The sequence below is a fragment of the Folsomia candida genome, unplaced genomic scaffold (genome assembly GCF_002217175.1).
Source record: "Folsomia candida strain VU population unplaced genomic scaffold, ASM221717v1 Fcan01_Sc005, whole genome shotgun sequence".
NCBI classification, from domain to species: domain Eukaryota; kingdom Metazoa; phylum Arthropoda; class Collembola; order Entomobryomorpha; family Isotomidae; genus Folsomia; species Folsomia candida.
This window is the reverse complement of record NW_019091197.1, coordinates 1,649,044-1,785,836: the sequence shown is the minus strand read 5'-3', so window position 1 is coordinate 1,785,836 and position 136,793 is coordinate 1,649,044. Positions and strand designations below refer to the sequence as shown.

The 136,793-nt window shown below is 36.3% G+C and overlaps 22 protein-coding genes and 2 long non-coding RNA genes across 31 annotated transcripts; 12 read left to right on the top strand and 12 right to left on the bottom strand.

Annotated features, from left to right (window-relative positions):
- The first annotated feature begins 613 nt into the window (after positions 1–613).
- Positions 614–1,500, top strand: LOC110850175. Its single transcript, XM_022097651.2, has 3 exons — positions 614–760; positions 882–934; positions 1,033–1,500. The coding sequence occupies exons 2-3, from the start codon at positions 896–898 to the stop codon at positions 1,408–1,410; spliced, it is 417 nt and encodes a 138-aa protein (XP_021953343.1). The 5' UTR covers positions 614–760; positions 882–895; the 3' UTR covers positions 1,411–1,500.
- Positions 1,501–3,321: 1,821 nt separating this feature from the next.
- Positions 3,322–4,871, top strand: LOC110849902. The gene is made up of 3 exons (XM_022097375.2): positions 3,322–3,690; positions 3,795–3,902; positions 4,329–4,871. Exons 2-3 carry the CDS (start codon positions 3,813–3,815, stop codon positions 4,680–4,682), a joined length of 444 nt encoding a protein of 147 aa, XP_021953067.1. The 5' UTR covers positions 3,322–3,690; positions 3,795–3,812; the 3' UTR covers positions 4,683–4,871.
- Positions 4,872–4,889: 18 nt separating this feature from the next.
- LOC118435596 lies at positions 4,890–5,692 on the bottom strand. Its single transcript, XM_035851890.1, has 3 exons — positions 5,626–5,692; positions 5,467–5,543; positions 4,890–5,282 (listed from the first exon to the last, which is right to left on the bottom strand). Exons 1-3 carry the CDS (start codon positions 5,690–5,692, stop codon positions 5,091–5,093), a joined length of 336 nt encoding a protein of 111 aa, XP_035707783.1. The 3' UTR covers positions 4,890–5,090.
- Positions 5,693–6,652: 960 nt separating this feature from the next.
- LOC110849877 lies at positions 6,653–8,100 on the top strand. Of its 2 annotated transcripts, none has more exons than XM_022097343.2 (3): positions 6,653–6,973; positions 7,314–7,556; positions 7,664–8,100. In XM_022097343.2, the coding sequence occupies exons 1-3, from the start codon at positions 6,923–6,925 to the stop codon at positions 7,958–7,960; spliced, it is 591 nt and encodes a 196-aa protein (XP_021953035.1). In that variant the 5' UTR covers positions 6,653–6,922; the 3' UTR covers positions 7,961–8,100. The 2 variants fall into 2 exon arrangements, with proteins under 2 accessions (XP_021953035.1, XP_021953036.1); XM_022097344.2 differs by having other exon boundaries at positions 6,655–6,973; positions 7,687–8,090.
- Positions 8,088–10,499, bottom strand: LOC118435881. The gene is made up of 5 exons (XM_035852375.1): positions 9,805–10,499; positions 8,882–9,387; positions 8,761–8,815; positions 8,562–8,599; positions 8,088–8,181 (listed from the first exon to the last, which is right to left on the bottom strand). Exons 1-5 carry the CDS (start codon positions 10,451–10,453, stop codon positions 8,122–8,124), a joined length of 1,308 nt encoding a protein of 435 aa, XP_035708268.1. The 5' UTR covers positions 10,454–10,499; the 3' UTR covers positions 8,088–8,121.
- Positions 10,500–11,049: 550 nt separating this feature from the next.
- LOC110849955 lies at positions 11,050–12,377 on the bottom strand. Its single transcript, XM_022097438.2, has 4 exons — positions 12,134–12,377; positions 11,818–11,919; positions 11,574–11,731; positions 11,050–11,254 (listed from the first exon to the last, which is right to left on the bottom strand). The coding sequence occupies exons 1-4, from the start codon at positions 12,345–12,347 to the stop codon at positions 11,165–11,167; spliced, it is 564 nt and encodes a 187-aa protein (XP_021953130.2). The 5' UTR covers positions 12,348–12,377; the 3' UTR covers positions 11,050–11,164.
- Positions 12,378–20,706: 8,329 nt separating this feature from the next.
- LOC118435739 lies at positions 20,707–21,632 on the top strand. The gene is made up of 2 exons (XM_035852143.1): positions 20,707–21,014; positions 21,350–21,632. The coding sequence occupies exons 1-2, from the start codon at positions 20,789–20,791 to the stop codon at positions 21,574–21,576; spliced, it is 453 nt and encodes a 150-aa protein (XP_035708036.1). The 5' UTR covers positions 20,707–20,788; the 3' UTR covers positions 21,577–21,632.
- Positions 21,633–28,075: 6,443 nt separating this feature from the next.
- Positions 28,076–30,954, bottom strand: LOC110850104. The gene is made up of 2 exons (XM_022097587.2): positions 29,141–30,954; positions 28,076–28,638 (listed from the first exon to the last, which is right to left on the bottom strand). Exons 1-2 carry the CDS (start codon positions 29,211–29,213, stop codon positions 28,292–28,294), a joined length of 420 nt encoding a protein of 139 aa, XP_021953279.1. The 5' UTR covers positions 29,214–30,954; the 3' UTR covers positions 28,076–28,291.
- Positions 30,569–32,683, top strand: LOC118435571. Its single transcript, XR_004834895.1, has 3 exons — positions 30,569–30,661; positions 30,756–30,800; positions 32,569–32,683. It is a non-coding gene; the product is annotated as an uncharacterized LOC118435571 (long non-coding RNA).
- Positions 32,684–33,984: 1,301 nt separating this feature from the next.
- On the bottom strand, positions 33,985–38,624 carry LOC110849752 (cytochrome P450 9e2). 2 transcript variants are annotated; one of them, XM_022097194.2, is made up of 6 exons: positions 38,516–38,620; positions 38,337–38,434; positions 37,283–37,886; positions 35,284–35,862; positions 34,779–35,030; positions 33,985–34,479 (listed from the first exon to the last, which is right to left on the bottom strand). In XM_022097194.2, exons 3-6 carry the CDS (start codon positions 37,878–37,880, stop codon positions 34,301–34,303), a joined length of 1,608 nt encoding a protein of 535 aa, XP_021952886.1. In that variant the 5' UTR covers positions 37,881–37,886; positions 38,337–38,434; positions 38,516–38,620; the 3' UTR covers positions 33,985–34,300. The 2 variants fall into 2 exon arrangements, with proteins under 2 accessions (XP_021952886.1, XP_021952885.1); XM_022097193.2 differs by having other exon boundaries at positions 38,337–38,624.
- A 13,547-nt stretch (positions 38,625–52,171) lies between these two features.
- LOC110849648 (zinc finger protein 585B) lies at positions 52,172–57,411 on the bottom strand. The gene is made up of 15 exons (XM_022097079.2): positions 57,137–57,411; positions 56,524–56,979; positions 56,330–56,454; positions 56,053–56,250; positions 55,657–55,807; positions 55,484–55,593; positions 55,326–55,412; positions 54,743–54,869; positions 54,548–54,666; positions 54,366–54,474; positions 54,185–54,297; positions 53,296–53,712; positions 53,107–53,235; positions 52,920–53,032; positions 52,172–52,567 (listed from the first exon to the last, which is right to left on the bottom strand). Exons 1-15 carry the CDS (start codon positions 57,274–57,276, stop codon positions 52,328–52,330), a joined length of 2,634 nt encoding a protein of 877 aa, XP_021952771.1. The 5' UTR covers positions 57,277–57,411; the 3' UTR covers positions 52,172–52,327.
- Positions 57,412–58,850: 1,439 nt separating this feature from the next.
- Positions 58,851–60,919, bottom strand: LOC110849953 (zinc metalloproteinase nas-4). Its single transcript, XM_022097436.2, has 8 exons — positions 60,799–60,919; positions 60,462–60,737; positions 59,932–60,225; positions 59,609–59,862; positions 59,453–59,549; positions 59,257–59,366; positions 59,068–59,177; positions 58,851–58,999 (listed from the first exon to the last, which is right to left on the bottom strand). The coding sequence occupies exons 1-8, from the start codon at positions 60,863–60,865 to the stop codon at positions 58,918–58,920; spliced, it is 1,290 nt and encodes a 429-aa protein (XP_021953128.1). The 5' UTR covers positions 60,866–60,919; the 3' UTR covers positions 58,851–58,917.
- Positions 60,920–64,796: 3,877 nt separating this feature from the next.
- LOC110849758 (astacin) lies at positions 64,797–66,721 on the bottom strand. Its single transcript, XM_022097200.2, has 8 exons — positions 66,572–66,721; positions 66,353–66,499; positions 65,988–66,281; positions 65,673–65,926; positions 65,392–65,488; positions 65,213–65,322; positions 65,030–65,133; positions 64,797–64,957 (listed from the first exon to the last, which is right to left on the bottom strand). Exons 1-8 carry the CDS (start codon positions 66,636–66,638, stop codon positions 64,879–64,881), a joined length of 1,152 nt encoding a protein of 383 aa, XP_021952892.1. The 5' UTR covers positions 66,639–66,721; the 3' UTR covers positions 64,797–64,878.
- A 2,217-nt stretch (positions 66,722–68,938) lies between these two features.
- Positions 68,939–69,833, bottom strand: LOC110850072. Its single transcript, XR_002547921.2, has 2 exons — positions 69,556–69,833; positions 68,939–69,454 (listed from the first exon to the last, which is right to left on the bottom strand). It is a non-coding gene; the product is annotated as an uncharacterized LOC110850072 (long non-coding RNA).
- Positions 69,834–70,455: 622 nt separating this feature from the next.
- Positions 70,456–73,336, top strand: LOC118435768. The gene is made up of 6 exons (XM_035852183.1): positions 70,456–70,756; positions 71,104–71,536; positions 71,600–71,920; positions 72,132–72,206; positions 72,546–72,635; positions 72,704–73,336. The coding sequence occupies exons 2-6, from the start codon at positions 71,135–71,137 to the stop codon at positions 72,755–72,757; spliced, it is 942 nt and encodes a 313-aa protein (XP_035708076.1). The 5' UTR covers positions 70,456–70,756; positions 71,104–71,134; the 3' UTR covers positions 72,758–73,336.
- LOC110849834 (5-hydroxytryptamine receptor 2B) lies at positions 73,129–77,308 on the bottom strand. Its single transcript, XM_022097293.2, has 8 exons — positions 76,731–77,308; positions 76,486–76,619; positions 75,865–75,937; positions 75,638–75,674; positions 75,139–75,209; positions 74,967–75,079; positions 74,150–74,540; positions 73,129–73,579 (listed from the first exon to the last, which is right to left on the bottom strand). Exons 1-8 carry the CDS (start codon positions 76,903–76,905, stop codon positions 73,419–73,421), a joined length of 1,155 nt encoding a protein of 384 aa, XP_021952985.1. The 5' UTR covers positions 76,906–77,308; the 3' UTR covers positions 73,129–73,418.
- Positions 77,309–81,638: 4,330 nt separating this feature from the next.
- Positions 81,639–84,643, top strand: LOC110850016. Of its 2 annotated transcripts, XM_035852245.1 has the most exons (6): positions 81,639–81,909; positions 81,973–82,290; positions 82,350–82,430; positions 82,792–82,881; positions 82,961–83,904; positions 84,148–84,643. In XM_035852245.1, the coding sequence occupies exons 1-5, from the start codon at positions 81,661–81,663 to the stop codon at positions 83,009–83,011; spliced, it is 789 nt and encodes a 262-aa protein (XP_035708138.1). In that variant the 5' UTR covers positions 81,639–81,660; the 3' UTR covers positions 83,012–83,904; positions 84,148–84,643. The 2 variants fall into 2 exon arrangements, with proteins under 2 accessions (XP_035708138.1, XP_035708137.1); XM_035852244.1 differs by having other exon boundaries at positions 82,792–83,904.
- Positions 84,644–87,334: 2,691 nt separating this feature from the next.
- Positions 87,335–95,307, top strand: LOC110849747. Of its 4 annotated transcripts, XM_035851818.1 has the most exons (11): positions 89,887–90,163; positions 90,227–90,310; positions 90,424–90,880; positions 90,958–91,191; positions 91,843–92,192; positions 92,255–92,338; positions 92,441–92,621; positions 93,129–93,392; positions 93,461–93,799; positions 94,296–94,553; positions 94,957–95,307. In XM_035851818.1, the coding sequence occupies exons 5-11, from the start codon at positions 91,856–91,858 to the stop codon at positions 95,168–95,170; spliced, it is 1,677 nt and encodes a 558-aa protein (XP_035707711.1). In that variant the 5' UTR covers positions 89,887–90,163; positions 90,227–90,310; positions 90,424–90,880; positions 90,958–91,191; positions 91,843–91,855; the 3' UTR covers positions 95,171–95,307. The 4 variants fall into 4 exon arrangements, with proteins under 4 accessions (XP_035707709.1, XP_035707710.1, XP_035707711.1 ...); XM_035851816.1 differs by lacking the exons at positions 89,887–90,163; positions 90,227–90,310; positions 90,424–90,880; positions 90,958–91,191; positions 91,843–92,192 and adding exons at positions 87,335–87,494; positions 87,624–87,687; positions 87,783–88,133; XM_035851817.1 differs by lacking the exons at positions 89,887–90,163; positions 90,227–90,310; positions 90,424–90,880; positions 90,958–91,191; positions 91,843–92,192 and adding exons at positions 87,359–87,513; positions 87,624–87,687; positions 87,783–88,133.
- A 33-nt stretch (positions 95,308–95,340) lies between these two features.
- On the top strand, positions 95,341–97,942 carry LOC118435570. The gene is made up of 6 exons (XM_035851819.1): positions 95,341–95,906; positions 96,199–96,652; positions 96,770–97,078; positions 97,152–97,229; positions 97,550–97,639; positions 97,718–97,942. The coding sequence occupies exons 1-6, from the start codon at positions 95,368–95,370 to the stop codon at positions 97,772–97,774; spliced, it is 1,527 nt and encodes a 508-aa protein (XP_035707712.1). The 5' UTR covers positions 95,341–95,367; the 3' UTR covers positions 97,775–97,942.
- A 697-nt stretch (positions 97,943–98,639) lies between these two features.
- LOC110849951 (zinc finger protein 600) lies at positions 98,640–102,028 on the top strand. Its single transcript, XM_022097434.2, has 7 exons — positions 98,640–99,121; positions 99,187–99,510; positions 99,584–100,030; positions 100,175–100,483; positions 100,547–100,804; positions 101,138–101,587; positions 101,677–102,028. Exons 1-7 carry the CDS (start codon positions 98,722–98,724, stop codon positions 101,835–101,837), a joined length of 2,349 nt encoding a protein of 782 aa, XP_021953126.1. The 5' UTR covers positions 98,640–98,721; the 3' UTR covers positions 101,838–102,028.
- A 162-nt stretch (positions 102,029–102,190) lies between these two features.
- On the top strand, positions 102,191–105,587 carry LOC110849757. The gene is made up of 3 exons (XM_022097199.2): positions 102,191–102,339; positions 102,546–102,651; positions 104,276–105,587. The coding sequence occupies exon 3, from the start codon at positions 104,276–104,278 to the stop codon at positions 105,272–105,274; it is 999 nt and encodes a 332-aa protein (XP_021952891.1). The 5' UTR covers positions 102,191–102,339; positions 102,546–102,651; the 3' UTR covers positions 105,275–105,587.
- A 181-nt stretch (positions 105,588–105,768) lies between these two features.
- Positions 105,769–108,720, top strand: LOC110849663 (zinc finger protein 300). Its single transcript, XM_022097097.2, has 9 exons — positions 105,769–106,066; positions 106,147–106,490; positions 106,562–106,778; positions 106,852–107,016; positions 107,151–107,339; positions 107,417–107,458; positions 107,644–107,713; positions 107,791–107,969; positions 108,135–108,720. The coding sequence occupies exons 2-9, from the start codon at positions 106,163–106,165 to the stop codon at positions 108,289–108,291; spliced, it is 1,347 nt and encodes a 448-aa protein (XP_021952789.1). The 5' UTR covers positions 105,769–106,066; positions 106,147–106,162; the 3' UTR covers positions 108,292–108,720.
- Positions 108,721–109,213: 493 nt separating this feature from the next.
- Positions 109,214–111,779, bottom strand: LOC110849664 (bacillopeptidase F). The gene is made up of 3 exons (XM_022097098.2): positions 111,274–111,779; positions 109,808–111,205; positions 109,214–109,737 (listed from the first exon to the last, which is right to left on the bottom strand). Exons 1-2 carry the CDS (start codon positions 111,712–111,714, stop codon positions 110,330–110,332), a joined length of 1,317 nt encoding a protein of 438 aa, XP_021952790.1. The 5' UTR covers positions 111,715–111,779; the 3' UTR covers positions 109,214–109,737; positions 109,808–110,329.
- Positions 111,780–118,422: 6,643 nt separating this feature from the next.
- LOC110849950 lies at positions 118,423–126,435 on the bottom strand. 2 transcript variants are annotated; one of them, XM_035852353.1, is made up of 15 exons: positions 125,549–126,435; positions 125,372–125,460; positions 122,930–122,993; positions 122,710–122,856; positions 122,511–122,635; positions 121,579–122,269; positions 121,404–121,498; positions 121,257–121,320; positions 121,029–121,169; positions 120,526–120,962; positions 120,034–120,451; positions 119,732–119,955; positions 119,535–119,660; positions 119,250–119,467; positions 118,423–119,184 (listed from the first exon to the last, which is right to left on the bottom strand). In XM_035852353.1, exons 1-15 carry the CDS (start codon positions 125,706–125,708, stop codon positions 119,070–119,072), a joined length of 3,114 nt encoding a protein of 1,037 aa, XP_035708246.1. In that variant the 5' UTR covers positions 125,709–126,435; the 3' UTR covers positions 118,423–119,069. The 2 variants fall into 2 exon arrangements, with proteins under 2 accessions (XP_035708246.1, XP_035708247.1); XM_035852354.1 differs by lacking the exon at positions 118,423–119,184 and having other exon boundaries at positions 119,330–119,467; positions 119,535–119,577.
- Between the last annotated feature and the right edge of the window lie 10,358 nt (positions 126,436–136,793).

Below are 136,793 nucleotides of genomic sequence, written 5' to 3'. Positions count from 1 at the left end.
GCTTAAAATCGAACATGAATTCAGATTCGTACTTATCTTGAGTACTTATCTTAATTTTTATTTGAAGAAGTGAATTATTTTTACACATGATGTGTACGAATTTAAGCAAACATGTAGTGGATTTAATGTATATTTATACAATATCTGCAAATATTGGCTGAAAAAACATTTATTTCATGAATTTGTTTACAGATTTTGTACTAATTTAAGCTTGTAAATATTTTTGTTCTAGTTTAGAGTGAGAGACTTAAAGATTATAAATTTTTCAATAAGATGCAAATTATTCGAAAATGTGGTTGTATCGTAAATATTTTATAAAGTAATAATTTTGGTACACGAATTGAGACTGATGACCATGCCAAGGAAATTTAAATGGCATGTCCTAAACTCCCTGCCAAAAATGTAATGCATTTAAGTACTTGCATGCCATGGACACTGTAGCTACAACTTAATCTTAATTAGCAATACTGAATCTTTTGTTTTTAAACGTTTCATTTTACGAAAACCCATACGTGTGTGTTATCAAAGTAGATAAACTACCGATAAAGGTTTCGCAGGATGCAGATGACATGTAAAGATTAGATACGCATTTATTCGTAAATTAACTCCGTCGTAAACATACCGATAATTCATCCTTTTGTGTGTATTGCCGTCATTCAAAACTCCGTAAAATATTTGAAAGGTTACATATGCTTTGCTGAAAAACATACTTTGGAACCATACTGATTTCTATATAATATACATAACTTCTGACTGGAGGGTAATTTACATATCTTTATCAATTAACCATTAGATAGTTATATAGAAGTAAAATAAAATTCTTAATTACATAAATAAATCAACTTACTGTGTTTAATACTTAATTATTTTGGTTATCAAAGTGACGTTGGACGTGATGTCGTTTGACAATTACTACATGAACCGCTTAGGATTAGTACGTTCCAACTACATAAATACATTATTTACGGATTGAAATATAAATATTTAAGGATTTTATACAAATGAGTAATAGTGCAAGGTTGATTTGTTAAGCTTTCTCCTTTGAAAATCGCATCTCCACCCACAAAGAAAGAAGACCAGACAAAAACTGATATCGCAAAAATTGCTACAATTTCCACCGGGACTATATTGGCAGGGAATGTGGCGGCGAAAGCGACATTGGCTACCGTAGGATTTAAAAGCACTGGGATCGCGGCAGGGTCATTTGCGGCAGTGTGGCAGTCTTCGTTAGGGAATGTGGGTGTGGGATCCTTATTTTCATCACTCCAGTCGATGGGGGCCCTCGGGGGGTGTATCTTGGGGCCATATGGGCTTGCCGTAGGAGCCTTGGCAGGTACTGGGGTCGGCTATTGGTGGTGGAATAGAAATCAAGGAAACAGTGACAAGGAAACAGTAAATAAAGAGGATTAATTGAATTTGTAACGCTTAAAAATTACCTAGCGTAATTTATGCATGTTCTGGCTCTGGAAATCTTTTGTAAATAAATTGTTTAACACAAAATCTTTGACGGTGCATTTTTCATGGCATGGGAGCTAGAAAAAATTGATGCACTTATCTTTTCCAATACTTGGTCCACCTTAACAAGTCAGGTTCTTTCATCAGAATATGTAAGTATTCAATGAAATGTCCAATTAATTTCCATATTGTATTTGTATATCGAAATTGAAAATTTTCGAATTTTTAAAACACATAATTCACAATTGTTAAGCAATTATATTTTATCTCAGATATTCAGTTACATAACTTGCTACTCGCTCACTAGTAAAATTGCCTTCTTTAATTGTTAATTTTTTCTATACAACTAACAATGCAAGTTTTTTACGTGTACAACTCAGATCTGGCTGGGACCAATTTTATTTTGTTCACCACAAAAAATAAGCATACCCGTATTTGTTCATTTTTCATAATGCGCTAATTTGAGCGCGAGGCGCGAATTTTAAAACGTTTTTCAGCCAAAACCTCGCTTTTTAAAAATTCCATAAATTTTCGAATTTTAGCGCGAATAAAAAAATTCGAAAACATATCTCTGCAGAATGACTTATTTGACTTATAAAAAATCCACATGCATTATTTTTTGAAAAATTAAAAATTTCAAAGAGTTTATAATTTTTCTTAGTGAGGCAAATACCTAACGACGGAAAAAATTTACTAAGTATGCATTTACCCCACCCAAAAAAAGTGACATAAGTCGATTTCTCGGCCATTTCTCAACCGATTTTGATGAAATTTTGCACAGATCATTGTTACAGGATTTAGAAACGATGTACTAGTTGACTTGGCGAATTTTTGATTTTTACCCGAGTTATGGGCGAAATAAAGCAAAAATTTGCACTCGGAGTCACCTTTCCATCCATTGTTCCATTTCAGAGCATCACATTGTCCTAACTTACTGGAAAAAGTTACGCTGATGGGGGACAAATAAAAATATATAAAATGCACCCAACCCTACCCTACAATGCTATTGTCCCCGCATGTGCCTACAATTTCCCCCACCAACGCCCATAACAAAAGGCTCTCACGCAAGATATTCATTTCATAACTGTGCCTGGTAGCAATCAGTTAAATTTCTATGATTTCATATAGAAGATAAAATATTTTTCAATCAGTTTCTAATTTCTATGTTTTTTGACAAAAGAATACGAAAAACACTACACATGCAATTGACCCCCCCCCTCCCCCCTCGTCACATTTTGTAGCTCAAATCTAAGACCCCTCCCCCCCTCCTCTCGCGTTATATAATTTATTAACGGTCGCTTAGCATGTTTGTATATTATTATAAAACTCTAAACTCTGAACTTCGTATATAAACATTGAACATATGGTTTTGTATATTTCAATTGTTTGAATTTCGCCACGGTCACGATTTTAGCCCTCAAAACCGTTTTTGGCGAAAAATTCCCGTGGGCGTCACAAACAATCGTACACGGTTGTATGATAGCTCATTTTCTTCGTGAGGCATTGCCACAGCCAGTAAAAAATATTACTAAGTCCAGAAAAATTCATCCATGAAGTTTTCGTTTTGGCCTCTCATTTTCAAGTGGTAAAAAAATTACGACCTTTGACCTGTCGATGACCTTAAACATCGGCGACGTGGAAATAATCGGCTATGAATTTATAAAACTGCGTGCGAAGTTTCTAAGCTCTAAGTTGACAAGATCATATCGCAATTGAAAATACGTCAAGGTGCCTTCAATTTCCGTGCTTACTGTAGGTAGAGATAGATTGGGTTTGAAGGAAAATGTATGTCTATGTATGTAAGTAACGTAATGCAAGTTAATTGGAGGCCAGGTGAAACTATGGATACATAGTATATAAGTTCAATACGCTGAGGCAAAACTTTCCCATCTGACTTTTATTTGGATTTAATTCATTCTACAACAACATCGTATTTTATGGTGGAACAAGAATTTCTCAATATTTAAAAGAAATTCAATTTTAAATACTTACTTTAAATACTTTAAAACAGCATAACTCTCCACACTTAATAAACTTTACATACATACTTTTCATCGACAACAAACGAGTAAATATATAGAAAGGGAACATTTTATTTTAAATTGATGAGAGAGTATACATAGATAAACCGAACAAAGAAGAATTTCTGTACCCCTCCTCTGCAAACAACATTAACTCTAAAGGAAAATTGAAGTCCCCGATTTCGCCACAAAGTACTTAATTTCTGACGAGAAGGTAATTAATTAATAATTTTAGAAGTGATTGTGTAGCGGTACAATTACGTATTAGCCAACTTGCCCACTCCGGTATTGAATATTTCCTAATATATTCTGATTCAGAGACTGACATTGGACGTGATGCCCGACGATTCGCTTAATCTTTTCGAAATAGGCAACATGTTCCATGGGGACGAATTGGACGCCTTACGCCCCTACTTGGACCGCTTGGTATGTAACCATTTCGGAATGGAGGTCTCGCAACGTATGCTATCCTGGTTTTACCGAACTAGTGTCAATGGATCACAAATTTAATGAGTATGAAATTTGCAAAAGGCACGATCTGCAGAGCTCATTTTGGCAGAGGAGCTCATTTTGGCGGATATACATTTTTGTGTCAAAAGAAGAGAAAGCCCCAACGGGTTGTAAAATCTGCAAATTTCGCACTTACCAAATACCGTTTTCTCCTCTTATTAGGGTGCAAATATATCCGCCAAATCCGCAAATGTTTTCATATTCATTAAATTAAGAGCTCGATTGAAACTACATAGTTTGGTAAAAATTAGACAGCATTTGTTGAGAGACCTCTATTATCAGCTAGGTATACATACATATTTAACGATCTTACAAATAAGCCCATCCTTTTGGTTTGTTCAGCTCTCTCCGATCGAAAACGCTTCACCATCCACAAGCCAAGACGACCAGGCAAAAAATTATAACGGACAAATTGCCACAATTTCCAGCGGGGCAATATTGAATGCGGCCGCAAAAGCGACACTGACCACTGTAGGATTTAAAAGCACTGGAATCGCGGCAACGTCGATTGCTTCAGGGTGGCAGTCCTGGGTTGGAGTGGGATCGGTATTTTCATACCTCCAGTCAGCAGGGACTCTCGGATGGTTCAGTTTGGGGCCAGGTAGCCTTGTAGGAGGAGTTCTGGGAGTTGTTGGGGTCGGGAATTGGTGGTGGAACAGAAATAATGACAAGGAACCAGCACCTAAAGATAATTAAAATCATAATTGTAAATTTTAAAAGTTACTTGGAGTAATTCAAGAATGATCCTCTGGAGACGTTTTGTAAATACTTAATATGTATCAGCTTGAAAGAAAATGTTTGAAAGACGCAGTTTTCATGGTCTAAAGTTAAAAAAATCACTGTTGAGCTGATGTAATAAAGGAGAAGCTACGTATTTAATATCAAGACGAAAGTAGTGCAGACTTTTTGTATTAAAAGACACCACAAAATCCATTTTATTCGGAGTTCACATTGTTAAATAGCATCGTGAGCAAACAAATTTGCAGGTTTGCAAAAAAATTTGGCTGGACAACTCATTTACTGATTACTAGTTATGCAGACTTATTAAATTTGAAACAAGCAAAGGAATACGTGAATTTTAGCAAATTCATCAAATTGTGTCAACTATTCGGCAAGGTCCCAGTAAAGGGTGGCGACTGTGGCGAAGAATGAGAGATCCAGACAAATCCCGATGCAACTCCCTTTAAAGAAAGACTCGTACGAGAACGGTCCCCTGTAGCGGATCATGCCAAGAACACGCGTATAAAGTCCCAACAAGGAAAATAGCATCCACGCCAGACATGAGTTTGACCGAATCTGAAAGATTCAAATTTTACAATTTTATAAAACAATAAGAGGCACTAGCCCTTAGCCAATTTTCCTTAGAAATATTTGTAAAATTTTGAAAAAGTCTGCAAGTTTATAGAAGTTATTCTGACACCAGGCCTGCGTGAATACATTTAATATTTATTCATTTGAAAATTGTAACTTTAAATCATACCCTTTTGCTTATCGCTTGGTCGAAAAGATGCAAGTTTATGAGAATTCCAAGAACCGTGATAATTTGAAATGTCGAGACTGCATGATTATTTATATTTTAGGTGCATAGTAAATTTACATGGATACGTATGAATCATCTCATAATTGAAGCATTGCTTACCAATCCCAAAAATGTCACGCCTGTCGTCCCCATATATTCCGTACGTGGTCAATACCACATAGCGCATCTGTGAAACAATTGGGGGTATTCGTTAGGAGTTCGCATCTCTCCTCAGTAAAAAAACAAAGTTCAGAAGTTCGCAAAAAAATTGGCTCGAAAATTCATTTGCGACCTTGCGCGTCTCCAAGGGTAGTACATTAGTGCGCAATTTGTTTCCAAGATTATGTTGCGATACGATTTTGCAAACTCGTAATGAAAACCCCCAATATAAATTAAAATATTTAGATTAGCCAAAAAGCCAATATCGTTTTCATTGTAAATAACTGCATTATGTACTAAATATATGAATTTTTGTCCATTATGAAAAATCAGAAATCAAGTACTGCAAATAGTATGCAGCCAAAATGACGCTATGCGTAATTATTCGGTTTCATAGCGCTTAAGGAATACGTCCATTTTAATTTTTACATAAAAAAAATGATTATGCGCATATTCATTTCCCATTTCGCTGACTAAATAATCGTTTATCACTATTAAATAGCTGCGAATTGTTAACTTATAATTAGTTGGTCTTACCGTTTCATATCCTGTAATGTAGAAAATATAGTTCGTAAGCTGCTTTCGAGTCAACATTTCAAATCTATTTTGTCACAAAGACGAATATTATGAATGCTTCGACTATTTTTTGGACAATCGTTATCAAACTTCTCCTACGATTGGCTGACGCGACATAAATTCACACCGGATGGATGAGTAATCAAATGAAATGAATGCATCATCTTTGTTATGCTGCACCTTACTAATTAGTCTTCATGGCAACTATGCATTTACAAATATGCACATAAAGACACATGCACATTTACATTAACAAGAAGAAGCAGATTTCCTTACGAAGTTGTGAATTCGTTCTGGGTGGTAAACATTTTGCGTGCCAAAGTTATCCGACGTGGAGGAAAAACATGCCACTAATCCTCAGTTAAGCGAGATATATGCATATGTATGTATGTGCATGTAAATATGTATGTACATACGTAATAGGACACAACATGTGTTCTGTGCTCTAACATCAACAACTCTTGTGTGTACATACATATGTAATTATTTAGAAATTCGTATAAAAATCTATTTTTTGAACGTTTCAAAATTCCGTCATGTGATAGAATTAATCGTTAAATTCGTTTAACGCGTATTTGCAATACATGCATAACGTTCAGCAGAGTGTAATTTTCCTGCAACTTATGTGTGTGTATGTGTTTCCCTAAGAATATTCGAATGTTCGAATTAATCACGATATTAAATGGAAAGATCAAAATTACTTCTTGTCATTGCAACTCTGGCAGGTGGAATTGTAAGTATGCAATTTTTAACAATTAATTAGCATTTACGTAATACTGATGCATTGAGACAATATTCATACAATCTGAGGAAAGTTTTACATACGATTCCAAACGTATAAAAGTTTTCTAAAAAATTTGCGATAAAACTTTGCAGTTATCAATTTTATTTTTTGTATCTCAAGGACTTGTATTTATTGCGTATAAAACTTTAAGGATACGTGTAAAAAAATTTTGAAAACGAATTTTTGAGCCATGTGCACATTAAAAAATTTGAAAGTGCATTGTACACTGCGTATGTACATACATATTTCATAAAGTTGAAGATCTTAACTTGCCTTTGTCTGTTTTCAGGCAGCAAGCATAACCTCTGCAATCTTCAATTCTGTCTCTAAGGATAAAATTTCTACATGGATATTCTACTGCAAATCAGGTGCCTGGCCGTCGACATCGACCTCAGCAGAATTTTCGCCACAATTTTGTACCGAGTATGAAACGCTTCTGAACAATGTTTGGGGATCGATTGGAATTCCGGTGGGACAAACTGGTCTCATCATTATTTACATTTTTACTTTGATTTCGCTTAGCCGGAAAAACGTAAGTATGAAGGATGAAAAATCACATACATAAATACTTCATTGTATTGCATTTTTCACAATTTTCAAAATTTCTACTTACGCACATATGCTTAACTTAAAAAATAGATATTTATACTTCCAATTTTCAGATGGCGGACAAGTTGCGATTGTTTTCCACAGGATTTTGCATCCTTCAGATTTGTCTTGTCATATCGACCTTCGCCGTCGCTGTTGATCCGGACACGATATGGAAATCGGAGTCGGATTCCGAGCTGTTTGGTCCCCTTAAATGTGGCTGGACGTCTTCTCTCGTTTCGGCAGTGGTACATTTCTGTGGCGTTATTCTTATCGCTTGGTCATCACTGGATAACCCGAGAGAAAATGCGAAGTAAAAAATTGTCCAAATTTAATTATGTGGAATGAGACAAATTTACCAAACTCAACGCTATATAATGTAGTCCAGAGAATTTGTGATCATTGCAATTAATTAATATATTTATTTCTCTCTTCGATATGTGTAACATTCATTTCATGAAATAAATTGTAAACGATTCATGTGTCTTCATCACTGCAAACGTTGAGGTTTATTCTGCACCACGAAACTGTAGGAGTACAATGACGAATGTCGAGCTGGCTGATATAATCTGCAAATTGAAAAGAGTAATAAGCTAAAGTAAATCACTGGAAATTATTAATAGCGATTAATATACCTATGCATGCATATTCATGCGTATGTATTTGCATATACATACAAATATGTACATAGGTATGTATGTACGATCGCTATGCATTCAATATTTATTGGTGAATTTGGTCAGATTTTGTATGTTTTTTTTTGTCTGGTCAAATTGCTATGGTAAATTTGGTATTATGAAAATAATGCAATTTATTGAATTAAGTAATGAAGTCATTTAAATATTGACCAAATTTACCGGACACCAACTGTCATATGAAAATGTAGAGTAAAACTGGCCCCCATCGGACAAATAAATATTTATACCAGGATATTGTTTGCAGTTCATACCGAGGTTATCAAAGTCCTGCTTAAGGTGAAAAATCCACCTGTGCAATAAACAAAGATTTATTTTGTTTATTCTTTAAACACTCGAACGCCCGTGACACCCCTGAAAAATTCATAGACGCTGCCACTAAATTGGTCCGCGTGACCTCTGATACGCACAGCTTATGTCCTAAATATTCAAACGTATGACGTATTTACTTACCAGGCGTAATCTTAAGTGGTTCCATGACCATCTGTTTCAGTAAAGCCGACACCTCCTAAATATATTCAAGCAGAAGTTATCAATTCGAGCATAATTTTCAAAATTTTATCTTCACATTTACCTGCCTCTTATACCCATAATCCCCACCGGGTAGCCAAGTCTCAATTCGGCACAGTTCATGGTATAACAAAGTTTGAATTCCTTCCAATTTTCCAGCATTATTTGCCAGCTCAAATAGCGCGTTAAGACTTAGGGCTAATTTTGCCATTCTGGTTACAGACGGAAAGAAGCTTCTCAATCCAACCAACCAAATTACGGAGTAGGTTTCGCACGTGATTTGAATCGCCGTATAGGCCACCGCGAGAATCAAACCGGGACCGAAATGGTTTTCATATGTTTTCAAAATTGGGACGGCTTTTCTATAATTTTCCACCCAATCTTGTATCCTTTGTTCACAATTTTGAATCCCCATATTTTCGAGGGAATCTTTTAACTCGAGAAAAATTCCGTTAATCACTTTCGTCGGTGATACGATCCAACTAATGTACATCAGATTTCCACAAAATGCCAAGCTGAAGACGACCGTGACGGTGAAATGGATCGCATAATTGAACCAGGTGCGTTTGCCTGTTAATCAAGACATACATACATACAACTTTAGACTAATTGTAAATCAGACAATTTTTATCTCATCGATTAATCAGGCAATTCACGCAGGCCTTGGTAATATTGTAAAATCAGTAAATTCTGTAAGCTTACAAACTCTGACAAGTTGTAAGTTACAACATTTTACAAATATTTGCAAGGAAAATTATTTATCTAGCTTATAAATTTGTGCAAACTTACTCAGATCAGATACACATTTGTATCTGTATTTTGTGGAAGTTTATAAAAATTATGTTATAAAACCGATTTTAAATAAGTAGCATTTCCTTAATGTACATAAGACATAAACTAAGAAAACTAAAAAAAACTAAAGCTAAAAACTAAAAAAAAAACTGAAAAATAATTTCAGCCTTGTCTTAATTTTTCAAATTCACTTACCTGACAAAATATCCTCTTTTGATGGAAAATATGCCGTCGTAAAGCCGGTAGTTAACAATATCACAAATCCTAGCGTTGCACCATACAGGAGATAAACATGTCGTCTCACATTTTTCTCGACGGCTAGGATTCGCAGAGAACTTAAAATTTGACCGACATCCTTAAGTTGATCCACCTTCAAGCAAAAGTCACCCCAACATTTCAGCGTCTCCTTGCAGCGGACAAGACCGTAAATTCTGGTGCCGATGGAGTACAAAATTGTCAACGCGTATGTCACATTGGTCGAAATTCGTTCCGTTGCACGCTGAATCTGGAGAGATTGTTGCGTCTCGTGGAAAGCCGTTGTTCCGTACCCGATGATAATTAAGAGTTCCATAATAAGGAGGAAGCCACACAAAAAATATTGGCAAGATAAGAATTTATGAGATAATTTCTGGGGGCTCATATTAATTGAGAAATTTCCAAAGTATTGATTCCCACGGATCGAGTTATGCAGGGTGGAAATTAGTTCGGCTTCTGTTCTTGTCGTGGATTGAATGTTTCTTGAATTTTGGACAATAAATTCGTTTGTGGGTCCCGATTCGGTGAAAACCTCGAGGTGCCTTGTTATTAAAGCTAAGTTTTCATTAGCTACACAAATTTTTGACATTTTGAGAGAGAATTTTATTTTTTTTTTGAGTTGGAAACGTTTTCCCACACTGAATAGTTTCGATTGAATGTGAATAAAATGATGGATGGATTTGCCTTGGGTGTGTTAGCTATTGATGACGCTAATGAGAAACGTCCAAGATAATTAACCTTCATGTCAATTAGTTTGTGATCGATTTTCTCAACTCTTTTGGGAAACATAAAATTGCTTATGCATTACGTAGAAAGATATCCTATCGATTTTCCGTTAATATGAATGAGGGGGCAGCTTCACTTCACTAATTGCCTTTCTCTAATTTTGATGCAATATGCACTCTTCAAAATCAGTATTAAAATAATACAAAGGGGTATTCATGTATTTATAACTCTGCCAAAGTAGTTTTGATAACTAATACTGTGTAGTAATAGCTCGGTATTAAAATTTTACCTTACCGATGGCAAGTTTTTACAGACCGGTATAACCTTATTACTAAACGGTAGCATCTTTAATATCGAGAAATCAATTCCTGCGTAACTAGATTAATAACTATGTGTACGGTCTCATGGTGATTTGACTAGATAATTATAAACACGAGACAACATCAAATACTCAATAGATAGAGAAATTTATTAATAAGGGATTCGTAGTTCTCATGATTTTTGAAATTTGTATACGAAGGATTCAATATACATATGTATGTATCTACATATGTATGTATTTATACATGTCTCACTAGCTTGACACAATCACGTCAAAACATCGATGTATAAAGGTTGTATTGTCGCTCGAGTCGCGAAGGAGAACTGAAATTTGACCAGGTTTCTGAAAATAGTGATAACACATGTATGAAATTCTTTATGTATTAAAAATTGTAGATAATTTAGAGTGGTTCAATGCATGCAATCCTTAGAAATTCTGCACATAAGATCAACAATTTTCTAGTAAAATTCATTTTTCTAAAAAATCATAGTACTTTTTAGAACTGCGTAAACAGTACTAGTATTTCCGGGCTAATTTTCCCTCAAAATTTTGCCCACATTGGTAAATATTACATACAATATTCTGCACATATGTACATATTTTAAAGTGTTTAGGATGTTATAAATCCCTTGTGAATTCAAGTTTTCTTTATCATTCCTACCCCTCGCATAAACTCCAGGATCTGAAATTGGTAAAAAATTCGATAGTTCCCACCAGCCGTGTAACTTCCTCGGATGGATGAGTTAGAAATCCTCTGAAGTGAGGTGCCATCATACGGATTGAAATTCGCGATGTACTCCAACTTGGCCGTGCTCTTGACTATAATTTTTTTAATGCAAAATTATTACAAATACCACATATAAAATTTCCAAACCCAATCGTATCATGAAATATTTAGTAGTTACCTGGAGAAAATTGAGGGGATACTTCATGCCACGATCCTGCCGAAAGTTGACAAGGTTGCGTCGTACAACTTGACACTTCGAGAGAGATAAATTGTCCCATTTCTGCGCATACAAAATTTAAAATAATACATGATTTTCAATAGTAGAAATGATTCGCTGATTTGTTAGAAATACTCGGGTTTAATGCTATTTCGTGTCATATGTAATACGGTGCTCTAACTTATGACAATTGTTAATTTCTCCTAGTGATTCAAGTAACAAATACAGAGGGTGGGTTTAGTTTTTATTTTATTTTACAAGGGTATCAAGTTCTTACCTTCGCCACAAAGCCATGGCGTTGGAATAACTATGCCGGCTTGATCGGCTGCATGGTCAATAAATTTCGCATTTGTTAATGCCGACACAAGTAGCGAAATAAAAACGATTATCCAGGTTTTCGACATTTTATATATTAAACTTTTATTTCTACGTATATATGTAGTATATATCAGTAAAATGTATAAAATATTTACTACACGCCACACTTGCATATGTTCATGGATGAGTGCCTACACACATTCGTACCCACAAAAACCAATTAATTGAGCAATCGAGCATTATCTCATAAATATTCCTATATGTGCACGTCAATTAAATATTTACCATTGAACACCTCCAATGTTGGAATTCCCTTTTATCTTTGGCAGTAGATGCAGAGGATGATAAGATACAAGGTTCGGGCATTAAGGACTAAATTGTTTTAATTTAGGGTTTACTAGGTACGTAAATGTTGACGTATTTTTCTTAGGTGAGGCAAAAGTAACAATGGGTGCCCGCAAAAAAGCGTCACCATGGTTACGGCGAAGCCTAGGTATGCTTTCGTATACACCCTTTGAAACTGTCAGCGAGGCTAGAGCCTAAACGGTTAATCCTACGCAAATGGCGTAAAGAGCAATCGTGCAGAGGAGAATTAGGAGATGTGGTTTTTCAATATGCCCGATAGAAAAGTTTTATTCTTCGCTCTCAAATTTGGATTTGAAACTTTACAATCAAAATTTGAGACACTTCTGTCAAAGGACTATATGCATAAAACCTGATTTGATCATGCAGAAATCGGTTGTGCGTCATTTAAAACAAATCCGACTGAGATCGGTCCAAAACTGAAAAAGTTTTGATGGAAGCATCTGAAACCATTCATGTTGCTAACCAAAAATTACAATATTCCTAGTTGGTTGCTACTAGCTATCAATATAACAATTTTCCAAATACAAGTAGTTGTGTTAGGCAATTTGCCAAATTAATTGGTCAATTGTAATTTCCATTTTTGGCCAATCGCACAAAAAATTACAAATTCTTTTGCAAATTCAAATTTCAATAATTTTATATTTAAGTACTGTATTTAAGTGTATTTAAGTATTTGTCAAATTTACAAATTTTAAATTTGAACATCCTATATGCATATATTTTGGATTTAAATGTTTATAAGTTCATTTTGTAATTTATAATCTAATCCAGATTAAATAATCTTCCTCCCTAATCCAGATTGTTCTCGTGAAATAACTAATCCCCGTAAAACCTAATATCTGAAAAATTATTTTCTGCTAAATTAATTTAAAAATTTGGATTATTGATCCTTAATCCGTTTTTAAATTAATCTTGCGACCCTCTGTACATATTTTCAACTAATTTTGTAATGAAAAAGATTCAAGACATTCGGTCTTCAAAAAGTTTAACAATTTTGAGGTGCAATTAATTGTTTGAAAATGTGCATCACCTAAAATTCATGAAATAAAATAATTTTAAAAAAGCTTGCTTAGGCGAGGCGCCGCTAAAAGTGAAAAACAAGGCCTCTGGCATATCTTTTAAATATCTCGTACCTTTATCATTGTAACAGGAGTTGGTGACTTTGCATCACCGCGAGGCCAAACATTTTACGCCAAGCCTCTAGTAATGAAGAATATATTCGCAAGAACCTAACTAATCTGGGTTTACGTCAAAATTATCATTTATCACTTTTTAGTTCGTACTGAAAACTAGTTGTTTTAATATGTAAATAAAATTAGGAAATACCCTCGCGTTGTTATTCGTGCGTCGGCATCTTAATTTTTTGCATAACACCTATTGAAAATTGTGCACATCCATCAAATTTTATTAGCTACCTGAATTACTGGTTAACTATCGAATTTAATTATGAGCTAAATAAATATTATTGATCATATTGGTCCTCTGCATAATAATTTTACAAAATCCACTCAATTTTATAACCCTTTCGAAGCAATAAGTTTGTTTAAGCGTTTATACATATAGATACAATTTTAATTAGCAATAATTGAATATCTTAGCAGAAAGTGTAAGTAATAAACGTCGTGGTATGGTAAACGGTAAAAGTGTTTGGCCTCGCGGTGAGACAAAGCCACCAACTCCTGTTACAATGATAAAGGTACGAGATATTTAAAAGATATGCCAGAGGCCTTGTTTTTCACTTTTAGCGGCGCCTCGCCTAAGCAAGCTTTTTTAAAATTATTTTATTATGTCGTCCTTATATGATTCGAAGGGGTCGTTCATAAATTAGGTAACAAGAGAGGGGGAGGGCGGTGTAAGGCTCCAAGGGTCGTGCCTATGACACATGTTAAAGGAGGAGGACGGGGGAGGGGTCTAGAAATTCGAGAATTTTGCGTTGCATAATTTATGAACGCCCCCAAATTAAGTTGCCTTGTTTATTTTCAATTAAATCGTTGTCGCAGTGATGAAAATAATTAGATTTGGTTCGGTTTCATATCTCTCTTATGCATTTTCCATTGATACGTGCATATACATTACATAATGATTAACATTCTTCTCTATGGAAATCGATCGCACTCGCTGATTAATTTGTAATAAATCAATTTGGAATAGTTTTCGTTATATTTGCATTTCAATTTTTATTGCGGAAATATTTATAAATTTCAATAAAATTTTGTAGAAAAATCAGTCTATCATATATAATTACTATTCGTTTTTTGACTCCGTATTAATGTAAATATCAGAATTTCTTAGTCCATGAAAATGTTACACGCAACAAAGCTCTGGTTGTCGACATCCGCTGGTGTATCCGACGCGATGTTTTCTTTCGCTTTCACAACTTCCGGTGTTTAAACGTTTGCAATTCCCTCCTTGATCTTGGCAGTTAATGGCGTCTAAGAAATTTTTTGGGATTAGAAAAATTGAATATTTTTCAATGTCTTTGAAATCGGGCGTTAATTTTCTCACCAACATGTACCACACCTACGGCGGCCACAATGCATAGAACGAGTAGAAAAAAGCGAATGTTTTTCATTTTTGATCTCTTCTTACTTGCACAACTGGAACTTTGTGAATAGTTTGCAGGTTTTGAATTGAAGTCAAAATTCTGAATGATACTTTCAAGCTGATTTACTCTGCTTTATATGTATGTGACAAAAGTATGAGGAGACATTACGTTCTTCCAAGATGCATGCATACATACATATTTCTAGTTTCTTAGAACTCGCATGAAATCAAACTTATTACCGTATCCGTGTTTCTAAAGATATATGTACATACGCGCTGAAATTTGAGGGTTCCAAGAAGTGCTTGACGTATGTAATAGATTTACTAGCCCGTAATCCACAACAAGACAATATCTCACTAATTGCGTGCATGTTAATCCTACCTAGTGCATGCGCTTTGAATGACAGTAACATACATACAGAATAGCATTCGTATGTATGTATTTAAATATTTAGCGACAATCGAAACAACAGTAAAATTATTGTGCATTAAACTACCTAGATATACATACTGGGCCCACTGTAACTGTAAGTGGCTGTTTTCTTCGAAACCGACAGAGATAATGAAAATCTGATGATTGCATTGGATTCCCCGTGCGATTTTGCATAAGTACCATAAATCAGGTTTTTACTATTTGCAATGCAAATTCGCATGGAAAATGTTGAATGGAAGCGGGCGGCGAAAATTTTTCATTACAAAAATGGGGAAAGAAATGGCGAATTTTAAAAGTGTGGCAGGAATCGAACGAGCCGTATAATTTAGCCCAACAGACTATAAAGACGTTCATGGGGACGGGGTGGACTAACAACAGTCGAAGAAAAAAATTTTGAAATCCTACAAGGACCACACCCATCATGAAGGCGCTGAAGGATGGAATCCGAAGAAATTCACGAAATTCCAACGGAAACCAACCTCACAGCTGACAGTGTAGAAGCAGATTATTCAATGAGTGCTTAAATTGAACCTTAGACTTAGGACTTTGAAATGTGGTACTTGCCACATGCCGACCATCCCCAAAAGGGAAACCAGATTAAAGAAACCCAGGAGTGACTTCAAGCGGTACGCTCAGAAAAAGTGACGAGGATTCTATTTACAGATGAGGAGATTTTCACATAGGAAAAATATTTTAACAAGCGAGTTGGCCTTATCTACGCCAAATCTGTCAGAGACATCCCCCAATATAGACAAAAGGTCAGAAAGCCACATTATCCAAGCTTTGTGATGATTTTGGCAGGTGGGAGCTAATTGGGGCAATTTCTCTACATTTTGTTGAAAATGGGGGGGAAGGTGGGGGGATCAAATTTCTTAAAATACGTTTTCGAGTCCACGGTACATCCCCTAAGTGAGATCCAATTCATTGAAGTCGACTGGACCTTGCAGTAGGACTAGGAATCAGCTTATAGTGCAAAAAATGACCCAAGCGTGGGTAAAAAACAAAATTCCGAACTTTTCCTCCTCTCGGAAATGGTAATTCTACTTTCTGGATTTGAATCTCCGGATTATGAAAAATGGTCAAAGTTAGGGGCAAATGTGTGTTCTAAGCCTCGTAGAAGTGTAGACATCGGAAAAAATTTTTTGACCACGGAATGGAACACTTTGCCCAGGAATTAGTGCGTGCTTCAGCGGAGAACTGCAGGCGGTTTCCTCAGCGCTGCATTAATGGCAGGGGAGGAAATTTCGAAAACTAAAAATTGTTTTCTACTCAGAAATTAACTGGCTTTCGGTTAAAATTAACTCGAAATTCGTAACATAAAAACTGTTGAAGCCACAGGGTTTCATTTCACTTACAGTTTCAGTGGGCCACCTAGTATGTACATATATGTCTGCACTATGCACATTTATGTAAAGCAGGCGAGATTGATTAATTCTTACATACGTGGTTTATCCGTCATTAATGGCATACATATGTATGTATATACCTTAGGATTAGTTTGTATGCGCATAAATCCATAGTTGTCATGACGACTAATTAAGAATGTCCAACAAAGCAAAGATGTTGCATTTATTTCACATCCGGTATATCCCATCCTGTATGCACATCACGTCAGTCAGCTAACCATCTTTCGAGAAGTATGTAAACTTGTTGCAAGTATTGATTATCCAAAAACAATGCAAGCCTTTATAATATTCACATGTATGATAAAATTATGAAGGTATTCATTATGCCTTTATATCTTTAGGATTTGTAAAACAATTTATGACGATTGTGAGACTTTGTTAGCGTCATAAGATTTTCTTGTCGAAAATCACGTTACTACATATAAAGTTACGATTTTTACGAAGCTTGGGCTCTTGTTTTTTATTCGTAAACTATTTAGCGATATTAAGGACTAGCGTATAAGTCCGTCGCTTGCCGGGCGAGCGAGAATTATAAGATGGAAATGTCTGTCCGAAACGGAAACGAAACTAAAGAAAGTTAAGTTTGTAGTTATTAATGGCGCGAAAATTCAAATAAATTAAACGTCTGATGACTCATTATTAAATGTCTCAAGCTAACCACGCCAGGATAACAACCATTAGACCCTTAAGTCATTTTTCTGAATTTTTTTCAATTTTCTTTCAATTTTCAATTTTCTATTAGAAACTTCACTTTCTTTACTTTTACTTCCGTTGCGGAATATTTGCCATTTGCTCTCACTTCCGTTACCGGCAGACATTTCCAGCTTATTATATAAAATACAAAGAAATAACGAATACCCTCAATGTAGATACTTCAGAAATATGTTAAACGATTTTCTTCACCTTAAGGCCCAAGATATACCCGAAATTTAAATGACACAATGTATATAGTAAATAAGTTAAATATGTACAACTACTTATTATTTCATACTAAAGTTCAAAATAGCAGACAAACTTGACTTTCTACCGACAATTAGGATGTGTACTAACTTGGAATAATGGGGCAATAAAACCAGGCGATAATGCAATTAGGCACAATTTTACATCCACGTGTAAATATGCTGCATGCAATATGGTATATCTTTCTCTCTGTTTTCACATCAAACTTTTTGGGTTTAATTAATTGTCTAAAAAATATTTAAATACCATCTCAGATAAAACAATTTACTATATATACTATATAAATAGTTTCCATACATATGTTTGTTTGGTGGAATCCAACATAATGACAACCCAAAATAAAAATATACGAAAGCGAAACATCTACATAGTGAAGAAGTACAGTGTAGTTACATATGACATCGAAGAATTTTTTCTTTCGCTCTTACATACTTAAGAAATTGCAATCAAATAATTGATACGCTTTTGACAAGCAATTTCTAGCGAAATTGGGTCGTAAATTGGGTATGAAAATTTGCCATTAACAGTGCTACTAACGCCATTCTAGCCTATATTTATGTATTCTCGGACTCAACAGCAACCATTAAACGCGGTCTTAAGTAATTGTTTGTCACTTCGAGCTAGTTTAAAATTTATATGGTTTGGGTCGTACGTCTGGTCGTAGTTGGAAGGGTTAGAGCGAGAGTTATCTAAATTTGATGAATTTATACTTCTACATGATTAAAAAGGGGAGTCGAACCATAATACCGGCGGAAGTTGGGGGGACATTTGCTTTACAGGACGGGATGAGGAGGAACTAAATAATATGGGCTAGATACGGTTTTCCGGAATTTCTTGGAGGACAATGTCCCCTTGTCCCCCTACTTCCGCCGCCAATGTCGACCTGTACGATTCTTTATTCTCATAAGAGTGCTAACTGAAGAGGGACTTTTCTACCTATCTACAATGCAGATTCTACATATATACGTATGTATATGTCATCAGTGGTAGTTGTAGGTCTTTGGATGTTAGTATATATATATAGCAAGTGCATGGCTACATTTAGGGCTGTCAAATCCGAAATCCGTTTTGCATGCTTTAACGTGCAAATCCGGACAGTACGGATTTCGGATTTACATGTTAAAGTGTACAAAAGGATTTCGGATTTGACAGCTCTAACATTTCCTTGAATGACGAATGAGAGCTTGGACGCTCGACGCATAGGACTCATTGCCAAACTTAACGCATTTTTCATCGTTTCTCGAGAATTTTTTCAAAAATCCTGGACGGAGAGTTTGCAGAACAGGTCGTTACCAATGTTTGAAAAATATACAGTCCAGATTTTGGCGGTTTTTGAAGGAGGAGATCTCAAGTTTAAGATAGCCTCCAGAAAAATTGGAACTTATCAAAACAGGCTGACCCTAATTTAGCAAACTCACCGCCAAACTATTTATCAACTTATCGAGAACAACTTCGTCGTCCAGAATTTTAAAAAGAATTTCCGAAGCCGAGAAATGATTAAAAAAATGCGTTGATTTCGACAATTTTAGTTATGAGTCATCGAGTTTTACCTAAATTTGTGAGCTACGGGTATCTCACCCTCATTAACTTGTCTACAAACGTCTGTAGCTGGTCTTCCCAACAAACCCCGGCTTCGACCTTGTTTAGACTTAATTATGCCATAGTATAATTTAACGACGAAATTCTCGTTGCGTAAGCTTTCGGCCGTACAACTTCATTAATATTTTCCTGATTCCAGAATAACCAAACGCCAAGTTTAGTGCTGCCATACATACATAAATACATATAATGCATACATATTTAGTTTGACCACACGTGGCGTTTCTCACAGTCGTGCTTCGCACTATCAAATAGCAACATTCGAACTTTGCAATCGTGGTAACTTGAGCCTGAAACTATTTCTGGTTTGGTTACATATTTATAAAATTTGTGACGCGAAAACATAACAAAGCATGCAGGCTGCCGGTGGTTTAAAGAAGAAGAAGAAACGAAATCTTGCAAAGGTGAGAATGCTATTTTTATGTTGCTTAATAAATAAGTAAATTATAAAATTCTCAATAATAATATTGAGGGTATTCATGATTCTTTCGTATCCTTAGTATTCTCCGTAATACGCTACGATGGTTGCGACATTTTGCAAGCCTTGCAAGATTTTATATATGTAGGCATATATCGTAATTTCGAAATACACATGTGTATTTCGAAATTACGATAAATAATTGCCATATAATTTGCTCGATTTATTGTAACTGAGATTGTTCACTATGATTAAAAAATATACATGTCCTAGGTAACTGCATCGGGAGTGGTACTATATGACCCAGCCAGTGACAACTTTGACCCATACTCGGTGAATGGTCGTAACCACAGTGCGTCCTCAATTTCGGCGTGGAGAGAAGAATTGGAAGGATACCGACAAGGACGGAATCCAAGGGCTACTCGGGATCCAAACTTTTCTTCGACACGGGTCACAAGGATTGCTGCCACATTTATAGATTTCGAGGAAGAGTGGTCTCCCGATCAACGACCAACTTCAGACAGGGGGACGCTTAATCAAAATCATGATCGCCCCGTTCTCCTGAGCGATAATCACATAGCAAGGTACTTACAGAGACAGTTATACAACTGAGTTAAACAACCCCAATTATAAATATTATTATTAATACAACCTTAATTCCTTTAATGTTAAACAAATTGCAAATTCCACTCTGCACAAAATTGCAAATGCTATATTTTGGACTAATTTATGTATGAGCATTCTTTCAAAACTCTCAATTTCAGACTTCGTAACATAATTTGGCTCGGAATTGCCAGTTTCTCGTTTCCTTGGCGATATAATACCAAGACCCATAGGGTGGATCTGTTCACCCCATTTTTAACAAAATTATGGCGTCTAATTTGGTACATGTCGGTCGTTCAGAGCGCGGGAATAGCGGTGTTTCAGGTGCACTCGTTCTACTCGAGGATGGGCGGGACGGATGAGACGGGTAGTTGGCGGCCTGTTTTCATGTCGTCCTTCTCTGTCCTCTGGTACTGCTACTCCCTTTCGCTTAGCGCCACAATGTTCTGGTACGGAGAAGCCATGCGGAACTATGTTAACGCCATGCTTGAAATAAACGGAAAATTGGTTGGTAAGAAAAATTATTACATTTGGAATTTTGACAAAATCGAAAATCAGGAAAAAATCTGTCCAGGTCTGTATAAATATGCAAAGATCAGTTTCATACTAACTCGTTTAGGATATGTTCCAACGAAGCAATTTACAATTTAATTTTCTGCGTAAATTTGTACAATAAATTAAATCTCAATCGCCCATCAGAAAGTAATGTCAAACTGGGCAGGGACTTACTTGCGAAACTTCTCACTTCGCTAAATACATAGCATTTATTATTCGAAACGAAAAACCTTATTGATTTTAAGCTATTTACAGAAATGTATATTTATTGCCCGTTGTATTGCCATTTAGATGCATACTTGATCACAGCCGAGGGACATAAAGAAGGCGGACAGATCCTCCTTAATCTTTCAATACCGACCAACATCACGCAAACTTTCATTTCCATCAGTTTGTTTCTCACTTTTCCAAATTCGCCATGGTACCTGTATAACTACGTTTATTCGCCAGACCACGGCTGGTGGTGGCTGATTCCGGGGGCACTGCACGTACGCTTAAAAGAAGACAGCGATTCGTAAATACATTATAGGTTGGATAATTAATTGGCTACTTTTCTTACTGTTAGGAATTTGTGTTTGCGGGCCAAGTGCTATGTTTGTATTTACTGATCGCTTGGATCGTGGTGGCGCATGCGAACAGTGTTACATTCTGGTTGCAGGAGGCGCAGTAAGGATAGACTTTTTATGTATAATTTCTCGTCATACGTGCAATAAATATTTTTCTAGCAAACTCAATGACTCAGAAATGACCCGCACCAACCTTCGCCAGCCAAATAACGCTATTCGGGTCTACCGCTCCCTCCAAGTTCTAACGAATCTGTTCAACGACGCCATGGCCCCGATGGCAATCCCCGTGGTAAAAGTGATCAGCTGGACGGCCCTGATTCCATGTGGATTTGTCCTAACTCGCTCCATGAGTGGGGGAAAGTTTGTCCGCGAACTTCCCGGGATCCTGACCTACCCTTTGGCCGTAATAGACTGTGCGAGCTGTCCCTTCGGGTTACTTCAAATGGGGGCGAGAATGTACGATATTACAGCGTCCTTTTTGACATCATGGTCTCAAACGAGGCACTTTGCTTTGAGAAAGATCCTTATTTCGTGCCCATTGTTAAAAGCTAAGATTGGAGGATTGTACTACATCACGACCTCAACGACAATCCAATTCTTTAAGTCCGCCCTGGACTATATTATTAATGCGATTGTGTCCTTCCCTTAGTAGCCATAGAAATTAATGTTTAAAAATTCGTATTTCGTAAAGAATATTAACGTTATTAATAACCGAATTTGAAATATTTAAATAATTGACTTTGGTCGTCAAAATTTACTAGTTTGATGCTAATTGTATTGTTTAGTAATGTGTTAATACATATGTAGCTACTCCTAAGTACAAATACATATGCCTTGTCACAAGTCCCTTGTGTTAACCTAAACTACCTATGTATCATTAATGTTGTTGTTGGTGTTGTTAAGCCTTTATTCACGTGTCAACAGAGATCAATTCATTACAAATATGAATAATCTGAAATAATAACTATATGCAATATCGAATTTAGTATTAAAGGAAAATATCATCGCTGAAGTTTAACAGAAGAGGTACATATATTGACTTACTTATAATTAAACGTGTTCCACAAATTATTAATTACATGAATTACTTTCAGATGATGATTTAAAATAATTTGTCATTGTATAATATCCATTACAAAATATATGTATGCATATTAAATATTGCTGACTTGATGTACTGACATGCCTCTACGTTGCAATTACCGGTGAAAATCACTCCAAAATTAGCATAGTGCTCAACGTTATTCCGCAAATTCATGCAATATCTCTAAAATCGGATAATGTTTTGAATATATGTATTTATTACGTAGTGAGCACGCAAAACGTCAAAATGCTTAATGCATTTGTACGAAATTATTCAAAGTGATCCTCAATCAGATATGTTTTCCGATGCAGTTGTTCTACTTTTCCGGAAATTTTCTCAGTCTCCTTATCGACAGAATAATGTCTTGATAAATTGACTAGTGCGAAATTGGTTCTGGCCTGTTTTTTTTACTTACCTAATTCCACATACATACAGTAAAATTCAATTCAGTACAATAGTTTCAACAAGGAATTACAATATGCACTTTACATATTTACATGCGGGGAGTATAAATTATGCAAGTAATTTGTGACGCACAACGTTGAAATTCATCCATGTATGTGAACGCGTTGACATACTAAAAGTAAAACAAACATCATATTGCCCATATTTTGAACATTAATTAACCCACGGAGAAATTATCTATGTTTACATAAATAATAGATACTTAATTGGCCATTTTCCTGCTGAATTTGGAAATGTCAACAGCTTCGAGGAGAATGGGACGAGTAAAATTAAAACCTTAAAACAATAATATCCATTATTTCAATATTGTTCTAGAAATTAGAATTATTGCTCAAAATTTTAAGCATAAGTTGCGTCTTAATTTCACTAGTGTCTCGGTGACAGACCTAGACACACAGATACATCTTTGTAAAAATTAAGCTTAAAAAGTATAAATTATACAAAAAATGTTGTTCCAATTTGGCCAATCTTTATTTAATTTGAACCTTCGTTATCAATCGCGTTTGGGGATAAACCTCCTTAAGCTCAACTGCAAACAAGGTCAGTTTGTCAAATCTGGCGGATTGTCTTACCTTAAACCTAGCATCGTAATCGGTGCTTCGCTAGCAATACTTGTAAACGGATTTTACATACTTGCAACCGCTCCAATTGCTAAAGTTGAAGGGATGATAATACTCTTGTTCACATTCTCCCTGGCAACGTCATTGGTCTCTTTGGCACCCTTGATTAAGGATACGGACAATTTTATCTTGTTGCTGAACATGCTGATCGGAGTGGACAAAAGATTCGGAGATTCATTTTCTGGTATATCTACATTGGAGGAAAGACCCTCTACATGTCCTTCTCAGATCTTGAGGGCCCTTTGCATATTCGGGTCCGCTAGGTGAATGTACTAAAACCCTAAAGTGGCTTTACTCCATGGCCACATTTGAGCTCGCCAGGCCCAATCAGGGAAATAAAAGCACAAAGATTACCAACTTCAAAAATCCACTTTTGCTCGTATTTTGATTACATTTTTGTTTTTTGTGATCCTCGATACTTGCATGATCATACATATCCAGTAGATATTTCAACTTTTTTGAAATTTTCGAAATTTTAGGGTATGCTGATGAACTATTCGAAAAAATTCAAAATTTCAAAAAAGCTGAGATATCTACGGGATATAATCACACAAGTATCTGGGATCACAAAAATGTAAATTTTTCCAAAATCCGAGCAAAATTGGATTTTTGGCGACAGTTGAAACACATGAAACTGGCCTTTTCGTGTTTTTGGTGCCTTTTTGTGGGTGTGGCGGGCGCAAATTGGGCCATGGAATTAAATCACTAAAGAGTTTTAGTAGACTCATAGGGTACTCCTCATAAGGTTTTCCTTTGCATACAAAAGGCGATTAGAGATGGTTTGCACAAATTCATAATTTAATTATGCGATGGTTTTTGGCTGGAGAGATTTCTAACTTTTTTTATGTGAAAGCCCATGTCTCGAACTATAGGTAAACATATTTGGCTTCCGGTGTTGTGCACTCTGGGGCATGAGGCAAGGTCAAATTTGCAGAGGTGTCATTTTTTAGTTTTCCAAACCAGTGTTCTTATAAAATGGCGTTGAACAAAAGATTTTTTCTGAGGCCCTAGTGCAGAAATCGTCTTTGCGACTATTATCAAGGGACTCAGCATGCTTTTCACTATATAAAACCACTTTTGTCTCATGCTTATCTTTTAAGTCCCCTTTGTAGTCTAGCTTCATACTTGTCCTAATGGAATGCTCTCATGAACTCAACTCCTCGAGTTTTAAGGCCCCCACATTTTAGGACTTTGATACTAAAAATCCCTAACGTTGTTTATATCCAAGGTACATATAGTATATTGCACTGTAAGTACTTTTGATAAAATTTTGATAAGTGGTTACACCCCAGGAAATGAGTTTCCATCAAACCCTATAAAATATTTACAAAAGTTCTCCTCGAAATTGAAGCGGAACTTTAAAACTTTTTTAACTAATCAAAACGCAGTAATTTTATTATTTTGTCACTTGTACCTTGTAGGTAAAATAGTTCTGCAGCAGGGGACACAAAAAAGTTATTAAAATTTGTTTTCAACAAAACGTGACTATTAATTTTCTAAATAAGTTCAAGAGTTTTTTAGGATTCCACGTCAGCTGATTAGCTCGGGTCCTTCTCCAAAACTGTTTACCCAAAATCTTCACTGTTTAATTTAATATTACTTAGGGCACTTAGAGCTTTGCCCTCAATCTTAATTTCACCCAGTCGGTCCATTTTCAAGGTCAGGAGGTCAATTTCCCGGTGCACGGCCCGATTTACCACTTTTCATGGAAAAGTATCAGCCATGCTGGAGGGCCCACATTATTTTATTCATTACGGATTCTTTCATTATTAGATACAATCATTATCTAGGGTTATAATAATAATAATTTTTCACCTCTGACCTCTTTGGTTATCATGCCACATGAATAATTAAGTTTGGAAAGTGTATTTTTGGCACCTTCCAACTCTGGGGGCTCTGGAGGGGACATTTGTGAAACTATCGACTTAAAAATTTAGAAAGATCTTTTTGAGAGTATTATCCTCCTTGTCTATCAAAATCAGTTCGAAATTCGAATTTGCACGTGAGATATTCAAGCGCGAAGTCGTGAAAACCATGTCTGATCGCCTTTTGTATATCGTTATGCATATTATGCAAAAGACATCAAGATCTGAGCATACATGGGCAAATTACATTGTTCAATTACAGTAATTTGATCTTCCTTAAGAATCCTGAAAATCCAAACCACTGGAAGAAGGAAGACCAAATTACTGTAATTGGACAACGTAATTTGCCCATGTATGGATCTGAGACGGGAATGTCGAGGGTTTCTCCTCTTTACTCCAGAGGTTTATACTTAATTAAATTTATGAATTTGTAGCGGCGAGTACAACTTGAAAAAAATTTATGGAACAATCATGCGAAAATTATGCGCCTAAATAAATATATGCGAATGTGGAATAAATATTGCGAGGTTAAACCACCCAATGGCACCAATAAATTTTATAATAACCATCGCATAGGTTGCCAGTAGTGGAAAGTTTTACCAAGTTTTTAAAGTTTAGCACAACGTAATAAGAGTTCTGAGGAGGAGAGCTTCACCACCTGCCCTTCACAGATCTCGATGCCCTTTGGATATGTGGTAGGGTCCCATGAGTGTACTAAAACCCTGAAGTGGTTTGACTCCATGGCCACATTTGCGCCCGCCACACCCACTCAAAGGGATGAAAACCACAAAAGTTACCAACTTCAAAAATCCACCAAAAATCCAATTTTAGTCGGATTTTGATAAAATTTACATTTTTGTTATCCCAGATACTTGTTTGATCATATCCAGTAGCAACCTCAACTTTTTTGAAATTTTTGAAATTTTCGGGCATTATGAATTATTCTAAAAAATTCAAAATTTCAAAAAAGTTGAGATTGCTACTGGATATGATCAAGCAAGTATCTGGGATTACAAAAATGTAAATTTTACCAAAATCCGAGCAAAATTGGATTTTTGGCGAGGGTTTGAACAAGTGAAAACAGGGCTTTTTTCGTGTTTTCGGCGCCTATGAGTGGGTGTGGCGGGCGTAACTGTGGCCATGGAGTCAAACCACTTCAGGGGTTTAGTACACTCATGGGACCCTACCACATATCCAAAGGGCATCGAGATGTGAGAGGGGCAGGTGGTGAAGCTCCCCTCCTGAGAGTTGCTAACATGCGGAACTTGCCGTCAGTGTTTCGGATGCAAGTGACCGCAAGGAAGTACATAGATTCTGGCACCTAGTTTGACCTATAAGAAATGTAACACGCAGTATGCAAACTACTTCCGCCGCCGTAATTCGTAGCTACTTGATGAGTATTTCTTGTAAGATAATTGTTTGCTTTGCTGTGCAAGAAATGCAGCAAACTCACAAGAGTCGAAACATTGATAGTGCTTTCCTTTATTTTTATATTTTTATTTTCAGGCTATTCCATGCAAAAATCAATCCTCGGATTGCGTTTTTGTTTCCTTTCGACCATCATTTTCGCAGTTGTGGCCCCTTATGTTGGTACCCTTTTAACCGTATACATTCCAGGCATGCCCCTCTTCCTCGGATCCATCATCGATCGACATGTTACGCCACAATGTGCTTGCTATAATATTCCGCAGATCATTGTTCTGCTGATCCAACCTTGGTTAATTTTTGTACTATCCTCGTTAATGGCGTTTTTAATTGGAAGCGTATTTTTGGGAACAGTTTTCTGCGTGATATCATACCTGTCCTGTCTGGCGAGGTAATTACACACAAATCAAATTAGGAAAAAAAATTGCCCGGTAAATTTAAACTGAATTTAATTTCTTTAGTGCGTGTCTATCACTGGAAAATACTCCCTTGATATTCCAATCATATCAGCAATTGCAAGTTTTGGTTTCTCAAATTAATTTATGTTTCCGACCCGTCGTGTTACCTGCTGTATTATGTTTTATCACGGCCATCAACGTTTTCGGAACGAGTTTGACGTTTTCGCCTAATAATGAAGAAGCCACCTTTATAACACAGTTCTTCTTTGCATTTGTTGCGATCGAATCTAAAATTGCAATCATTGGGTTAGGAACGATTGCTGGATTCGTCAATAAAACGTCTATAAAAAATATTAACAAATTGACCACGATTTCATTCCACGATACAAAGGCGAGGATCCGTTTAAGAAAAATTGCGAAATCACTGGTTCCCATGAAGATCAGATTTGTTAATGATTTTATTCAAATTTCGACACCATTGGTGATAACGAGTTTTTGTGCAAAGACGACTATGCGACTGCTTTGTATTAATTGATTTATGGACATATGCAAGTATGTATTAAAACGTATGCACATAACAAAAGTTGTACATAATTTAAACATTCGAGTTCTTATATATATTTTGCTAAAAAAATACAATAAAATGTAGCTTACTAGTAAGTATCTAGTTAGTTTAATCTCAATTAATGCAAAAATGTAATCAACAAATAAAAAATCGGTTGAGATATGACATGATCCTATTGTTAAATTAAACGAACAGATTAAATTTCACTAAAATGAACTAAGCGAATACCCACGCAACATAACATATTAGTATTTCCCCGTGTCATCAAAATTTTGCCACGTCATCTGACACGTCTCCTCTAGTTTGTAACGTTCATTGGACATCCACCTCAAAATTAGTAGCATGTCCAACTTTGTTATTTTTGCCAGTTCTTGCAATTTTTCGAAAGTCGGATAATGTTTAGAACTGGAATACATTTCGTAGTCGGTACGCAAAATTTCCAGCTGCTCAAGACTCAAGTTATGCCTTCGTGCAAAATAACCATTTTCGAAGGAATCTTCAATTAATTTTATCCTGTGCGGTTGGACAGAGTTTTCCACTTTTTCAGAAAATTTCTCAGATTCCGCTTCCTCTTCGTCGTCATCATAGTACCCTAGTAAATTATGTATTTAGAGATTATTTTTAACGTGTACATATATACAGGAAGTCAAATTTACCATGAACTTAACGCAAAATCGACAACCTGTTTAGTTAACTTTTAGGTAAAAATTTATCGAAACTGATTGCGAGATGGAAACGTCAACGTTTGTAACTATGTAAGATTTGTATGTAAGTTACAACTTTTTACGAATTATTACACCCATTTCTACGGACATTTGCCAACTTTTACGAAAATTACAAACTGTATTTGTTTCTTACATAAAAAGTTCGTAAATAATTCGAGTGTTTGATATTGCTGTTCTTAGGATTAGTTGAGATCAGTTGAACAAATGCAATTCATAGCATTTTTTAGCAAAAAAGTTTCTGAAACAGTCAACTTACATCAAGAGTGTGTACACTTACCAACCTAACGCAGTTACATAGTTACAAACGTGATGTGAAATCATTCTGAAGTTTACGATGCGTGCTAGAGACAGAGTGTAAAAAATGCTCACCAGGAATATCGTTCAAAGATATTACGACCTCGTCCTTATCGTTCCGTTCCAAACTAGCCTTCTCCTTGTCCATTTTAAGCAGTGTAGAAACTTAAGAAATTTTGCTTTTTGAGGCAGCTAATATGTTTTGTACTCTGGTGGCGTGTGTTTCGATCAAATGCAGGAAAGCAAATAGTCAGAGTGGTGAATATTCCTTTGCGTACTTAACTCGTCAACGAGTCCTTTTTTAGACTTAAGGCACATCGGGTTCCTAGAAATGACTCTAACAATAGTTCATAACCAGAAGGGACAAACATGATCATCATTAGCATTTTTCTGGGATTCAGGCAAATTTTTTCTTTCAAATGGGCATGCACTGTTAGAAATTTGCTACCTATAGGGACGTAGATATTGATTTCTTGCGGTATTAAAGTTGCAACAGCTTGGTACTAAAATTATACCAATCTGAAGGAATTTACTGCCGATATGGTAAAACTTTAATTCTAAGCTACCGTACATATTAAATTTCAATATCACTTTGGTAGAGTCATATCTGCACATAATCTACACACATGTTTACTTATGTCGCAGCACAAATGCTTACAAGGGAATGTCCATTTGTCACGCAAAAATAGCGATTTTTCGGACCAACGCCCTCCCCTTGTTACGCATTATGTTCATCCTCTCTTAAGATGTGTGTAGCGCAGATCTGCCTGTTACGTAAAACGTTTACCCTCCCAACCCCTTCAGCCGTATCATAATTTATGAACATCCTCTCAGGTAACTTTTCAGGAATAGGCGTCAAAAAGGCCCCGACCATGTACACCTTCATGACATTCTTCTGTATAAATCTACAGGTATAAATACTCTTCTTTGTTCTCGTCCTCAGCAATGGGAAAATTTTAACTAAAATTAGAAAGGGATTGCTTTTCTGGAGAATTACTTACAAAGGAAGGTACAAGACTGCTCCTTGTGTTTTTCGTACCCACTATGCTTTTTGGGAATCTTCAAGGGACCTCGGGGCTCGGTGATGGATTGTTTCATATGTGTAAAACTGTGTATCTGTGTAAAATGGCGACGCAAATTTGAATGTCTTCATTTAAAGAACCACCATAACTTTTGAAATCCAAGAAGAATTATTTTAAATTTTTGAGCTAAAATCATCACAAATAGTTCAACTCTCGCATTTCATGAAATTTTAAAACAAGAAGTTTTTACTTTTTTGCAAACTTCGCAATTTTCTTAGACATCGTCAAAAAATCTCAAAATAGCTCAAAAATTACAAAAGCATGGTTTTTAATTTCCCCCTAAAATTACGACTTTTTGTCGCCATTTTAAGTTTTCAAAATCCAGAAAATGCAGATTTTTTAAGTTTGCGCTCGCCACGGCGCTGAATATAAGTTTTACATGGAAATATGAATGAATCCTTCATCTAGGGTCCTACTGGATTCTAAAAACAAAGTAAGCACCCTGGACACGAGGAGCAGTCGAGAACCATCCCTTATTATTAGTTCATTCCGTTCACAAAATACGTATTCAAAGGTTTGTAACCTCACATTTTCACAGTCTGTGCAATTTACCTTAAATATGTCCTAGTCCCACGTACTTAATCTCAATGCATAAATATTTTTTGTAGTTAAGCACTCAAATTAGCCATTTTCAACAAGGGAGAAATAAGTAGGTATGTACATAAGTGATACAAATAATAAATATGTACGGGCATTTCTTAAATTTTTCTTGTAATGAATGAATAGAGTCTTAAAAAAATTGGAGACACAAATTATGGGGGTGTTCAGTATTCCATATGACGGTGTCCATACCAAACCTTGAAGCCTTGGCAGCTGGATTTTTGATTTTTGAATTACCATCCAAAATAGGTCACAAACCATGAAATTAGTGTAATCGAAGAAAAGTTTTGAAAAAAACTTGCTTCAGTCCTTCGTAATAGCCATTTTTGCGATCTGGAATAGGGTTCATAGTACGGCGATTTTTTCGTCAGTTTTTGGACTAGAAAGCTGAAATTTCGTATCCTACACCGTCTTGAGTGTCCCCAGGCGGGACTTTTCCGTTTGAAGGTCCAATGTCGAAAATGACCTTAAAACCGGTCATTTTTCGACATGCTCATTTTCCCATGGTTTTATACATATGATGTAAAGTCTCACATAGCCCCATAAATGGGGTATCGTGAGAAAGGTCTCGGCAAGTGGATTCAGAATATATATACTTTGTGGGGTCTGGGACCACCCCTGATTAGTTAGAAATCAAAAAAGGTTGAGAGTTTTGGCATACAAAATTTAACACACGAGCAGATTGAGAGCCAACATAGCAAAAGCCCGACGAAAACTCAACATTACTCATAGGTCGCTTAAACGAAAAATTCCCGCCGGGGGACACTCAAGACGGTGTAGGATACGAAATTTCAGCTTTCTAGTCCAAAAACTGACGAAAAAATCGCCGTACTACGAACCCTATTCCAGATTGCAAAAATGGCCATTACGAAGGACTGAAGCAAGTTTTTTTCAAAACTTTTATTCAATTACACTAATTTCATGGTTTGTGACCTATTTTGGATGGCAATTCAAAAATCAAAAATCCAGCTGCCAAGGCTTCAAGGTTTGGTATGGACACCGTCCATAGTATTCTTTATATCGTGAAATAAGTTACGGCGGTCACAATTCACTTACTGAGATTTTATAAGCTCTGCAAGATTTTGAAATCAAAAAGCTTACGACTTTTACGGGGCTTGACTCCTGGCTCTTGTTCTTCGTAAAGAATGCTACGATACTAAGGATACGAAAGAATAATGAACACAATCAGCAATAAATACATATGTATGCACATATGTGACTGTCTCCATGAAAAGGGACCTTATTCACCAAATATCTACTTTAGCGACTTTAATTTATTATGAAAGTTCTTGCCTCAGGCTTTAATTTGCCATTTATTTTAGCTCAATCTGTTAACTACAAGTAAAGTTATTTAAATTCAAAGTGCTGCATCGACAATACGGCAAAACGACCTTTTGGCGAAAATTTTTGTATTGATTAAATTTAGAACACTGTTTTAAAATTTAGTATTGTAGCTCATATGGCGCTAATAATAGATTTGCATAGGCCAATACAAGCCTGAATGACCTTACGTTTTAAATTTGAGTTTTATCGCCCCAGGTTAAGTGTACAGGTCACGTTAAGGTCCTCAAGAAGGTCAAGGCGCAAATTTCATTATTTTATTAGGTAAAGCAAACCTGTACAACCTTAAGTTTTAAATTTGAAGTGGAATGCTTAACAGTAATATTTATTTCGCCAATTCAGCTTTTTGACGAAATGGGTTTCGCTGAAAGTTTTCTGTTTTGGTATTTTGCCGCTTGTGGAAAATGAGCAAAGTATGAATAAGGTCCCTTTTCATGGAGACAGCCACATATAAACATTTGACTTAGATATTTTTAACAGAGGTTTTTAATCCACCGGGAGCTACAAAACCCACATAAATGCCACTCCCACCAGTTACTAAATCTCCCACCGGCATTCCGTCCCATCCGGATGGGACGACTCCGTCGACGTCGATGCATCCCCACCGACCGATCTCTTCCCCTCTACACGACGCCATTTGTCCCATTTGTTCTCTTCATTTCCCATTCCAGAGCAAACTCGACCGTCACATGGCCACGCACCAAACCACGAGACCCCATTTGTGCCCAATTTGTCCAAAATTTTTCAAACTTAAAGAACACGTGGCCCAACACGTGGCCCTCGTCCACACCAAGAAAACCCCTTATACGTGCTATTTCTGCCCTAAAATCGTCCACACCAAACCATCGCTCACCTCCCACATGAGGAAACACACCTTTGAAGTACCATTTCGATGTCCACAGTGCGGCAAACTTTTTGCCCATGAGTCAAACCTCCTCCGTCATGCTGCCTCGGTTCATTCCAAGGTCAGATTTGCATGTCCAACTTGCACAAAACTATTCGCCAGTAAGTCAAGTTTGAGGCGGCATGTTCTAATAACACATGAAAATTTGGTAGTTCCAAGAATTCATAAATGTTTCTTTTGTACCAAAACATACTTATCAATTGGGGCGAGAAACGCGCACCAGTTGAGAGTTCACACGATGGAGAAGACGAACAAGTGCGTCATTTGTGAGGTCAGATTTGTGAGCACGACGGAGCTAAGGGTTCATCTGCAAACGCATCTGGACCTCAAGGATAGACGCGACTTTGAATGTGAGATGTGCAAAGGGGTCAAATTTGTGACGAAATATTCCCTTTTGAGGCACAAGTTGGCCACGCATAGGGAAACATGGACTGGGACCTTGTTCACTTGTGAGGAATGTGGGAAACCGTTTGTCTGCAGAGGTGATCTCAATTTACATGTGGAAAGGAAGCACGAGAAGAAATATTTTCAATGCTACTTCTGCCAGCAATATTTCACCCGGAGGGACCATCTCTTTAGGCATATGAAAAAATTTCATATTTTAGAACTCCCATCATTCAGCAAGAGGAGAAGAAAGGTGGTGAAGGTGGGAATTTGAAGAAGTATTTTAAATCCTCGAAAATACATAGGTACAGCAATTGTATTAATTGATTTATGGTATTTGTGCGTTTCATTATTATCAATTTATGGATTGAGCTTATCAATCAAGCAGAATTTATGCTTGATTTCGTGTAAGCATTTAATTTCTTTGCGACAATGTAATTATGTATTTTGAGAGAACGCACCACTACATTGCTAAATATACCGTAGTATACATACCCTACACGTACTAGATATTTTCATTTCACTTTAAAACTACAATACTTTCATTTAAAAAAATCTAGCATAATAAATGATACAAATGTTCAATTTTTTAATACTGACGCCACGTATGTTTGGTGCACGAGTTTTTTTAATTTATTTTCACTAGGTTTTATCACTGGTAAAACGTCTCCGTAATCATAATCATAATCTCCCTTTACTCCCTTATAACTATATGGGCCAACGGCGAAGGTACATACCTATCTAAAGGAGAGAGCCATAAGTATCAGCCAATGTTAGATACCTACTTATAATGTGTATACAGATAAATGCAATTTTTAAAGAATAAACACGCGGATGACATGGGCAATAATTAAGAGAATAGTAATCATTTTAAACTTTCATAAATTTACCGTTATAATCAGATCTGTATTTATGAATATAAAATTAGTCCGAAGTTGTCCCTGGTCTTCGCTTTAGAGACAGCCACATGCCATTCTTAGGTTTGAGAGATCCTGCATCATGATACTCCATCGGAATCGTGGTTTTTCTGGAGGGCTCGATATCAAAATTATGGACAAGTTGGGCAATTGCAAGTTTAACTTCGGTCAAGGCGAATCGCATTCCTGTAGAAATAAATATTCGGTGAACAATGATTTAGTGGATATGTACTTATGTACATACATTTTATAAATCCGGTAGAGTCACGCAGATATTGATTTCTCTGTATTAAAGTTGCTACCACTTGGTATTAAAATTATACCGGTCCGTAAAAATTTATTACCGATATGATAAAACTTTAATACCGAGCTATTACTGCATGGTATTACTCATCAAGCTCACTTTTGTAGGGCGATGTATTAATACAGCTTGGTATTACTTTAATACAGGATTTCTAAGAGTGTACGTAATTTTGTCTCATTACCGATGCAATTCCTCGGTCCCTGGCCAAACGGAAGGAAAGCATATGTATTAATTTTGCCCCTGTTTTCTGGCGAGAATCGTTCCGGATCGAATTTTTCAGGTTCGGGATAATATTCTTCGTCGTGATGAATTCCATAAATGTGGATTGTCACTGCCTCCCCTTTCTTAACGGTGATATCAGTTCCAGGAAATACGTAGTCACGAGTACAATTTCGATCCGTAATTGGTGCAGGTGGATAAAATCGCAGCGTTTCTAAATACAAATTTTCATAATTTTAATTTCCGTACACTCTAAATAAAATTGTGTAAAATTTACTCAAGGCTGAGTGAAATAGAGCATGACAACAATTTGGTTGTGTAAAATTTGTCCAACGGTCTTGATAAATTTTACATTGTTGTTGTGTTATCCTTTATTTTAGTCAGGCTTGAATAAATTTTGCACAATTTTATTTAGAGGCTAAAAATGAAATTTGATACAGATACTAAATTTTCATCTATATTCTCACCATTGATAACCATGTCCAAATATGCCATTCTATGTATCGAGTCGTACGTGAAATCGCCATCATTCTCCTCCAAAACGGTATCCACTTCCTGCCTCAACTTATCCTGAATTTCTGGATGAATTGCGAGCGCATACGCACAAAAAAGTAGGAGTGACTGCGTCGTATCGAATCCGGCGAGGATGAATAGCACACAATTTGACACGATCCCATTGTCATCCAACATTTCGGAAATTTGACCTTTGACCTCGCCCGTGATGATGGCGTCCTTCTCAAAATTGGACAATTCTTCCTCCTCCGTCTTCAACTTGTTCTCTCTCGCTTCCAACATCAATTGGATGAAATCGTTCCCCTTCTGACCCGTTGTGGTCCTCTCTTTAATCGAAGATTTTACTGCACCGTCGAAAAATTGGTGCAAAACGGATCCAAATATTGTAATTCCTAACTTTCCAGCCAACCTTGGAAATCCGAAGAGGATTAAAAACCTGACCAAGGTCTTCATGTTGAACGTAATCTGTATCGATTTTCCCACTTGTTCAAATATTGAGGGTTCCTTTTGATCAAAGGCTTGTGAGTTCATACCTGTTATTTCAAAAAATATTAAAACGTTCCTAAAATACCAATAAAAATGATGGGCGTATTCACGCCAACCTTCGTATATCTCACAATTAAGCATAGCAGCATACAAAATCTGCAAAAATTAAGAGATTTCGCTTATGCTAGATAAGCATGAATTTTTTTCACAAATTGACCTTGCAATGGGGCATGTTTTAATTTCGCAAAATTATTTCGCAAACTTATCCTCAGTATTATCATTACGAGAAATTGCAGAAATCCATGAAAACTATCAAAGCGGGATAGCATCTTTAGCAAAAAAAATAGATTGAAAATTCATTTGATAACTGACAAATCTTCAAGCAGGGCAAAGCAAGTACATACATACTTAACTCGGAGTTCCTCTTTGGCATCCAACCGTGCACCACGTATCTCTCTCTCGCTCTGCAACTGGATCCTCTTCCATCTGGGTCGCGGGTGTGCCAGGGCAAGTAAAGTGTGTCCCAAGGCCTTATCGCCATGTGAGCCTCGTCCACTCACACCCCCACCTGCGTGCCTGGTGACACCCCCTGCCACACCCGTCCCAGCAACGACAAGCTGAGCCATCAGGCGAAGATGGATTCGCCGGACCCAGTGCACGGGAGGATCTACGCCATGGAGGACTCCCCCAGGTAGGTCATTGTTTGGTATATCCGGGTAGTGACCGTGGGGGTGGTTGGTGGAAGAGTGAGGACGGGGTCGTGCATGGCGGTGGGCAGCGTAGTCGGGCCTACGGGGGTCCCATGACCCGGTTGTGTTGTGAGGAGTGGGTGAAGGGGCAAGTGGGTAGTGTCGTTCGGCCCTGGTCACACTGTGTGACCGTGAAGGGGACACGTAGCCCGGACCCGAAAGGGTGCTAGGGTATTTCGTGGTCCGTGGACACCCCGCCCAACAACCTTCGCTCGTCTTGCTTCCGCCTTCCCGACGCCGTCCTCATTTGGATATCACCATTATCTCTCGGGATCTGCCTATGATCCCTATCACTCATTTGTCCTGCCTGGGTGTCTGTAGTCGGAGCCGAATGGACCTCTGGGCCACATTCCCAGAGGTGATAGTGGTTTTCCTAGCTCTCCACCATAGCTAGGTTTTCCCACTATCCTCCGACTACTCTGTTATACATTTACATATCTAACTCTGTAATAATTCCATGTATTTGATGAGGGCCACCGGCCATATATCAATAAATTTCTATATATAACTACATACTTAACTCCCAAAATTTGTTTTCAAAATTATGTTGCGATTTGAACTCGTAATAAATACCCCCGAAGTAGATTTGCGAGATCTGCGAGGTCATTTTTCGCGTACCCCTCCCCACATAAGTTTTGTGAACTTCGCAAACTTGTTAAATAAGCTGCTTACATATTGTCGTGAGTACCCCCAAAATAAAACTTTCATTAAATTTTACCACAAACAGCGGACGCGATCGTATCCATGGTAAATTTTGAGTATCCATCGCCAAGGTCAATTTCGCCATGGGACGATTCCATCATCATTTGATCCACGTACTTCACGAGCTTCTTTGCACTCTCATTGAACAGGGGAAAGAGACGCTTAATCTTTCCCGTGGTGAAGGTCGGACTCAACTTTGACCTCAACCCCTTCCACTCTTCGTCTTTGAGAAATACAAGCATTTTCTTGATGAGGATGTCGTTATCTGGCATTTTGAAAGCTCGTCGGTTAACAAAGTGGTCGAAATCTTTGACAAAGATGTGCTTCAATATTTCCAGGTCGGTCACCGTGTAATTTATGGATCCCATATCGGTATCGGCTGCCACTGGTACTTTGGCCGCTTTCATTTGATCATAATTCATCTGACCAAGTTCGAACCTCGCCTTTTTCTTGATGTACAAATAATAAACGGTGAAGAAAGGAGCTTTGGCCAGGTAGAGGACATTTTTAGAACGGAAAGTAAGTTTTAGACGGATCGTAGAGTAGATGATGAGCGCGATGAAACCGAAGATGAGAGAAATGAAGACCCAGAAAATAGTTGTGAAGGCAATCATGATTTACTATTGAAACGAAAATATGCAGCAATGTTAAATCTTATGAAATATAAATTTCTTCAAAAAGTTTATTAATTTGTATGAAAATACTTTTGTGCATTTTTATGCTATTTGTGTACATATGTCAATGTCATACATACATATACATAATACATACATACACATGTAAGTACATGTAACTCAAGAATATAGAAATTTAAATACTCTTAGAAATCCAGTATTAAATTACAACTCGTACTTGTATGACTCAACCAAATTGGTATTGATCCATAATACCGTGTAGTAATATTTAGTGCAGTATATTAAGCATGGTAAAGTTTTACCATTTTGGTAGGAAATTTCTATGGAACGGTATGATTTTAATACCAAGCGGTTGCAACTTTAATAAATACCAGATTTCTAACAGTGTCGTAAATTTTAAAATATTACAAGCCTAGTTGAACAAGGGTTACTTACCTTTAAGTGAGTATTGTAGAATTTGCATATATTAAGAATCACTCGATAAAATGCGATGATTTACATATGTCAAGACTAGACACTTTCGTTCACAGCTTCTAGTTAATAGTGTACATAATTATGTTTATTAATGTTGTAAACCTGGTGGATATGCAGAATATTTGAGATATTATAATTACTTAATGTCCATCAAATTCGCGAAAATATGTATTTTGCTGTAATGTAAACTGCATAACTGCACTAGCTCATACATATGAGCGAGATTCTCAACGTACTGCGAAATTCGCAGTGCGAATATGTATTTGACTAGTACCATATACAATATATAAAGACATGTGCAGATATCTACTATAGGAGTCGACGCAAATAAAAGCAAGTTGCGAAAATATGGGTTTAAGCAAGTAGTCTCACTTGCTCCGTTTTTTGCCACGTGTGGCATAGCACTGCAAGGACAATGTAACCAGGGTATTCCGACCCAGGGTTTTATTGGGTTGGGTTTTTTGGGTTTTAATGGGTTTTAATGGGTTGTTAACGAATAAAACCCATTGGGTTTTACCATGTTAAATGGGTTTTATTTGGGTTTTAATGGGTTTTATTCGGGTTTTAATGGGTTTTAACTGTGTTTCAGCTTAAAACTATATTCTAAAATCTGAAAACAGCTGTCGTACATTAGACGAAGTTGTTTCATGGCAGCTAAGCAGTTTATTCGATTAATATTGTAAATTTTAAAAACCAGGAATAAATCAGCGAGTGCCATTACAAGTTTCAAGTGACAAAAATATTTAAAAATAATAATTTCGGAACGAGGTATGTTTAACTGAGCATAGTATGCTCAGCATACATAATTTAATTACATTTAATTTACATTTTGCTGTCATAATTAATACTTTTTTCCCGAATACTTCCTCTCATCTCAGCGAATAAATTAAACAAAATACTGTAGTATTTTTTTAATTTATAAAGTTTTTTAAAATGTTTCAAGGTGATCTTAATTATCACCTCTGGAAAATTCGAGTACTTATGGACAGCGAAGTACTTTATTATGAGCAAAAGAAGTGTGTCTGTAAAAAGCACTTATTATATTCTCGATCATAATACATACGTACTTTCATTGTTGTTAAGTACTCGATTTTTTCCAGAATTGATAATACACGTTAAGATCGCATTGAAATATTAAATTTTAAAAACTTTTAAACAACTTGGATTTCATTATGATGAGAGGAAGTATTCGAGAAAAAGGTAATATATATTCTCATAAAGTATTAAACTATGATCAGTTAAACAGGACTATTTCGAAACGGATACAAATTCTAACATGGACAAGTAGGATTTGCATATTAATTGAAATTGGATTGCAATAGTAGTGAAAATTGTTGTTCAATGTATTACTTATGTAAAACCTAATAAAACCCAATAAAACCCATAAAACCCAAAAAACCCATTAAAACCCATTAAAACCCCTGGGTCGTTACTTTTTGATTAAAACCCTGGGTTTTTCCGAACCCTGAATGTAACATGCAGTCACGATCGTACATATACCATATTATTAGATCGAGTCAACTAAAAAAGTAACTTGTGCATTACAAAAAATAGCTGTAAAAAATATGATGGCAAAAAAACAGAATTTCTAACTCGTATTGTTATATTATTATTTCAATGTTCTGTGTTATATGCATAATTAGAGGAATTAACTATTGATAGATTGTCAACTAAATGTATAGATTTAATTGAACTTATGTTTGCATATTAAATTTAAAATTTGCTTATTAAATATTAAATAATAGGCATTGCTTAATTACGTGACTCAAGTAGTTATGATTTTAACCAGTGGTCGAAAAAGTAATGCATCTCAGAAAGATGCAATTTAAATGTAATGAATGAATTCATTGAATTGAATTTCTATACTTCGGACAAAATTTGCTAAATTAGTAGGTTTTACGTAGGTGCTAATTTAAAATTAAAGAATAATAATTTAAACAAAAAAATAGATATTAAACTTAAGAATTTTTTTGCAGATTATTTGGTGCTTATTTATATATTTATACATAGATCTGTATGTATTTACATGTTAAGCATTGGGATTGTTTATGCTGTCAATGTCAAGGTCATAAATTAAACACAGCGATGAATACGATGATGCCATGAGGCATACATACACTCGTACATACATATTTGCATTTACCGATACATGCGTTATATGAATTGTATTTATGATACATGTATAGTACATGTATCATAAATACAATGTGCCCATACAATGTACACTCATTTTTATCATAAATACAAATAAATACAATGTGAATGTTTTTATTCATTCAAGTATATGTAGAATTGTATTCGCAGAGAATTGAAGGTGCAAATATCATGCAGAAATTCTGCAGCCGAATATTATTATAATTGTATTCATTGATTCGAAAAGGCTAAACAATACAATGTATGTATATATCTATGTACATATGTATGTATGTACATGATATACATACAAAACACACTATAGGCTAAACTAATACATACATGAATGTAAAAGAAGCATGTCTATGGATAAATAGTAATGTGCTTAACTTGCTTTGAGCATATTTATTTATTTAATTGTATAAAAAATACCGATGATAATCCTTGAACGAACGGATCGATACAATATTATTCAAGAATAACCATGTAAACCTGGGTTTACTTTCCCCAAAGGAGAAAGTGAATGCGGCTGTAGGGACTCTAGCGCTAATATGTATATATATACATATACATACATATATATTTGTCAATTAAAATTTGTCAATTTCGCCAAATAAAATAGGCAGTTATTTATGCAAATTAGGCAGTGGAAATGAGCTACAATTGAGGAAAACAAATGTATACTGTCCAGTTCATGCTTCTAGAAGATACACATGCATATTTTACGCCGTTCAACTCTAAAAACTCCGTAATAAGAAATTTACCATATTTTACAGAACCAATTTAATATTTACGAAGCAATGGCATCTAATATCCTCCTCCTGCTAAATCTCCTTCTCTCCCCTAAATTCAATTGTATCCTGAAAGTTAAACGTTTCACGACAAATCATGAAACCCTGGATTTAACCAACTTTCTACTTCTGGGTCACACCCCCCACGAGAATAGGTTCTCACGGCTAGTCACCATCCATGACGAATTGCATGATTCTCTCAGTTTTACAGTTACCTATTCTGACCCAAATGTCCAATCCTTACCTGCCTTTAAATTCTCCGCCAAACAACGCTGCGCCGTTAATTTGATGATTGCCGCAAAAAATACGGACAATTATAAACGATACAGTTACCAATACTCACGATCAGACGCGTTTCTAAACCCAGCTTACTTTTCATCTATATACGTTGCGTTAAACAGTCCCATAATTATGCAACAGATGCCCGCCGATTTTAAAATGCCCGGAAACTTTTACCTCATTACCGCTAAAACGGTTCCCTCTAAGGGTTACGTTTTTACTTTGTGGTACTTTTGTGCCTATTGTCACCACAGATTTTTAGAAGTCTCAACTGATCCGAAATCATTTACGCTTTGGAACCTAAAACAATTTTGGAGTTCGAAAATCTCGTTCTTGCTCCGAACCCAAAATCAGGGACAAGATTACATCACGGCAAACTTGACCTGTTCCAGCAGCCTGTTTAAGGGAGGATTGTTTGCGTGTCTTGCGGTTGAGAGGTACACAGAGTCGCTTCTGAGATCCTTAAACAATTCATTAGTTGACTCGCGGGACACGTGGCGAAGTAAAAAATATGGCCTGATCGCGATTCAAATTAACCGGGGGTTGATCCCGCTATGGGAGGTCAACAAATTTAGCAACACTCGCACAATCAGCTGTGACCTGACGTACTGCAATCTCGAAAGTAGGGAAGAAATCGCCTCGTTTTCCGTCTGGGTGTCGCCATTTTATTTAAATGCGTGGTGCGGAATTTTAATATGCATCGCATTTTCGGCCATATTTGTCACCAGTTTGTTTAAAGGGGTCACTCTGGCGGGAATTTCAGAGGGTTGTTGGGGCATCTTGATTCTTTAGTTGGGACAACCCTCGCTAACCGTTATGAAGAAATCTAAGCTTTTTTATGTGACTAGCATGTTTGCCGTGACAATTATTTTGAACGATTACGAATATTTTTTAACGGCAGATTTGACCGTTCCATTGAAATACGAGAAGCTTACTAATTTTAGAGACTTTGTCAAGAATGGGTTTAAAATTATACTAATTCTTGATTCTACTGGCCGAGTGGATCGAACTGTGAAGATTTTATGGGACGATTTCCGTCGGGAAAATATTTCTGAGGAATTTAACAATACGTTTATTTCTCCAAAGCTGATCTCCACGGTGGACATTGTTTCGTACATAACGCGAAATAAGTCAGCGTTATTATCAGTGGATGAGAACGTGGAAAGGTTTCAAGGTATTGCGGAATTTATGTTGCTTAAGGTAGGACTTGATGACTCAACGCCAAAATCGTCCAAATTTATCCACACATTTTAAATTTTTGCTCGGCTCTCGGAAGTTATCTTAAAATTCTGGACTACAAATTTGTAGTCTGTAAGTTGAATAATAGAATTGTGTTAATATTTTTAAATAAGGTGAGCAAGTTTTGATGAATTTCAATTTTTAGGAAGGTTTCTTAAATTTGAGATCTCCTCCTTCAAAAACTGTTGAAACGTGGAATGTATATTCTTAAAAAAATCTCAACAACCTGCGCTGCAAATTTGTAGTCCAAAATGTTAAAATAAATTCCAAAAGCCTAGAAATGATTAAAATTAGCTGATTTTGACGAGTTCGGCGATGAGTCATTAAACATATTTATGTCCTAGGGAAAATACCACTGCTACTCCAGCCTCAATTTGGGTTTGAGGATGACATACTTTGACGTACTGGATGTCAAAATTAATCAAGAAATTCGATCAGTTCGGGCTGCATTGGAACAAGGTGGATTCCTCGTGGTGTGGGATTTATGGGAGAAATTTCATGCTCATTTGGAAATTTGGAAGGATGCCAAGAATTTGGGGAAGGAAAGTAGCCCATTTATCTCGTTGTGTAATTTGTTGCCCTTATTTATTGCTATGACGAGTTTAATGGGTTTTTCGGTTGTTTTACTTTTTGAGAAAGGAAATTTTGGGAGAGGAAATTTATGATGGGAAACATGTGTTACTACTTGCGAAAATTGTTAGCTTTTCTTCATAACGTTTTTCTTCGAGTGTTATATTACTTTGTTTTAGTATGTAGGTAAATATTGAGTCCTTACATAAATACCTACACAAGTAAGTACCAGAAAAGCAGCAACAATTGTTGTGCTCCAAACATGAAAGGTTTAGGAATACTTTTACATGGAAAATACTGGGGACGAATATACACATTCCCCCAATATTGGTGCGGATGACTCTTTACACAAAATTACGCAAATTTTAACCTTACATGCATGAAAATCCTTACAGTGCGAATAAAACCTTACTTTATTGTACATATTTACCTCTCCTATCTACTAATAAATTCTTGTAAAATCCAGAATTAGAATTCCAGTTATAATAGAATCGTGGTCAAACTTTGAAATGGTTATGGCGATAGTTTTACCTAACTAATAAAAAACTCGGATCGGGAGCATGCCATAATGCTTTTGCTAAATTAGAGGAGTCGCCCCGGGATGTGGCGATCAGTTTGTAATTAGTAGCAGGGTAGTAAACAATGGTTTCAGAGATCTTATTTTTTCGTATAATATGGCGAATACATTCAACCACGTACCCTCAAAATTTCATAAGCTTTCCTTGAAAAACAAATTTCGTACGCAACTTCAAAGCGAGGAAGTCGAGAAACGAATTTTTTGTAAGTACCAAAATTCGAGTTACAAGACCCCGAAGAAGTCTTTGCCACATTTCAGCAGAAAAGGGAGTGGCCGTGCAAAAATTAAGATATACATAAAAAAGTATGGAGAATCCAAAAATGTAAACTTCAAATAATCAGCTTGCGAAAAACCTATCATATCGACCCTTTGAAGGTAAAAAATGATTGAATCTTTTTTTGAAAAGTATCCATCTACCTTCGTGCCTGATGCGGCCATTAAGTCAATAATTAATACAAACTATGTATATCATATTAAGGCCCATAAATTGTGGGTCAAAGTGTATGCAAAAAGATCTGCAACAAACATACGAAAGGTCAAGAACAAATGGTGAACGCAAGGCTTCCCAACCTTACAAAATTTCACCAAAACAGTTGGTCAAAAACGTGACAGAAACTTCGGGAAGGGAATTTTTTCATGGGAAATATATCTCTAAACTGAGAATCGAAGAGAAATAATTTTTTTTTGTAAATTTCTAAAGATATCCCAGATTTGGTCGGCGTTGGTCCAATTTGGACATTTTTGGGACCCTTAAGTTCAAAGGGGCTGTGTGGGCGTACAGGATTATTTTCAGAAATGCGAGACGGACCGTCTGATTCCTTTCATCAAGGAGTATCAAAAGCACAAAATGCAGTATTTTGGCCCGAACTTTGCGATCATTCATCACGTTATATCTGCGAAGGAAGAAATTGACAAAAATGTCAGTTTGGGGTTGTAAGATGAAGGTTTCTCAAACGCCCATCATCTTCACCCCAAAATTAGAATTTGGACTTTATCCTAGAGGAAATACTCCAAGGTTTGTAAAACAGGCGATACTTTAAAAAAATTTAAGTTCCGGTCTGAGAAAACTAACAATGAAGTTGCAAAGTCTTTCGGAAAAACATTAATGGCGGGCGTGATAAAAATAGTTAAATACAAAATGGACAATGGTCTTAAGTCGTCGCTGTTTGCGGATATCTCACGATAGATATATTTCCAATATTCTTCATCATTTTGGCATTTTTGGAATCATGTTTTGACCATTTTCAGGGACAAATTTCACATCACCACTTCCCGGGGCGACCCCTCTAAATGAATATTTTAAATTTTGGTAACATGAGGCTAAATTTTGTATATATTTAAACTTAGGCTTAAACTTTAGACAATAACGTTAATAACTTATGGGGCGATATGCAACTTGTTTCTGTATTCCATCCTCAAAGTAATTCACAGGGCAATAATTAGTCTAGTTTTGCCATGCCCTGGTCAAATTCACTGTTAAAAATCTGAGTCAGGCGAGTATTGGTTTTTCGGTACTGAAGTTGCTACCGTTTAGTATTGAAATTATACCGGTCTTTCAAAAATTTGCTAAATTTGGTAGAGCTTTAGTAACGAGCTATAACTACACGGAATTGTTTGTCAATACCACTTTAGTAGAGCCATAAATACATGAATACTTTTCGATATGATTTGAATAATAGATTTTTAAGGGTACTGATACCTACAAAAGTATTTCTATAATTTTAATTGATGTAGATATATATGTAGATATGTATGTGCAATAATGTATGAGGTTAGAAAATACTTAAAGTTATATCGTCGCACTAATTCTACAGCCACCTAAGTGCAGTCAATAGTTAATTCGAAATGCACCTAAGTGCAGTCTGTAGTTAATTCTAAAACCACCTAAGTGCACAATAAAAACTGGGAAACAGACCTAACTGCAATTCAAAAATTATACGGAGTTAATTATTTATACAAAATCATAATATAAATTGAAGTATGAAATTTTCGCCGATGAGGCTGCTTCGATTAGGAGAACGTATTAGGACATTCGAAATTTTACAACGAAATCTTTTGGGGATATGTGCCCGCAAGTATGCTATTTAATTTTATGGATGTTTCCAATTCTACTGGTACTTTTGTCAGTAGAATTAAATATTGCTTTTCATTAATTTATCTAACTTAATTTAGGCTCCCAGAACCACACCCACTGAGGGTATGGTTTTAAATTTCGAATATGTCGTTGGGACCACCTCATTTAGTTGAGAAAAATGGCATATTGTATGTCGGGATTGTGTAACTTAATATAGGCCCCGAGATTCACACCCCCTGAGGGTGTGGCTGGGTTTAATTTCTAACCTTGGAATTTCCTCATTGGGCTGAGAAAAGTGATAGCTCATCTGCCAAGGTTTTATCTAGTTTAAATAAATATGCACCGAGAACCACACCCCCTAAGGGTGTGGGTTTTAAATTTTGAACTTTCGGTCAATAGTAGCCTCATCTGTTCAAAATTTCATATTTCAATTTATATTATGATTTTGTATAAATAATTAACTCCGTGTAATTTTGGAATTGCAGTTAGATCTTTTTCCCCGTTTTTATTGTGCAGTTAGGTGGATTTCGAATTAACTATTGACTGCACTTAGGTGGATTTATAATTAAGAAGAAACTGCACTTAGGTGGTTGTAGAATTAGTGCGATGATATATTTATGAAACATTTATTTTTACATGTGCATACGTTACAGCAGCTCAGGTTCATGCTTATGTATGTATATTCACCTGGTCAAGGTGAACTACAATTGTAATTAGGTTGACCAATTAAGCACTTTGAAGTATATAATTAATTATACTGTCTAGCTTTTCATATTATTCCGATAGACGGGATAACTTTTCACAAAAACCCAATACATTCAAAGGACTATTTTATCAAGCTTGTAATTGTCAAAAAATAAATTGTGTTTAATAAACGCAACAACAAGACAGTCTTTTCACCAGTAATATTATAAACTTCCTTTCAAAATGTACTCATCCCGTCTTTTCCTATTTTACGATGTCGCGCTAGCCGTTTCTTCCAGCTTGGGCGCTACCCCGATTAGGTTTCATGCGCAATCGACGCGCTTCTACACAACGCGGAAATCCAGATGGGTCTGCCTCTGCACGACGACCGTGAGTCTGTGCCAGTTGGTACTCTCGATCCTAGGAAATTTGCAAGTAGTCAATAATATCTCGAGGAAGGAAGACATCTTCAAGTTTAACGTGACCTGTTTGGTAATTCTGGGGCATGTTATCCCATTAATGGCGGCATTGCTCGTGGTCACCCAATCGGATGACTTTGTCTTCCTCTGCAACCAATTCGTAGCTTATGCCATGTCTGTGAAGAGGCGGTATGTTTCTGAGGAGAAGAATTTCTGTGAGTAAACATGTCCAAAGCTTTTTTTAGTATGAACACTGTAAGAAATCTGGTGTGGTCAGGTGGGTCGAGATTTCTCGGTATTAAAATTGCTACCGCTTGGTGTTAATTTTATACCAATTAATTTAATAGTGAACTATAATTTACTATCACTTGGTATTACAATTATATGCACAGGTCCATAAAAATTTGCTAATGATAAAACCTTAATACCGTGATATTATCTAGTACAAGGTATTGCTTATCAATACAACTTTAGATTTAGAAGAGTCATACATATGTGCATACCGTTTGGTATTTTAACACTAGATTTCTAAAAGTGTACTGGGTGGTTTCAATGTTTCGTTACACTGGAAAATTTGCAGATGGAAAAATTCGCAAATCTCAATTAGTTACCGAAATTTTATCTCTGAAATTCAGCATAAGAATTTTGGCACAGTTTTGATAATAATTAATAAAAATCTCAATCCCAAATCCTCGTAACTAATGGAGATTTAGGGGCTCTTCACTTTGCAAAATTTTTCATTGTAGCGAGATATTTATATGAACCACTCTGTACATACCTTCGTGGATCGAAAGTTTGTCCAAGTCTTCTTAATTGTTGGAGAATTTAATTTTCACACACTCTTTTGCGTTGTATAAAATTCAGCATCACACATTGAACTTTTTGTGAAGGTTTTCATGCAAATTCTTATTAATTTTTTGAGGGCTCACATATCCTACTGGACTCTTGCTGGAAGTATTTGTCGTTCTGGTTTCATCTGGTGTCGTCTTCTTTTCGTTCTGTCAATCGGTGGTGCTCTACCTGATCGGCCCCATCCCTGGGCAATGGATCACCCTCACGCCGAAGAGATACTGGACCACGCCCTTCGTGTGTTGGTCTAACCTTATGTTCTACACTTATCTCTTGATTGCATCGTCATTTGCGGTGGGATGCATAGTATCCTTGATGGCAGCATACTTGGGTACGTTTAACAATAGAGAGGTTTATTAATAGCAGGAATGATTGACATTTTGATAGTAAATTGATCAGCTATAATATTTTTTTCAATCAGAAACAAAAATACTCTCGCTCTAGCGCAATCTCTCTAATTTCTTCTATACATATCAAGTTTGTCCATAGATTTTGGAGTAAAAGGATAAAGTTATGTAGCTAAACACATTGAAATATATACAATTTCAAAATTATTTACATTAAGCAAGTTATCAGTGCGGCAAATTTTGGAAATTTTGGAAATTAGTAATTCGATTTCCTATTTCTTTCCAGCTTTCGTTATACCCTTCCACTCGACCGAGTTTAACCTCATGATACCCAAATCGAAATATGTGATGGATTCCTACCTCCGCTCAGCCTACCAACTTCCCCGCGAATATGATTCTCTACAATTGCTCCACCGCTTCGCTAATTCTACCGTTGCCCCAGGCATCATCCCATTTCAAGCGCTCGCACTCAAATTCTCGCTCTATTGCAATTGGATGCTTCTTGCGCACTGGGACTCGTTAGGTTTCCTCAGTCTCATCCTCCCCTGCGCAGAGTTGTGCATAGTCATCTTGTGGTCTGGATTTCTCGAACTGGCGGGAAATTTTCATTCGACTTCGGTCAAAAATAGGATATCTTGGCGTAAATTGGCTGCGGGAGATAAATTCCTGACAAAATGGAGGAAGGCTGTGAGGCCGCTGTTCTTTGGACAGGAAGGTTTTCACAAGATTAAGAGGTTAAGCGTGCTCAAATTTTGGAAAGCTATAATTAGGGGCACATTCAGAACTTTACTGACGTACAGGTCTATCTAGCTTGATGGGGTAAGATGAGAGGTAAACGTAAAATTTTGTAAGGGACAATGAAAGTTCAAGAATATCTGCTATCAAGAGAACGAACGTAAGCATTTAATTCGTAAAAGCTTTTTTGATTCACGCCAGTTTTTCTTCGTTTCACACGTAGTGCTATTTAACAAAGGAACTTTCATACAACTACCAAATGTTAGTGTTTATCTATACATACAAAAGTATATATGCCTTGATCTAAGTATTTTTTTAGATTACAAGCTAATTTTCCGTAAGTAGGAAAATTTGCATACATATGGATTTGTAAAAGAACGTATACGATCTTCCCCTTCTTTGTGGGCCCAAAAAATGCATAACTTTGATAATTTATTCCATGCAAAGTTCATCGAGCACTTTTTCAAAATTTTAACTATATATATATCAACTCTCTATCTTCACAATAAAAAAATTGAAAAAGTGCTCGTGGAACTTTTGGAGCTATAGCCAAAATCCCGAAGAGGTTTTTATGAGATTTATCACCAGAAAATTACAAAAAGTGGTCACCTGGTTGCCAACCAAAAATCACCTTAAAAAATATCTCCAAATACAGCTTCGCGTAGCCCGAACGAGGATTTACTATTAAATAAATTTGGAATTTTTCTCATCAAATTGTCTGAGTCTGGCGATTTTTAATATCTCAGGCAGGTCGATGGTCAGAATTATTTTTCTGAAAAACTTTTGTGGATACTTTTTTTGAACTTTACAATATCGTAAAAGAAATTACGACGGTTACGAGATTTTGGAAGCGTCGTAAGATTTTGTCATCAAAAATCACGTTACTAACAATGGAACCTTTTTACAAGCTACACCGGGATTGTGCATGTAGCGAGTTACATAAATAAAATCAAGCCAAAAATTACGAATGGTCCCTTTGAAGAAAAATATTTGCGACAAAGTTCAATCTTTTGGTAAATTATCTTTCCCTTTCCCACGACGAGGGAAAAATCAAAGCGATCGTGGGTATTTTTGCTCCAAATATTTTTCTTCAAAGTGGCCATTCAATGGAATGATAAACGCCATGTGATTCCTAATTTTTGACTTGATTTTTTTATATAACTCGTTAGACAATTCCGGTGTAGCTTAAAAAAAGGTTCCCTTGTAAACTTATAAATTTTCCGAAGCTTGACCAGACAAGTTGATGGCCTAATATCGCTACCACAGCGAAAAATCGAAAACTTGAATATAGATTTGCATACATAATCAGGATATGGTCTAATGGTCTTTTGGCCATGCTCACTTTTAACTTCATATTCGTGCATGAGCATCCATTAAGGAGGGGAGCTCGCGAGGTTGATAATAACAGATCCTGATGCCTTTTGGATATGTGGTAGGGTCCCATGAGTGAACTAAAACCCTGAAGTGGTTTGACTCCATGGCCACATTTGCGCCCGCCACACCCACTCAAAAATGCTCAAAAACCGCTTTCACTCCGGTTTTCACTCACTCAAATCCACGCCAAAAATCCAATTTTGCTCGGATTTTGAAATTTCTTTCACCATTACACTCCCAGATAGTTGCTTTCTTCAATTCGATATCAAACTCAATATTTTCGAAATTATTAGTATTTTTAAAATTTAAAATTCTGAATGAGCATTGTTGTAGTAATCCACAACGCAAATTATGCCTGCGAAATAATCATCATCAAAATTGAGTTTCACATTGGATTGAAGAAAGCAACTATCTGGGATTGTAATGGTGAAAGAAATTTCAAAATCCGAGTAAAATTGGATTTTTGGCGTGGATTTGAATGAGTGAAACCTGGAGTGAAAGCGTTTTTTGGGCATTTTTGAGTGGGTGTGGCGGGCGCAAATGTGGCCATGGAGTCAAACCACTTCAGGGTTTTAGTACACTCATTGGACCCTACCACATATCCAAAGGGCATCAGGATCTGTTATTATCAACCTCGCAAGCTCCCCTCCTAAGTATACCGTGCCGAATTACAACTTTTTAAGATAATTTCTGCACAGAATATAGATTCTACCAGAAGAATCGATCTTATGTATTCGAGTGACGCTTATGGAAGAACGGGGAGAGCCAACCAAATAACGCGGTGTACATTTGGCCCACCTGGGGGATGGCACCTCCGCATCATCATCATCACCACATCTCCTGGCATCAAAAAATGATGATGAAAGCACATAGGTGGCGGTGGCACCCCCATTTGTGCACCAGAACACACCCTCGTAGAGCATCAAATTTGTGGAGACGCAGCTCAGAATGGTGTGTTCCGGTGCACAAATGGGGGTGCCACCGCCACCTATGTGCTTTCATCATCATTTTTTGATGCCAGGAGATGTGGTGATGATGATGATGCGGAGGTGCCATCCCCCAGGTGGGCCAAATGTACACCGAGTTATTTGGTTGGCTCTCCCCGTTCTTCCATAAGCGTCACTCGAATACATAAGGTCGATTCTTCTGGTAGAATCTATATTCTGTGTAATTTCTGAAAATCGGAATGGGTATATCATAGGATCCCCCGATCAAAAAACTCATGATACCCTTTGTATTGCGAAATTATATCCACATTAGGACAAGTGTCCCGAATTTTCGAATGTGCCTTCTACGACTAGTTGGAACTTGGAATACAACTAATATTGAATTAACGAACCCACCTGACGTGTATGTTACCCCCACTGGTCCAACTACTTTTTGATCGACTCTAGCTTCGAAGTTGGTCGTTGTATTATGCAGACATATGTTGTTACCAAAATTGGTTAACGTGTTCTAAAGTTATCGAAAGACAGACAGACAAACAGACATGACGACACATAAAGCCATGGTTCGGGATAATGTCTAGACATTTGATTATTTGGCTGTAAATCACCAAGTTATGATATTTAAATATTCGAAAAATTGCGAAAATAAAGGGACCGGGGATTTTGCCTCGAAATCGTCGCTAGGGGGCCACGAAAAAGGGGAAGTTCGTATGTGTCCTTTTGTAAACTTTCGTTAGTTTATAGAATTTGAGGATTTTTCAATTAAGGTTACAATTCATTTAGGTTTTTACAATGTTAGAATGTTTATTTTATTTCATTGTGATTTTACATTGTTACAAGCCCTACATTACGTGAATTACGTCCCCTCAAAATTAGGATTCCATAAATAAACTATGTACATGATCTTAAATAAACAACGAATAAATATGTTTGATCAATCTGAATACTCGGAATCACTGTCCATCTCTGTCTGCACGAAATGGCGTCTCGCCTTTTGATGCTGGTTGAGAAGACTTTTGAACGGATAAGCTTTCTCACACATGTGACATGCAAACTTGGCCATATTCGTGGCAGGGTTGTGCCTCATCTGGTTGTGGCGTCGGAGGGAAGCATAATGTCGAAATGAGAGACCACATTGGTCACATTGGTGGTCTTTTGCGCCCGGCTCCATTTCCTAGGTACAATTATGCATAAACATGATTAAGTTGAATGCTTTTTATTTACTTAATTGGCACATTAATTACTACATTGTGCAAAGAGTAACGAATTGATTACAATGAAAATGTATGTAAACTCTTAAAAGTAAGGTTACCCTTTTGAAAATTAAATGCACTGTCAATTCGGAATTAGGTAAACTTAAATCCAGAGTGGCGTTAACTTGACAAATAGTAAAGTTTACTCTGGATTTAGTAGTTTACTTAATATAGAATTCTGAGTATGTTTATGTACATGTCAAAAGTGTAACATTATTTTTATGAGTGTACAATCTAATTGGTTACCAGTTAAAAATTCGTGTTTTGGCTTACATGAATTTTGGTATGGTTCTGCAAACTTTTCCGGCAGCTGAGCCTCATGCCACAAACGTCGCACATGACGGTGTCATTTCTGTCATGCACGGTATTCACGTGTCTCAACATTCCTGGAATTAAATTTGCATATTAATAAAAACTGAACTATAGCAAATCTCAAAATTGTCTTAATAACACTACTCACGTGGTCTGCTAGAAAACACTTTTTGGCACGTTCCACACGTCCGCGCCGTTATGGATTCTATCTTTTTACGCCTTTTTCTAGGCACTGTAATGACCTCTTGTTTCTCGTCGACTAGTGTAATTGTTTCACCTGAAATTTCGTAATTTAATAAATCCACAAAAATTTACGAATCACTGACTGAGAACGGACCTTGCACCCATTTCAACCTCTGTTCCTCATCTAAATGTGTAGTTAAGTGGACCACATAAGAATCCTTTCGAACAAACCCTTTCCCACAAATGCCGCAAAAGTGTTGTGGAATTTTTTCATGTGCCGTACGAAAGTGGGCCATCATTTTCGAACGGGAGACAAACACTTGTTTGCAAGAGGGACACGTTTTTTCATGAAGGGGAACATTGCTCCGTAAGTTTTTGATGAATTCTAGTCTTTCCTCGAGGGTCATATGCATGTAACTGTGGTCGCGGAGGTATGTCTTTTTTCGAAAAGATTTCCCACAGTATTCGCATATGAAGGGGGTTTCTTCCTCGGGGGGTAACGTGTTCGAACTGGGGGACGAGGATGAGGAAGGTTTGAAATCTTCGGAACTCTCATCGTGGTCCTCGGGTACTGAAGTTGTACATAAAAAATCAAAAAATAAATGAGACATGTATGCACATGGTTTAAATCAGTTGGATTCATATAACCCAGTAAACTCCGTAAAATGTAGACACCTTCATAAAATGTTTACAAACCAAGACTATGAACGACAAATCTATAGCAGATTTATCAAGGAACGTACTTTGTGAAAGTTCATAAAATATTTAATTTTATCAAACTTGGACAGTTTAGGTATTGGGTTACAAATATTGAGGCAAGCGCTTGGTAACATTGTAAAATCCGTAAGTTCTGTAAATTTACTTTCAAACTCTTACAAAATTTTACAAATATTTCGAACGAAAATTAGCTCACAAATTTTTGTAAACTAACTCCGATCAAGACCGTTTTTTATTTTGTAAAAGTTTGTAAAATTATTATTTTACAAAAGTTATGGAATTTACAAGTTTCGAAGGATTATTTCATACATATGATTAATACGTACCTCTTTTTGGACAGGAACGTTTGTGTTTTTTCAGAGAACCTTTATGAACAAATTTTTTCCCACAGGCATCACATGCAATGGCATATGTTCTGCCGTGTGCGGACAATACATGCCTGAAAAGAGTATGAAAATGAAATTATTTGCATAATCTTGATTTAAAGTTAATCATGTTAAAACTTGCCGTAAGAGGAGAGAGGGTTTATCGAACAGTTTATTACACACGGGACAAGTTCGATCTTCGAGAGGAGTTTTACTTCGTTTACTTGGCATAGCGTTATTAACTTGATTACCTAAAAAAATAATAACCCAATTAACTTTCAATGTCTTGATTAGTTTTAGAGCCGAAATGTACTCAAAACTTGCCACGATTTGCCGGACAACTCGTCAACTGATGTCCCTGCAAGGAATCCTTACGAATAAATCCTTTTCCGCAGTCGGGGCAGGTAATTACGATGTCTCGAGCATGTCTGGATTGGTAGTGGCTGTCACACGAATTATAGTAAAGTTATCCGGTACAAAATAAAATATAGAACAAATATTTATAAAATTGCAAATTACATCTTCATTTTGGACGGTTTCTCAAACACTTGGCCACACACGGGACACGTTCTAAGTTCCAATGGAGTCTTTTTACTGCTATGAGATAAGCTAGTGTCGACTGGTTTATCGGAAGCGGATTTGTTGGCTAAAGCATACAATTAACAACTTATTTGTACATACACACTTACGCCTTACAAAACTTTACGAAATTAATAATGAGTTATGCGACAGGTACAAGGCATTAAATGAGGGACAATTTGTCCTTAAAAATTCGATTCAATATTTTTTACAAAATGTAGGCCTCCCCGCGTATGCTCTTCGATTTTAACCAAATTCGTGCCAATTAATTATCATGAAATCTGCATCCAACAGAAGAAGATTGCGCCCAAAAGTAGAGAAATTATACACTTGGCAAATTAATTGCGCTATTTCTTCTCTCCTTATGCAAATATTTATGCCAAACCTGAACATTTGCAGATAGTGTCTTTTGCAAATTTCATATTAATTAAATCTATCATCCATAGAAGGTCAAAATGGAAGAGGATAAGCTGGGAGACCTCCATTGGCAGTTAAGTAAGATTCATGAGTAAAGTTAACTCACATTCTTCGTCAAATGGTTCCTGGGTGGAAATGCGATCAGCTTTTATGTCGACGTTTACACTGTCTTCAACATTTATCTTAGCCCTTCCTAAAAATCATATTAAATTATTCACTAAATTTTTCCCTTGCAAAATATAATATTTGTATATTAAAGTTTACCACGACACGCAGTCAACTTATGTCCCTTCAATGAATCCTTACGCCTAAATCCGGCCCCACAGTCGGAACAAGTAATTACAATTTCGCGAGCGTGTCGTGACTGGTAATGCCTGCCAGAGCAAGTAATTATATAAAGTCAATTACTTAAAAGATCGACAATTCATTTAACGTACATTTTCATTCTGGACGGTTTATCAAAAACTTGGCCACATTCAGGACAAGTTTTCCCTTCGACGGAGGACGTTCTCCATTCGGCAGACAAGCTTTCGTCATTTGTAGGTGTTTTACCCCTCTTGGTAGATTTTCGGGGTACAGCTTTGTTGGCTGAAATATTTACATACAACTAGGCTTTAATTTTCAATGAGGAAATTTACACAGGCGTTGGTAACCTTGCAAAATCGTAAATTCGGTAAACTTCCAAACTTTTACAAAATTTGACAAATATTTATAAAGAAAATTAGTTTACAAATTTTTGAAACTTGTAAAGATCAAGTCAAGGGCGTCTTTTTATTTTGTAAAACTTTGTAAACTCGTTGTTTTGCAAAACTTTGAGGCATTATGTAACTCACGCAAATATTCTTCATCACTACTTTCTTCCAGTGGGGAAACATGGTGGTCAAAATCCGAGTCGCCCATGTCGTCCCCAATCTCCACTGAGCATTCTATTTCCTCCGTCTCGATGGGTTCTGAAACGGTGTCGCATTGTTGTCTTGTCCTGACCGTTATTGGATGAGTATCAATTTCCGTTTCGGCAATATCTTCCTTATCTACATATTAATAATAAATTTATTTCACCCACAAACAATTATGTATTATATACATATCATATGTATCAAACTGACTGACCAGGAATTAACTTGCCAGGACATGACGCTAGCCTATGCCCCTTCAATGAGTCCTTACGAATAAATCCTTTCCCGCAGTCAGGACAGGTAATTACGATCTCTCGAGCATGGCGGGATTGGTAGTGGCTGTCAGAACAAGTAATTATATAATCAAATACTTTAGCTATCAATGGATTAACATTTCACTTAACGTACATCTTCATTCTAGACGGTTTTTCAAAAACTTGCGAACACGCTGGACAAGTTCTGTCCGATTCGGGGGTCTTTTTCCAACGTGTTCCGTTCTTCTTGTTCTTATCCGTGCCCAGGTCCACCTCCACGTTTTCGCTTTCATCCGGATAAATAACGTCCACCCAAGTTTCACTTTCATCAAATTCGACTTCTTCTTTAACCTCCTGGAAGTTGTTCCTCCGGTCAAGGACAAAAACTTCTCGTATGAGCCTCGTCACGGCGACGTTTTCTCCGCGACTGTTTTCTCCACTAAAAGTTCCTTCTTCTGAACAACTCATCGTCATTTTGTCGACCAATTGATTTTTTATCTGGTGTAACTCCATCTCCATTTTTTCCACAAGTCGACCCAGTTTTCTCCCCTGTTCGACCAGTGTGTGACAAGTGGGACAAAATGTCATCCAGCTGGAGGGGTTGCCATGTCTGCAAAATGAAAACAATTGGTTCGCACAATTAAATTTGGAACTTTAATTTATTTGTACGTTAATTTGATCTATTTATTTATTTATTTTAAGGTTTTGTAACAACAATTTTTTTGAGCAAATTGGATTTCCTAGTTTCAAATTTGATAAAATCTTACTTGACCAGCCATTCTTCAAAGTCAAGAAAATGATTCGACAATGATATCAATCTGGTAAGAAAGTAGATAACGTTCAACTCTTCGTCCAGTGAGGCTTCCTGCATCGAATTTGACCTCTTCGTACAAATGACACACCTCATTTTTGCAAATTAATGTAGGCCAAGTTTTTCAATGATTTTAATTACATAATTAATATTTAATGTGATGAAATCACTTTTAAATTGCAACAAAAAACAAAATACAAAATCAGTAAACTTTCCCCAGATGAAGTTTCCCACTTCACGATTTCTTTGTTCGTGCCATACTCACGCACAGATGAGAAATGTAGCTTTGTTAGAAATATATACCTTATATACCATATATACCTTATCGTGTGATACTCACGGTGCGATTGATTTTTCATGAAACGAGTTTCATGAAAAAAAAACTTTTTTTAAAAATTAAATTCATTTTAGAAAATTTCCATGAATCTCATACACATTATGTTTTTACCTTATGAATTGGGCAAGAAGACAAACGCATAGTACATTATATGTATGCACAGGTAAATAAGTGCATATATATTTACAAGTATACATATGTATATCCTATGAAAGTTTCAAGAGAATATTAATTCTCTTGAAACTTATAGAGATTTATATATATATATATTTATAGAGATTTATATATATATATATTTATAGAGATTTGCTTGTGCGTCAGGTGGATTAAGTATGTCGATTTTGGTATGACAAGTTGTATTACGATGGATTTATTTAATATCATGTTGTATGTATGTATGCATGTAATACCAATTTGTTTAATTAGTTCTTTAATTATTTCGGAGAAGTAATTAGAGAATTATATGGGGTTTAACTTACTTATCATTAAGCATGGGTTACTGTAACTCGGTTACAAACTTATTTACTAATGGATTTACATACGTAAATATTTGAATTCAGTAAATTAAAATTCGAATGACTTGCCAAACGCAAACACATTATTTGGAAGGGCGTAAGTCATTTAGCGTCGCAGAATTCTTGTCGGGTTGAGAGAATTATGTACATATGGATTTACATAGGTATTTACATATTTAGGTAAAGTTTAACGATAGTATGATATATTATTACTCACTTATATATATGTGTATTTTTATTAATTTCGAGAAATTTCAGGTATACATTTATATATTCATACTCCTTTGCCTTTAAGCCCTTAAATCCATTTACTTTGTATGCATATATAATTCGATGAGAAAAACGGATTGAAACGTACATACATAAATCCCGTTCGTGTTTTCATCAAGTTCAAAGCCGATTTAAAGTTTAATAGACTCATGACTGGAAAAAGGTGACCCAGATGAAAACTTATTTATATTGTTGGCAATGGCTACTACTGAGGATGAGTTTGATATTAGAAATAATTAAGCAACTGTATAAGAAAAATGAAATGCTAAAATTAAATATGATAATCCGGTCTAAATCAGCTTTTTTGGAGAAAGTTTTAATCAGCCAAAAAGATCTGTTCATGTTTTTCGCCCCTTTGAGTGGGTGTGGTGGGTGCAAATTGGGGCATGGGCTAAACCCCTTCTTCACTTTTGTTACACTCATAAAATATTACAAGTCCCGAGGGCATCAAAATCTGTTATTGTCCCCCGAAGTGTACAGGAAACCCAAAAAAATAACTATGAACTTGACAGGAGTGTGTCTTGTCTCGTATAAAATAAAACAACACATTGAAAATATGTAATTTTTATTTTTTGTTAATTTCATAACATGGGGTCATATACACGACAAGGAAGTTTAATTTGGATAAGCTTTATAAATTTCCCAACGCTGCCTCAAATTGGAAGAATTGCATGGGGCACAGGTCGCCTTACTCGCTCTAAAATAATTAGAAACAAAAATTAATCACACTTTTCCCACAAAAAAATCATTATCGCAATTTCCCACCCATTATTGGACATGCATCGCCCCGACATCTTATTCTTTATCGTGTAAGTCGAACCCGTTGTACCAATTCGAATACCAATCCAATTCTGGCTCAATCCCCCGATATCACCCTGAAAAAAGAAGACATCATCAAACTTTAGTCATCACGACAACCCTCTCGATCCTACAATCACTATACATTTTTAATACCCAAAGCGTTAAAACAGTATTCGCCTGTCTTTCATGGATCGTCTTTACAGTGCCGCCATCTTGCGCCCAAGTCCAAATTTTTGCACCCCGAGCCGGGTCGAAGAAGGCGTCTAGATAAATATGAAACAAATTAAATTTCTAAAAATGCGAAATTTCGACAAAATTTTTATTCTGAAACATATTATTCCGAACTTACACCAATCGATGGTCCACCTTTGTGTGTTGTTGTTCCCCCACGCCGAAGTAACGAGGTCTTGGCCCTCATAAACAATTCCCGTGCTCACGTCGAGGTACTATGAAACAAATACTTTAAAATTATTGCTAAAATATTGATATTACTTAAAATCTCCACCTGTGCATTATAGTGGCTCTTGATCGAAACTCCTTGCGTTCCTGGGCAGTACATATTGTTAATTTTCCAAATATCCGAATTACTCATTGTATCTCTATTCCCAATGATGGCTCCAGCTTGTTTCGGGACGATTGTGTCGAGACCATTTTTACTGAAGTATTTGCTACCGTAATGCATAATACTCGAATAGTCGTACGCTACCCCGAAGGGAGATATGTAGGAAGTGTCATAACTTCGGAACGCTCCTTCCCTCCCTAAATATGTAGGTCGGAAATTAAAATTTGTAATTGGGCGCAAATTAAATATGTATCTATTTGCCCCACCTGGCTCAATGTTGCCCCAATTTATGGTCACATATTTGTCTCTGTCCGTCCTACTCTGTTCGTGAAAGAAGCCGATGGTGTGCATCATCTCGTGCACGATTGTCCCCAAATAGTTACACCCATTCGCCAAGGATATATATTGACGTCCACCTATTCGCCCGACATGCGCACTGCACCCGTTAACTTGATTTACCTCGACGTAGGAATATTCCGTATATCTGGGTTTGAAACGGATGCATGTTCGTCCAGCGATATAGTTGATCGCGGATTGGAAAACGGTTCGGTAACTGGATGCTGAATAAAAGTTTTGGTTAGTACATACTCAAGCGCAGAGGGGCTGTCCATAAATTATGTGATGAGTGGGAAGGGAGGGAGGGAGGGAGGGAGTGGGGATAGCCCCACTTGTGGATATGCTATAACAGGGTATTCCGCGTAACCAGGGTGGCCAGGGTTCTGAAAAAGCGGCATTTTTGCGTGACATGATTTATGTACATATGTTCCCAGAGAAAAAAAAAAGTAATTTAAATTACGAAAGGTTGACACAAACTGGTATGGAATTGTAGCAGATGGCCATCGTCTTGCCGGACTGAGGAGACCGGCTCGAGTAAGGGCTGGGATTGGGCCTAGAATGTCCCCTTCAAACAGGTCACCCTCCTCGGGATTTCGAACGGTTTTCCCTTCGAAAAAGTCACCCTCCTCGGGATTTCGAACAGTTTTCCCTTCGAAAAGGTCACCCTCCTCGGGATTTCGAACGGTTTTCCCTTCGAAAAGGTCACCATACTCTGACAAGGGTTTGGAATCCTCCTCTACGCGGAAAAAAGGAAGTTAAATTTGTGAATTATTTGCTTTTGGTATAATAATGCTGACCTATCGATGTTGATTCCACACATGTCGCAATGGCAATAAGGAAACATAATTTCAGAAGTGTTTGCATATTTATTTCTTAGAGTTTGGCTAACTTGACAAAGGAGTGGATAATTCAATATGGTGACTGAATTTGAGTTCAGGATTTACTGTAGTTTTATAGAGATTTGCTCGTGCGTCAGTTGGATCATGTATTAATTAGTTCTGTAGAATTATGATGTGACAATTTGTATTATGACATGACGGATTTATTTAATATCATGTATGGACTGGTCACTGATTGAAAGTGTCAAGGTTCCCCCTATTATTTTAACCACTTAAAAATTAATTTTGGACATGTAAAAAAGCATAAAAATTGGAAATTTGATAAGATTTCTAAAACTGAAAACCGAATTTGATTATCTCTTTTCGTTAAAAAATGACAGCACAAAATTTCGAGGAAGTGGAAAAATTAGTTTGCCACTAGGTAAAAAAAGTGTTTTTCTCGAATCGGAAAAGGGTTCGTGACCACTTCATTCTTCAAGGGATGCCCCCGACAAAATTAGTCATGAATTAGACATATCTAAGTATCGTAAAAATTCGAAATCTAAAATTTCCTCGGGTCAACCTGTCCGCCTGAAGACCAATACATTAACGAGAAACGTGAAAAATCTTTTGGGGACAACCGCAACATATCCGCGAGGGCTGCACCCGGAAAACTAAAAATTTCAAAAATCTATCTTCGCAGGATCAAAGCCAATAAGATGGGCTTCAGAACTTGCAGCACTAAAACCGCGACAAAATACAATGAAGATAACAAAGCCGGAGCTAAATCAATTTGTGGAAAACTTGTTGAGAAAATGTTAAAATTGACTCCCATAAGTTTCTCGTCGTGGATGATGAAAACTGCTGCTCCGTTGACCTCGAAGCGTCAATGGTGTAATCTTCTACTCATGTTGAAGTAAAAATGACGTTCGTTCGATTTATAAATTCACAGCCAAGCAAAATTTCCAATGAATTACATAAAATGGCCGGTGTTGTCGCCGTGAATAATTTTACTTATTTGAATAATGATATAATTTTAGCTGATAAATTTTAAGGTTTAACTGTATGTAAATTAATGATTTGAGATATTGGGCATGGGCAATGACACATTATGAAACAGTTTTATGAATATGAAATTCTAGTATGTATGTATGATGGAAAATGCTTGTGTAACAAAAAGTCAAGACAAAGTCGTATGTAAACTCGGGCCACTATTTAGCCAATGAATGTAAATGTAAAGGTGATGTGGCATCAAGAAAAGAGGAGTTTTTAGTCAGGGAAAAGAAGAAAGAAATTCAGACCCAATCGAGCCGAGGAGGAGGAAACTTACCTTCAAACTAACAGCCAGCTTTTAAAATATTTCTCGATATTTTTAAACAACTAAGGTCTCATGTCGATATAAGTCAATCTACGAGTAATCGCCCTATGTAAAATAAAGCTCCGTTTTGAGTTTGTAAGCCCAATTCAAGTAGTTTTCGCGTATCATTTCGCACGAGTGCATTTACGCCTACTTTCGAACTCGGCATAATAAGACGGAGCCACCCCCATCACCATCAATAAGTTCCTGAGGTCAAGCTGAGATATCCCCCCAATGAGCAGACAGCTCACGCCCCAAAAACAGCCGGAGATCGACAAAAATGGGAAGGTCTCAAATCCATTCGCTACTACAAAGAATGTGAACTTTGAACTTTATTTTAAAGAGTGTATCATCGAAAGATTGACCCCCTCTATCACAAACAAACGCGTTCTATTTTGGTCTGAAATGGGTACGTGCTAGAATGCCAAAATAATGGCAGGGTACCATGAAGTCAAAAAAACTGATTTCGTCGAGAAAAATGATATCGCTCCAAAAGTACCTCAATGTCGCTCCATTGACTGATTCTGGGCATTAACTTAGAAACAATATACTTTGAAAAAAAGGACACCAACAAATTTCAAAAAATTTTGACGGGTTATGAAGAAAGTGGTTATAGAAGTTGGTAAAATGAGTGGCAAACCGCTCATGAGAGGCATGCGACAAAGCCGTCTCTCCACCGGCAGGGAAGGGGTATTTTGACCATTGAAGGATAAGAAAGCTTCGATCTGGTCATCGTTAGTATTGCACCAAAGTTTTAAAACATTTGATTCATGCATTCGTTTTTTGTAGGTCAAAATAAGTTGACACTTTCAATCAGTGACCAGTCCATAAATATGTAAGGACGGTTTACTGTTACGGATACATTTAATTGTTTCGGAAAAATTGATAATTAGGGGGATTTTACTTATTTACATATGTATGAAATACGTATGGCTTAGTGGAAAAATCGAAGAGAAGGTTTGCTTTATTTTGTCAATATTTCGAATGCTATCTGCAATTCATTAACAAGACATTTATAAACAAATTATTTGGAAAGGTTTACATAAGTCATTTACGGTCCCCAGAATTCTTGTTGGACCTAATAATTATTAAAATCTGAATAAAAGGATTTTAGAGGCAGTTATGTAAAGCTTTACGACGGTATAAATATTATTTACAGTTGTCAATTCCAAGAATTTTCAGTTGTGCTTTTATGCATTCATACTCCTTTAATTCCTTAAAGCCCTTTAGTTTATACACATATGTGCATATAGTTGGGTGATAGAAAATTGGTTTGCCAATTGCGCATCTCAGCTAAATACATATTATATTTATATATGTAAATACATACACTCAAAACAAAATCGTAACCAAATCAATTCCGGGCGGTGTCCCCATGTGACTTAACCGAATCGGAAATAATTCAACTACACCTCATAAGTAAAGCCATCTTGAAACTAATTTGTGTAAGATTTACACACCTGCGGCTAAGCAACCTGTATGAACATACCAGACTGACGCCCTTCATGTATATTAGCCAGACCTAAATTCACCCCCACGCGGTCACGCATTCCGTCACATATCTGTCAGAAATGCGATTTGAAAATGGCCTGCTCGAATTACTTATACGGTGCCACATTTTAAAATTAAATGCATTATGTTGATAGAAAAATGTCTACGATTTGCCTTCCATTTTTATTTTTAGTTAAAGCATTCATGATAATCCCAGTGTCGTAAATTTGCCAACGCTGTCTCAAATTGGAAGAATTGCATACGGCACAGGTCGCCTTATCGGCACAAAAAAAGAATAAAAATGAACATTCCAAATATTGACAAATAAAGGAAACTTCTATCTTTTTTCGCTGAAACTCCGTGTAATCAAAATTATTATTTATTTGTGATCAGGCAGGATAGCGGATTTCGCCCACCCTGGGACATACATATGTATGTATGGCGTATTGCTGGCGTATGCATAATGTTTGAAGTATTAAATACGTTGTAAATTCAAGTATTCATTTCTTCCTCATCCGTCCATAAAATTTAGCTGATAAGGGTAACAAGTATGTATGTATGCATTCACAAAAGTTATTTCGTTGTCGACAAGGGTATATTACTTACTTTTGTTGCTGCTAATAATTCCGAGCAATTTTCCAGTACGGATTTATACATATATAAATTTAAATAATCATCAATCATTTAGAACGTGTGGCATCAACATTTCGCCTAAATGTGAAATATGTCAATTATTTAACGACCTCATAATTATATCTAGTTTTCTTGAAACTAACTTCAAAATATTTGTACATCAGCTAAAATGAAACCTTTACATCTTCATAGTAAAGTCGACGTGACTCTCATGACCTGCTTACAGGTACACCGTTCATTTCTTTAGCGTAAGCCGGATCTAAATTCAATCTTTCATTATGGAAAATAGAAAATACGGTTTGATTGTGGCCCCATCTATTGTGAAACTGACTCTTTTTTGCTGAGGATCAGTAACACCCTAAAATTCCACAAGGTTGTGAAGTAAATGTATTTATGACTGCAAGACCAAAGCTAATTTTAAATAAACCTTACTGTATTTGGGGGGATTTATTTATTTATGCACTACCACATTTTGCACTAGAATATATAGTACACATTTGGACAAAAATATTTAATATTTATTTTCCACTTTTAGTCTTAACAAAAGCACGCATGATATATTACAATGCTGTAAATTATTAAGGGACAGCTGCATAAATTTGCCAACGTTGTCTCAAATTGGAAGAATTGCATGCAGCACAGCTCGCCTTATCGTTACTAATACAAGCAAAAATAAAAACAATTAGGCTCAGTTTCCATACAAAATCATAATTATAACGAGTTCCTAACCCATTGTTGGACAAGCATCGGCCAGACATCTTGTTCTTTATGGTGTAAGTCGATCCAGTGATGTGAGTTGCGATCCAGTACTGGTTACTTCCTCCGTTTTCACCCTGAGATGCCAACATTTATATAGTAAGCAAGTCAGTGAGTTATCATTTGTAAGTTATAAATACATAAGTAACGCTATACCCAAATAGTTACACCAGCGTTTTGCTGGTTTTCATCCATCAGCTTGACACTTCCACTAGTCTGAGCCCAAGTCCAAAGTTTGGAGCCACGCGATTGGTCGTTGAATGCAGCTAAACATGGAAAAATTCAAATTTGTTTGAAATTCCAGAACTTATATGCTGATGGTTATTATAACATACACCAATCCAGAGTCCACTTCTGGTTGTCATTGTTCAACCACGACCAAGTAAGAATGTCTTGCCCCTCGTTAGCAACTCCAGTCCTGACGTCGAGATACTAACATACGTGCATGCGTAAAATTATGTATATTAATTATTATCCGACCATTTAGACACATGATATACGATGGATCCGACCCGACCAGACCCGATTTCCGGATCGGGTTGGATCGGGTCGGGTCGGATCGGGTCGGGTCGGATCGGATCTATTAACATAATACATAGAAATTTTACAGCCTCACTTGTTCATTAAATTCACTCTTCATTCGAACTCCCTGTGTTCCTGGGCAGTACATATTATTAATTTTCCAAATATCCGAATTGCTCATGGAATCCCTTTGCCCCAATTTGGCGCCACTTTGTTTCGGAACGATTGTTGCGAGGCCATTCTTGCTGAAGGCGGTGCTACTGTAGTGCATCAGACTCGAGTAGTCGTAAGCCACTCCGAACGGAGAAATGTAGGATGCGTCATAGCTATCGAAATTTCCTTGCTTCCCTAAATTCGTCAGAAATTGCAATTTTTTAGCGCAATTTAAATTAACTTCTGGTTTCCCCACCTGACTCAATATTGCCCCAATTAATGGTGACATAATTATCTCTGTCCGTCCTGCTCTGTTCGTGCCAGAAGCCGATGGCGTGGATCATCTCGTGCACAAATGTCCCCAAACTGCCACACCCATTCGCCAAAGATAAACCTTGTCTTCCTCTGATTCGCCCGACAGCCGAACTGCACCCATTGCCCTGGTTTAACTCGACGTAGTCAGATTCGGCTTGTCTGGTTTTGAAACGGATGCAGGTTCGTCCAACGACATGGTTTATGGCGGATTGAAATAGGGTTCGGTAATTGGATGCTAAATAAAAGTTTTGGTTAGTACATGCTCAAATTTTTGAAAATGCTGAGCAAAGAAATTGAAAGTTATACGAAATGTGGAGGTAAACTGGTACGGAATTGTGGCAGATGGCCATCGTGCTGCAGGATTGATGATACCAGCTCGAGTAACGGCTGGCAGGGGGCCCAGAATGTCCCCTTCAAAAAGGTCACCCTCCTCGGGATAGTCAACGGTCTCCCCTTAACAGATAATGGAATAGTTGAAATTTTGAACGATCTGCTTTAAGTATGTAAGGAAATGTATTTACTTACATACTGGCGTTGCTCCTACAAGTGCCGTGATGGCAATGAGGAAACATAAGTTCAGAAATATGCTCATATTTCGCCTTCTGAGTTTTCAAATTCGGAAATGAATAGATAATATGCTGCTAGGCTTAACACTGATTTGAATTTAAGATAACGGGGTTAATTTTATACTGGTTTTATTATGCTTTAGCGAGAAGTGTCCATGCGTCAGTTTTATTCCCAAACTAATTGATTTTTATTGGGGTGGATTTATGTAATTTAATAAAAGTGACATCATATTCAGGATACCGCAAGCCGTCGAAGTATTTCTGAGAAACGTTTACTTATTTTCTTGCTTGGATCACTTTTATAAAGCGACTTATGTATTTATTTCATTCAATAAACTAAAATTATGATGAAGTGCCGAATATTGTGTAACAGAATTATTGGACTTAAGTAATTTATGGTGGCAATATTCCTGTCGGGTTTGGATTACTTTGGATAACTGAGGAAAAGAGTTTAGGGATATTCATGGCTGGGCAAGATAATGGGAATGCCCCCTTACTTATAAGACACACATTTGTAAGTAAATCTGTACATATTTGCTTACTTCCTTGATAATATTCAAAATTAAAGTTCAAGAAATGTCTGATGCAAGCTTAATATGGTTACTTGATTTCAGTAATTTTTTCACCGACTAGTAATACGAAAATGCATACCTTACCAAATTTTATAACAATTTGAGGCCAATTAATGTGTTGCGATTTTGAAGTAGGTATGTATATGTATAATGGCATTAATAATCCTTGCTCTCTTCTCAAAATCTTTAACGTGCACACTTATTAGATATCTAAAGATCCAATGCTATAATGCGGTATTCAAATATGATTCTACCAAAGTGGTATTGATAAGGAATACCGTGTAGTAATGACTCAGGATTAAAGTTTAACCACATCGTAGAAAATTTTTACGGACTGGTATAATTTTAATACTAAGCGGCAGCAACCTTACGGATATTACTGAGAAATTAATACCTGCGTGACTATTTACATGTACCAAATTTCTAACAGTGTACATATGTATTTATCGTCAAGGTACCATATCTCGCCCACCATTGGACATATTACTTGCTTACGTGTGAGTATTATGTTGCGAATTAGAGGTATGTATATGTAATTATTTCCTCATCCAGGGAATTGAGCTGATTAGTGCGGTGTGATTTATGCCTTAAATTTACCATTCATCCACTTGGAAATGTGTAGCTATCCCGCTATTGACACAAAATATTGCTCAATTATATTACCAATTCCGAGAAATTATGAAGGGTGCATTTACCTATGTCATATGTATGTGTGCATGTATCTAACTATATAAAAGTACTTCACGTTTACTTCATCATTTTAATTTCTCTAAAATGGCTAGAGACGCATGATTGAAATATACAACTTGCATTGGGTAATTTGTATTTGAGCCTGCTAATTATGCTCATGGAAATTTCCAAGTACTCTATCCTAGTACACCATAATATGTATGTATTATGTGAGGAGGATTCCTACCCATAGGGGTAGACATCCAGCTGCGCAGGTCACCAGTTGGACCTATTGCAGACACCTCAATGCACTCGCATGCGATTATTGTGTCGGAGCCTCTCTCGATTCCCCAGCTACAAAGCTGGCGAATCTGCCAGACCTTAAAAAGGCCAGCACGTCTTTGAGAGGATACTCCCATACTTCCTCCACCCTTAAGGTAGAACGAAGGAAGGTCCTAAATCTCAGGGCACTGTAAGCGGGACAGTCTGTAAGTATATGAGCCATTGTCTCGTCCCCTTCCCCGCATTCCTCGCAGATGGGAGATTCAACTAGACCCATCTTATACAGATGCCCATTCAAATTACAGTGTCCTTAATACATACATACACCATAATATGTACATAAGTTATATTTCATTATTTAGACATAAATCATAGTTGGATGGGATTCATAGTTGATACAAACAAGTAAATATAAGTCCTATGAATTCATTGAATCATTGGGATGGAAGTTGAACGTTAGAAAATCGTAATTGTGATGATCTTCTGATCTTCAGAGGTCAACCCCGCTGATCGGACGGCGGTAGAATTTTACGCGTTTCGGCCGCCGATAAATCTGATTTCGTATTCTTACAAAATTGGGGCGCCTCGCCACTGAGAAATCATGCAAAATTGGTACCGCCGCCATCAAATTGGTCGCGTTGACCTCAGCTTCGTGGTACAAAATGATGAAATTATTTCTTCACCAAATAAAATGGATCATTTCCAGTCCGGGAAATAAATTAAATGTGTACGTATTTATGCACTTGTAACTATGCTACATGCATCATCACTGCATATTTAGAATACAACATTTAAACACAACATTTAAAATTTGTATAAAATTAGTGTAAAATTTATGTTTATTTAATTCCTCTCTAATTCAGTGTATAAAATTTAAGCTAATTTTCTATTTACGTAATCATGCCCAATAAAATCTTAAATTCATAACGAATTGCATAAACCATGAAAATTTCTTAAAATGTAGTAGTCCTCAATTGAATGCAGGTTGCCATGAGAAGAGGTCGCCATTGCAAGAAATTATCGACATATGTCAACCATGGGGTACACTTATCTAACGGTCCATTCAAAATGGTGTGATATTCCTTTAACCCAAACAGTTCGTCTTGATCAATCTTATACGACGAGGTCATCTTTGTCCATGATTTGTGCAGAGTTTCCAACGCAATCGTCTCCCCTTGGGTCAAAGTCTTGGAAAGTTTCTCAGAATTGTAGAATTTTATGAATTCGACGAAATCCGAACGAGTTGATTTCCGCAACCGTTTGAATGTCGTTCTTGCTTCGGTTACCGTTTTTGGAATGGTGGTCACACCGCTATTATTCTGCGGAAGTAAAAATTTTTACTTTGTTTGCTAAGAAAAAAAATTTTCAGCAAATTTTGTATAACTTTACGAATTTCATAAAAAATTCTGTGTTTACAAACCTCTCCAAAATTAAAGGACATTTTTATTAAATATGTCGAAAATCTTAAGCTGATTTATTGGCTTTACATATTTTTGTTAACTTGAAAATTTTACGAATTTGTAAAACGTGCTGGGAATTTAATATCTGTATTTTTGTGATTAAATTCTAAACTTGATTAATATTTAACTCAATTTGACGACTCATTATAAAAATACGGAAGCGTATGGAAAAAGTTTCACGGACACGCTGAGGTTGAGGCTGGTGGAATGATGGAAAAAAGTTGTATTTATTTCCTTGTCTTTGATTTTATACATGTTTTGCATATTAAAAAATCCTGATTCATATGTCTGCTCTCATTTCTCGAAGTTTCGTGTTTGTCCATAGACGAAGGAACCTGAAACATTTTGCATACTCCTGTCTCAAGAGTAATCCGATCTATTCGTGAATGAATTAACTACAGTATATATGTATCAATATTTATCACGGTATTAAACTGCAATATGTATGTATATATTATGTACACATATGTACATACTCCAAACTTGTAGATTAATTTCATTACCAAATAGTTCTTGAGAAATGAGCAAAACCCCCTTTCCCACCGCATGTCCAGAGGCAATTACATACATCTCTATCAATTAGCTAATTAGTAACATTATGAATTAAGTAATTGTAAATACAGATATGTTCATATTAATACTGTATCCGGGTATATGTCAAATTTGTGACAAATGTGAACTCCATGTATGGATGCATTTTATTGCTGTTGATACCCGGGTATCTTAGGGACATACCCCTAAGAAAATAGTTTGCTAATGGAAATTGCCAATTAGCAAAGCAAACCATCGTTTCATGGTAGGACACGGAAATCCTAAAATGTGGCAGTTCTTCACTAATCCTTTTGTCCTGATGGCGCAGACAGCACTTTCTAACAAATCGATCCCCACGAAGATCATCCCGATTGTAATCCCACCACGCCCATTTCCCGGATTAAGCAGTCAACTCCTCCCATTTTTCAAATTCGCCCGTTACATTGCCAGATGCCCGATTAAGTTTAAAAGTTGCCGGAATAAGTCTCAAGCTGATTATAAATTCGTAACATGCAGTGTCGCGTTATTTTTCTCGTTATTTTTAGCAATTTTTCTGAATATCTGTTTATACATAAGTATTTTGAAATATGGAGACATTGTCACGCATGACCTGTTCCTTGGAGAAGATGCGTGAGTGAAACACATTTGCTTTTTAAACATGTATTTATTCTGATATTTCACTCTGAAAAAATTCAGTGTTAAAATAATACCAAGCGGTATTCATAAACATATGATTACTAATTTTTCAACCAAAGTTGGTATTGATGAGTAATACCGTGTAGTAATATCTAATATCTCAGTATTAAAGTCTTGCTATTTCGGTAGATAAATGATTTTACACAACGGTGTAAGTTTAATACCAAGCGTTAGCAACTTTAATACCGAGAAATCAATACTTGCCTGACTTTACCAAATTTTTAACAATGCAAAAATCTAACAAATTAATGATTTTTCATTATTTTTAACTAAAATTTCAGTTGGCCACCACCCAACCCAATAAGTGCCGAAATGAAAAATCGCATTGGTGGCTTCATCTACGGATTGATTTGGTCCTTCGCCCCCGTGACCGCTCTTGTTGTTTCAATCGATTACACACTAGCTTTTCTGAAAGCACCCGAGTTGGCGAAATGGCTAAATAATTGGAATCTCATTGAAGACGAAATGCTACAACTTGGCTTTAATCGAGACAAAATTAAAATTACCACGTTTTCCCGCTACTTTATTCCCTTGTTTGAATTTGTTCCATCAGTGATTTTGGGAAGTTTAGAGTTGATATGGATTTTCGATATCCGATATCCGATTCATTGCGTGATAAGCATTATTTATGCTTACGTTCCAACCCTGTGTTACTCTGTTGAAGATTCTAAAGCCCTCCTAATGCTGAAATGTCTGCAGGTCGGGTTTCTTCAGGTGGGAATTTTTTAACTCAATTATTAATGTTAGTAATTCTCGAAATTTCGAAATTTTTTGCAGGTGCGCAATCATCTCGAAAAAAGCTTAAATATCGACCGAGGCCAAATCCCCGTTCGTAACTTGCACCTCTTTTTGATCAAACTTCGCCTGCAAGCCAAGCAATGTGGCGATTACTTGGCGACGCAGCAACTCGTCTCGATTTTGATGACTATGTACACCACGGCGGCGTCCTGCTTTTTATTCGTGGCCGTTCTGAGTGACCATTCTTTGGGCGATACGACGGAAGAGTTGCTCACCATGGCGTTTGCCTCGACGTGGCCATTTTTCGGGATTAGTCGACTCTACGTCAAGGTTTGGATGGGGGTCAGGGTAACTAACGAGGTGAGGAAGAAGTCGTTATTGCGAAAATGGTTGATATGCTAACCAGTGACGGCGGAAGGGGAACATTATCCTCCCAGAAATTCAGAACAATGTTATCTTCCCTAATTCCTATATTAATACGCCCCTCATCCTCCTATGTTAATGTCCCAATATGTCGCCCCAACTTCCGCCGCCACTGATGGTGACGGATGTTGTTTGGATTATTTCCCAGGAAAAGGAGATCGCATCCTTAATTAAATTGGAAACACTTAAAGAGGAAATATTCGGGACGGAGTATTCAAACGAGGTATGTACACGTGCATATATGTATATTTCATTGTACCTGGATACATACCTGCATATGCAAAATTTGCGTACACTTGACAATATTTTCAGGAACACGTTAATCGGGGTATTCATTAAGAGTTTGCATGTTTGCATCGAAACATATGAGCAATTTTGAAAAGAATTGCGAACTATGTAAATTTTTGCTTTGGAGATGCGCAAGTTAACAAATAATTTTTCAAACCAGAATTTTTTGCGAACTTTGCTTTTTTTTGCTGACGCTGATAACGATGCGAAATTGTAGTGGATAACCCAAATGATTTCGTGTTCGTGAGCACAAATAGATATATGTTTTTTTTAGCTTAGGGAAATTTACAAGCTGTTGACAAATCATCCCACAGAGGTTTCTTTCAACAACTATGTCAAATTAAACAACCCGTTAATCTTGGGGGTGCGTTGAAGTTTACTAAATTTTGAAATTTTGAAATTGGAACCAAATTTTTAACTGGAATGTTTCAGGTTTTTCAACAGATTTTTACGGCTTTTATAATTCTGATGCAGTTTCGGAAATAAGATGCATATACATATATGTTCCTCATAGGAACGAAGGTGAGACGTTGACTAATATGTTGAATTTATTGAATAATGAAACAATTAATAAATATTTACTTAATATACGTACATTTACATATTTATATTTAAGTTACACATTCTCCTTAGAAAATTTATTTCCCATTAATTTATAATTGATTAGTTAATATCTAATTAGATTGTCAAATAGTTTCCGTAATCATTTCAATGGTTATTAATTAATTAAGGTAATTAAAAATTAAAGTAATTAATAACGGAGCACTCCCTCTACAACTCTTTTTTTACCTTTGCTTAAGGCCGAGGAATCGCATGCTAATTTTATGAAAATTTTGGATTGGATTCCTCCAATGCTCTATCATGAAGTTTATAATTCCACCCCCACCTAAATATGTAAATTACGCTACGGATATTAGACTCGATTAAACCATTGATTTTGCTATCCGGAAAGAAATTGTCACAAATGTTCTCCATTATCTTCTTAACCAGTAATTTTGGCCTTCATAATTATAATGTCAGATTTTAAAAAATGCTGAAAATTTTTGGAGAATTTGGGCAGATATACATATTTATTTATACATATTTACATTAAAGATTCGTTGTACTGATTCTCGGCAAAAAAACTTACTAAAATCGTAAGTTAAATTTAATAGAATCGCTTCCTTATGAAATAAATTATTGGACTTATCATGCTATCGCTATAAGATAACCAATAGATAAAAAGAGCGTAATGATGACTGATGTCATATCCAGCCCCGCACATAGTGAAAGCTACCAGCATCACGATAAAGGGCAGATGACACGCGACTGTAAATTCAAAGTGTACAATTAGTGCCGAATTATTCATGAGGGCGTGGCCGTGATTGCAGTACATATGACAATGAGGGTATTCAGAATTCCTTCGTATCCTTAATGTTCTTCGTATCGTAAAATAAGCTACGAGGGTTTGGGTTACGAGATTTTGTAAGCGTAGTAAGATTTTGTCACGTCAAAATCACGGTACCAACTGTACCAAGGTTACAAATCTTGACCCTTTAAGAAAAAACCTGGGGTCATTCTTCGAAAAAATTCCTACTCGATTTTTAATGGCAAAATCTTACCACGACCACAAAATTTCGTAACCTTTGCAACTTATTTTTTTATATGAACAGTCCTAAGGTTACGAAGGAATTATGAATATCCCTTTTAATTATATTCTGTAACTTTTCTCGAGTATCACAAAGCAAGTTAAGACAGTTACGAGATTTTGTACATATTCGTAAGCGTCGTAAGATTTTTACATCATAAGGTAGCGATTTTAATTAAGTTTGACACCTTATTTTTTTTTCTTATGTATACTAAGGATCCCAAGGTATTGTGAATACTCTCAATACGTACCTGTAACGATTCCTAAAATTTGAGCTGTCTTGCGTTCTGTTTTGGATTTTTCTGTGTTGGGTTTTCGCGACTCTCCAATAATCGTATCGCTAGAGTCGTTTTGTAGTAGAATTTGATCGAAATGAGGTCGCTCCGTTTCAGAATTTCTAATCCGACACGGTTGTTCACTTCCGGTATAAGGTTCTTCACCTTCAAGAGTTTTTCGTACATCCACCGAGACGGTTTCATCTTGACCTGAAGAAATCGTGGTGATTAGGCTAGTTTCTGCCGTACTTTGTGTGAGAAATCGTCTTTTTTGAACTTGCATTCTTTCTGCTCGGAAAATCTTCCAGGATAAAAACAGCACGACTACGAGAGGGATGATGAACGATGAAAGCGTCGCAAATATCATCTGCAAATAAATGTTTATAAATGTTACACTTAGTCGTATGCAGATAAATGTTTACTCGGCCGGTATGTTTATTACGCATACATAAGTATTAGCATTTTCATAGATTGGGATTAATGATTTTTTGTAGGATTAAGGTTTAAGGGGCCGTTCATAAATTATGTAAAGCAAAAATCTCGATTTTCTCCACCCCCTTCCCCCCTTTGGCATGTTGTACATGTATTGGGACGATATCATTGCAGCCCTGTACCACCCCTTCCATTCCCCATCTCGTGGTACCTAATTTATGAACGGCGCTTAAGGACTAATGTTATTCCGGGATTAGGTTAATCTAGGGTTAATTAAATAATGCAATTTGCTGAGGTTCTTTAATTCGGAATTAAGGATTAAAAAGTTAAAATTTCGCAAGAAATGCTTGTCAATACTTACAGAATGCTCGTCTTGGTTCACGGTGCACACTTCCGCTTCAATACGAGCATTCCAGGTATCATCCTCCCAAAATAATTGAGTCATTGTTATCACCAGAGCCAGCACCCACACGACTACATAAATAGAAAAAGTTTCAGTATCACTTAATGAATTATTATTAAAACTGTATTACTTATTAGCGTGGTCCGCACGCGGCGTGACGCGGTTCGGTTGACGTACTCAATATTCTTCAGGGACCAGTATCTGCGTCAAATATGAGACATTTGCCTTCAATGTGAAAATTATTTCGACTCATCCTCAGTCAGGCTAAGGCTAATTTGGGTTTGTAATTGTAAAATTAAATTTAAACTGTAACAAACTAAGGTTTGCTCTGGATCATAACATAGCATGCTTCTCAGAATTGAGAAAATCTCGTGCTGTAAATCTCATCCAAGAATAAGCTAACAGAAATCCGTACTCAAAGTTCGGGACAATTTTGATTGAAAACCGATCAGACTTCGTGAGAGTGTGAGGAAGTTTTCCAAATTAATATTTTAAAAATAAAAAAACTGGTCTGACCATTCATGTGGAAAGTTTAAACTGAAAATTGCCTCCCGTCATTGAATTATACTAAAAAACGATATCAAAGGAGGTGACTTTGTGACCGATATTAAATAGAAAACAGTTCTTACCGATCCACTGCAATAGCTGCGACGTGTAACATTAACGCTGGAATTTAAACCAGTTTTCATTACTAGATAGCATTGTTTAAAATATATCTTGTCATGTACATCTAATGTTATAATTTTGTGATAAATTGTAACCAACAACATAACGAGTCATACATATGTACCAAACTAAACACAAATACATTAATGGGTACGTAATACTTGAAGAAAATTATAATTAATTATCTCACCTGTACCGGCCAGAACATCACAGGACAGCCACGTTATGCAACCCCATTCTCCATACGGCCAAGCCTTTGACATCTTAAAAGGAGGATATACGTGTATTTTACTCGGTTATACAGAAAATTAAACTTCACTCCTTGCGTCAAGTGTTATTTTGTCATTTGAGTCTTCAATTGTCAAAATAAATTGCATTAAAATGGGAGGTGGAACTATTATCTGTAATCTAACCTACACTGTTAGAAATCCAGTACAATCTCATAAGTACTGAATTCTCGGTCTTGTCATTAAAATTACCAATCCGGTAAAATTTGCCACCGATATGTAAACTTTAATGCACGGTATTAGTTATCAATATCACGTTGGTAGAGTCATATACGAATACCGCTTGGTATTATTTTAATACTGGATTCTAAGAGTGTGTATGAGTAGAGTAAAACTTTTACTAAATTCAATTTTTATGTAAAGAGATGGGAAATTTCCTGAATTTGATATCAATGTTATTTCAGATCAGATAAAGATTTTTCGCATCTACATACACATACATTTTCAGATCAGATCAGATATACGATTATCTGATCGGAACTAATTTCGGTGACATCATATAAGTACAAAATTCAATCACTTACTTCATACCCTGCAGCAAATGGAAGAACAGTACACCCAACGATAAGGTGAGCCACTGTCAGAGAAAAAATCAAGTAGTTTGGAAGGCTGCGCAAATTTGTGTCGATCCATATTGCCACCAGCACGGCAACATTACCTGAAAAACAGCAATATTGAGAACGTATTTATCGTCACATGCATTGTTTCATTTCTGCATTCACAGTGAAAATAATTGATGATAAGTATAGATTTATTTGTGAAACCTTACCCGCAACCGTGACCAAGGCAAGTAATCCAAGAACGATTCCCACTCCAATTGAGGAAACAAATTCGTCTTCGTCACCATTTTGTGTATCGTTCATGTGACGATGTAAGCATTCCAGATAAGATTCGAAGCTGTCATCGTGCTCGTAGGAGTGAAAACCATAAGTACAGTTATCCATTGGAAAAGGAATTCCTTGTCGAAATTCAGATAAAAGTCAGCCGGAGCAAAAGTTAGTGAAATCCAGATAAATAAGAAAACAGTAAATATCTACTCCAATTACATACATATATTTTGTTTGCTGTTTTGATCTGTAAATAACTCGTGATACAATTATGGAACATGTGTACATACATGCATACTATTTTTCCATGTGTATGTGTGACTGTTCAATTTAATTAGCATTTTATAAGCATTTACCGCATTGCGAGAAGCTGCATAAATAGAAACATATATCGCAAAAAATTATGTATATCCACAAAATTGGACAGCGATTTATCAATCGACGGAGAAGCCTCGAAATGACAAATATGTATGCATAAAGTTAGGGTAAAGCCCATGCGAACGAATGTACATAAATATTTATCTGTCTAACTGCTTAAGTAATAGTCTTGAAAAATCTGGTATATTTAGAGTCAAATAAGCAGCATGCATAATTTAAATGCTTCATATGTACATAGATGTGCAAATAATGGTAATAAAAATCACAGGAATAAATACATACCTAGGTAAATAAAATATCATTTATCATGAAATCCTCATGGCGTAAAAATCAAACAAGTTTGAAGCTTACAAGTGTTCACTTCACAGTCATACTTTGTGGATTTCATACCGTGTGTGGATTTCATGGAATGTTTTTGTTGTCGATTTTCTGGGTTCGATCCATCTCCAACTTGATCCGGGGTAAGCGAGAGGTCTCCTGACAAAAATTAAGCACGGATAACGTACTCCACAAAATGAGAAGGATCAACTCAAATTGAGACACAAGTTACGCCTGATAATATTTAGGATTAGCTCATCTTGAATGAAATGAATCGAATTGCGAAATTGCACGCATGCAAATATATTTACAAACTGTGATGTGCTGTTTGCACGAAAAAAAACGTGTAGGAAGAACAGCGTGGTACTCTAAGAAAACATAAGTGCTCCACATTATTATAAAAAGTATGTAGATTTACATATTTTTGTTGTTTCTATTACAAGGATAACCTACAAATTGACCTTGCTATGGTCATGAATACATGGAATTTTTCGTTTTCATGCAACAATTGGAGTATCGATACTCCAATTGTAGCTTATCCTTGTTTTTAATAGAAACAACAAAAATATCGAGAGTGGGAAGGACGCATTCTCTGTTCCTCAGAGATGCATGAAATGAAAAAAATTCAACCTGAATTCGGCAAGTTTATAGTAAATTTAGCAAAAAGTATGCAAATATTAATAATCCATACTTCGCAATATTTAAGTAGTTGAGGTCACTTTATATTATCTCATCAGGTCAGTAATCGGTCACTCTATATATGTCGCCGTGTACCATTTTCACGTGGCTTCACAAATTTTGTGAAGAAACCTTTTTTCCCGTGTCGCCAGGGGTGATAAATATATGGATTTCGTCACCCTTAAGACTCACGTGGTCTCGCATATTTCCACCACCGTACATATTGCGACGCCACAGATGCCACACATGTTGCAAACTTTTCGCCACTGATAGCGTAATTGTGCACTTTGGCGAAATGTTCGTTGGTTGTGGAGGAAAATTTTCGTACACAGTCGAGACACTTGTGGGCATCCCACTTTGAGTCGTTTATTCTTTGCAGCGATCTCTGAAGCCTGGCGACATGCAGATTTTTCATGACCGCGTAAATTATACATGTGCTTGAAGGATTTTCAACACTGTTGGCAAGAATGTCATTTCGCGTCGACGTGGTCTAAATAGTGCGTGAATATAGGGAGTGTAATTTTTATTTATTCCGTATTTCATCCAATTATTCAAATTATTATTATTTAAACATTCACGCTGATATTGTGAGGAGTCAATAAAATGGAAGGCGAAGACCCAATTCAATTTCATGGCATGTTTTTCTGGTCGATTTTCTGGGTTCGATCCAACCTGATCCGGGGTAAGCGAGAGGTCTCCTCACAAAAAAGCACGGACAACGTACTCCACAAAATAAGGCTAGTCTCATTAAAAGTAAAATATGCCAAACGAATGCATTTTATGAGTGCAAAGATGAGATTCAATTCTGATAATTTGCACCTCCTTATAGCTGTATTTAGCTTGTAGTCTGATGTATGTAAATATCTAAATAGTTAGTAATTTAAGTGCTCTAAGCATTTAAAGTGTCTATTTTGGGCTTCCCAAGCTTACATGCATATGCATATTTTGATATTTTAGAATCGTCTCGTCTTTTTGGCCGTTCACGTGGGACCAGAAACGATGCGACTTATATTTACACACGCGCTTTTCCCGGTATCGTTTCTACTGGGTGAAAGTCATGTTCAGCCTGGTCACGTACATACGTACATATTTAATATGTATGTATGTATTATATATGTTCCTGTCGGGGTAGGCTGTGCTGATCCGCCATTTCTGAAATGGGACAGGTGACAGGTGTCACTAAATAATTAGGGGCATTATTCTGTCCGGACTGGTCCAACTGGACACCTACGCAAAAATTGTATCAGTAATTTCTCAGCATTTCGCAACTCGAAGTAATATGTATTGCAAGCAAACTTTTTGTCGTATTGAAGTTAATAAACTGATGAACAAGGCTTGCTCAGAATTTCATAATTGGTGATCGTCCAAAGTTTTTGAGTATTTCTGTAATGCACCAATATATGCAAGTACTATACATAAGTTCGCTCCCAATTTATTGGTGTGTTAAATTCTCACGGGATGGTCCTACACCCCACTGATTATACATGTATATATGTACTGATTTCATTTTATGGTACCTTATAAACAACATGCAAAAAAATTAGAAATTTTCTCGGAAAGCCATTTTCTGTCCATAACATTTGGCCGATCGTGTACAAATGTATGTATTAATTATGACCAAATCATACATGAATACATACGTGCATACGTACACGCACTGCATGCAATATGACGGTATTACGTTGTTGTACGTGTCGTGTCTAATCTAGAATTACTAGTTAATTGATGAAAAACCTTTGCATCTCATATTCGGCGTACTCACGACAATCTTAGCACATCGAACCTAATATAATCTGCACAATTTTGCGAAATTAAGAGATGGAAAATTTTGCAAAACTATTTTTCTGTAGAAAACCATCACATTTTTTCGCAAATATCTACCCGACAACTGGACATACTTTTTGTTTCGCAAAATTATTTCTATCAAAAGCAATACAAATTATAAAATCGTGAAAAAAAATCAAGAGGAGAATAGTACTGCATGTATTTCTAACTGCTAAATATTTATGTGGCTTTGAGAAAATTGGTAACATATTTTTCGGACCCCTCGTTTGTGTGCTGCACAAATTTACTAATTAATAGCGATGCTAAACAAGATTTATCATGAGTACGCCCATTATAAGTACCGGGAATCCGGGACCATTTGTCAAATTCCTGGTGAACTTCACCTATTTATGTCGCATACGTACATATGTACATACATTTCGTTGTCATTGTCGCATTATGTTGTTTTACTATTAACGAACGGAACGAAGTGAGCACGGAATTATTGTGATCGTTTTGTCCGTCCGTATCTAAAAGCAGGAAATGCATCTCTCGAACGCCTCAACATAATCAAATGCCTTTTTCGCCGTGCATCTAATTTTTAAGTATCTCTTAATCGCGTTTGATAATGGGGTCAATCGGACCACCCCCACCGCGGTCCAACATTAAATTTAGCCTTACTTTTCATTGAGGTGTCATTTTAAAACAAATTTCGCCGCAATTTCAACTCCGTCAATATTTCTAGATCTCCGACCAAACTATCTCCGTCTCCCGAGTTTACTATGTCTGTCGTGGCGTTTATTACCAACCATCAACCATTAAAACAATTTAATTTACCCAATGGAGATTTCCAATTAGCAAAGTACACTCTTGCGTTTAAAGTCAAGGTAAAATGTATGTATGTAACTGTTCATTCATTAGTATAATCCCTTCGTCGTAATGGAGCTGACGACATTGCCGAACAAATTCCTCCCCTTGAAAATTTTTCCGATTACCAGGAAACCACGCCCATTTCCGAGAGGATTAAGCAGTCAACTCCTCCCATTTTTTAAGTTCTCCCGCTACTTTGCTAGATGTCCCGTTAAATTTGAAAGTGTCCCGAATAAACAGCAAGTCAATTATCAATTTAAAACGTGCAGTGCTGCATTTTTGACTACTCTGATTTTAGCAATTTTTCTAAATATCTCGCTATTCATTGGTATCTTGAAATATGGAGGTGTTGCAAACCGTGACTTGGTTCTTGCGAAAGACTTGTGAGTATAATAAAGACATTAATTCATTTTGAGTTAAATTTTAGTGAACGATGGGCCATTTCTCGTAAATTTAACAAACATATTTGAAAACAATTTGCGATTTCAATTTGGAAAATCATATTTTACAAATCCCTCGCGACATGGATTTTTTGAACTTCAAAAATTTGTCGGTACAAATGTTGAATAAAGACGGCATTTAGGACGTTATTTAATTTAAGATGTTACCGTACGCCCAAACTGAGCTAATTATTTTTGATATGTATTAATTCATTTTCAATTGAACTAATCTGTATACAGTTGGCCACCACACAATCCATACAATGAAAGTTTGAAGAATCGTGTAGGAGGCTTTATCTACGGATTGATCTGGTCCTTCGCCCCAGTAGCAATTTTTGTCGTTTTAATCGAGTATTTATTAGCTTTTCTGAAGGCACCCAAGTTGGCGGAGTGGCTAAATAATTGGAATGTAATTGAAGACGAGATGCTACAACTTGGCTTTAATCGGGATAAAATTACAATTACCACGTTTTCCCGCTATTTTATCCCCTTGTTTGAATTTGTGCCTTCACTGGTTTTCGGAAGCTTGCAAATGATATGGATTTTCGACATCCGATATCCGATTCATTGCATGTTTAGCGTTATTTGCTGCTACGTTCCCCCATTCTGTTACGCTATTGAAGACTCGAAGGCACTTTTAATGCTGAAATGTCTTCAAGTCGGATTTCTTCAGGTGGGAATTTTTAACTGTATTATTAAAGTAAGAAATCCTCAGAAATTTTGAAATTTATTGTAGGTCCGCAATCATCTCGAAAAAAGTTTAAATGTCGACCGACGCAAATTACCGGTTAGAAAATTACATCTGTTTTTACTTAAACTTCGCCTGCAAGCAAAACATTGTGGCGATTACTTGGCGACCCAGCAACTCGTCACGATCTTCACGACGATGTACACCACGGCGGCGTCCTGCTTTTTGTTTGTGGCCGTTTTGAGTGATATCTCGGGTGGAACCAAGGAGGAGTTGCTCACCATGGCGTTTGCCTCCACGTGGCCAGTTTTCGGGATGAGTCGACTATATGTCAAGGTTTGGATGGGGGTCAGGGTAACCAGGGAGGTGAGTTATCTAGAGGGAATTTTTGCTAGAATTGTAGCGGATTTGGAATTATTTTACAGGAACAAGAGATTGCATCCATGCTTAAATTGGAGGGACTAAAACTGGACGACGAAACATTCGGGCCTGAATATATAAATGAGGTAAGTATTTACATTCTTAGAAATCCAGTATTAAAATGATACCAAGCGGTGTTCATATATGACTTACCAAATTGGTATTGATTACCAATACTGTGTAGTAATAGCTCGGCATTGAAGTTCTACCATATTGGTAGCTAATTTTTATAGACCGGTATAATTTTAATACCAAGCGGTGGCAACTTTAACACCGAGAAATAAATGCCTGCTTGACTATACCAGATTTCTAACAGTGCACATACATATTTATGTACATGTCGTTGAATATAGAACTTGTATGCATAGGACAAAAATACAAAAATACTACACATTCATGTGTAAGCATAATTTCAAGATTTCTTACGTATTTGTTAACTTTTTTCAGTTAAAAGAAATTGACAGGTTGTTGACAAGCCATCCGACCGAGGTTTCGTTCAATGACTATGTGAAACTAAATAACGCCTTAATTTTGGGGGTGCGTGGTAATTATACTGTAGTTAAATGTCAAAATTTTACAAATTCATGCATGATTTTTCTGAACTCTACCTTTTCAGGTGTTTCAACAAATTTTTACTGTTTTTATCATACTTCTGCAGTTTCGATAATAAGGTTCCTTAGACGATGGAGATCATTAGCTACATATTTACATGCATAAAAGCCAATGAACAATCAAACAGAAAATTCATGCGGACAGTCTTACTATTTATAATCTTATGTACATATGTACATCTGTAAATTAATTTGGGTGCAATGGCAGCCAGGAGATTTTGTAATTTCTATTTTTAAAATTCCATGTCAAATATTTTCATTTAGTTATATGTATGCATATTTGTACATATTTGTAGTATATATTCTACTTTGATTATTAAACTTAATGAAGATTGTCACCCTAAAACGATATAAACCATGTATATATTTCTGCTCGAACCTCTGAGGCAATTCACACAGGCCTTCGTAACATTGTAAAATCAATAAATTCTGTAAACTTACAAACTTTTACTTGCAGAATTTTACAAATATTTCAAATGAAAATTAGCTTAAGTTTCTGTAAACATACTCAGATCAAGGGCGTCTTTTTATTTTGCAAAAGTTTCTAAAATTATTTTATAAAACTTATGTACGGGTTTTACAAATTACTTACCAATGCCTGTGTGAACTACCTCAATGATTAAGCTGGCAAAATAAATATGTTGCATTGCAATTTAACTCATTGCAATTTTTATATTCATGTTGCATTTTACGTATGAACATGCTCATGCAACAAAGCGGATTCTGAAATGAAAACAGACTGGGAAGACTGCTGGCAAACAGATGCAATATTTCCGTTCTGGTGGGATTTATCTGGCGGTGTGCTTTCTTCCTCCTTCTCGACGTTGTCCTTGTCCGTTGTCAAGTCAAGTTTATACGCATTTTCACTTCCTTGTCCTTGTCCAGTATTGCGTCAATCCTCTCCAGATCAACAAGCTTTTACCAAATCTAAATACCTCCAAAAATCAAGGTAAAGTAAATTTATTGTAATTTCACTAAAGCATATGTAACAATGCAATAAATCAAGTGTATATTTCCCTTCCTGTCAAAATAAGTAATCAAAAATTTGCCAAATGTGACAAAATTTCAATATCCGTATACAGAATTTGTAGCTCGTGAATTTGTTTAAATTATGCAATACCTTGTAAAAATTTAAATTTATAAAGTCGCTTATCGATTTTTACATAAATTGACGAATTTGCTCATATTTTAGAAAATGTCACCGCGGCGATCAGCACCAGTCCTTGCGCCATGCCCCCCCAGGTCAAACAAGACAACGGCCGTTAATTCTACCGCCCCCATACAGGAAGCCAATGTGCCTGACGAGGTCCCGGTGCCAAAGGTCACTGCCCCAAAGATAAAGAAAACCAAGAAGGCAGCAGCACCAAAGAAAGTGCCAAAAGTTGCTCAGCGAAAGATGACACGGGTGACGGCAGCGAGAAAAAATGCATAAAATTATGCGTAGATTTTTTTAGAAAGTAAATTGTACCTTCAAATGTTTCCCGTATCCAAAGTTATTGGCAAATTTGTATATCAATATTTTACTTGTCGGGTGGACTCCGACCACTCTTCGAGGCTTCTTGGTTACCATGGTTGCACAACAGTTTAAGATGAAAGAATAATTTTCTTCTATCAATTTTTTATTTTGACTTTGCAAATAAATACATTCTTACTTTTCTTGAAATAAATGCATAAATTTCTCTACAACACATGATTTTCATGACTGCCAATTTTAACAAAAATTCGTACGTACATAAAAAGGTGTTCATTTTCATTCATTTTCAGATAAGTTAAACACATAAAGAATTTGAAAGATCGGTTGAAATTTGCATATGTAAGATAACAGCATATGCATACATTCGTAGACATATCTACGTTTACGTACATCTACATATGTACATATGTATACCCTGTACAACAATTAAATGAAATTTAAATTTCTAAAATATAGACACAAAAACGAACCTGATAAAATACTGGTTATATATGTATGTACCATATACATATACCCAACTAAACTCCATGCAAGATTGCAAATTTTAATAAAAGTAGCGCAAAATTAGCCAGGTCTAAATATGAAAAGTTCGAGTGCTTTGGTGACTATAGGGTATATTAAAAATATGTACATACCTATGTAAATAGTTACGCCGTTACATTTGGTCATTTTGTTATTAATGCGTTGACTTGTTTTGAGCAATTGTCCCACCATCGCAACAATTTTAAACATATTGAATATGCTAAATACATTTTACAATTTAAACGAAACCAACCCCGATACCGAAGTTTCCACGCATTTATACAGGAAGGTGGCTTTTGTCGATCTCTTCAACACGTACAACTTCACCGCACCCACACTCGCGTACAACTTGCACGGTTGAAGTGCCGCCGTGGCCCTTTGATTTATGCGAGATTCTAACGACCCCCTCCCTCCATGGCGGCGCCATCTCTCAACCCCGACCTCCCAGGAGGTGACCTTTCTCCACGTGCGGAGCAATTCAATACTCCCCTCGTAACAGTAGGACATCCTTGGCAACAGCATAAGCGTGACGAGCGGAGTGACCATGGCAATCGTGGGAAAGATAAGATACACCGGCATCGGAATAACGTCCCACATTCGAATCGTGGCAATCGTGCCGATGACAATTAGCAGGTAACCAAACGCCATCAGCGCCGCGGTTATGGGCGCTTGTAGCGCGGAGAGCAAATTCATCCCGATTAACAGGCTAATGTATAGCGTCCTCAGTCTCACATTTCCCACACTTGTAATCATTTCATCCCTTAATTCGTGAAATTGTTCGACAATGAACCGTGCCCCGATTTGGAGCAGGATTATGGAGATGATAATGACGAAGGAAATGATCCCGAAAATTTTGGTTAGAGAGGACACAGCAAAAGGAAATCGCATCAGGTAAGAGAAAAGTCTTTCGGAGAGATAAATTTTTCGGTCTTTTGGAAATATACCGATTTCTCGGAGGAAAAAGTAAGTCGTGTCGAAGTCGGATAGGATGAAAAATAGGGCGCAAATGTAGACTGATCTGCCCATTAAGAGGATCAACTTGTTGACCATGTACGCTGTCAGGTAGGAAGTTTCCTTGTCGATGGATATTTCTGAAATTTTGGTCAAAATTTTATTTACAAAAATCTTAAACTGGAAACGGGACAAGCTTACCAGATTGAGATTTAACTCTGCAATCCTCACAATGACATTGAATCCTTTAACGATGGCGTCAGGGTGTAACCAAATTAGGACATAGATCAGCGTAGCAATGGCGTCACAACTTATGCAAACTCCTGTCACGAACAAAATCACTGAATAGTTATCCGCCCGAGAGGGAAAGTCGTGGAAATTGTGCAAATAGATGGGGACAAGTACGACCCAGGTGAAAGTTAGTGCCGTTGCTATGGCAGAAATCAGTATCATTTGTGACCTCGTGTTGCAAAATAAGGCGTGCTTCTTGGCGTTTATTCCGATCGGGAAAATGTGATGGAACGGGAATAGTTTTGCATGGAGGGCAAAGCTTTCCCAGAGTAATTTCGTCGACATGTCTACGAAAATATTGGTTATTTAGTTATGTAGCCGAATTTTGACTGAAATCTTCATGTATTATTTGCTAAGAGTTGTTTGGTAAAATTTTGGGAACTGGCTAAATATGTACGAGTAAAATTCATGTGTACATTGAACTATTACAAGATGAACATATTTACACGGAGAAATTGGGCACACATTTAATATTTACATACGTCATTGGATCAAATAAAAATTAATAAAATTGGACAAACCTTAACCAAAAATGTATGTAAATTGAGACATGGTGGAGTTGCATAAATGCAAGTTCCAAGATGGATACTATGTACATATAATTCTATTTTATTTATATAAGAGAGACAAATTAGGGTAGCAATTTGAACTTAAAGGCTTTACTTTTTTCGGACCGTTAATTTGATATATATGTATTTTTGAAAATTTCAAATTGAAATAATTGGTTCAAAACTAGCTAGAAATTACTTAGCTAAAATTCACTGCTTGCATGCTTTTCACCTATTTTGGTCTTGTATTTTACCCTGACTGATCTTTGTATTGCGTCATGGACGATCCAATTTATTACATAGTTTTAATAACAGTATATTTATATGAATTCATATTCGTGTAAATATGACATATTTACAACGGATGCAAAGGCAATGTTTAAATTTGTGAAGATGGGGTTTGAATTGAAATAATGAGATCTTGAAGTTGTTCATATAAATACTAAGATACATAGTGACAAATTACATTATGTATTCCAAAAACTGTTACACAAAAATATTACTTAATTTGCATCTTCAGAAAAATTACACGTCAAAATATCTCACTCATGAAAAAGCGCATGAAAAGACCACACGGAAAATCAAGCTGAACAAAGTCTCAAATTTGCCACCCGGGATTTTACTCGCAAGATTCTGTCCGCAGTTTGAGCGTATAAAAATAAAACAAAACAAAACATTCAAAATTTATGGAATTTGCTCAATATCATAATTCGACGCAAATTTTCTCTAATTTGGATCCGTACCAAAGATAAGGTAAATATTGTTTATCCAGGTTTGTAAACTGATTACTATTAACACTTGAATAAACGTCTAAATCAATCAAAAATCATAACCGAATTATTAACTTTAGGCATGTTCTTATATTTTTATCATTCTCTGTAGCGAAGACAACTTTAGTTAATTGTTTCCCGGAATTCCTAGGAAAGTTCCAAAATTGAATAAATCTGTAAGGAAATTTATTATTATGCAGCTAAATTTTTACAAAAATATTCAGTTTACAGAAAATTCGCAAAATATACTGACCTTATCATTTTTTCATAGTCGAGCAGGAAATGGCGACCAAATGTGACCTTTCCGATGGTGGTCCTTGCTTTATCTGCGGGTCACCTGACCTCGCCTCGAAGGCACAGCCACGTCGTCGCTACGCCGAATTGACGACACTCTTTAAAACCTTGGTAATGACGACGGACTTACAGAAAAACCTGGCCGACTCGGTCTACTCCGATTTTACGATAAATGTTGAATCCTGCTTCAACTGTTTGGCGACGATTAAGGATGTTTGCGACCTTCGGCAGGAAATTGTCACGTTGCAAACGGAGCTGGACAGACTTTTGGAGGGGGCGAGAATAAAATTGGGAAATATCCTGCCAAACCCAAACCTTGAGCAAAAAGGTTGCATAATGTTTGCATTCTGCATAAGTAGATTTTCATACTAGTAATTTTTTGAATTTTTGACAGCATCACGAATTAGCGAGAGAACTTCTTCTCGGAAAGGAAAAAAGTTGATGGGGGAGGAAGACGAAGTGGTTCAAGTCAAAGAAGAGTTCCAGGATTGTGAAATAATTCCAGATTTCGTCGATTCCACAGAAATTGAGCCATCAATAGAACATGAAATGATGGAAGATGCAGAATTTGGAAATAATTCGCCGTGAGTAAGATTTAAGCTATTCAGCAACTTGCATAATATTATCGATAAATATTGGGGTAGTTGAAGAAATAATTTAAAGAATTTTCTAAAATTCAAATTTAGCAAAATTTTGCTTTTTTTATCAAGAAATTTTAACTTTAATTTTAGATCTGAGGACGAGACACAAGACCACGACAGCGATTACATTCCTCCCTCCAGCGCCAGCAAATCTTTTAAGAAAGTAAATCCAGACTTATCAAGTTCTTTAGACCAAAAAACGATGCCACAAATTACCGAAATCTTAAATTGTGATGATGACACGTCTTCATCTGAGTCTGACGGGGAAAACGTAGTAACCAAAAAAAGCCGAAAAATTATGGACTGGGAGAACGTTGTTGACTTCAACAGTATGGAGGAAGCAAGAAAGTACATTTTCGAGATGGGAGGCTGGGTCTACAAAAACACATATCAAACTAAAGAGGGTATAATGGTAGCATTTGTTTGCAAGCAGTCGAGGTCTTGTTCATCCAAATGGAGAATTAACCATCCATCGAACAGTACCGTTATGTACGTGGAAAAAACAATTGGTGAACACGACCACGTCCCGAAAAAAGGCAGAGGTTAGAAATTTCCATAGTTTAACTCATTCGGTAACAAGGCAATTACCAGGGATTATTTAGCTATACTGCCCTGGTAACAAATTTGGTACCTCAGTGGATACTTGTTTTATTACCACGCTAGGAATAAAGCAAACCGTGGTAATTATCATGTTGTTGAAGTAACATATATTGTCACTGCATGATAATACCTTGTTGCCGGATTATTTAAATTGTACACAGCGCCATTAAATTGATAAAATACTTTACAAAATAATTTCTTGAACAGGTATATCACAGGAGTTGAAGCAGGAAATTATCAAGCTGTTAGAGAGTGGGACGAAGAAACCACGCGCTATTCTGAGCACATTGCGGCGGGGAGGAGTAGTAGAACTACCTAAAAGATCTCAATTAGTTAATTTTCTGGCGACATATAAAAAACGCTGAGGATTTGCTACATGCATATGTATCAGGAGTAAGTAAATAATTGTAATGGTTTGAAGTTTAAATGATATTTTTGTAATAAATGTCATATGAATATTTTTTGTGACATGGTTGCCTCAAATTGTAAATGCAGGAAATGTTTTTTTAACATTGTAAAATTACTACTTAAAGTTGCGTTCATTGTTTCCCGAGACAATTTGTTACCACCATCCCAACTCAAAAAGTAAACGGACCCGTGGAAATTTCACCCTATTTACCAAATGAAGACGGTGACGGTTCTATTAGCCTTTTCGTATTGTAAAATCTCTAATATACACCAGTTTTCATTTTCATCTGAATACTAAATAAAGCTGAAAACCCTAAAACAATAATATGTTATCAAATTATGAGAACAAAACTAAAAATGCATGAAAGTCTCAGCAACGTGGCGTTCATTTCATGGATTCTCACATTTCTCATGCAAGATTTTACCCTCGAATCTCGCCATCACTTGTCAGAAAATAATAACAACACACCAAATTGAATCCAAAAATTTGCGAAATAGTTTGTGCACAACAAAAACAATATCACAAATTTTGAGTCTTTGAAAAACCAATTCGTTCTCTAGTTTACATCCATCAAGGTGTCATTAATTTGGGCAATTGAAGACGTGTGCGACCTTCGACAGGAAATTGTTACGTTGCAGACACAATTGGACGGACTTTTGGAGGGGGCGAGGATAAAATTGGGAAAGATCAAGTCAAACCTGGAGAAAGGTTGCTCAAAAATTTTATTCAACATTAATTTTCAAAGTTAATACACAGTTATGACTTTTACAGAGTCACGGCGAATCAGTCAGAGAAATTCTAATCTTAAAAGAGCACAACTCATTGAAACGGAGATCATAGATGAGTTTAATAATGGTCAGTTGTCTGTTGAATGCAAAATGGTGATTTTGTAAATGGTCGCATATCCATAATTTGCAATAAATTTAGAAACTGTCTATTTGTAAAATAATTTTTGCTCCAACTTGCAGATTCCGTACGAGATACGATAACTTCTAATGATGACGTGGAAATTAAGGAAGAGGGTGACAATTTGTGTGACATGGATGATGCCGAAATAATTCCAGATTCGGTGGAATTGATGGAAATGCACTCATCAAGTAGTGGAACCAATGATGATAACAAATTGCCAAATAATACGACAGAGTAAGACCAAATATAAACTGAGGATGGAGTGCGCTTAATATGCTGGGACTTGGGAGTCCTCATTGTCAAATCTTGGACAATCGTTAGCGTTACCCAAAAAAATAAGCCATGTTTGCAATATAAAAATTATTCCTACATCTCATATAAGAAACGTGGTCTTCGTGAGTATTGGAAATGTAGGACGACGAAATGTACCGGCCGGCTTATCAAAAGTATTACCAACAAAAGTAGCGACGCCATGATTATTTCAAAAGAACATACTTGTATGAGATCTGCAATTGAGTGAGTGCCACAATATTTAAATAGTTCGGTTAATAATAAAATTCATCTTATATTTTTACGCTAAATTTAAATTTTAGAGTACAAGTTGACAATCTAAGGGAAGAACTGAAAGCAGAAGCACTTAAAAATCCTCACATCGGTCCAACTAAAATTGTTTCTACTGTGAAAGCTAAATATTCCACAGAAGTAGTTCAGGCCTTACCTAGCGATGAAACACTTCTGTCAAGTATTCGACGAACGAGAAGGACCTGTGCTGTTAATGAGCTGAGTAGTAGAGAAGGAATTTTGTGAACGGAGCAGCAGAAAACTTGGTTAAGTTAAAATTCAATTCTCTCCGTTTTTCGTAATCAAGCCAGTTAAATTAAGTATGTACAAAATAAGACGCAAACATGATGGTTAAATAAAAAGGCTGTGAATTTACAGCATACCGGACGTTTAAACTTTTGTTTTTGAACATTTAATAGGTAATTATCAAAATACAGCCACGGGTAGAGACAGAAAATCAAAGGATAGATCCATGAATGCGTGATCTTATCATGAAAATCTCAACTTATTCATTTCTCGATTCTCACATTTCTCATAGATTTTACCCTCGAATCTCGCCATCACTCTTCCAAAGTAAACATCAGCAGGTTGTGAAATAATAGGAAACCAAATTGAATCGAAAAATTTACGAAATAGTTTGTCGTCAACAATGTCACAAATTCTGATTTTTTAAAAACCAATTCGTTCTCTAATTTACATTCATAAAGTGTCATTAAATTGGGCGTGATTTTCACAACAATATTTACAATTTGCAATTTCTTTATTTCTATTGGAAGAAGACTGTTGTTAATTAATGCCGATCGTAATTACTAAATTTATTATATTATTCATAAAGTTTAATTAGACTCAATTAATTGATATGCAGAAATTTTGCAAGAATTTTAACAGTAATAAAAGTTCTGATTCAATTTTTTCAGAGTTGAGCAACAAATGGCGTCAATACCACAGCCCAGAGGTGACGGTGGTGCTTGTTTTATCTGCGGATTACCGGACCTCGCCTCGGAAGCGCAGCCGCGTCGTCGCTACGCCAAATTGACGACACTCTTTAAGACTTTGTTGATGACGACGGACTTGCAGAAAAACCTGGCCGACTCGGTCTACGCCGACTTTACGACAAATATTGAATCCTGTACCAACTGTCTAACAACGATTAGGGATGTTTATGACCTCCGGCAGGAAATTATTATCCTTCAAGCACAATTGGACGTTCTTTTGGAGGGGGCGAGGATTAAATTGGGAAGGATCCAGCCAAACCTTGAGCAAAAAGGTTGCTCAATATTTTTATCTGCATAAATTTCCAAACTTGATAAAGTTATAAATTTTTTACAGGGTCACGACGAACCAGTCAGAGAAATTCTAATCTAAAAAGAGCAAAACTCATAGAAGTGGAAGGTGTAAAAGAATTTAATAACGGTCAGTTGTCAGTGTTGGTTTTAGTAAAGCTCCACATAGCCATAATTTACAATAAATTTAGAAACTGCCTATTTATAAAATAATTTTTGCTGGAACTTACAGATTCCATACGAGAAACGATAACTTCTAATGACGACGTCGAGATTAAGGAAGAGCATGACGATTTGTTTGACATGGATGATGCTGAAATAATTCCAGATTCTGTGGACTTTAGGGAAATGCACTCATCAAGCAGTGAGGCTAATGATGATAACAAATTGCCAAATAATATAACAGAGTCTGAGTAAGATATAATGCAAACTGACAATGGGGTTCTACCAGCCTTTTCCATTCGACTTTGACCAAGTAAGTGCTACTCGGTCTCAAAGATTAATATGAAATTCGCAAAAGACACAATCTGGAGGTTTGGCAGCACAATTTGCATCCGAAGAGGAGAAAACGTGCCCAAAAGTATTGAGCTTTCCAAAAACGCCCGTATTATCCTCTGAAAGCAAATATGTATCTGCCAACCACGAGCATTTGGCAGTGGCTTTTGCGAATTTCATATTAATTAAATTTGTAACCGATTGACACCAGATTGGTCTTAATCTCAGGGCAGATGCTGGGAGACCTCCATTGTGAGCAGTATATTTTTTTAATTTGCACTAAATACTACGTAAAGAATCTGTAGTCGTAAAGTTTTTCGGAGGAAGATAATTTTGACTTTTTATCAGTAATGAAAATTTCTGCAAAACACAAATTTGTTCTTTTTACTTCCTCATATGAACAGAATTTTTACTTATTTTCATAGATCTGAAGATTACGACGAAGACCCCGACTATAATCCCCCCACGCCTGAAAATGTGCCATTTAATGTTGTTGCTACCCAAAGGAACAAGCCATGTTTACAATATCAAAATTATTCATACACCTCGTCCAAGAAGCGTGGTCTTCGAGAGTATTGGAGATGTAGAACGAGAAAATGTACCGGCCGTCTTATCAAAAGTATTAACAACACGAGTGCTGACGCCATGATTATTTCAAAAGAACATAATTGTATGAGATCGGCAATCGAGTGAGTAATTTTGCACAATATTTAATTAGGAATTTTATTCATCTGTGTATATCCTAAATTTTATTTAGAGTTCAAGTTGAAAATCTAAGGGAAGAACTAAAGGCAGAAGCACTTAAAAATCCCCTCGTCGGTCCAAGGAAAATTATTTCGACTGTGAAAGCCAAGTATTCCGCAGAAGTAGTTCAGGCCTTACATAGCGATGAAACCCTTCTGTCAAGTTTACGACGAATGAGAAGAACTTGTGGTGCAAACGATCCTAAAAGTAGAGAAGGAAATAAGGAAGACGGTGACAATTTGTTTGACATGGATGATGCTGAAATAATTCCGGATTCGATTGAATTTATTGAAACGCACCCATCAATCAATGAAGCTAATGAGGATAAAAAATTGCGAAATGATACGACAGAGTAAGATAAGATGCAAACTGGCAATGGAGGTCTTCCAGCGAAGCCTCTCGGATTTTGGCAATATTGCCACTCGATCTCAAATTTAATTAGCATGGGCTTGTAAAGGATAGGCTCTGGGCAACTTGTTTATTTGTCATTGAACAGGCGTTGCTAGCTGATTGCATCCAAAGAGGAGAAAACGTGCTTTAAAGATAACTAATTTCGTACTTTCAAAATTTACTCTTTGCATACAATCTATATATGTATCTGCCAAACCTAAGGTCGTGTCTTCTCCAAATTTCACATTAATTAAATTGGTGATCGATTAACGCTAATTTGATCAAAATCTGAGAGTATAGGCTGGGAGCCTTCCATTGTTTGTAATTTTATTTTACAAAATTTGCATTAAATACTGCGTAAAGAATCTGTATTTGTATCAGCAATGAAAACTTCTGCAGAATTCATATTCGTGCCATTTAATTCCTCCTATGAATTGGATTGTTAACTATATTTGCAGATCTGGAGATGAGGAAGAAGATCCCACCACGCCTGAAAATATGTCATTTAATATTAGTCTCACCCAAAGGAATAAGCCTTGTTTACAATATAAAAATTATTCATACACCTTGGAGAAGGGTGTGAAAGGCGGTCTTCGCGAGTATTGGAAATGTAGGAAGAGAAAATGTGCCGGCCGCCTTATCAAAAGTACTAGCGAAACGGGTAGCGACACCTTGACTGTTTCAAAAAAACATAATTGTATGAAATCGTCATTCGAGTGAGTAACTTGGCACAATGTATGTGGGGATTCACGTCAACTTCGTAACCGCCGTAAACGTCGTTTCGCAACATATTTACTTGGTAGCATTGCGATGTTTTCGAAGATTTACGATGCGACAACCAATTAGATCGCCTTTAATTCTCTACGAAATATGCAAGAAAGTATCTATTATAGTCGTGAACAATTTTTTCGTAAAGTCGTCGAATTTTCATTTCTCCACTCATTTTCAGTTTATGTATTTTCATTTAAAATAATTTGTCCACGACACCGATTTCTGAAACATCGCAAAGTTGGAAAGATATGTTGCGAGGTGACATTTTTGAGTGACGTGAATACCCACAATATTTAATAAGGAAATTAATCGTGTTACATACATATACATTTTTGTGCTACATTTTAGAGTTCAAGTTGACAATCTAAGGAACGAGCTGAAAGCAGAAGCACTTAAAAATCCTCACATCGGTCCAACTAAAATTGTTTCGACTGTGAAAGCCAAGTATTCCGCAGAAGTTATTCAAGCCTTACCAGATGATGAAACCCTTTTCAGAAATATTCGACGAATGAGAAAATCATGTGCTGTAAACGATCGTAATAATGGAGAAGAAATTTCTTGAGTAAACGGAGCAGCAGAAAGCCTAGTTGAATTATAAATTCAATTCTTTCTATTTTTCTGAACCAAGTCAGTTAAATTGTGTACAAAATAAGACTTAACTATGATAACTGAATAAAATTTAAACTGAAGCCTTCGGAACCTGCAGCACACAGGTTGTTTAAACTTTTGCTTGGGTGCTGTACACATGTAGAAGTATATATGCTTATATACATATTTATGTTATACATACTCATAGCTATACGCCATTATCTTAATTTTCTGAATCTATTAGCTAATTATTTACCCCACCCAACAGGAGTATATATTGATTGTATTGATTTTCCTGTGTACATATACACAAGTAATGTAGTTCCCTATTTAATCATTTTCTCAGCTCGAAACAGCCTACTAAAATTTAAAAAAATTTTATCATTCAGAATTGTCCTTATTATGGAACTTTTACAAAAACCCGTGACCACTGCGTTTCCCTTAAAACGTCCACGCTTACGTCCACCCTCTCACCCTTCCTTGACCCTGCAGTTCACCACGTTCGTAAAATTCCTCCGAGTCATGGGCCGATGTCCATTAACTATTCAGCCACATTCACGCCAAGGTCGACAAGTCGAATACGCCTTCAAATGGCTCAACCTCCCATTTCTCTTCTCCTTAAGTTCTGCCCTCTTCATCAGTACGATTTGCATAGTGTCCCTCTTGCAAAATGGGACCATGGGGTTCCAATTATTTTCTGCGAGTGAAATGTACGTGTAAATACTTATACACTGTTAGAAATCTGGTATAGTCCTACCTACAGGTATTAATTACTCGGTAGTAAAATTGCTACCGTTTGGTACTAAATTTTACGGGCCGTAAAACGCTGCCTCCGATGTGGTAAAACTTTAATACCGAGATAATACTTATCACTACCACTTTGATAGGGCAAAATATATGAATACTGCCTGGTGTTATTTTAATACTGGATTACTAAGAGTGAATTTCCTCTTAAAAATTGTTAGTAATGAATTACAACATTAAAATTTTATATTTACATAGATTTCCACATCCACGTCAGCTAAACGATTATCCGGAGTCGATCAAAATTCTACAAAATTCCCCACTCACCAACACAATCGTGATATCGTTCGAGGTCATTTCCATAATCCATATCATAATCGACTACGTAATCGCGTGGGTGAAAGCGCCCGATTTGGCGAAATGGCTGAATCGATGGAACTCCATTGAAGACGAAATTGAAGAATGGTGTGGAATTAGTAACAACAAGAAGAAACCTAGTATTTCAAAATTTCAGTACAACCTGTCCTTATATTACGTGATTTTACCATCACTGTTCTTTGGAACTCTGATTGCATCGTGGGAGTTCGATTTGCAGTATCCAATTCATTGCATAGTTTTAATGGCGTATTCGTACTCGGGTGTGATCTGCTATGGGTTGGAGGATACGAAAGCTATCATCATGTTTAAGTGGGTGGAGGTGGGGTTCGAAACGGTGAGATTATTTTAATTGTTTTTGCGTAACTTCCGCCAATGTTACAAGTAGTTTAACTATGGCGCAAATTACTTATCAAAGTGTGAAGTATGAAGATATTCTTACTATAATTTACAGATTCTAGTTCACCTCACATCAAACCCAACCACTATCATAAACACGTCAAAATTGGAACACATTCTGACCAAAATTCGTTCTCAAGCGCATCACTGCGGGAGATATTTGGCATTTCAGCAATTGCTTTTAATTTTGGTGACCATTTATTTTTCTGCGTCTTCCCTGTTTGCAATTGTCACTATTTTAAGTGGACCGGTTGGAGATTCAAGAGCGGAAATAATGCAGGCTATGATGATCAGTTTCAGTGCCACGATGAATATTACGAAGTTATATTTTAAAATTTCTGTCGCCGTCTGGATTTCAAAGATGGTAATGATGACGATTCGTCATTGACGAATATTGATTACAAATGAACAGTAATTCACTTACTGTATGAATTTAGGAAAAACGTGTCGCCGTGGAAATCAAGATGGCTGAACTTGGAAACCAATTGCATAATTCGTTGGAACAAAGGGTGCAGGTAATCCAATCGTGAAACAATTCACGCAGCTCGTGGTAACATTGTGAAATCCGTAAATTTTGTAAACTTACAAACTTTTACAAATATTTCTTAGGAAAATTGGCTCACCCATTTTTATGTTTATACACTTATCTATGCATCCTTAGATTAAAAAGCCGTTTTATTATTTTACAAAACTTACGGATTTTACAAGTTCCCAATGCCTGCATAGATATTTAAATATTTATAACCTTATGCAATTACATATAAAATTATCTAGCTGTTTATTACACATAAAAGTGTTTCCAAGTTGTGCAATAAAAATTGTGTGCTTTGTTCAGCTTAAAAGGATCCACGACATGTTGATCAACCACCCGACCGAGATTTCCTTGAATGATTATGTAAAGTTGAATAATCAATTGATTTTAGGGGTACAAAATCAAATTTATTTGTGTTACTGTTATACATAAATAAATAAAACGCGCTAATTTTATCCACATTTTACACAGGTTTTTCAACAAGTCTTTACACAATTTATCGTTTTCATGCAGTTTCACAAAGCATGAAAATGTTAACATTGTTCAATGCTGAGTGAGACTCTTATTTGGTGAGCAAAGAACAGAGATGAAGAAACAACTTTTGGGAATTGTTAATTTTAAGAAACATGTAATTGCATAATATTTCTAAAAATGAAACGTTACGTTTCAAATTAAAATTTCATTTCATTAAACCATGAAGATCATGCGTTTCAATTTCTTAAAATTCGTATTTAATATTCAATTTACATGTTTAATTGCTGAGTTATATACATATCTATTTCTGATGAAGTTTGAAATACTTATACGTATGTACGTAAATTTAATTTATTGCAACTCTCGTACCGTAATGTTAATACATTTTGGAATGGACGAGTGTTATAAAATTTTAAGTATGTATATATGAAATATAATAAAATTTTGCAAGTGGTTTTGCATGATACCTCAGCGAGATTTTAATCAAATTTTGCACAAGTAATTCTTACGCAATTAGAAAGCGATTGTCATAATTTTGCGAACACTTCGTTTTTGACGAACTTTATACAATCCATTCCAATGGATTGTATAAAAACATTCAGCAAAACCATTTTTTTTACTAAACTGCATGAAAACAATGAATTCGTAATAATATAATTCGTATTCATGCAGTTTCGTCATCCTTTGTTTCTTTTCAAGTCCATTCGAGCTGCAATTTTATTGCATATAATAATTGCTTATTGTAATTTGCACTGAGGAAACTTCATTTGTCATATACAAAAAATGGTAAAATTTCATACTAATTTTAAAGTCAATTGGCAACTAGTGCTATAATTTGCATAACCATAATTTTTAAGCGATATGTGATATGTGAATCTCATAATGTGTCATCTGAAGTGAAAGCAAGTACCGCGAACAGAGCAAGCAAAACTCCGATCGCACAATTTTGTGTTTAATGTCTTAAACATAAATTTTAATTGTTGTTCTAATTCTTCTTAAAAATGTCAGCCTGTCTAATTTGCAATAACTCCGTGATACAAAATGACTCCTCAAATTTGAACATTTCTCCAGAAACTTTAACTTATCTGGAGTCTCAGGTCAAAGTGATTTTCCTCTTGCAAAAATTACTAAACGTGTCGACATTCCGGTGTGAAAATTACCTCGAGAAGTATGGCGATCCTTCGACGTGGATAAGCACGTGTTTCGAGTGCAACTCCCTCCTTCGCGATGCATACTCGTATCACTGTCAAATTGTTAAATTACAAAAGAAGTTATCCAATATTAAGGGTCAAGTACGAGGAAAGATTAAAACGATAAAAGTCAAAGGCCATCATCGTCGCCGCGTGACCTCGCTACACGCAGAAATTCGGAGTTATTGTCTCGAGCAAGAAGGAGATGATGGTGAGCGAAGTTTAACTTTGATGAGAGTTAATTAAATAAGAATAATAATTTTGATATGATTTTAGATGAGGACGACAACTTCGACGTCAAACCGGACCCTGAGGATGAGGAGGAGTTTTCTTGTCCTTTGTTAAAAGCAGAGGCCATCCTGGACCCGGATGGAGGTCAAGGTCAAGAGGATAACGTCCCCATTAAGGATGAACCGTTTGAAATTTCTCAGAATGAGATTGACTCGGACGATCAAATTGAAGATGATGACATCGACGTGGTCTGTGGCGATAAGAATGATGATTCAGATTACGACCAAGATTCCGGCGATGATTCTTCAACTTCCGGTGATGATTCATCAACTTCCGGTGAGACGATGGCATCAAAAAGGAGAAAACTTGGTTAGTTATTAATTATTGTAATATAATTAAATAATTAACTGACTTAAGTTGTATGATACTCTTTCAACTCTAGAATCTCCGTCTATCGGACCAGATGGTCTGTTTATTTGTAACCACTGTACTAAAACCTTCTCGAAATTAAAGACTCTTCGGAAACATGAAAACAGAATACACAACGTATTCTATAGGAAACACAAGGAAAGAAAGCTAAGCATTCAAATTAGGAAACCTCGCTTTGAAGATTTTATTGAGCCAGCATTCAATGGAGAGTTCAAGTGCAAAATTTGTGATAAGATCTTCTCTAAACGAGACACTTTAAGGAGACATCAAAATGTGGCGCATGACTTATTTTTTAAAAAGAGATTGTACGAGTCGGACGGAAGAATTAGGAAAATTGTGGTAAATCCGGTAAATCCTGGTCCTGAAGGTGGAGAGTTTAATTGTTCTTCGTGCGAAAAGACGTTTAAAACAAAGAATATGTTAACCAGACATACTAAATTTGCTCATGGGAAACAATCTGGTAAGTTTACGTAATAAAATTAACGTCGAGCTCATTAGTTGTAAAAACTTTAGACAAGCTAGTAGTGGAAGTTTTAGTCTGGATTTGTAACCAGATTTTCCATTGTAATGGTTCTACAACTATCCTATTTTATTCATTTTTTAGGAGAAAATTCGGAAACCATAAGCCTTGTCAAGGAGGAAGACGATAAGACTGGAAATCAAAGTCAAACCTGTGGCGAGTGCAATGTCACATTTTCAACCAAAGCGGGTCTGACCAATCACAACTATGTACTTCACTTCAAGGATTCCCTGGTGAAAATGCAACCAAAAAAGAGGGTCGATTATCTTCTCCTCGCCCAAGATGTGACCCTTACTCCGTGGAAATGTTCACAGTGCTTCACCTGGTGGGCGACCGAGGATGAGATAGATGAACATTCCAGAGTCGTGCATAATGTCGATTTCAGTAAAGTTGGTGAGGAAAATTTTGACACTTTATAATTCCAAATCTCTAAATGATTTTTAAATTTGTACATAGATCTGGAAACAAATTTCAAGTGTGACCTTTGCACAAAAGCGTACTCGACCAAGGCAAATCTCCTCCTCCACGGGGAACAAGTCCATGCTGGTGAACCATTTAGTAACATGGGAACAATGACCGTCTACCAGTGCGAACACTGTCCTCGCAAATTTATAGACGAATCACGCTTTGAATTTCACTTGGGAAAAGTTCATCAAGTTTTAAAGAATCCTAAAAAGACAAAGGTTGGCGGAATCTGTCTATTTTGCGGACTAGGTAACAACCAAATATCAAAATAATGTGCACCTATATTTATATATGCACCTATTATTTTTGCACCTATGTATGTATATGTAAGAATGTAGCACAAACTTATACAAAATTTTGTTAAAATTTGTATGCTGCTTTTCTTTGCTTAAATTTAGTACTAAATAGCTCATCGTAAGGTTATAAAAACGTTGCAAAAGTAGTTTCCAATCGTTCATATTTACATAAATACAAGACAATTTTAGCAATGTAAATTTTATTCTCAAACTTACACGATTTATTTACATATGCTTGATTGAAGTATGACTTAAATTATGAAACTTAATTAATCTTCCTTTCCAGCCTGTCACACCCACCTATATTTTCACCGGCACATTCACCTCCACTCTGGCGAGAGAAACATTCTATGTGAATTCTGCAGTGCCACATTTTCCGAAGGTCGCTACCTCGCCTTCCACAAACTGCGACACCACGCGGACATGTTACCTCCTCAAGAGAAGAATGCCCTCCAGTGCGAGACCTGCTTAAGAGTCTTCTCTACAAAAGATTACCTCCAAGTCCACGTGAGAACGGTGCACGAAAAGAAGTACAAATTCATTTGCGACCTTTGTGGAGCTGGAAGAGAGCACGAGTCGTCATTCAAGCAGCACATGTTATCTCACGGGACGAGAAAAATGTACGCCTGTCCCCACGCCGGGTGCAACATGAGTTACAAAACTAACAGCGGACTCTCCGTCCATCTTAGTTCTCATCATTCCGGAAAAGTGTGGAATTGCCAGTTTTGCGAGAAAGGCATGTAGACAAGTTGCATACATATACAAATCTTTGTACCCTTTATAATAAATTAAATTATATGTATAATAACATCTCAATATTTTCAGAGTTCAATAATCGCCACGATTGTCGACGACATGAAGAAGCGGTTCATACGAAGACGACACAGTTTACGTGTCACGTTTGCTCCAAAGAATTCCCAATTCGAGACTATTACAGAAATCACATAAAAAGATGCCATAAAAAGGTTGGGGTGGAAAATTCATGAAAATGGAACGATTTATATTTTTATACCGAAAAGTTCGTGATTTACAGGCAAATAATTTCAAAATTATTGTAAACAATATTTTTATAATTTAATTATGTAAATGCATATTCAAATCTAATTAAATCACCATTGCCGATTAATAATCGGCGATTATTACGCGATGTTGCAATTAAATGGTTTTAATACTTGGATGATAAATGTAAAGTAAATATTAAATTTAAAATACGAAATTTAAATAATTTTACTCAAAATAGGTAAATTTTGAAAATCAATCATGGATTTTTGGATCTCTTTGTTTCCACATTCTCAAGTTACAATAATGCCATCGGTAGCATAGAGTTTCTCCAGAAGGAGGACACGGCACGAATAATTCTCATCTGTTTCACATTCAATCCGGTTTTTCCCAGTGGAATGTTTTGCTGCGAAATTTTGTTAATTAATTAATTAGTCTTCCTTGCAAGGTTAACTTTGTCAATAAAGGTATTCTCATCAACTTGCAAAGGTAAGTAAATATCCGGTGCAATTGTACTTAAAGGTCGATTTGCATGTAAGCCAAGCACGCATTCAAATCTGAGTTTTTGTTAAGGTCGGTGTGCTAAAAATTTTTAATATAGACCAAAATTAATTAATAACTTCTCATTCTTGCTAATTTTTCAACTTTATAGCGACAATATTAACATATTTTATTTTCATACTACGTATTTACAGATATATTTCACATTTGAGGATCCATACCTTGGCAATTCCGCACAACAAACTAAGCAGTATTTTGGGGAAATACACGAAACAGGGAGCTGAAATCACGTTGGATAAGGTAACTGACAAGATTATTTGACCGTATTTTCAATTTAATGATCGGGTGACATGATTTGTTCGCTTTATTTTCTTGTCGTTTTATTATTAATAGTAATATAAATTTTGTTGTAATTTGGTCATTTGTACAAAAGGCGAATTATGACGCTTTAAACGAATTCCCGCTTGAATATCTCTGGTGCAAATTCGAATTTTGAGCTGATTTTCGTAGGCAGGCAAGATAATATCCTCATAAACAAGTCTGCAAAGTTTTATTTGGATAGCTTAAAAAATGTCCCCTGCAGGGCCCTCAGAGTTGGATGGTGCTGTAAAAACACTTTCCAAACTTAATTATTCATGTGGCATAATAACCAAAGAGGTCAGAGGTGAAAAATTGTTATTATTATAACCCCGGATAATTTTTGTATTGAATAATGTAAGAATCCGTAATGAATCAAATAATGTGGGCCTTCCAACATCGCTGATAATTCGCCCCAAAAAGCGAGCAATCCGAGCTTGCTTGGGAAAATTGACCTGCTGACCTTGAAAACGGACCCACTGGGTCAAATGAAGAATGAGGGTAAAGCTGGAAGTGTCCTAAGAAATATTAAATTAAGCAGTGAACATTTTGGGTAAACAGTTTTGGAGAAGGACCCGAGCTAATCAGCTGACGCGGAATCTGAAAAAACTCGTGAACTTGTTTGGAAAATGAATGGTCAAATTTTGTTGAAAATAGATTTTGATAACGTTTTTGTGTCCTCTGTCGCAGAACTATTTTATCTACAAGCGACAAGTGGCAAAATAATAAAATCACTGCATTTTGATTAGTTAAAAAAATTTAAAGTTCCGCTTAGATTTTGAGGAGAACCTTTTTACAAAACTGACGGGATTTGGTAAGAACTGATTTCTAGGGGTGTAACCACTTATCAAAATTTTGTCAAAAGTACTTACAGTGCAACATACAATTTGTATCTTGGACAAAAACAACGTTTGGGATTTTTAGCATCTAAGCCGTAAAATGTGGGGGCCTTAGAAGTGAACGAGTAGCGTGCGCGAGCGCATTCTATTAGGACAAGTATGAAGTTAGACTACAAAACGGACTTTAAAGATAAGCATGAGCCAAAAGTGATTTTATATAGTGAAAAGCATGCTAAGTCGTTTGGTAATAGTCACAAAAATAATTTCTGCACTAGGACCTCAGAAAAAAATCTTTCGTTCGACACCATTTTATTAGAACAGCAGTTTGGAAAGTTATTTTACAGCACCCCCAACTCTGAGGGCCCTGGAGGGGACATTTTTTATGCTATCCAAATAAAACTTTGCAGACTTGTTTATGAGGATATTATCTTGCCTGCCTACGAAAATCAGCTCAAAATTCGAATTTGCACCAGAGATATTCAAGCGGGAATTCGTTTAAAGCGTCATAATTCGCCTTTTGTATGATACACTTCGATTATAGTCGCAAATGTCTTAATTATTATTATGTCTTAATTATCGTTTTCCTCTCCATTTATATATCGTCCAATGATAATATTTAGCACATTAAACTTTCACTTTAAAGTGAAAGTCTCAAAATTTCAAAATTGTAGTTCTAATTGCACCTTGAACTTCTCTCTTAACAAATATCCATCTCTTTCCCCTTTCAGATGCCTCCAAAGAAAAAACGAGGACGAATTAACCCTCCAATCCCTCTCAATCCACCGTCCCCCACTCCCCCCGGAAGTAGTGGCGTGGTCTCCGTCCTCCCAACAATTTACATCGCATCAAATCTCTTCGATGACGACGATGAAGAAGAAGAAGACTGGGTCCTACCCACCATCACCAATGTATTTACTGCTTCCGCTTCGTCGCCACTTCCGCCCCCGGAAACGATCGAAATTCCGGACAATGAAGATCTCCCTGCTGATACCACGTCCACGGACACCACCACCACTACCACGGAAATTTTAGATCCTGAAAAATCCCTAAAACTATCCTCCCCCGTTCCATCCCCGAGTCCGCCACCACCACCACGCCCGCCCAGCCCCTTCGTTCCAGAACCTACTTCCGGCCTGTGCGACCTCTGCGGTGGATTGTTCCTAGGAGAAGAAGAAGACGCATCCGGGGAAACATTTTCCGATCATGTTTGTGGCAGTGGTTTGTGCTCCTTGTGTGGCTACTTGTATTTAGATAGAGACGACTTCAAACGACACGAGGGAGAGTGCGGTATCTTTAAAGAGGATCCACCCCCACCAGTTCTCACCCCGATTAAAAACCAAGCGGCTAACTCGGCAGAAGTGGAAGGAACCCCTCCCAACATAACGGACGTGAATTACGCCGCTACAAAACCGGGTACCGAGCTCTCGTCGAAATCGGAAGAAAAATTGCCATCAAACTCGCAAGAAGAGAAGTCGAAATCGGAAGAAAACCCGTCGCCAAAATCGACACTAAATCCAAAGTTTCTCAAAATACGGAACCCTGACAGCAAAACTGTGAAAGATCCAGAATGGGAAGTTCCTAACTCTGATTCGGGTAGTTCGGAAGCGGAGGACGATAACGATGCAGATGTCGTTTTTACAATCAGAAAGAAAGATACGGCAGTGGATAAAGATTGGTCGGTTCGTCCACGACGGGCGGCGGCGCAAAGGAAGAGTTATAAATTTTAGTTCGGATTTTACTTCATTAAAAAGAGGGAAGACTGCCACAATGAAGACTGGATGATGTCATATTTACAAACTATTATCATTATTAAAACGATAAATTCAACTTGCTAATTATCTCTCTGTTTGTCATGATTTTGTAAACAAGGTATTTTAATTCCGATATATTATCATGTTAACCATGTTCAATTTTAATCAGATAGCGAAGTCAGGTCACGATTTCACGAACCATTATAGTAACTCATGTATGTAGATAATTGGGGTTGATTTTTGACATATTTAATATGTAAAATAAACAAAATAGATATAATTACATACATACCTCGTTAATGTGTTCAATAATTTCATTTAAGGTTCATGATTTATTTTCATACCGTTTACAACAAACCGTTTAGTGTTCTCAATTTCATAAAAAGTGACATCATTTTCAAAGCAATTTGCTAGTACCATCTCCACTAAAAAAAATCTCAAATTGGTCAAATTGAGATTGCAACCGGGAATGTTTTTGCAATGACTTTCTCCTCTCCAGACAAAACAATAACAAAACAAACTAATAGTTTTGTAATTTCATAATTTCCTTGCCCTTTTTGAGTATGCATCGTCATTATCAATTGTCTATTAATTACTTGAATATACTCCACGATGGTCAGCAAGATTCTATTTCGTAGTCAGAATTGCATGAACTTCAAGTTGCAAAAATTTTGGTCAGAGTGCGAATCACAGCAGCGTGCAAATAATTCACCACAACTGGTCAAGTAATTTTTGTCAATTTAATTAAACTTCAGATTATTTAACCAGGTAAGAATTAGTTCAATTTGAACATGTGCATAAGATAACCACTATGCTAAATTTTAAACATTTCTTTTTTTCTTATCTAGCTAAAAATTTGCGACAATGGGCGAACCGACTGACCTTAATCAACACTGCTTCGTCTGTGGGTTATCTAAACTCGCCTCTTTGACGCAGCCTCGTCGTCGCTACGGTGAGTTGACGACCATTTTTAAAGCTTTATTGATGCTGACCCCACTTCGCGACATGATTCCTCCCCTCGTCTACGACAACTTTACAACCAATGTGGAAACCTGCACTGACTGCTTGTCCACGATAAAAGAAGTTTGCGCCCTACGTCAAGAAATTTCCAACTTGCAAACAGAACTGGACGGACTTTTGGACAGGGCGAGGATTAAATTGACCAATTATCCGGAAAAATGCATTAAAAAAAGTGAGACTTTTGACTTATAGAAAGTAATATTATGATTTTCAAAATAATGATTTCGTACTTTTTTGCTGCAGATTCACGACAAGGGAAGAAGAGGAGAAACTCGTTCAGAGCAACAGCAACAACTGACGAAGAAGTCATCCAAATTAAAGAAGAGTTTGAAGATGTCGAATATTTCTGTGAGGATGGTGGCGTAATTCTTCCTGATGCTTCACTCGAGGACATTGAAATTGAAGAATCCATACACAATGATCTCCAGGACGACGATGGGTTTGCAAATCTTTCGCCAGAGTAAGAATTTTGCATATTAAAGGCTGAAAACTGGGTTCAACATTTGCCTACATTTTGTTATTTATATTTTCAGATCGTTAATTAATGATGACGAAGATCCCGATTATTCTCCTTCCACTCGAAACGACAAATCACTTAATTGTGCCAAACGTGGTAAATTATTAAACAAACTTTCCCACGTTGTTCGGCCTGAAGTCGTGAGTCATGATGATAACTCAATCCCTTCAGCCCCTGATGGGTAAATTACGAATTTGCATTAAGGATAAGATCAGTTTGAACTTTCCACCTTCGATTTCCTTAAAATGAATGACCTCCAAACCCTTTCAACGTCCCTCAACCTCTTTTAGTCTTGATTTAATTTTTTAATTGCAGCGATACCTCCCGAAACAAAGATTTCTGCTGCTCCAAATGTGGAAAAGTGTTCAGCTCACGTTCACACGTGACACGTCATGAAGTCGAAGTGTGTAAACTTCCCGACCCTAGCAGTACAAGGCTCAAGTTTCATCCATGTGGGCAGGATGATTGTGATCGTAAATTTGCTAGCAGAACTGATCTCACACGGTGAGTGGCTCACACCGTTAAACAAACGACAAATCCGTACATTAAAATAAGTTGAAACCTTTTAATTTCTATTGCAGCCATTGGCGATCCTCGCACAACTTGGACAAAGCTACAATTAGGTACATGGATTTACTAACAAACATTGAATATTCAAATGCTTAGACATATAGTGTCCAAAATTCGATTATCGTCCTCCTGTTAATTCAAATAATCTTGACACAGGGGATGAAGTATTTACCCCCTGTCAGCTCCTGTCCGATTACAAGTTCAGATCACCAGAAATATTCATTATTACTTATTTTAGGGAATTGACACAGCAACGAGGAGTCCCTCGTTCCTCAAAATCCGTTGTTGTCCCCCAAAAAGATTTAGTTGTAAGTACAATGAACAATTTATAAATAAATACTATTTACATTATAAAATTGTCCCATTATTATTCCTCTTTCCACAGGGACCCCATCCTTGCTCTAAATGTGGAAAAGTTCTAAAGAAGTTTTTATATCGGATATCCCATGAGGTCACTGTGTGCAAAATACCCTACACGGACGAAGAATTGGCCCAAATGGGGGCAAAATTCTATTATTGCGACCAATGCGAAAAGAAGTTCATTAATCGGAAAGATCTCGTCAGGTACATATTTATTACGATTCATCGTCTTTACAATTTGTAAATTACAAATCGTCTATCGGAAGCTTTTGAAACATTGGTTTATTAAAATTTAGTTACCTGTATGTAATTAGGAAAATTTCTGAACATCAATTTCACAAGTTATATGAAATTTTATCATTTTTGCAGTCACCAACTTGTCCACACCGGAGCTAAGCCTTTTCAATGCACAAACTGTGGGACATCTTTCACCCAATCTTCCCAACTTTATGTTCACCATAGGACACGTTGTGAAAAATCGCAGAAACCCAACGTTGTTAAAAACCAAGAGCAAGTCATGAATTAAGGAATGCCTAAAATAAATACGTACAATTTCCTTCTTTGTCAAAATACTTATTAATTAGATTATGAGGATAGAAATAAGATTCGGACAGCCAAATGCATGTTTTAGTAATGTAAAAGTAGATTTTGCTATACATATTTAGATACTTATTTGTGTGTACCAGTATCTTGTTATGAACGAGTATCGTAATTGAATTGCATGCATAACTATGGTCACTTATGTAGTTTGCATTAGAAACTGCATATTGCGAAGATATTTAATAACTAACGTGTAAAGTCATTCTTCATGCATATTTACATTCATTTAGAAATAAAATCGATATTTATGCATAGTTTAGCAAAGGTGTTAAATAATCATATTCTGTAATCATCAACCTCCAGATGTTTATTAAATAAATGTGAACACTTCAGTCAGATCATATAATTCTACAAACAGTAGATATATATGTACATAACTAGTCTTTAATTGAATTGAATTGAATGCATAGTTTAATTATACCTATATGACCATCGACAACCACGTAATCAGGATTACACCCAATCGTATACACATTTCTTTATTGATACGACAAAAGTCATGGGCAGTGGATCAAGTTAATTACATACATAATACATATATATGTACATAATACACATACAAATATATTACTAAATACGTTCGATAAAGGGTAAACATTTTTACAGAATACTTATACTTGTCCCAAATCAACAGTTGTGTTTGCACCAATCAATGCACACGTGGCATACATGTTTATGTTTGTAAATATTTACTGAAGTATGCATAATAACACAGGGGCGTGATTAGGATGCAATTAAGATAAGTACTTGTTTTCTATTAAGGAAGCTGAGTTAAATATGATGTAAACTCTCGTGATGATTATAAATAATCAATTAATTAAATTTATAAAAGTATTATCACCCACTCATTCAAGTAATAGATAAAACTTATTTAAATAGGTATATTGCAATAAGTAAGTATGTATGTCACTGCATGCTTATTTGCATAGAGATATTATGCCACACATCACAACTTTGCAAAATTTGCCCTTCTACGTTTTTTGTATTTTTCCATCCCTAACACCCCTTCCTCACCGAGGCGAAATCATGTAAAAGAGATTTAACCGAATAATCCAAGTCTCCACCCCGATAACACCAACTCACTCCGGAGAAATTCTCCCCAAAAAATAGCGTCCAGTTGGACCTCCCCGTCAAAACGATGCTACGGACAGGAACGAATCCAAAACTTGTCGCTTCATCCACTCCAATGATAAGTTCCCGACCTCCATTTACATTCCCGTGTGACCCCGAGGTCACCGTGATGGCTGGAATTGTAGTGTCGGCCGGTCCCAGAAATCGAAGCGAATTTGCGAGATGGAAATAATTGTAGTTTCCACATGTGGTAAAGGCGTCGAGGAAAATGTCATAATTCGTGTCACGAAATGCAGACCAACTGGGAGGAAAATATGCAAAATTATAGATTTGCAAATAAATTTGCATATTACAAAAAATGTGGTGCATACCGATTTGTAGAATTTACACAGAATGATTTCGCTCTGCTTAAAAATTCCTTTGATTCCGAGAGATCGGGAATTTTTGCGTCAATTGTGATAAATTCGCCTCGCTGATCATAATCGGAATATATTTTGATTTCATACTCGCCCCATGCGACCACGGCCAGGAGAAGGGCGACAAAAAATTTACCAAATTCAAACATTGCTGGAGAATTTTCTGGGACACGATTTTATTTAAAATACTTAATTGTACAGTTAACGACTGTTACTTTACAGTGTCTGAATGAGATGCCAGTAACTCAGTAAATGATCCGACCTCTAAACTGTTACTCGTGGAGATAAGTCAGAGCTGATATTGATACGTTAAGTTAGTTTACTTGTTAACAGATATTGAGTAATATTGTGCATGCAAATTAACTTGCAATCTACACTTTGTATACATCAATCAAAACAGATTATAATTTATTCAAATTAATTACTTATGCATGTATACCATTTAATTACACAAAATTAATTAAACCCTCATAATAATTAAAGTCCCATCGCCGCCGCGACATCAATACGACCATGACCATACACATAATTCGGATAATATCCACTCTCTGGAAGTCCGCAATCCACATCACTCAAGGGAGGCTTAACCGCCGTCCTGGCAAAGGCATCGTACACATCGGCGTAACCTTGCGTTGGGAAATGCGCCAAGTAAAGCGCCACGGCGCCAGCCATATGCGGGGTCGCCATCGACGTTCCTGACATCGTCACATAATTATTTGCCCCCGTCCCACACGACACGATGTTCGACCCCGGGGCGACAAAGTCGGGTTTAATCCCCCCAGACTGGGAAGGTCCGCGTGACGAAAATGACCCCACGGCCTCCATTTGGCTAGTCGCCCCAACGGAAATCACGTTAGGCTGGTCCCCCGGAGAGTTTACGGATCGACAAGCCGACCCTGAATTTCCTATCGCGAAAATCGGAATCATTCCTGCCGCTCTCCAGGCATTAATTTGCGAGTTGAACCACGTGTCGCCAGAGCCACCGCCCCACGAGTTCGAGACGATGTGTGGGCGTGGATTGGCCGTCAGCATGAATTGGGCGCATTGAGTTAGAACCGCTTCCGTTCCGGAGCCTTGGTGGTTCAGACCGCGACAAGCGATCCAACTCGCGCCAGGGGCAACGCCGACGCCGTTCTCGCGACCTAGTACCGTTCCCATGACATGACTTCCGTGACCTTGTTGGTCAGTTGGGCCGGGTGTGGCGTAATATGGGTCGAGCCAGGCACCCGCGTACCCCGGAGAAAGTGCGACGTGACCAAGATTTACGCCAGTGTCGATGATGGCAACGACAGAGCCTTCTCCTCGCGTCAGGCTGGCCCAGACTTCTGGGGCCCGAATCCTTTCGACACCCCACTAAAATGGAACACAAAATGCTTAAGTTTTTCGCTGCAGATAAGTATTTATGACACCCTGTTTACTACCTGTGGGATCTGCTGAGTGGCATTAAACCCCTTATCAAACTCTTGGCCTAAAATTGATACCACATTTTGTTCCCGGACGACAAAATTTCCCTCAACTTTCTCCAAGGCGACCAGTTTTTGAAGCGTGAGTCCTTTCACTAGGATGATGTTTGACACCCAAAATTGTACCGTTTCCAAGCCGAGGTCTTGAGCAGCAGAGACAATGCCGAATTGCGAGGATTTCGTAAGTTTCTGTAAATTTGAGACGAGCTGAGCCACCTTTTCGTCTCCAGATAAGGATTGGAGTGTGGTGTTTGCTTCAATTTCCGATGTAATTTGGGGTAGCTCGATTATCGCCTCGGTGACGAGTCCCAGAGCAACTTTGTCCTTTAAGGCGAGGTCCACGTGGCCGGCGGACGTGACTGCGACGACGGCAGAAATTATGAGCAGAAAGTATTTCATTGTGGTATTTTTAAATAGTTAGGTGTCCACTAAATGACTGACCGGCACAATGTTTTGCAGGAGTTTATATACTTCTTCTGAAACCAAATTGTGTATTTGTCATCATGTCCATAATCATGAGATTAAAGTTTACAGGTGGCATACAAATTTTTAATTAAAGGTTAATTTGCCTAATATTTATCCCTTTATTGATTCATTCGTCAATTCGCTGAATTACTTATCAGCACTTATGCCCAAAGTTAATAGGTAAAAAAATATTGTGTGCATATTTACGTATTTGCAAAATTATTGACACTCAAGATTAGAAATGTGTGTATGTATTTATTTATATGTATCAATGTATGTATGCAAGTATCGATTATATCTCTGTCCTGCTTATGATGTTGAGAATGGTTTTCCCAGTTTATGGATTATCTATGGAAATTGATAATCTACATATACACGTAAATACCTAACCCACTTATTTATTATTGTGTCATGGGGAATTTTATTTGTTCGTATTTCATAGTTTATTCCTCCAATACAAAACCGATCAATCGGATGGATTATCATTGTCGTTTCTGATTGATAAATAAAGTTTATTTAATAAACTATAAATATGACTTGCCAATAAACGATAAGAATTCGTGTTTCACATACATATTTATGTTCATGATAATGGATTATGTATGTAAATGCTCAGAAATAACTATGTAGGTAATTAATACAATTTAAAGTGAAAGTGAAATGTGCAAATGTAATGTATGCATAAAACTAAACTTTCATAACATGTATGTATGTATGTACATACTCAGCGGCGTAGCCAAGGGGGGGGCTAGGGGGGCTTGAGCCCCCCCCAGAGCCCGAGAAAATAAAAAAAATAATAAAAAAAATTGCAAAAAATTGCAAAAATTAAAAAATTAAAAAATAGGTTACGTATGAAGTTATGTATCAAATTGCGAGGATTCGTTATTACCTCGAATCCTTAGTATTTTTTGTATCGCAAAATAAGTTATGAAAGCTAACAGATTTTCCGATAGTCGTATAACTGCACTGACAATGCGTAAGCACCAAATGTCTTTATCCGATTTTAATCGGATAAATTTTAAATTTTTGTCGTTCAAAAAAATTATCTACATTTTTGCATTTTCGTGGAGTTTCCCTTGTGACGGAATTTATAGCCAAAACTATGTAGAATCATTCAAAATGCTATAAATGTTTTAATTTTAAAATGATTTCAGAAATTTAAAAAAATAAGAAGAAAAATTACTTTTCAAAAACTTGTAATGTTAATAAGTTTGACAATGTTTGCATTTTTCAAACTCCCAGAGTGGCATGCAAGTTTTAAATTTTAAAAGTTTTTAGCAAAGTACTTGTTTTTAATCTGGTTAAAATTGGAAAACTTCCAGCGTTTTGAAAAATCCTGATTTAGGGTAAAAATTCAGGCAAAGGGAAAAATATGCGCATCCAAAAAAAAATGCGAAAAGATATCCCCAATTATTTCTGTGCACGAAATATTGAAAATTTGTCATGTCAAAATCGGGGAAAATCACTTCAGGTCTCCGCATTATAAGCTCACGGTTTTTATGAAGCTTGATACTTCGTTTTTGATTTCTATGCTATTTTACGATACTAAGGACGCGAAGACAAATCTGGATACCAATTTTGAATTTGAGGCTTGCGTATTTCATTCGTCGTTTAATTTTTAGATAATTAAAATGTTGGGGACCTGTTTTTAATCAAAAATATTTTAAGCTACGTCGCCAAAGTTTTTATTAGAGATATGTCAAGGGTATAAATTCAATCTGGTAACATTTTTCACTGCAAAGCAAACGTTTTTTTCGAAACTGCAGGTATTACAAAACCCATTTTTTAACATAACGCTACGCTGGTACAATTTTTGATATAAGGTGTGTCCAGGAATAAATGGTTCCGCGCATAATGTCCTGGGTTTTACGACCAGGTAAGTAGAATATTATAAAAGCTTCGGCAAGTTGTACGTGGGAACCATAGCGACTAGATTTTGCTTCGAAGGATTTATCTTTCTCCATTTTCGGCCACCAATCCGACTTTTCGCAGCAACCCTAAAATTAGCGGTTTTTGGACAGATTAAGAAATGTCCTGGCTGATTTTTTGGCATTAGCGTTAGAATTTTAACAGCTTTTCCGCCTTGGTGCGAAGGTTTTAGTACCTTCTTTTGCACAAGGCCCAAAGCTCTTAATGAGTGGTTTTGCGGAATAAATTTACACCCATGTAAGTCCTTAATCTTTGGACCAATTATTCTAATCATGCCTTAAGCTGTCTGTTGAAGACTTTTGGATAATTTTTCTCAAGTTGAAACTGGTGTGATTTTTGAGTGATCTCTAAAATTTTGTCAATAAACCCTTGATGTTGCCAGGATTTTTTATATAATTTTTCTTTGATTGCACAAGACTATCCAAGGAAAACAAGGTTGAATTTATAACTGGCTACCACCATTTGCTACATTTATAGGTGTTACACTTTGCGTTGAAGCCACTTGGTACCACCACACTTTAACCCAAATTTACAGACCCTCGTTAGTGTGTGGTCCGATTTTTTGTCATCAAAAAACCACTGGGATGAATTAAATACACACGATTTACATAAGTACTACAGATATAATAAATGTTTGAGGAATTTATAGGTCAGGCATTATATGTATATGGCGCGCTAAAGTTAGTGGTTTTTGACACTAAAAGCTAAAATATGTACGTATATATGTATGTAGATATGTAAACTAGGGAAGTGAGCATAGCGGATCAGACTGGCACAAAAATGTGGATATCTGGAAAAATAGCAGACTGGGTTTACTAAAAATTTACGATAATAAACAAGTGACCCTACCCTACAATCACCCTCAACCACAGTGTGTTCGGGTTCGTGTGTGGCTTCCACAACCACTTTGTTCTTGAAGACTCACAAAAAAATTTTCTCACCCACCTGGAGCTAGCTTGCTACCACATTCTGTTGAATCCAGTCCATCCATTCGGTATTCCTGATTCACTAGGATATTAGCTTTTAAAATCTGTTCCAACTTTTTCAATGTGACGACATCCGGGAAATTTTTATGTATTTTCCTCTGCAAAAAAAGCAAAGATGTTTAACTTTTTAGCAATTTTTTGGAATTTTGACTTATTGACAGCGAGTAGCGTCCAGCCAAAAAATAATTTTCTGCTGAAGATGATTACCAATGATCATGGATTTTAAAATTCATTTGATCCAGTTTTTTGCGTACGTATTTTGGTCACTGGGGTCATTTATAGTGAATAATTCAGGGTCATTTCTTTACTGACAAATCCCCAATTTTTTTGGGAAACTTGCTTGTCACTTTTCATTTGAAGTTATATCACACTTCCTTACCCTTGACTGAACATAAGATTGGCCATTTGATAATTCAGATAAATTCGATTCTGATCATCCAAATGAATTTAGTTTCGAGCATATTGAAAAATATTATGCAAAGTGTCCACGTTGAATTCGACCTAAAACCAAGTTGTAGGTATTGTTTAAAGTAATACATCATGATTTTTTAAGTCAGCATAAGTTTATCTAAAAATTCAATAAACAATTTTGTTTTTAAATCCGCGTGCGGAGCCACATGCCGTTTTTTGACCAGTCTTATCCGCTAGGCGCACTTCCCTATGTATCTATACCCTTTGATACTCCGTGTTATAATGGTGTGAGTGAGTGAACGTTGAAATTTTAAGCCTAAAAAGATTAATATAAATATTTTTTGGCTGGGCCTCCCCCAAGGCACAATCCTGGCTACGCCGCTGATACTACATATGTATATATGCATGACGTCTTATGGAAAAATATGTACATGCAACACAATTTCCACCAATTAGCGACAAATTAATTTATTATCGACATGCCATGAACTTTCCAGGCCTCAGTTTCTCGAAATTTCATGGATGATTTATTTGTGTGCATCTCAGCTATGTATAGGACGTATAACGACCACAACAGAATTGTCCGCGAATTAATCCATTTTCTTGCAGTTAATAATACTTCTTTAAGGTTAAAAAGTTTCCATAGAAACAGTTTCCATAACTTTTGGTTATACATTTTTCTGCATAATTACTGAATAACTCCGACAAACTCCGTGATACAACTTATAAGTGCTATGACTTTTAATAAATATTTCCAACATTAAGTTTGAACTTAATTTTACTAAATATTGCCTTTATTCAGTATGTAAGTTTATATGAACATATCTAAGAGACAAAACTTGTTATTGCGAACATCCAGCAATGGGAGTTAAAGAAAGTGTAGATGACTTATCTTTGGTATGTGTATGTATTGCTGCAGGAATTAAGTTCCATAAACAACGCGGAGGAGGATTACTACTATACACCAGAGAAGACTACGAGGTCACTTTGCTCCCTTCTCCATTTCCTCCCCCAGTTGAATCCATAAAAGTCGTTCTTAAAAAACAACACCTACCTGACCTTATCCTCATCCTTATTTATCGTGTAACAACCACTCCTAAATTCTTCCTTGTCCAAATGGAAGACGAAATTGCAAACAATAGTCAGTCTGAGTTTTATATGATAGGGGACTTTAATATTGACCAACTCAAATCAGAATCAAGTGAATTTAAGTCTGCAATTCGACGGCAAAGTTGCAAACAACTCATAACTCAGCCAACCAGAGTAACTACCGACAGCAAATCATTAATAGACTTAATTGTGACCAATCGAGTTGACCTAAACAAAAACTGAGGAATAATACACGATGTAATTGCCGACCATGAAATCATATACACAATACGGAAAACACAGAAACACAAAAGATGCCCAAGAAAAACAGTAACAATAAGATCATTTAAAGACACAAACGAAGAAAAATTGAACGACATGGTCAAAACCGCTCCCTGGTGGATATTAGACTTTCAATCAGATATGAATTTAAAATGTGAATTATTTAACAAACTCGTGACCCTAATTTTGAATATACATGCACCATTTAAAACATTTCGAGTGCGCGTGAATAAAAAGCCCTGGATGACTGCAGAATACGAACAAATTAATAAAAATGTAGAAAGAGCCAAAAAGACGCACATAATTCTGGAGGCGAAGATGACTTTAAAAAATTTAAAGAAATACGCAACAAAGCAACCAGCCAAAAACTTAAACTTAAAGCATTAAAAATTAAACAACAAGCAAGTGAGAGTGATAATTCTTCCAAATTTTGCTGGAAAATGCTCAATACGGAGATTGGTCGTATTAAAACTTATCAAAAGTTACCTGATTTGTTCCACAATGGAGAGTTTATTAAAAATGAACGACACAAACTCGACATACTTTGCCAGCATTTCGCCAATCCTGATCTACCTCAACCCCAGCAACCAAACACACCGCCACACCATCCCGACATCCCAGAAGGCGAATTACTAACAAATATTAGGATCTCAGCGGAGGAAGTAAAAAGAGCCATAATAAACATCAAAGCAAATAAGCCGAGCGGATGTGACGGAATTCCACCCAAATTCTTTAGGATATGTGCTGAGTCGATCTCCCTACCCCTTTCCATGCTATATAATGAATTGATGGAAGCAGAAATGATTCCTAGCGCAATGAAGGAAACAATTATATATCCATTATACAAAAAGAAGGGTGCCAAAAACTGTGTAAAAAACTACCGACCAATCTCAATCTTACCTGCCACCTCTAAAATATTAGAAAAAATCATATATGACCGGATACATATGTACACAGATAAGTACGATAAATTATGCAACGAACAACACGGATATAGATCAAAGAGATCAACGCTGTCAGCAACCCTGGTCCTGACTGATGCCATCCGTGAGGCTGGAGAACAACGACAAATGACGGGAGTCGCCCTAATTGATTTTGAGAAGGCCTTTGAATCCTTGGCGTATCCAATATTACTAAACAAATTACAACAACTTGGGATAACAGGCAAGGTGTTCCAATGGTTCAAATCATATTTCGAAGAACGGACCATTACAGTGCAGAGAGGAAAACACAAATCGGCTCCAATTCGACTCTTGCGAGGAACGCCAACTGGATCGTCTCTATCCGGACTGATATTCTCCTGTTATATTAACGACTTCCAAAAATATTCAAACACTGCAAATGCGTCCTATATGCAGATGACGCCTGTCTCTACTACTCAGGAAACAACGTCCAAGAGATCCAAGATAAATTAAGTGAAGACCTCAATTTACTCTTAATTTGGTGCCATGAAAATGGAATGAAAATAAACATCCCGAAGACAAAGGCCATGCTATTCCGCCCAACAAATATCAAACCAAATCAAAATTTATCCATCAAGATTGATGAATGTGACATTGAGTTAGTAAGTAGCTAGTCAAATATTTAGGAGTTATTTTACAAGAGAATTTAACATATGAAATGCATTTTAACAAAGTTTGTTCCGAAATGAATGCTAGAATGTACATGATAAATAGAAATAAGCATTCATTTAATACCAAGTGGCTAAGAATATTCACTACGTCACTAATTTTATCATTATTAGATTACTGTATACCAGTCTGGGGAAACTTAACTCAAATTAAAAAAAAAAAAAGACAAGACGTTGTTGGACAAGATGTTGTCATCTTAAATTCCCATTTTCATCGCTTCTCATGATGAAAAACTTTCATGTCGAAAGATACTAGGAAAATAAAGTTCTTAGTATAATAATCCCACCGTACAATGAACATTTGAATGTATGTACACATTTGTACGTACATATGTACTTATTTAACTATGTATATACTATTTCTTTGTTTATCTACTTGATTTACTTCAAAGAAACCTGTACGTTTAAAGGGATAAAAGTGAGTCAATAAAATGTTCGAAGAATAATTATTGCATAAGAAATTTTGGGAAGGTTTGGGAATCTATAATTACATAAATCTCTCAACGTTAAAATATGTCCACTTTTAATAGGAGTCGCACAAGGCTGCCATCATTACGATTGAAAGGTGGTATTTGATTTAAAAATTTTGATAATTTTCGTGGGGTCTATCTCGTAGAAAATTTTATGTGCGTTCTCGAGATATGCATAATCATCAAGATAATGAATTTTTACTGCTTCTGCTCATAATTGGAAAAATTCCTTTGGTACACAGGTGACAGAGTCGGGGAGGTAATGAAGTTGTTGATACATAAATATAGATTGTACAGTCTATGCATACACAGGTATTTACATATCTGCTCTATTATTTTTTATTATGTCATTGATAAACACTGGGAAAAAATCTTTTGGGCAAATTTCTCCATGAAAATATAAAGAAACTGGTCGCGACTTTGAATTAAAAGTTCAGGCTAATCCCATGTATGATATTTAAAAGTACATTACATATGCACATAGCTGATACTTTAACTTTGTTTTTTATACTCGGTCTCTAACAAAGTCAAAACTTGAACTGAAAGCTGTTGAAAGCCTATCCTCTTTGACGGTTGTGCCTCCCAGCACTTCTTCATCAGTTGGTATCTAAAAATATTTATAAAAATTACATTTTGATTCTTGCACTTTAAATATTCAACCAACTCGCTCACATCTCTTGATTGGCATAAGGTGGAATTCCAAGCCGAAACCCTCGTTCCAAGTATTTCACGAAATCAGGTCCCCAACTTATTCCTTCCGTGTACGGAACTTCTGCCAAACTAAAAACCTCCCACATAAAAACCCCGTACGCCCAAATGTCAGACTCAGTTGAGAATTTTTTATATTTTAAAATTTCTATGGCACACCATCTCCAAGGCATCGCAGATTCCTAAAGTCGAAAATATTTTTTTTAAAAGCGATCTAAATTATTTAAATCTATGACTTTTTGAACACACCTTTGTTTCAACAACGTATGTTTTGCAGGTGTCATACAGTTGCCTGGAAAGACCAAAATCGGAAATTTTAGCATTGAAATTGGAGTCCACGAGTACATTCCTTGCAGCAAGATCACCGTGAATTATCTAAATGCGGATCGATACATGAACGCATGCATTCATTATCATCATAACATTTGTTTGGTGCAAGCATTTACCCTTTTAGATGCAAGAAATTCCATGGCACAACAAACTTGATGAGAAAACTTTAGTAATTGATACAATTCAAAAGGTTTCTCAGCAGGTCTTAAACCAATGTAACCGGGAATATTATATATTTTTCCAAGGTATGATTCGGCCATTGCCAATCGACGACGTTTTTCGTGAAGTACTCCCTCTAACGATCCATAGGTACAAAATTCCACGGCAACGTATACGATACCTGAAATTTTTAAAATACCGTGTGCAGATTGAAGAAACGGATTACTGTAGTTAAATTACGTAAAAATACAAAATCTACCCTTCTTCAAGTCTATGAACTGTACCCCCAGCAGTTGGACAATGTTAGGATGTCGCCCAACAAAATTCATTATTTTCACTTCTGACAACAAGGCAGCCAATTTAGATTCATCCGCATCTTTAGGAACAGTTTTTACAGCAATGGTTACTCTATTGTCCAGTCTCCCTAAGAACACAATGCCAAATGCTCCTCTTCCTAGAACGGTGTATTCCATGATTTCCAAGCGATATGGTAAAATTTCCAATGCTTTTGGAAATGGAAGATTTATTGCGCCTTGATAAATAGCATATTCCGAACGAGACAAATACGATACAGCATCAGGATTGAAGTTCATGAGCAAATCGGTACTTTGAACTGGTTGTATTGATTCTTGTCCATACTTGAATTGCTGATATAACTCGTGAAGTATGCGTTTCCTCTGCAAATTGTTATTAAATAAAATATACTTGCATGTAGCGTGTATTACAGAGTTATTCCACAAATTTTGTAAACCTTTGCTCGCATTTTGTAAATCAAATACATTGCAGGAATCGCTAAAAGTCCCAACAATCCAAGTGTGAGACTCCCCCCTATAATCAATGTTTCCTTCCAACCCTGTTCCGAAGGGACAACAGTGACGATGTATCTCAGGGTCTTTGAACTGGCAGAGTTTTCAGCCACGCAAATGTATTCAGCATCATCCTTTGTGCGTACTTCATTAAAAATTATTGTCGACTGCACAGTCCAATTGCCGTCAGAAATTTTTTGCACAGTCTTGGATTCTCGCAATCTTCTCCCAGAGTTAAGGATGTGATTAAGTGTGGCAAAGTCCCAAGACAATTCTGGTGGAGGATATCCCACCGCAGAACATGTAATATTTTTGTTCTCGTCGAATTCCTTGAAAACCTTATTAGTCTCATCCTCGGTGTCAGAGGTAAAGAACGGTGGTACTGCAATTGAAACAAATTTAGTACTTGTCATTTTGCATAAGGAGCAATATAAATAAATCATCATACCACTGCAGTTTACCAAATAATGCTTGTCAACATTTTCGCATAGTTGGGCAAATTCTGGCCACTCTGTGAAAGTTTTTTGAGCAAAAATATATTTCGAACAGCTTGCACTTTTCTCCACGTCGAAATCATTGTGAAAGAGATCTAAAATCAGACCAAAAACAATGTATATTTTCAACGTTTCCTCTGCTAATTATCAATTTAGCAGCATAATATTATTTCAATATCTACCATTGCAGCTAATATTGCACGGGTTAGCGGTGTTATGATCATCCTGGCACCATTCATTACTAATCTGTTGATCAATTTGAATTAAATAAATAGGAATCAAGTTTCAAATTTAGGCGATGGTCATGCGGTATGTAATAAAATCCCCACCTTAAAAATTCCATAATAAAAGCGCCCAGTGTGATCTGGGTCTGCTGCTAAATACGACCCATTAAACCGGGTAGTTACATCAGATAAGCATAACCCTGTTCAAGAGTGTCGGGAATTTGATATTTTTTATCCCAAAACAAAAGTCGGCTAAAATTAAAAAGATATGTGCACTTACAGTCTTCAATATGTTCTCCCCAATGTATATTGTCTTTGTGCAAATACGTAAGTTGCTGTGCTATCTCACAAGCCAAGTAAATTCTCTCCATGTCAGACGGTGTAGTTGGGTCCGCAGGATTCACAGACGTTCGCGCCGTCATATCCGACGTTGTTGAAGTAGGCATAACCGTAGATGCAGCCGTTGAGCTTGAACCCAGATCAAGGGTAGTTTCTGTGAAACTACTACTAGGAATTGTTGAACTCGTAGGATCAATTGAAGTACTTAATATCGTGCTCAAAGATTCTTCGGTTGTTTCCGAGCTTTCCGTTGTTGGTAGACTCTCCGTAGTCGGAGAATCAGTGTTTTCCTTCGTCGTTGGTAGAGTTGAAGTTGAAGAATCAGAGCTATCTGTTGTCGTTGATAGACTTGAAGTCAGAGTATCAGTTGTAGGTTCAAAGGTTGATTCGGTTGGATCTGAAGTACTGTCAGTACCACTGCCATCTGTGGTTGGTGATGTAACCTGATTGACTATCACTTGAAACGGATAAGCGTCGACCGCCCTACCCATCGAATCATCCTTCTCAGCATGACAAGTGTACGTTCCACTATGACTTAATTTGACTTCGCTAAAGCTTAAAGTGGCCACAAATTCGATATCCATAATATCCTCAGGGGGATGAGTTGTACTACTTATAAGCTCGTCATCACCCTATATTAGTAAATATAAGGACATAAGCTGTTGTACGTTTATATCTACTTATACAGCACGGTTCGTCCTTATTTGAACAAAATAAGGTCGGATAATTTTCGAATTTGAAATTCGATAAGTTAAAATTGGAGAACATAGCAAGAGATACCTAATTTTTCTACCTCAAATATGTATAAGTAAATCTTAGGATGTTAAAATAAAGACAAATTATGTGCTGTAAGTTTAGACGGGATTAAATTACAGTTGGTTCCCATTCCCATCGAAGCCTTGGCGAAGGATAGCTAACCACGGAACAATTAATTTTGACATTTGTGTCTCCCTCTGTCAGATAAAATTCTGTCTGGGATGATCTTATGGTTAGGTCTTCTATAAATAAGTGAAACTTTAGTCACACAAATAATTCGAACTTGGGAGTTGTTTTACTTATATAATGAACAAACCTGCACAATCGCTCGTGTAGAACGTGGTATCGTTGTTCATGCAATCTTCCTGAAATGCTGGGTACCATGGTATAAATGAGTCTCCGCTAACTAGAAAAATGTGACTGGCGCATTTTGCCGTCTCTGTGACATCTTCAGTTTGCAAATCTTAATTAAAACAATATAACGATCTACACATTATGTATGTACATATATTACAACCCCAATTTCAAGGTTCTACCTGAACAGACTATATTGCATAGATTGTTTGTGTCAAGTTCATCTTGGCACCAATTGTTTGCGATCTGTTAATTAAAAGTACACCCTTTTAAAAACCTGGTGTTAATCGTCACCAAACGGTGTATATGTGACTTCACCAAATCGTGATAATATTTTTTTACCGTTTGGTGATAAATTTTGCCCCCCTGGGGATAAATTGTTACTCCCTGGTGTTAGTCTTACCACGATTAGGTGAGACACATTATTACCGCACGGTGAAGTCACATATACACACCGTTTGGTGACGATTAACACCGGGTTTTTAAGAGTGTATGCATACTGTAAAAACATACTGTAAGAACATATGCACGATAATACATACACATTTGGTTCTGCTTAGTAGGAAAGCTTCACATTTATATGCCCTTCGAATATGTTATAGTAATTGAAGAAGAAATCCTAAGTAGTTTGACTCAGTGGCTATTTAGGCGCGCGAAACTAACTTAAGGACTTTCAGTCGGGATACCGGGTTATCGATCCATCCGCTGAAACGACCTTAAAAACCAAGTAGTTGTGCTCATAGATCGGAGTACTCCGGGCTTGGAGTACGTACTCGCGTACTCCGGAGACCGGGGTATGCAACTTTTCCTAGAGTACGCGGAGGCCGGAGTACGGAGTACGCAAAATTTCCGATCTATGGTTGTGCTAGCCCTTGTTCAAAGCCTTACCAGAAATCCAATCTTACTATTGCTATCGATAATTATGCAAAAAAGTCATTATTTTTCTAGCCGTTACAAATTTAATTAGCGATTAGTAAAATCTGACATGGGGACGCAATCGAGGTTCAACCCAGATTATTTTTGGACCAGCTCAGTATAAGAGACCATCCATTTAATAGAAGCAACATTTAGTGCGGGACTAAATGTTGCTTGGAGTGCGAGCAAATTTCTGAGCTTTTTTGGGCGCCGCAAAGTTCGCTGAAACGCTCGTTTCAAACTTAATCTGTGACTTGCATCAGCAGCTAAGACGTTTTTCGCAGTGATTATATATGTACCCGAAGGAAGCAAACTCAACTTCCATTCTCTTCCCGTGCTTAAAATTTCCCATTTTTGAACTTTGACCACAAATATTTTGACAAACTCTTACCATCGAACAAACTGCCGGTTGAAACGTTGGTTTTGTTGAGATGGACCACATAATTTCAAAATTTCGACCAAATCGGAGGGTTACACTTCACACCATCGCATTGTAAGTCGGTCAAAAAATAATCGGGGTTAAATATGGTTTGCTCCCCGATTGAACATAGGTTTGATAATTCTTGCATCTTTATACTCCCAAATATTACGCTAAGCAGCTAATGTAGGAGAGAGAACCTAACAAATTTACGGTCCATGGTTTCTATTTGTCTTAATATGAGGCATGGTGGGGTGACGTGAGGCCAGCGCGAAGCGCCTCAACTCACAATCTGTCACAATGTCTCATCTTACGAGAAAAAAAACCATGGACCGTAAATTTGTTGGGTTCTCTCTCCTACCTTAGCTGCTTACGTAATAACGGGTATTCCGATCCTAGGGTTTACTGGGTTAGGGTATTTGGGTTTTAATGGGATCCAAATGAATAATTAGGTTTTTCCATGTTAACTAGGTTTTACTTTGGTTTTATATATGGGGTTTCATTCAATCTTAACTAGATGTTACCTCAAAACTACATTCCAAAAGTTTCTTTCGTTCCTTAGACGAAATTATTTCAAATGCGTCTAATGATAAGAAACTTTTGTTATCAATAATGTAATAATCATAATGCTGAATAAACTGACAATGAGCATCATCCGTTAACATAGCAGGTTTAGGTTGCTATGGAAAATTAATTTTGTAACTGAAATAAGTTGCAACATGGACATGTAGAATTTATTTGATTGGGCTTCAATTTGTAATAGGCGCGAAAAATATATTTTACATTTTTGCTAAAAGTCTAATAAAACCAAATAGGTATGTAAAACCCAAAAACCCTTTCAAACCCCTGGGTTGTAAACTTTCATTTAAGCCCAGGGTTTTTAAACCCTGCCAGATAGATACTTTTTCATATTCAATCTTGAACTAAACTTTTTTGAAATTTCGAAGGTGGCCAGGAAATTTTTAAAAGTATTTTAACATTTATAGAAGTTGAGTTTAATTTTTGGTATGATAAACAACTATCTTGGCCTACAATAGTGCAAGCATTTTTATAACTAAAACAAAGGTAGATTTTTGGCGAGCGATTGAGTACGTTGATTTTCGTAATTCTGCCCCTCCCTGAGTGGGTGTGGCGGTCGCTAATGTGGCCATGGAGTCAAACCACTTTTCAGTCATTTATCACTCAGGGGATACAACAAAATACCCAAATGGCATCGAAATATGAGAGGAACATTGAAGCTCTCCAACTTAGGACTTACATAGTTATTTCATTAAATTAAAAAAGTATCAACCTTTAAAATTCCATACGTTTTCATGGTGACGCCACCTTGATTTTCGTACGATGTGTCAAATCCAGTAGAATGGCGTGCGATGCAGAGCCCTGGAAACAATGAAATCTCAAAATGTTCAGACTTAAAGATTTTAGGATAAGATTAGATAAATGTGACAAAAATAGTTAGCGTAATTACATTTGGTCATTTCATTGTCCCACCGGTTGGGCTCTATGCCCTTGTCCCTAAGTCGATACCCAAACTCGCACCTATTAAATATTACTCCACTAATTATATTATTGCCTACAAACAAAATTGCAACTATAATTAATCCGCAACGGCAGCAAGTGATGTTCATTGCAAAAAAAAATCTCCAAAAAACAACGTCACTGGTTGACGAGTGGGCTGTAAATGGTCAACGCAGCTATGAATCTCTTCATATTTATCGTCTTCATTAGTTAATACTATTTTGTGCGTTATGCCCAAAATAATTGAGATATAGAACGAGTTTTCATTGAATTTGGTCCTAAATTCAGCGAATGCGGGATTTATCTTTCCCCATCTGACATGTCTAAGTATGATTGAAACATATTTAATGAAGTCCGCCTCAGTTGGGTCTTCTTAACCAGAAACCTATCAGTTATTATTTTGATGTTATCTTTTCCAAAAATTCGTCAACATGACAAAAAGCTTATTTCTGTCAGTTCGATCCGGACATGCATACTGATTTAATTTTGCTGACGCAAATTATTAGTTAAATTTATTTGCACAATGTTGACTCAAAGCGGATTCGTAAAGAATGGCACATGGTAGATAAGTACATACATGCATAGATTACAATTACAATAGAAATTTGTTGCATTTTGAGTAACAGTTCTTGGATCTGACATACATATGCACAATCATAAATATGTTAAAAAGATATTATTATCATAGCCCGGTTATTTATTTATTTATGACTTTTTCATTTCGAGCACGTCGACCCCCAAACTTTGTAGGGTTGTTTATGAACACTTGTGGTTATCAAAAATTAAAAAATGTTTTCCATTTTAACAAATGTTTTGGACTTTTCGCAAATATAAATATTTTTGTCAATATTTCTCCATATTTTAACAAAATATATTTTTTGTCGTGATATTTTAATTTTTTGTTGATTTTTTCGGGTTTTTGATGTGTTTGTTGGCATTTTTGGATTTTTTTTTACTTTTCCGTAATTTCTTATTTTCATGATATTATATTACACTAATGTGTACATTAAAGGAAGACAAGAAAGACAACATAATAACAATCCAATAACACCGGTTGAAGTTGAGCCCATTTTTAGCATGCGCAAATTTTTGTTCTTAGAGAGGAGGATTTGAGAGGGTCTCTCCTCTCCAATTTTGTTGTCCTTTTCATACGCTGGAGTACCCTATGAGTCTACTAAAACCCAGAAGTGGTTTGATTCCATTTTTCGCACGCCACACCCATTAAAAACTTTGAAAACTTCAAAAAGCCCTGTTTTCATATTCTTCAACTGTCACCAAAAATCCAATTTTGCTAGGATTTTGATAAAATTTACATTTTTGCGATTCTAGATATTTGTGTGACTGTATCCAGTAGGTATCTCAACCTTTTTGAAGTTTTGAATTTTTTTGAATAATTCATGAATGTCCTAAATTTCGAAAATTTCAACAGTTGAGATAGCTACTGGATATGATCATACAAGTATCTGGGATCGCAAAAATGTAAACTTTAGCAAAATCCGAACAAAATTAATAAAAATAAAAATATTTTTTTATAAATATTTCGGTGTTTTTTTTAAATATAAAGTAAATATTTTGGGCTTTATAAAAAATATTATCCCGGGTATGATTATTATTTATAGTCACTTATCTGATTAGTAAATTTGTATCTATAACTTTACATATATACGTATGTACTTACCTATTTGCATACCTAAATAAAATTTGTAAGGATATCTGAGGTTAAAAATGCATGAACGTCAACTCTTATCTGCTGGACAGGATATGTCAGTTACAAAAATTTATATCCATGTGTTGTACGAAATTTGTATAGTCATCCAAGCAAATTTCAAGAATTTGAACAGCATCGGTCTTAATTTAAAAATGAAATGTGAAAATGCTACCAAAGAGTCGACGGCGAAATTTGTAATACAAATACCATTTTCCAATCAGCAATACCAATAAATAAATCTGACCACTGATCAAGTAATTGTCGAGGATATATGTATGCTCGATATTATTAAAATAATAAATAAATCGAAACAACAAATCTGACGTAAAAGTATTAGTAGTACATAAGTGCTTATACTGAAATAAATGCATAAGTAAACAGACAATAAATCACACATGGTACTGTGGTAGGCATGATTTGCATAGCATTTAGGATTATACACAGCTTAATCCACATATCGATAAGGAGAGTGATTGATTATGTACATGTGTGCATCAACATAAATTTACTGGAAAATTGTGCATTACAAATTATTATGCGAATTGTTTATTAGTTTAAAGTTGCTACGTATGTACATATGGATTTCTGGAATTGTTATCAAGTTGGACTTTCCTAAATCGATATTCACAATGCGATGAATTAATCAATTGCCATGGTAAAAGTAAATAAATTTGTTTATTTTTTGTTCTATTTAATTGTCGGCGCAATGCCTTCCAGGAACAATTACGCATATAAACCTATGTATGCACATACCTAAAATACATAATATAGTGACTTGTTTTTATACATATTATGTATAAAAACAAGTCACTACTTGAACCCTTACCCATACCCTTTGTCAGTAAAAATTAATAGGACTTTTAGAAGCTTATCTGCCGATTAGAATGTGACATTCCAAAAAATTTGTACTTACTGGCCCACAGCAGCTCCAAGCCTAACTAATCATAGGATAATAAATGTTGAGATTGAGTGTGAAAATTCAAAGTAAGGAATATCCTAAATATGTGAAAGATAAGCATACACAAATAATTCTCACCTTCTCCAGTCCCAGTCATCAAGTTTCACATTTAGATAAATAAATGTGTCCAATTAATTAATTGTCCAACACCTGTCTGTATATAAGTCAGTAAATTTATACAAAAATTTGCGACATAACTTTAGTATGCACATATGTCTTCACGTGACCACACTCAATTAAATGAGTATACACACAATAAACCTTACATTGTCTAGTTGTATCCACACACTCTCAGAAGTGCATTCAAGAATCATACATAGTTAATCCCAGAGTTGATAAAAGTGATAAAATGACATATCTACATACATACCAGGGTATTCCGACCTGGGTTTTAATGGGTTGGGTTTTATTGGGTTTTAATGGGTTTTAATGGGTTGCAAATGAATAAAACCCACTGGGTTTTACCATGTTAAGTCGGTTTCATTTGGGTTTTAATTGAGTTTTACCTTAAAACTACATTCTAAAAGTCTCCTATACGTTAGAAGACGTTATCTCAATTCACTAAAGCAGTTTATTTCATTACTATTCTAATATACGAAAATTCGGAACAAATCAACAATTGACTCCATCCTTTAGCATCACAGATTTCAAGTGTTATAAAATAAAAATAATTTCAGAATAGATACAAATTCCGAATTATTTTTATTAAGTTATTACTTGAGACTAATAAAACCCAATAAAACCCATTTAAACCCAATGAAACCCAATAAAACCCATTAAAACCCAAATAAAACCCAATTAACATGGTAAAACCCATTAAAACCCATGGGTTAATAATTTTTGATTAAAACCCTGGGTTTTTCCGAACCCTGATACATACATATTTAGGTATCACTAATTCACTATACATATATTCCCGCGCGTTCCTTTGAGCAGCATGGGTTGGTTTTTTGTGAGTCTTCCTAAATTTTTTAGAAAAAGTTGTCGAATTAATTACAAATCGTTTAAAGTTATAAAAAACAAGTCAAATTAGTACACTTAGGTTTACTCTAGTATCTGATATAAATTTCATCCCATATTTATCACAATTGACAACGGTGTGGCGACTTTTAATTTCAACGTGGACAATGGACTTGGAAAGTTTCGTTTTTCATCAAAATCAGGGGTAGTCTTGTTCGCAAGCTACCCCTTGCGGGCAAGTCACGTTTCTTGGCATGACTTATCATTCTACACATCTGGAAATCCTATATTTAAATGAAAAAACTGCAGAAAAAATTAATTTATTGAAACAGAGTCGTCATCATGGAATTAAAATTTCATCAACCTTATCTAAAGACCTGGCTGATTTTCAACTTCTTCAAAACTTTCCCAATTATACCTTTAAGACTGTCAAGAGGGGGCGAGCACCAGGGGATGAATGGAAAAGACGACATAAGAACCACAAGAAAAGGGGCAAATGTTTGGAAAGGAAAGCACGACAACGTCAACAACGTCGGGAAAATAAAATTGTCGAGTCAAAACACATTGGCGCAAATCTATTAAATCTGGTCAAGATAGACTGTAGTAGTAAGTTATCAAAATTACCATTATGTGTACCTAGAGTATTCTATACTAATCCAACTTCTTTGTCTCCTGACAAATTAAGTTCTCTTGAGGTACTTTAGTTGAGTATGATATTGGTGTATTTGTGGAGACTTGGTGGAAAAATGATCATGTTAGTTATCTTCATGGTTTTGAAACGTTTTCAAAAAATAGAAATTATGTAGGGCCAAATAAGAAATCGATAAAAAAGGGTGGCGGGCTAGCCATTTTTGTTAGGAAAACAATCTCGGCAAAAATTTGTAATATTAATCTGAAAGTTGACTCAAAAATTGAATCGTTAGTTATTTTGCTAAAACCCCAATTTCTACCCTATTCATTAAGTTGTATTATTGTGGTAGCTATATACTTACCTCCTCAATTTGTGAATACTTTAAGCAGAGAATTGGATAATTATTTGATTGAATTGGTAACGAAATTAAGGGGTAAATATAAAAGTCCGGGTATATTAATTTTAGGTGATTTCAATAAGTGGGATTACAAGTTATTTGTTAAATCGTCTAAGTTAAAGGAAATTGTTTCATTTCCAACATTTTTTAACTCAACTAAATCAACTAGTTCTAATTTGGATCTTATTTTTATAGACTTAAACTTATATTATGAGGAGCCTGAACTGCTTCCGCCAGTCAAATCAACTTTAAAAAATCGGGTTCATGGATGCTTATCTTTGAGTCCGCTATCATGTTTTGAGTGTGGGAAACCTCTTAAAACAATAATATGTAGACCAAGTGTTAATCAGATTTCTGAGCAGTTTATAGAGCAACTTGACAATATTCAGGTAGATGTAAACGAATTTAATAACTTTAGTCTAGATCAGAAAGTTGTGCAGCTAAATAATTTATTAAGTCATACGTATGATTGTGTTTCACCTTTATACGAGAAAACTATTTGTGAAGTAGATCCGATTTGGATGACATCAAGAATTAGGAAGTTATTTAAACAACAGCGAAAGGCAAAGAAACAAAAATGTATAGGTAAATTGAAAGACATAAGGAGTAAGATTAAAGATCGGATTAAAATTTCACAAACCAGAATTAGGCAAAAATTTAGTGAGGAAGTACCTGGTATGAACTCATCCGACTGGTACCAATTAGTCCGTAAAGTTAGTGGTTTGGAAATTGTTTCAGCGTTTACCAAAATTAAATCAATTAATAGTACATTTTCGAACAGTAATGAGAAAGAATTAGCCAATTTAGTAAACTCCCACTTTTCAAAAATATGTACAACGTATGAAGGGTGTGATTTTATAAACTTGTGTCCGCTCCCCCGCGATTCACGACCAATCAAAGTTACTGATCTCCAAGTTAGTCAAGCAATTCGTAAATTAAGTAGTAAAAAGAGTAGCAGTCCCAATTTGATTCCCAGCACATTAGTTAAAAGTGCAAATTACTTCATTAGCCCATTATTAGCTAACATAATAAATCAATCATTCCAAAATTTCAAATTTCCTGAAACTTGGAAAAAGGATATGTCACTCCTTTACTAAAGAAAGTGACATGTAATTCGTTGAATGATATTAGGGCAATTACGCAGACGGATGTGTTTTCTAAATTAGCTGAATCATTTATGTTTGATAATTTGTATAAGCAGGTAGAAGGGAAGATAAAGACTGTGAGTCGATAGCATAATGGCTAGAGAGCACGGTTGCGAACCAAATGGGCCAGGGTTCGAATCCTGGTGGCAGCGGTTTTTCCCGAAAGGGGTTTTCCGGTCTGTGTCGCAATCGTGTGGGGTCGGGGCCCCCTCACAGTGCGTGGTGGGGGAGTGCGGACTAGTGGCTGCACCTTGGGGTCCCTTCATCACATAGTTAGGTACTCTCTACGTAACAACCCATGAAAAATGGGAAGTAGAGTACGAGGTCAAAAAAAAAAAATAAAAAATAAATTTGAACCAATTTGGGAGTCTTAAAAATTCATCTACTTCTCATTATTTAGTGCAGATTAATCAGTTTATATTAAAATCTGCTGAAATTCCAGGAACGACGGTAATAGTAGCAGGTATTGATAGTTTTAAAGCGTTTGATTTAGTCGATCATAAAATATTAGTTGATCTGTTAATTAATTATTTCGGTGTAAATGAAATTGATGTTCTGTGGATAGTTTCTTTTTTGAGAATGAGAACCCAGATTGTAAAAAATGGAAAGGTTTTATCCGATGAGGAGTTCCTCTCTTGTGGAACAGCAGCAGGCACAAAATTAGCTGCTTTATTATTTATTTTAGTGATTGATTTTGTATTACAGAAATTACAGGCCTTTTTTATCAACAATCCAAATTTTTGCTGTGCTGGATTTGTCGATGATATTGTACTAGTTGAGCGAGTTATTAACAATCGCCCAAAAATGCAGGAAGCATTGGATTGTTTAGCTAGTAGTTGTACGGAAGTCAAGATTAGCCCGAATCCTCAAAAATGTGAAATATTGTTGGTTAACTTTGGAGGGCGCAGGATTAAATACGAATCCAAATTTTTCATTCATAATGTAATGGTCCCTGTTGTCCAAAAAATTAAAATATTAGGAGTAACAATTACTGGTAGTTTTAAATGGGACGCCCATATTAAAAATATTGTTGGTAGAGCCAACTCAAAATTATTTCAATTGCGTAAACTTTTTACAGCAGGCTTTTGCATTAACGAGCTGGTAAGAGCTTATTGTGTTTATTTGCGGTCTAATCTCGAATATTGCTCAGTAGTTTGGGGTCCCGGATTAAGTATTAAATTAATTAATAAGTTGGAAAGGGTGCAAAAAAGAGCACTCTCAATTATTAACCGTAAAAGGGTCGATAGGTTCAATTATGAGGAAGTTTTAGAATTACATAAAATAGAATTCGGTGTATCAAAACTCAACTATTGATGCAATTATTAATAAAATTAATGAGGAGTATAAAAAATCTCAAACAATTTATGGTTATAAACTAGAAACAATTGTAAACCTTAGAAATCCCCCACTTGTCGAATAATTAATTAGGCTATATTAAACTGTAAATAAGATTAATTATATAATTTTGTTACTGTAAGCTCATGAAAATAGTTCTAGTTTGTTTTGCAAAATCAATTGGATAATATGTTTTTTTACTATTAACCCTGAATTTTGTAATCACTAGTAGTAGTAAATGAGGATAATAAATGCTTTTTATTATTATTATTATTATTATATATATATATATATGCAATTCATAATATAGTACATTACAATTAATTATAAATAACTTATCCCATGAGTCTGTCAGCTCAACGTGCACATGATTTCTTGTCATGGATTAAGGGGACGTTCGTAAACTTCATAACGCATATTTTTAGTTTTTTGGACACCCACCCAGCCCCCTTTGCGTTACGAAGTTTACGAACGTCCCCTAAGCAAAACTGGTAAAAAACCAAATACGTTTATTCTCCGTCTGCATAACGTTTCTGTGTTGCACGGTCAACCTTTAAATAACATAAAAAACCTGAACAATGCTAACAAAGTTGTCTTGTTTATCTTATTTTAATTTGCCCGTCAAATTTTCAACCTTGTATCGACGAACGACGCCTAACACGATCATGTCACGTACAAACATACAGTGACGGTACCATTGAAGGCAAACATCCATATTTTGCTGCAACTGTGATGATGGATGCCGACTTTTGGTAGGGTGCGATATATGTGATTATTGTGCGACTCCACCACGTGGGTCAATCAAACCACCCCGGTGGTTTGTCACCGGATGTTAACAAAATTTTCCGGGAACTCAAAATTATTACATTTTAACGAATTTCTAACCGGAAAGTGTCAAATTTAAGTTTAGCGTAAATTGTCGGTGGCAAATTTTTATAACTGTAATAGAGCCTCGTGTTCAGTGGTCACACGGGGTGACGATTTTGTTACCAGCTTACATATAAATTTTGAGTGGAGGGAAAATCTATGTATTTCTTTATTAACTTGTCCATTCTTACGGTGCTTTGATACATGCTTAATTAATGATTAACCCCAAAAAATCTGGATGATCATAAAATTATCTTACTGATTACTGAACTTCATCTCAGGCAGAAAGCCTGAGCCTAACTTAATAAAGTTTGCATTTTAAGTCCCCACACGCCATGATGCAGAGTATATCCCCAGTCGGGGTAGGATGTTCTCCAGTTCGTCAGGAAATTCATCACCTCCATCTCAACAGGGACACACGAAAACTAGAATGGATCAGAACGGGGATGGGCAGCTGGAAATGTCCGAGTTTTTTGCATATGAAGATCCTGCTTTGACTGTAAAGTTTCTGTGAGATGGACACCAACAATGAAGGGTTCATTAAGGAGGAAATTGATCCGGATTATAAATATCTATACAATTGGAGAATTAAAATTGTCTTTTTCATAAATTTAAATTTTCACAAATCCGATTTCTTTGGACGGATGGGGTGAGATAAATAGTTTCCCTGAATAAATATCTATGTAGCTTGTTTTTCTTGGGGGGGCAGCGGACCCACGGGCAGGGTTCGCTACCCCGGGTTTTTGTGGGTTGGGGTTTTTGGGGTTTTTGTGGGTTTTTGGGGTTTTTGTGGGTTTTTGGGGTATCAAATCTCCGGAAAAACCCTAATGCTTAATGGGGTTTTTGCGGGTTTTTGTGGGTTTTTCCGGGGTTTTTGTAGGATTTTGAGGCAGATTGCAACAAAATCTCTTAAGCTACTAAGTAGATCAATGCTAATTAACTTCTCTGCTTCATCTTGAAATTTTGAGAATTTTCATTTGCGACTTGAATTTCTAAAATCATTGCATATTTCCAGGTTTACATATCAAACACGCATTTTGGATGTAACAGTCCCAATCAATGATAACGGTTAAAATTACATGTTAAAATTGTATATTAAATTAGTCTTTCTCTAATAAATAATTTTAGGAATTCTGGTTCAACCTGCCCCAAAATCTACAAAAACCCACAAAAACCCACAAAAACCCAAAAACCCACAAAAACCCCAAAAACCCCAGAAAAACCCACGGGGTTGGGTTTTTCTACAAAAACCCCGGGGTTTTCCGAACCCTGCCCACGGGGATATTAAATAAGCTTAAGTTACTTTAAGTAATTGACTGAAACTTATAATTATAGGACTTGTATTTGTTATGTCCAAATTCGTCCAAATGTTGTCGCAAAATGTTTTATGAAACCGTTGATAAGTATGTAGGTACATAAATACATAGTTTACAGCAACAACCTACCATGAATATTGTTTATTCATTGTTATATTCTTGTACATATTTAAGGTTTGCAATTCTGCATGAAGTTACATAAATACACATGTACATACATATAAACTCTTAATTCTTTTGAAAGTATGTAAATGCAGTTTTGCTGTACATACATATTCTACTGTAACTATATACGACGCTTATTTTGATCAAGAGTGTAAGTTTACTCTGGATGCATACAGATATAAATGCGGCTTGCTTAATATACGAATAAATACGGAATAAAATAAGTAAAAATGAGAGTGCATTTACTTTTACAACGGGTACCATTATCTTTAAGCGTACAAAAGGCTGGTAACATATCAATAACTATTGTATTTTTTTAAATCTTCAGTCTTTAGCAAAGTAAAAATATGAATTGAAAGTTGTTCGAAGCTTATCCTCTTTGACGGTTGTCCCTCCCAGCACTTTTTCATGAGTTCGTCTGCAGTGCTTGAGATTTAATCTTAATTCAGCTTCCGGGCGCATGAGCAAATTGCTGGTGATTAGTATCTTGATCTCTTATTATTTTTGATTGTTGACAAGGACAGGCGGTGGCCTAGAATTATTTTTTAATTTTACCGTTTGGCATCCTACTTCGAAAGTAGTTCGAAATGTAAAAGTCGGTTGTCTTGTTCGGACATCCTTCCTTTTTGAAGTTCTGCCACGTTTTGTTAGTCAGGTCAGGTGTCGGTTTTCTAGTTTGGAAAACTCGATTCGCGGGGTATTCACTTTCACCCGTTTCCGTAGAATTTTGTCATTTTAAGAAAACTATTTTAGACCTGCGGGTTGCCCTTGACATTTCGCCTCAAAAAATATATAGCTTAATAACACTACGCTGTATACAATAAACTCGCGCTTTCTAACTTAGCCTGTGACATATCTTATTTGTAAATTTATGATTTTCATACATACCTTTGTTCCCATAATGTATTTTTTGTAGGTGTCATGCATTTGCTTAGATAGTCCAAAATCCGATATCTTGGCATTTAAATTGGAGTCTAACAATACATTCCTTGCAGCAAGATCACCGTGAATTATCTAAATGTGGATCAATGTATGCATGCATTAATTATCATCATAGCATTAGTTTGGTGCAAGAATTTACCCTTTTTGATGCAAGAAATTCCATTGCGCAACAGACTTGATGGGAAAACGTTAGCAATTTATGTAATTCAAAAGGTTTTTCAACGTGCCTTAAACCAATGTAGCCGGGAATATTATACATTGTTTCATGGTATGATTGTGCCATGGCCAACTGACGACGTTTCGTGTGGAGTAGACCCTCTAGTGATCCATGAGAACAAAATTCCACGGCAACATATACGATGCCTGAAATTTTACGAATCGGATTTTAAATATTTCTCGTCGTTAAATTACTTGTATTAATTGTATTTAAATCTAAAACCTACCCTTCTTCAAATCTATGTACTGCACCCCCAACAGTTGAACAATGTTAGGATGTGGTCCAACAAAACTCATTATTTTCACTTCTGACAACAAAGCAATCAATTTAGATTCATCCGCATTTTTAGGAACAGTTTTCACAGCAATTGTAACTTTATTGTCAAGTCTTCCTTGGGAAACAACACCAAATGCCCCACTTCCCAAAACTGCAGACTCCATGATTTTCAAACGGTGCGGTAAAATTTCCAGTTCTTTTGGCAATGGAAGATTTATCGCCTCTTGATACGTGACATATTCCGAACGAGACAAATACGAAGAAGCTTCCGGGTTTAA

What these genes read in the sequence shown, in the direction of transcription:
- LOC110849834 (XM_022097293.2), bottom strand. Translation starts at nt 76,905, where the DNA reads ATGGATAACTGTACTTATGGTTTTCACTCCTACGAGCACGATGACAGC. An exon ending in TGCCTTGGTCACGGTTGCGG is followed by an intron (nt 76,620 to 76,730) that starts GTAAGGTTTCAC and finishes GCTGTTTTTCAG; the next exon opens with GTAATGTTGCCGTGCTGGTG. An exon ending in CATTTGCTGCAGGGTATGAA is followed by an intron (nt 75,938 to 76,485) that starts GTAAGTGATTGA and finishes CCTCCTTTTAAG; the next exon opens with ATGTCAAAGGCTTGGCCGTA.
- LOC118435739 (XM_035852143.1), top strand. Translation starts at nt 20,789, where the DNA reads ATGTCGGTCGTTCAGAGCGCGGGAATAGCGGTGTTTCAGGTGCACTCG. An exon ending in AATAAACGGAAAATTGGTTG is followed by an intron (nt 21,015 to 21,349) that starts GTAAGAAAAATT and finishes ATTGCCATTTAG; the next exon opens with ATGCATACTTGATCACAGCC.
- LOC118435768 (XM_035852183.1), top strand. Translation starts at nt 71,135, where the DNA reads ATGAAAAATCGCATTGGTGGCTTCATCTACGGATTGATTTGGTCCTTC. An exon ending in GGACGGAGTATTCAAACGAG is followed by an intron (nt 72,207 to 72,545) that starts GTATGTACACGT and finishes TGTTTTTTTTAG; the next exon opens with CTTAGGGAAATTTACAAGCT. An exon ending in ACAACCCGTTAATCTTGGGG is followed by an intron (nt 72,636 to 72,703) that starts GTGCGTTGAAGT and finishes GGAATGTTTCAG; the next exon opens with GTTTTTCAACAGATTTTTAC.
- LOC110849758 (XM_022097200.2), bottom strand. Translation starts at nt 66,638, where the DNA reads ATGAGCATATTTCTGAACTTATGTTTCCTCATTGCCATCACGGCACTT. An exon ending in CCAGTTTACCTCCACATTTC is followed by an intron (nt 66,282 to 66,352) that starts GTATAACTTTCA and finishes ACTTTTATTTAG; the next exon opens with CATCCAATTACCGAACCCTA. An exon ending in TTGGGGCAATATTGAGTCAG is followed by an intron (nt 65,927 to 65,987) that starts GTGGGGAAACCA and finishes TGACGAATTTAG; the next exon opens with GGAAGCAAGGAAATTTCGAT.
- LOC110849747 (XM_035851816.1), top strand. Translation starts at nt 87,794, where the DNA reads ATGGCGACCAAATGTGACCTTTCCGATGGTGGTCCTTGCTTTATCTGC. An exon ending in AATAATATAACAGAGTCTGA is followed by an intron (nt 92,622 to 93,128) that starts GTAAGATATAAT and finishes TTATTTTCATAG; the next exon opens with ATCTGAAGATTACGACGAAG. An exon ending in TTGCGAAATGATACGACAGA is followed by an intron (nt 93,800 to 94,295) that starts GTAAGATAAGAT and finishes CTATATTTGCAG; the next exon opens with ATCTGGAGATGAGGAAGAAG.
- LOC118435570 (XM_035851819.1), top strand. Translation starts at nt 95,368, where the DNA reads ATGCTTATATACATATTTATGTTATACATACTCATAGCTATACGCCAT. An exon ending in CGTTGGAACAAAGGGTGCAG is followed by an intron (nt 97,230 to 97,549) that starts GTAATCCAATCG and finishes TGCTTTGTTCAG; the next exon opens with CTTAAAAGGATCCACGACAT. An exon ending in ATAATCAATTGATTTTAGGG is followed by an intron (nt 97,640 to 97,717) that starts GTACAAAATCAA and finishes CATTTTACACAG; the next exon opens with GTTTTTCAACAAGTCTTTAC.
- LOC110849902 (XM_022097375.2), top strand. Translation starts at nt 3,813, where the DNA reads ATGCCCGACGATTCGCTTAATCTTTTCGAAATAGGCAACATGTTCCAT. An exon ending in GCCCCTACTTGGACCGCTTG is followed by an intron (nt 3,903 to 4,328) that starts GTATGTAACCAT and finishes TGGTTTGTTCAG; the next exon opens with CTCTCTCCGATCGAAAACGC.
- LOC110849950 (XM_035852353.1), bottom strand. Translation starts at nt 125,708, where the DNA reads ATGAACATCACTTGCTGCCGTTGCGGATTAATTATAGTTGCAATTTTG. An exon ending in TTTACAAAATGCGAGCAAAG is followed by an intron (nt 120,452 to 120,525) that starts GTTTACAAAATT and finishes AACAATTTGCAG; the next exon opens with AGGAAACGCATACTTCACGA. An exon ending in GTTCATAGACTTGAAGAAGG is followed by an intron (nt 119,956 to 120,033) that starts GTAGATTTTGTA and finishes TAAAAATTTCAG; the next exon opens with GTATCGTATACGTTGCCGTG.
- LOC110850104 (XM_022097587.2), bottom strand. Translation starts at nt 29,213, where the DNA reads ATGGACAAGGAGAAGGCTAGTTTGGAACGGAACGATAAGGACGAGGTC. An exon ending in ATCTTTGAACGATATTCCTG is followed by an intron (nt 28,639 to 29,140) that starts GTGAGCATTTTT and finishes ATAATTTACTAG; the next exon opens with GGTACTATGATGACGACGAA.
- LOC110849664 (XM_022097098.2), bottom strand. Translation starts at nt 111,714, where the DNA reads ATGAAATACTTTCTGCTCATAATTTCTGCCGTCGTCGCAGTCACGTCC. An exon ending in CCACTCAGCAGATCCCACAG is followed by an intron (nt 111,206 to 111,273) that starts GTAGTAAACAGG and finishes GTTCCATTTTAG; the next exon opens with TGGGGTGTCGAAAGGATTCG.
- LOC110849951 (XM_022097434.2), top strand. Translation starts at nt 98,722, where the DNA reads ATGTCAGCCTGTCTAATTTGCAATAACTCCGTGATACAAAATGACTCC. An exon ending in TGTCGATTTCAGTAAAGTTG is followed by an intron (nt 100,484 to 100,546) that starts GTGAGGAAAATT and finishes ATTTGTACATAG; the next exon opens with ATCTGGAAACAAATTTCAAG. An exon ending in TTGCCAGTTTTGCGAGAAAG is followed by an intron (nt 101,588 to 101,676) that starts GCATGTAGACAA and finishes CAATATTTTCAG; the next exon opens with AGTTCAATAATCGCCACGAT.
- LOC110850175 (XM_022097651.2), top strand. Translation starts at nt 896, where the DNA reads ATGTCGTTTGACAATTACTACATGAACCGCTTAGGATTA. An exon ending in ACATGAACCGCTTAGGATTA is followed by an intron (nt 935 to 1,032) that starts GTACGTTCCAAC and finishes TGATTTGTTAAG; the next exon opens with CTTTCTCCTTTGAAAATCGC.
- LOC110849648 (XM_022097079.2), bottom strand. Translation starts at nt 57,276, where the DNA reads ATGAGGTGTGTCATTTGTACGAAGAGGTCAAATTCGATGCAGGAAGCC. An exon ending in TTTGAAGAATGGCTGGTCAA is followed by an intron (nt 56,980 to 57,136) that starts GTAAGATTTTAT and finishes TTCATTTTGCAG; the next exon opens with ACATGGCAACCCCTCCAGCT. An exon ending in AGAACCATACCAAAATTCAT is followed by an intron (nt 52,568 to 52,919) that starts GTAAGCCAAAAC and finishes AATTGTACCTAG; the next exon opens with GAAATGGAGCCGGGCGCAAA.
- LOC110849663 (XM_022097097.2), top strand. Translation starts at nt 106,163, where the DNA reads ATGGGCGAACCGACTGACCTTAATCAACACTGCTTCGTCTGTGGGTTA. An exon ending in TTTGCAAATCTTTCGCCAGA is followed by an intron (nt 106,779 to 106,851) that starts GTAAGAATTTTG and finishes TTATATTTTCAG; the next exon opens with ATCGTTAATTAATGATGACG. An exon ending in TTGGACAAAGCTACAATTAG is followed by an intron (nt 107,459 to 107,643) that starts GTACATGGATTT and finishes TACTTATTTTAG; the next exon opens with GGAATTGACACAGCAACGAG.
- LOC110849953 (XM_022097436.2), bottom strand. Translation starts at nt 60,865, where the DNA reads ATGCAAACACTTCTGAAATTATGTTTCCTTATTGCCATTGCGACATGT. An exon ending in TTGGGGCAACATTGAGCCAG is followed by an intron (nt 59,863 to 59,931) that starts GTGGGGCAAATA and finishes CTACATATTTAG; the next exon opens with GGAGGGAAGGAGCGTTCCGA. An exon ending in AAGGTGGACCATCGATTGGT is followed by an intron (nt 59,367 to 59,452) that starts GTAAGTTCGGAA and finishes ATATTTATCTAG; the next exon opens with ACGCCTTCTTCGACCCGGCT.
- LOC110849955 (XM_022097438.2), bottom strand. Translation starts at nt 12,347, where the DNA reads ATGCAAGTGTGGCGTGTAGTAAATATTTTATACATTTTACTGATATAT. An exon ending in GCCATGGCTTTGTGGCGAAG is followed by an intron (nt 11,920 to 12,133) that starts GTAAGAACTTGA and finishes TTGTATGCGCAG; the next exon opens with AAATGGGACAATTTATCTCT. An exon ending in ATCCCCTCAATTTTCTCCAG is followed by an intron (nt 11,732 to 11,817) that starts GTAACTACTAAA and finishes AAAAAATTATAG; the next exon opens with TCAAGAGCACGGCCAAGTTG.
- LOC118435596 (XM_035851890.1), bottom strand. Translation starts at nt 5,692, where the DNA reads ATGCGCTATGTGGTATTGACCACGTACGGAATATATGGGGACGACAGG. An exon ending in GCGTGACATTTTTGGGATTG is followed by an intron (nt 5,544 to 5,625) that starts GTAAGCAATGCT and finishes ATAATCATGCAG; the next exon opens with TCTCGACATTTCAAATTATC. An exon ending in ACCAAGCGATAAGCAAAAGG is followed by an intron (nt 5,283 to 5,466) that starts GTATGATTTAAA and finishes TGAATCTTTCAG; the next exon opens with ATTCGGTCAAACTCATGTCT.
- LOC110849877 (XM_022097343.2), top strand. Translation starts at nt 6,923, where the DNA reads ATGGAAAGATCAAAATTACTTCTTGTCATTGCAACTCTGGCAGGTGGA. An exon ending in CAACTCTGGCAGGTGGAATT is followed by an intron (nt 6,974 to 7,313) that starts GTAAGTATGCAA and finishes GTCTGTTTTCAG; the next exon opens with GCAGCAAGCATAACCTCTGC. An exon ending in TTTCGCTTAGCCGGAAAAAC is followed by an intron (nt 7,557 to 7,663) that starts GTAAGTATGAAG and finishes CTTAAAAAATAG; the next exon opens with ATATTTATACTTCCAATTTT.
- LOC110849752 (XM_022097193.2), bottom strand. Translation starts at nt 37,880, where the DNA reads ATGATTGCCTTCACAACTATTTTCTGGGTCTTCATTTCTCTCATCTTC. An exon ending in GATCGCGTCCGCTGTTTGTG is followed by an intron (nt 35,863 to 37,282) that starts GTAAAATTTAAT and finishes TTGAAATAACAG; the next exon opens with GTATGAACTCACAAGCCTTT. An exon ending in GGGACCGAGGAATTGCATCG is followed by an intron (nt 34,480 to 34,778) that starts GTAATGAGACAA and finishes TTATTTCTACAG; the next exon opens with GAATGCGATTCGCCTTGACC.
- LOC110849757 (XM_022097199.2), top strand. Translation starts at nt 104,276, where the DNA reads ATGCCTCCAAAGAAAAAACGAGGACGAATTAACCCTCCAATCCCTCTC.
- LOC110850016 (XM_035852244.1), top strand. Translation starts at nt 81,661, where the DNA reads ATGCTACAACTTGGCTTTAATCGGGATAAAATTACAATTACCACGTTT. An exon ending in TTCAAGTCGGATTTCTTCAG is followed by an intron (nt 81,910 to 81,972) that starts GTGGGAATTTTT and finishes AATTTATTGTAG; the next exon opens with GTCCGCAATCATCTCGAAAA. An exon ending in GGCCTGAATATATAAATGAG is followed by an intron (nt 82,431 to 82,791) that starts GTAAGTATTTAC and finishes AACTTTTTTCAG; the next exon opens with TTAAAAGAAATTGACAGGTT.
- LOC118435881 (XM_035852375.1), bottom strand. Translation starts at nt 10,453, where the DNA reads ATGTCAAAAATTTGTGTAGCTAATGAAAACTTAGCTTTAATAACAAGG. An exon ending in AAAAGAGGATATTTTGTCAG is followed by an intron (nt 9,388 to 9,804) that starts GTAAGTGAATTT and finishes CTTGATTAACAG; the next exon opens with GCAAACGCACCTGGTTCAAT. An exon ending in ACCACTTAAGATTACGCCTG is followed by an intron (nt 8,600 to 8,760) that starts GTAAGTAAATAC and finishes TTTATTGCACAG; the next exon opens with GTGGATTTTTCACCTTAAGC.